This window comes from Pleurodeles waltl, chromosome 2_2 (genome assembly GCF_031143425.1).
Source record: "Pleurodeles waltl isolate 20211129_DDA chromosome 2_2, aPleWal1.hap1.20221129, whole genome shotgun sequence".
NCBI lineage: Eukaryota > Metazoa > Chordata > Amphibia > Caudata > Salamandridae > Pleurodeles > Pleurodeles waltl.
Window position 1 is genome coordinate 165,846,540 of NC_090439.1, and position 144,179 is coordinate 165,990,718.

Sequence of the window (144,179 nt, forward strand, 5' to 3'; positions counted from 1 at the left end):
CAAGTGCAGATGTGAAGATAATATTTGTAAATACCCTTTGTGAATTCCCCAAAATCTTAAAATTAGACATTTGGTCTAAATTTAAACTGAATGTCTGGTAAGCTTACCTTTGTGAATAGGGCCAAATGTTTTTCATCTAAGTAATAAAGGGTTGGATTGCATGGTGGCTAACAGGGAGAAGCCACTTTTCATTTTAGGCAGTTTGTCTAGCATTATTAGTTATGTTGTTGTTATTGTCACATACTTAAGCATACTGAAGTAAATTATCTTTTCTGAATTTGACATTCTCGTTTGCCTTGTATTATAAATATTTTTTTAATTAATTTTCAATTTTTATAAGTAGAGACAGAAAAAAATGGCAAATAAAGAATAACAGTTACATGAGGATACACTGGTGATAAAGTCACTAGAATTATGCAGCAGGGGAGGGCCAAATTATGTGGCAGGGTTGACTACGTTATGCAGGCAGAAGAGGCAAATTATGCGACATAACATGACACAGTTTGTGATAGTATGTCATTATTTTGTGATTGTTACGCTTTTTAACACTCTCTGGGCTTAGGTTGTACCTCATTAATACCAGCTTAACACCTAAATATAGCAACAAGCAAAAGAAAGGTTAGCAGTCAACATTTGCAAAGGGGCCCTGCACTGTGCACCAACACGTGTTGCTGCGCTTTTAGTAACTTTTGAACCGTTTTTGTTTAAATCTGCAGATTATGCAGCAGATTCTAGATTGTGTGGTAAATGCGGCAAATCCATTACTATGCTAAACACAGCAGCGCACAATCGCATATTTCCAGTGGCCCTGGTGATAGCCAACCCAGGCATAAGAAATACAGTGTTCATATCAATGCATTTGCATAAATCTGCACACATTTCATAATGTTACAGGACAATACAGCAGTCCTGGCCCATAAGCGCGTGTGTAAAAGGCCCTAAATAGCAAGATACAGTTTGACTGTCGCTGTCACAGAGGAGTTCCATAAAAATATATAGGAACTAGGCTGAAGGCTGAGTTCATTAGAATGAAGCTGTCTGGTTTGCTAAAGTCACTTAGAGGACATTTGGAAAGCTTCACTGTGAATGTATTCCACCCATTGCTTACCTCTGTCTTCACAACTTACAATTGTGTGGTTTCTATTTGCTAGCTGTATTTGATTTAGGCTGTCCAGCTTGAGTTTAGCCCTCCAGTAGAGCATCTCTTGTATACTGTATCCTACCACCAGTGTTCGATATCTATAAACAGGCCTTTAAATATTGTTCTTATCTTGTCTCAGTTGCTGTGCATTCAAAGACCAAAGTCAAATTACAGGCTCTGTCGTCCCATGGAGCTTGGTGTTTATCTTTCCTTCTCTGGCTTCATAGTGAGAGAACTTATGTGACAATCATGCTAGCTACTGGGGGTGTGGTGGAGGAAGGCTTTAGGATGCTATTTTTTATCTACCACACAACAAACTTCAAATGTTTGTGAACTAAATGTGCAGATATAAGTGTAGTGGAAACAAATTGTCAACATCAGGACAGTGCGCGCTCTACGGACAACGTAATGCAATAAACCAACTCTGATAAAATGTAATAATTCATGCATTATTTGTTAGCGCAGTATGTTAACCTTTTGCATTGCAGCGATTCATGTTAAAACATCATTAATGCTGTTTGCAATGTGTTGCTCATTTTCAAGGCTTTTATGCAGTATTGCAGGGTGTGGTTAAGGTGTGGTCCCTATTCTAAGCCCTTTTAGAATCTCTTCCTTCAGCCTGGCTGGGAGTGGCACGTGGGCGGGGCCTGGGTCTATTTAAGGGACCCAGCCCAGCTCCACGTGCTCACTATTCAGAGGTCCCGGTGCAGAGCAGCAGCATTTTCCTGATCTCCTGTTCCAAAGGCCTATCCAGGATTTCCAGGCCCTGTCTTCATTTTCTTGGTGATCTTCAAGCAGGGCGGTAAGGCGGAGGTCGGGTGAGGCTCCTGACTCAGTTTTCAGAAATACTAGAGTTTTGGGGACTTTTGGTTACACCGCGTTTGCGATGGTTTTTCTTGGCATTTAACTCTTGCAGTTCGGATCGGCAGTGTGCGCGATCGTATCTTGGTATTTAAACCTTGATGGTTTAATAGGCAACAGAGTGCACGATTCATTCTTGGCATTTAACCCTCACAGTTCGGATCGGCAGTGTGCACGATCGTATCTTGGCATTTAAACATTGATTGTTGAAACGGCAGCAGTGTGTCCGATTCATTCTTGGCATTTAACTTTCACAGTTCGGATCGCAGTGTGCGCGATCGCATTCTGGCATTTAAACGTTGATGGTTGAATCGGCAGCAGGGTGCACGATTCATTCTTGGCATTTAACTTTCACAGTTCGGATCGGCAGTGTGAGAGATCGTATCCTGGCATTTAAACCTTGATGTTCGAATCGGCAACAGGGTGCGCGATTCATTTTCGGCATTTAACTCTTGTAGTACAGATCGGCAGAGTGCGCGATCATTTCATGTCATTTAACTCTAGCAGTACAGATCGGCAGAGTGTGCGATCATTTCATGACATTTGAATCTTGATGTACGAATCGGCAACAGTGTGCGCGATTCATTTTTGGAATTTAATTTTTGCAGTACAGGTCGGCAGAGTGCGCAATCATTTTATGACATTAGAATCTTGAGGTATGAATTAGCAACAGAGTGTTATTCAATGTTCATGGTATTCTTGAAACCCAGATCCAACAGCGTTATTCAATGTTCATGGTATTCTTGAAACCCAGATCCAACAGAGTGTTATTCAATGTTCATGGTATTTTTTGAAACCCAGATTCAACAGAGTGTTATTCAATGTTCATGGTATTTTTTTAAACCCAGATTCAACAGAGTGTTATTCAATGTTCATGGTATTTTTTTAAACCCAGATTCAACAGAGTGTTATTCATTGTTCATGGTATTCTTGAAACCCAGATTCCACAGTGTTATTCAATGTTCATGATATTCTTAAAACCCAGATTCAACAGAGTGTTATTTAATGTTCATAGTATTCTTGAATCCCAGATTCAGCAGAGTGTTATTCAATGTTCAGAACGTAAGATGTTATATGGAAGTTTGCATAATCCTTCTTTATTTTCCAGATACCCAGAGCTAATAGGTCATGTTATAGAGAAGCTCTTGATAATTCATGTTATTAGTATATAAATATTAGGAACAAAGTTTATGAAAGTCAATGTGCATAATCTTGTTATTGTGTACTTAACTCTTGCTTCCACAGGTCTCGTTCCCCGCTGTTCCCAACCTAAAACCCCATCCCCCACTTGCCATTCTTTAACTCTGTGCTATAATAGCAAGTAGAGTTTGGAACTGCCAGGAGGTGGACATATTGGGAACAGGCGCAAATCCCGAGGATCCGGTCTCCCTGACACAAATATTTTAAGATGATCAAAACAAATAAATACACTAGGTAATGACATTTGCACACATTAACATTTGTCGGCTGTATCTTTTTTTTATCAGTAAAACTGTATGACTTTGCAAATGTAATGGTCATTTCAGGTGAAGACGTGTTGCCTGTAATGCAGTGTGCTACCACATTATGCATACTCCACTTTATGTCACTCCACTCTACTCTGGATCATTCCATGCCACTGCAATCTACTTTGCACCACTCCATTCTGCACCCCTCTATTCTACTCTGTACCACTCTACGCCAATGCACTCTACCCCACTCTAGTCTAGGCCACTCTACCCTACTCTGCACCACTGTAGACGTCAATGCACTCTACACCACTCTACTATACACCACTGTACTTTACTGCAGCACTCTACTCTAAGCCACTCCATTCCACTCTGCACCGCTGCACTCAACACCACTGCCCTCTACATCACTCTGCACCACTGTAGTCTATGCCACTCTATGCAACTGCACTCTATGCCAATGCACTCTATGCCACTCTACACCATTGCCTTTTATGACACTCTACTCTGCAAAAGTGCACACTTTGTCACTGAACTCTACCCCACTGTACTTTGCACCACTGCATTCTACTCACCACCGCTCAACTCTGTGCCACTCTACTAAACTCTTCACCAATGCACTCTATGCCACTACACTCTATACCCCCTATGCTGCATCACTGCACTCTATCTTGCAGCACCCCACTCTACCATGCACATCACCCTATGACACAGCACTCTACACCTCTGCACTCTGTGCCACTGTAATCTATGCTGTACCACTCCACTCTGAGGCTCTACACCACTAGAGTAGTGCACTCTACTCTAAACCAGTGCCCTCTACACCAATGCACTCTACTCCACTTAACTAAACAATGCACTCTATGCCAGTCTACTCTGCACCACTGTACTCTGCAGCACTTCACTCTAGATCACTCTACGACACTTCACTCTTTGACATTACACTCCATAATACTCCATTCCAACACTCTACTCCATTAAACTTTACTCCACTCTGTGCTACTGTACAACACTTTACTCCACTCTGACTCTATACACAATTGTCTCTACAACACTCCATGCCACTTTACTCCACTCTATTCTGACATACTACGCCACTATATGCCACTCCATGACATTATATTCCACTTCTATCTACAATACTTTACTATACTACACTCTATGACACACCATACCACTGCACTATACCACAATGTACTATGGTCAACGACACCTTATTCAACTCGCTCTATGGCACTCCACATTACTTTACTCCACTCTATGCCACTGCACTCTTCTTTATTCCTCTCCAATCTACTCCACTCTGACACTACTCCACTCTACTCACTACCCAGCACTCTATGCCACACCAATTGACAACACTTTATGACGTGTCATTCTCCTTTATGCCATTAACTTATAGCCACACTGAACAGCAGCTATGCTAGTTTACAACATGGCTAAAACATGCTTGCAAAGCCAATAGCTCAACATAGGTGAGACCTATTGGCTTTGCCAACGCTTGTTTACAAAGTATGGAACTCCAAGATGACTTGCAGTATCCTTATCATCTATGCCAAGGGGTGAAATAGCCCATATAATACCACACCATCAACGTACCCACAAGCCACTTAAAACCTTAGTGCAGCTGTTCCCAACCTGTGGTCTGAGGCACCCCAAGGGTCTGTCACACATACCCAGGGAATCTGCAGGCCTGGGCCAGCAGAAATGTGCTTCTCCAGCTGGGGCATCTAGAAACACGTGTTATTATATTTATTACTTCCTTTGTGCAGCAGTTTTGAAAGCACTGCAAAGTTCCTTGTACATCCAGCAGCAGCGGCTCCTCCGCTAGGGGGAGGAGCGTTGCCCTACTGCTCTGAGCTGTGCATTAAAAGGAAACATAAAATGATAATAACATAAAGTTATTATCATTTTTTTTTTCAGTGCAGAGCCAAGTTAGGGCGGGTTAGGCTGGGCTGTGTCACACGGAGGAGGAGTGGAATGTGCACCGTAAGTGCGCATGACGGTTTAGCCAGCTGTATTGCACAGCCAGGTGGAGAATATGAACAGGCTCCCACTCCCTAAGTGCAGAACCAGGCTGCTCAGACCAATCACGACGCTGCTGTCATGCTGGTGACACCAGCATTTTGATTGGCTTAGGGGAGTCTGGGAGCCTGTGTGCTTAAGTGCTGCCGGGACTCAGGAAGAGAAGAGGACAAAGGAGAGACGACAGCCATACACAGATTAAGTGTTCTTTTTTAATTTTTCATCCCCCTGCCTCTCCACCTCCGTTTCTTAGCAGTCACCAGAGGCTTATGGGCAAATATAAAAGCATCAAGATAACTCTGGAGATGAATGTGTGTAGTGAATCCTAGTTTGTTTTAATGGGATTACAGGAGTTAGCTTAGCCTTTGGCTTGCAGACTCGTGCCCCCGTCACCTAGTGACTTTTAACCTACTAGGGGTTTGTCCTCTCTATACTTTCGAGGGATTGTTTATATAAATTTGCCGTCCCAAGCATGGCTGTTATGTTTTGTTTGGGAACACACCCACATCAGGGGTCCTGGTAGATCTGTATAAATACATCGCACTTTAGACAGATAATCAGAGGGATTCCGACCAGAGAGCATCGCCACCCTCGCTGATATCGATGCTGCACGTCGTCTTGACGCTGACCCAGTCTTCGTGTCCCTGCGGAGTCTGAGATAGAGACCTCATTCCAAGGTAACGAGGGTTGGGGGCTCCTCTCATGGACATGGCATTGGCAGATTAGGTTTAACAAACCCAGCTCTCCTTTAGGTAGGTTAGGCCTATCACATTAGGGTATTAGGACATATTACACATCGTATGTCTTTTACATCCATTGCAAGATGGTGGGGGTCTTTGTAATAATGACTCTCGTCTTCACAATTCTGTTTCTTACACTATTCATTATCCTAATCACTGCAGCCCACGCAACATATCGCAAATTGCAGTTGTGTTAAATAAAAACTATTGAAACTTTACTGCATCCTTGTCATTGCCTGTGGTTGTATGAGACATGATATATCAGTGAGAAAGGGGTAATCTCCATTTAACCACGACACTCCATGAGATGTCTTATTCTCGAGTCCATGCGTAAAGGCTGCCACAAATCACCTTTTACTATTGTGTTTCTGGTGAGGTGCTGCTAGTGAACCGGTAAGGTTGGGACAACAGTTGCGACTTGTTGTAGGATAGGCATAGTCGCCTACAAAAAAAAATACTGTCATCCTCGAACCAGCAGTCTTGCCTAGAGCAAGAGTCCAAACTACAACATTTGCCTGTGGGAGAGAGGTAGGGGTTTTGTCTAGTGGCAGTTTTAACTCATCTAAGGTAGCGCAGATAGTTAATATGCCTGCTGCACAGACTGTGGTATCATGCAAAGAACAGTATTTTATGTACTGCAACACCTTACACTGGTAAGAGAGGTGCTATTAAACAAATTAATTATACGTGACAGTGAGGCTATGGAGAGATGCGAGGCCCTTGTGGTTTTACGTCCTTTCCCCAACACATATTTACGTGAAAAAGCCTTTTCAGATCTTACGTACCTAAAAAATAAAAACAGAAATTGCTTGGGAAATGTAGAATCTGACTTGAGGATTCAGCTTTCCTAAATAAGACGAAACATTGAAAAGTTAGTCACCAGAGACGCAGCGCCAACCTTACCATTAAAGTTTTTTGATTCTTGGATATTTTTTCAATAGAAAATAATTAGATCTTTAGTAATTTGAGTATTTGTTTGGTGTGAACTTGCTTGTGTATTTTTTGTGAATTACTGTTTTAATGTTTGAAATTTACATTATACAAATTGCTTGGGGGTCCCCGGCTTCCAGTAGTGATTCAGTGGAGATCCTCAGGAGTCAAAAGTTTGGGAATCACTGCCTTGGTGCGTAGCTTCTGTAATTTTAACCTATTAAAATAGAGCAGAAAAAAGAAAAGCAATGTTCTATGTGTTGCTTTAAACAGCTGCTTTAATTATGTTCCATGTCCTGACCTGCCTTTCACCCTGAATGCTGGCTCTGGCAGAAGGCAAGTCAAAAGTGGACTGTAATAACCTTATTATAATCGAGTTCTGACATCTTTTCTTTATAATCAGTGACTTGATGCATCAGAAGTAGCCGATCAGATAGAAATTAATGACTGCTGTTTATTCAGGGATCACAGAATCCCATGTATTAAATAGTCTGTAACACCAAGAGCTTCTTCACTGTAAATGCTCCCAGTTTTGACTCATGTGGAGCTGACTTGCCCAAGATCCCACAGAGAAGCAGAAGTGTTATTAGAATTACTGTTTCAGAGCACAGTTTACAATTATTGTACCTAATCGCCTTTGATATCCCTAGTGCGGTTTCAATTTGCATGAAGTGAGAGGCATGATGGGTGCGGGACACAAAAGGTATGTTCTTCTTTTTCTTCCTCCGTCCTTTATTTGTTTGGTGCATGAAAATGCAAGGCTAATCAACATGTTTTTTTCACATTTGGTCTAAATACTTTATGAATGTAAATAAGAATAAAACATACTTTAAAACACACTTTGGAAGTGGAAAGTTGTCATCATCACAGCCTGCTCATGTTGCTGCCCACAGCAGCGATGGAGGAACCTCAGAGGCAGCGCGCTTCTGCACTGCATGCTAGCGCCTAGACATTTCTCCACGGGCTAGCCAGGCGCTCGCTGAACAGAGCTGTAGTGACCGCAGACGCAGTCCGCCCCCACTACATGGTGATTTGTGCCCCCCCCTCCATTTCTAGTTTATGTACCAGGCCCTCTACCCAGCTACCTTTTACGGCAGTGCCGGCCTGCACTCCACACCAGTGCTTGGCTACCACGACCCCCCCAACCCCCATCGGTGGACCCACCGCGCCCCTGACATTGCCCTCGCCTCCCCCCGTGCTAATCTGCAGCCTTTTGGTGCTTGGAGCAGGATTTCAGGGGCCCACGAGTTATCCGGAGAAACAACCCCGACCTAGGGGCTATCCGTGCTGCCGCCGTGGATGAAGAGTTGTCGGCCTTGCGGGGATCCGGGAAACCTGCCTGGAACGCCCGAGAGCCGTGTCTTTAGCTGGTGCGGGCGCGAGACAGCGGCGGCCTGGTCCCCCTCGCGGAGACCGGGGACTGCCGTAATTGAGTGCGGCCGTGCGGGACAGGCCTGATCTGCCGGGCGCACTACCCGGGAGGTGGGCGGCTCCGGACCCACCGGGACACACACCAAGGGATCCGGTGCCCTGCCGGAGCATCGGCGCGAGCGGTGCGCCACGAGGACACGCTTCTGTGGGGAGCCCTTCTGTGGGAGAGGAGCGAAGGCGCCGGTGCTGGGCAGGGAGGCGCTGCAGGAGAGAGCCGCTGCCCGGAGAGGGACCTGCCGCTGTTACATCCCTCAGGATCGCACCGCTGTACGGGGAACCAGAGGGAAGCAGAGAGGAGACCGCCGGCGCAGCAGCAGCTGTGGGAGGTCTGAGGGTAGGGGATTGGGACAGAATCCCCGGCTGCTCGAGGGGCCCCTGGAGTCCAGTGTGAGGGGCCAGAGACCCCTAAGTAAGGAGGAGGGTCCCACCGCCGCAGAAGTTACTGCACCCAGCGGTGCTGCAGCGCTAGGGTGCTGGACCTAGCGCCGGAGCGCGGAACGCAGGCGCTAGATCCAGTATCGTGGGAAGAGAAGAGACAAGACTCAGTGCTGCTGCAGAAGACCCGACGATGCTGTGGGGACCTGGCCGCCAATACCTGGTGCTGCTGTAGAAAAGAGGGGGCGCGCTGGGGCAGTGCTGCTGTAGGGGGAGGAGGTGCAGAACTTTGGTGCCAGTGAAGAAAGAGAAGCGCTTTACTCGGTGGGTCCCCAAAGAAAATTGAGAGAGGATTGGGTGGAACAGAAACGGAGCTTGTAAACTCCGAAGCTACAAACGCAGCGACCCAAAATGGCGGCCGCAACCCAGAGAGAAGCCGGAGCACCGCTTACCCAATAGACGCAACTCGGACCCCGCTGAGGGTAAGAAGCGATGACAGAGAATACCCTCGGTAGCAGAAAAGTAAGTGCAGTTAACCTCCCACCTTCGGAATCGGAGATGTGTGGAATGGGGGGGAGCATACAGCAACACGCATGGAGGAGCGCCGTTCTGAGCAGAGTGAGAGGCAGAAATGACTTGTAAAATAGACCCCCCTGCTAACGATCTGAGGGAGCGGTGGGTTTCAGAGACATCTCTTTTCTTCCCTGTAATGATCCAGTTGGGACTAAACTGATTTTGGATCGTACATTTGGAACGCTGCACTCAGTAGTCAGAGCTTACTGTTATATGCAATCCAGGGCAGAGCCTGGGGGCCCTGAGTGCTGATGCTACCTGCTTCATTCATCCAAGACTGCTGAGTGGTTGAGTGGGAGAAAATCATCAGAAATCCATACAGGGTAGCTAGCGGCTGTGAACTTGCCCCTTAAATCGCTCCCTGGACCCTTCAGAGCATTGCTTTAAATACATGCTGTACAGAATAGTGACATCTGTACTTTTGGGGTCACTGAACTCACCTAAATAACTATCTAGTCCCTATTAATTCCACAAGAGACTGTAGGTGAAACTTTCCTGGAGTATCTCTTGCATAGCTAAAAACTAGTAGATGCCCTCCACAACCAACATTTAAATAACTGAAAGGATAACTCATGCACTGCCACAATGGGAAAACCAAAGAAACATGAAACTCAGGAGCAAGAAGAATCGAGTATGGCCAAACCCCGGATCATACCCCTAATATAAGGCTGCTTGATAATCTGCAGAATCAAGAATCTACTTGGCCAGTTGACCAGGGGGTCCTGGTGGTTTGCAGGGCGCCAGGCCCCATTGTGTATTTGTGGTGCTAGGAACTGTATTTCTTGTAGTTTGATTTTCAAACCCTGTTCTGGCTACGTCTAAACTGTGTTTTATGATGTTGAGGGTGTTTCGCATACTTTGGGTTATACTAGTGAAATTATGTTCCACCCTGTGTTTTTTGCCCATAATGTTGGTGATACCTAGAAAGTAAGTGTCTAATATTAGACTGTTGAGATTTTGGGTGTACAATGCATTTGATACCTACTGTAATGTGCTTTATGTGGTTTTTATCGCAGGTTGATAAGTACAGTGATTTTCCTCTTTCACCACTCCATCTCCTATCCTATCTTGTTGAATCAGCCCTGTTCTGAAGCAACAACCTATCCCTAATCGCCTCACTTTCCTGTCTCCACAATAACTCAGGTTCCTGCACCCGACGTCTGGATTATATGCCCCCCCTTGCCCTCATACTTCTCCTCTCCACCACCGTCCTAGTAACACCCTTCCCTTATCCCCACCACCCTCCTCCTCCACAATTTCCCATCATGGCCACCGCTCGAATTAAGTCTGGAATTAATTGCTACAAAATCATCTACCCTTCTAACCTGACTAAAGCTGCAACAAAACGTTTCAAGCATAACACCATTGAAAGTTTCCCCGATTCCCTTTTTGTCGATCAATTTTACAATGGTCGGTATGGGGGGCTCAAAAACGATCTAATTTTTTTCACCCACGACATACCATCTTGGTCTACCAGCTTTTACAATTCCTTTAACGTCACCTCCTCCTCCTCTATCCCTCATGGGAAACAGTTAAAAATTTCCCCATCTGTGGGTTTTAACGGTTCCCTCACTATCTCACTCTATAACAACGGTACTGTTATGATCCAAGCCAAAGACTCCTATCTCTCTCTCTTTGACCGCCTCTTCCCTTCCCTACTCCCCTCCCCTGCGACCGGGCTATCCCTTGACTCTCCATCTAGCTCCACCAATTACTCCCTTTCTCCTCCCTTGACCCCCCCACTCTCCAATAGGCTGCCCCCTGGGGAGGCACAGGTCGACCCTCTTCTCTCCCCTCGGACCTCCCCTCCCATTCTTCCACCCTCACAGCATGCCCCTCCCCTCTTCACTTCAGCCTCACCTCTAGCAAACACGCTCCTCTTCCGTTCTGCACCATTCCGGCACTCTATTCTCATCTCCTCCCCCCTATCCCTTACGGCCACCCCCCTCCTTAGACCACCTCTCCTCCAGCCCTCTCCCTCTGTCTATGTTCCCTACGTTCCCCTTGTTCCCTCCTCTCTGCTTTTCCGCCCACTCCTCCCCTCACTATGTACCCCGATTTCCCCACAAATACTTTGCATCTCTCTCCCTCCCCACTCTCCTCCAGCAATGCTGTGCTACCCCCTTTCCTCCTCTGGTTACCCCTGCCCTCCCTCAGACCGAGCAGAATCGCTTCCTTTCTTCAACTTCCCTTTCTCCCAATCCCCCCCACTCTGCCTGATACCCGCTCCCTCACAGCCACCTCACTTAGTTACCAGGACCTATCCAACCCACTCCCCTCCCTTCCTTCCATACCTCCCTAATCCCTATGACTCCTCACACTCTTCCCCTCTCCTACCGCCCCACCGCCCCACACCTCTGCTATCGCACCCTAATTCTGCCCCTTACTCCTATCCTTCTTGCAACACCAACAACGTCAACTCTCCTCTCACCCCTGGCGCACCAACTCATGCTCTCATCCAAAACCGTTCCCCACCTCTGAACCCTATACCCCTACTCCCCTCCCATTCCCCCACCTCTCCCTGCCGTACACTGCCTAGTGCACCCCCTCCTGTTTCCATCGAGTCACCCAACATGCTGTGCTCTTCATTAATCTCTCTGGAAAATAAGCTAGGCTCTCTAATCACCGCCATCTCCCAACTTGAAGCTACCATTCTAGTTTTGAGCTCCAAGATCTTGACTTTTCCACACACCTCAATTCCTTTGGCAAACACTCACCCTTCCACGAGATGTACCTCACCCTCACACCCCATTATAGCTAAGCATAGCCTGTCGTCTGCAAATCCACACAAGCACTCGATCGCCACCCTTCCTTCACTTCCACTTCCCAGTAACCCTGTTATCTACACTATTCCGACCATCTCCTCTATCAGAACCACTCACCTACCTAAACCCTCCCGAGCGACCTCATATAAGTACAATATCCCTATCACCCCTCATAGCCCTAGTGCCCCCGTCACCAAAACAGTTGCGTCAGAGCTGCGCTGTTTACTCCACAACTGCAGATCTGCAATAAAACACAAACTTGAAATCTCCGATACCATCAACTTGCACAATATTGACATGCTCTTCCTCACAGAGACCTGGTTCAACGATACCTCTCACTCTATGTTTGATCTCCTTGTACCCACAGGCTATTCTATACTTAGAAATGACAGAATTGACAAAATTGGGGGAGGTGTTGCAGTCATCTTTAGAAACTCCCTTCAACTTAAGGCTCTTCCTAACAGCTCCTTTCACACCTTTGAATGCCTATCTCTTGAGCTTCAATTGCACCACCACTCACCCCTCAGATTCCATGTTATTTACCACCCGCCTGGTAGCAGCCCTTCGTTTTTGGAGGAACTCAGGGACTGCATCAGCGACCAATTCACACAAAGTGACAATCAGATCTTCGTGGGTGACTTCAATGTCCACTGGGGCTCGCCTCAAGACACCTATGCGAACTTGCTGGCCACCTTCCTCTCTGCAAACGATCTTATCCAACACTGCACAGAAACAACACACTCTAAAGGCTCAATCCTGGACCTTGTTATCTCTAAAACAGGCTTGCTGACTATCGCTACCCCTATTCATGTAGACTGGTCGGACCACCTCCTCATCCCATTCTCTCTTCACCTATCACACTCTATAACTCTTGGCCAGCCTAAGAGGGCTACTTCCTGGTTCCGTGACACTAAAAATATTGACCTCAGTAACCTCTGTGATTCTGCTTTGCTATCACTTCCAAGGCTAGACCCGGACCTTGATGTTAACGATCTCACCGCCCAATGCCTCACAGTCCTTGCAGTCGAAATCGATAATGTCGCTCCTCTCCAAAGCAAAAAGAAAAGGCCCACTCCCTCAGCACCTTGGTTCAACAAATCCCTCTATGAAGAAAGGAAGCTCCTAAGAGCCCTTGAGAAACAATGGAGACAAGTGCCCTCCACTGAAAATTTGGCCACGCTTCGTTCAGCAAGATCCAAGTACCACAAACTCATCTTCCTTGGAAAAGCGTTGCACTACAAATCCCTCCTTGACTCAGCCAAAAATAGACCAAAAAAACTATTCGACCTCATCAAGAACCCAAACAGCTCACCCCCAACCTCCAAATTGGAAGATTCCACAAAGAAAGCAGAGGAATTTGCTGTATTCTTTGACGATAAGGTAAAATCACTTGTAGATCAGGTCATTCATCCTACCCCTACAGAGGAGCGCAAATCCCTAACCATTTGGCAAAACTTTGACCCCATCTCTGACGATGCTCTCCTTAAATGCATCCTCGATACAAAGCCCTCTAACCATTCTCTTGACCCCATCCCTAGTGCCATTGCCATTGACTTCTTTACTAATTCTCTTTCCTATTGGACCACTCTGGTCAACCTCTCCCTCAGTCAAGGCTCCCTTCCTGTTTCCTTCAAAACTGGGCAGGTCACCCCTCTGCTTAAAAAACCCACCGCTGATGCGAACGACCTTAACAACTACCGTCCCATCACTAACCTACCCTTCCTTGCAAAAATCACAGAAAAATGTGTAGCGAAACAACTCTCTCGACATATCAAGGAAAATGATCTTCTTGACAATTTCCAGTCCGGCTTCATTCAAAACTGCAGCACTGAAACAGCCCTGCTGCTAGTGATTGATGACGCGCTGCGGATACTCGATTCAGGGGAGTCTTGTCTTCTAATTCTTCTGGACCTTTCTGCAGCCTTTGACACTGTTAATCACAACACTCTCCTTAACATTCTTCAACAGAGAATGGGCATGGAGGGCACTGTGCTCAAATGGTTTGCCTCCTTCCTCTCTGATAGATCCCAAATGGTCAAAATTGCGAACAGTCTTTCAGCTCCTTTAGTGGTCAGGCAGGGTGTTCCTCAAGGCTCCATACTTGCACCCACACTGTTCAATCTCTATTTAGAACCGCTGGGAAATCTCCTGAGTAAATCCGGGATCCATTATCATCTATATGCGGATGACACTCAGATCTACCTTAAGGTGGCCTCCACTCACGATCTCTCCTTCCTTAGCTCAACTCTCGACTCCATTCAAAACTGGATGTTAACTCATCAACTGATTCTGAATCCCTCCAAAACAGAATTCCTCCTCCTCTCCTCCTCACTTTCTCATCCCCCAGTGCAATCATGGATGGATCAGATCAATCTAATGAACAATAAACCCATCATTGTCGAGAGCGCAAAATCCCTTGGTGTCATACTCGACAAAAAACTCAATCTACTCTCCCACATCGACTCCATTGCAAAGTCTGCTCGACACCAACTGCGCCTTCTTTGGGTGATTCGTCGCTTCTTCCCGGAGCACGACCTTAAAACCCTGGTCCAATCGCTGGTTCTCTCCAGATTGGACTACTGCAACTCTCTTCTTACTGGCCTTCCCAAATCCCACCTTTCCCCCCTGAAGTCTATTCTCCATTCAGCAGCTCGTTTCATATATGGGGCCAAAAGAAGCGACCACATCACACCCATTCTATCCACCCACCGTTGGCTTCACATAGAGGCAAGATCTATCTACAAAACTGCATGTATCACCCACAAAGCCTTGCACGCCTCCTCCCCTCGCTACCTGGTGAATAAACTGAAACTCTCTGGGGGCTCCAGACCATCACGTAATGCAGAAAGGTTATTACTTGAACCACCCATTTTCAAGAAGGAAAGATCGATGGCCCAATCCTTTTCAGGCAACGCAGTGAGAATCTGGAACTCACTTCCGCCTCAGCTTCGGACCACCACCTCTTCCCAGGCCTTCAAAACCGACCTCAAAGCTCTCCTCCTTCAAAGACACTTCCAAAGTTAATTCAAGCCCTCTGTTTTCTGAAGGAAGTCCTTCCATTATAGGAAATTCTGTTCTCCATGCCTATAGAAGTGCCTTCCCAGTGTGTTTTTGTGTTTTGAGTGTCTGCCATTTAGTGCAGTATTATACCTCTACCTGTACTTTGTACTCTTTTGTAACTTGCACACGGCACCTTTCCTTTTACAACGTATCATTTGCTACCTCTTATTTCTTGTGTGCTTTTGATATATGCACAACGGCCACCACTGCCTCATGTAACGTAACTATAGTTTTAGTGTTTTGAGTGTCTACCATTTATTGCAATTTTATTTCTTTTTTTACCTCTACTCGTACTTTATTTGCTCTTGTATCCTGCACACGTCACTTTTTCCTTTCGTAACGTATCGTTTGCTACCTCATGTATTTTTTTTTGCTCTTGATACTTGCACAATTTTCACTTGCCTCATGTAATGTAACATTTATTTTTGTGACAGGCACACTTGTAATTTTTCTCTTCATGTATCTTTACTTGCCTATTGTGAAGCGCTCTGACACCTTCGGGTAAAGTCCGCGCTATATAAAAACGCATTAAATAAATAAATAAATAAAATACTTTCAAATCGACAACATGCCTTCCTATCTCCCTATTTCACGTCCAAACTATATGGATTGTGTACATTTATTGGAGCCTGCATTTCGCAAACAATGGGCGATTTGTATACGGTCAATTGAGAAGTCCCCACGGCTGTCGCTGTCACCTCCAGAAAAGTATTGTCTCCTGTGCCCCTGGGTAGAAGCGCTGCCTTTTTCTCAGTAGGGCCAAGAACTCTCGTGGAGCCCTGGCTCGGCCCTCCTCCCCTAACGCGGAAGGAAGGCGCTTTGCCAGTGGTGCACGCTAGCTTGCTTTCTAGCATCATCTGGGCTAGGCGACACTGGCCTCAACTAGAAGCGCCCGCTCTTGCCCCGGCGCCGCTGATTTAGGGGAGGCCTGCAGGAGCGCCCCTACCACCCGACAGACCGCACCAGCAACCGAGGCCAGACGCGACAGGGTCCTCTTCAAGGCCCCGCCCCCCCGAGCCACGCCGAGAAGAATTCATCCAGCGAGGCCCGTTGTCAGAAGAGACGGGCCGCTGGGATCCCTGCCACCGTACCGCGCAGGAGGACCCGCGCGACCTGAGAAACCCTGGTCCCCCGCTTCCGTGGGATAGGAAGGGTGAGTGGGGCCCTTCCCTGGGGAGGACGGGTGGGAAGCCAGCGAGAAACCTGCCCCGCACGCTCCCACCCTGTAAATGAGCAGACACCTACACACCGGTCGACTGACGGGTTCCAGGCCTGTCAGGTCCTCAGCGACATGAGTGCCCCAGATTATCGGGGCAGTCGGCACTTGGATTTTTTTGCCTGACGGAGACTTCAGTTCGAGGCACGGCACGATACCACGACCTGCCCTAAAACACATAGTAGGCGCGCAGAAATGCTTCTGCGGTTTAAGGCCACACGATTACCGTATAATACCTCACAGAAGCGCAGTGGCGGGATGTCATGCCATCTCGTAGTGATTCACCAAAGGATCCGTGGCAACTCGTGCAATGTAAGTTTAGTGTAGGGGAGTAGCTTGGGGGGGGGGGGGACTGGGTTTGGGGTGTGGGGTGTGGGTGTTACACCTCCCTAAAGTTTAGTGCAGGGGAGTAGCTTGAGGGTGTTGGGTATTACACCCACCTAATAAATGTAGTCTTGGATAAATAGGTACACATGAGCTTTCAGTGCCAATTAACCCCCTCTCATGCGCCCCCCCCCCCCCAATTGTATAATATATTTTAAAAATAAATGTCCACGTGACTCTTGGAAAATCTGAAGCTCCCAACCCCCCCCCCCCCCCCCCCCCCCAAATTTACTGATCAAGCCACGCCTCTGGTTTAGTGGTAACACAAGTGTACTGTGCCCTACACAGAGGTGGTTTTAGCAGGTTGATTCATGGGTTGTAAACTGATAGTTTCATAAATGTTTACTCCTTACGTCCAACAGGACATATTATGTATACTCCACTGACAAAGTACATTAATTACTGATGTAGGTCATTCTAATTTCTACCGAACAACAGCATAATGTGTATAGTAGGTGGGGTACGTGGTGATTCGTGGATAATCTGCATGCTGTGTTTCATGCCTAAACGTGCAATATATTACCATTCTACTCTTGCCTATCCAGGGTCATGACTAGTGACTCAGGATGTGCATAATATGCACAGTAATTATGTATGATGTATGTCGTTTTTGGGACAGGTGAAGTATATGTAATATAGAAGCATATTTTCTTATAAATCTGTGGAGTCTCTTGTGGTGTATTTATTGTGTCACTGGTGAGAGTGTGTTGCGCAAACGCTTTACACATGATCTCTGAGAACAAGCCTGGCTGCTCTGTGCTAAAAGCTGCCTGGGGGTGACCACAGGTTATCTTTGGTGTGTAACTTACTCTCCCTGACTAGAGTAGTGGTTTCTGCCTGGTTTACCCTAGCAAACCAGGAACCCCATTTCTAACACTGGCTATAGGGAACTATATGTTTTTGTAATTACTGAAGCCCATATGTTGCATTTGCCAGGATTATTACGACATAGCTGCAGGAGAAAATGTGCAGGATCATTAAAAGGGTGACTACCTTTTGTTACACTGTGACTTGAGGCCCAAAACAATGAATGTGCTGCCCCTAAGGCAGCCGTGAACTTGTGCTGCCCTGGGGGCAGCACATTCAAGTGAAATACGTAGTGGCTGCAGCGTGTTTTAATGTGCAGGCTGCAGCTGCCTGCACTTTGAAGAGGATAGAGAGATCCCCTTGCAAACGGGTGCACTGAGTGACTGGACGCACCTGCCTGCAGAGGGTGTGGGATCGGGGTGGGTGGGTCAATGGGACCTCCTGTCTACCTCACAAAGTGTTGCCTTTAGGAGGTGCACAGAGTGTGCCACCTTTTTGTAGCGAACTTACAGTGTGCCCCTAAGTGCATGTTTGCCTCAGCACCTGTGTCCGGTATCAGCACTTGTGCAGAGGCAAAGTGATTCCCGTATTTGCATAGGGCCACGCTCCCATGCAAATGTGGGAAGAACGTTCTTTAATAACAGTGAAACAGCGTAGAACATAAAGTGAAATGGCAGAACGAAAAGTGAAATGGCACAAATTATGATTTGAGACACTATGATTAGTACAGGAATGTATCAGGGACGGCTCCTCCATTTGGGCGGAGATGTGTCACGCCAGCAGCAGGAGCTGCAAAATCTTTAAAAGAAAACAATAAACTTCGTTTATTATCGTTTTCTTTTAAAGGGTTGGGGGTGACGAGCAGTGAGGGGGGACTGCACAGCACTTCACCGCGCATGTATGTTTGGCTGGCTGCCTCGGGCTGGCCAAACACACATGCGCAGTAGGCTCTCTCCAGCCCAGCAATACAGTTGCAGGGCTGGAGAGAGTCTGCACAGGCTGGGAGCATGTGCCTGAGGCGAGGAGACAGAGCAGTGCACAGCGTCAAGGTAAGTGATTTTTTAACTTAAAAAAAAATATATTCAACCCTAACCCACACCCGCAAACGCCCCCACTCCAGCACACTGCCCCACCCCTTCTGCTTGCCGCAGTGTTTGAGACACTGTGATTGGTATGGGAATATATGGATGCCTTAGCTCGAGATAGTTAAATCTCCACTGTAAATGGTAGAAAGAGCCTCTTAATAATCTTTGAAATTCATATTTCCCCAGATGGTAACCGTGTAGTAGACATGGACAATTTTTGCTTGAAAAATGGATTAAGAATATTTAAATTACTCAAAAGGAACTGCTCTTCCCATTATGATACAATAACTGGCACAATTGTGCCTGGTATTATGAGAGCTCTGATATACCTAAAACACTAACATCATTTTTGACTTCACTGCACAGCACCATATAAGGGAAGATTTTCTATAGCACATATACTTTCTGTAGCATTTTGCTCAATGTATATGTAGACATTTCTACATCTCTGTAGCATGCTGTATCTTCTGTCAAATTAAATTCATGTTTGCAGTTGTTCTCTTTGGTTTTTCTCAAATGTTTGTTGTCAATTGAATCTGCGTGTCTCTTCCACTTGAACTTTAAATAATTGGGTACTCCTTTAATGAATCAACACCGAATTGTGACTAAAGTGGGAAATTAGAGGAGGGGTATGTTATATGTTCACTGTGATAAAATGAATACTGCCTTATTAAAGGTCTGTTCTAGACCTCTCGCCAGTATTTCAAAAGGAAAATAAATGTCTGCTTCTACTGATATGGCGTTTGTAGGTCCAATTATCTAGATGCCATCTCTTAAACCCATTATGTACTGCAGAGTTGGAATATATGATTTAAATTGTAACAGTTTATGTTCTACCTAGGCTGCCAAAGAAGAATCCAGAACCGAACCAGTCTGACACATCACAGCACCACAGAGCAACACCTCAGAATTTTGTGTAATGGTAAGTCCCAGCATAGCTTGTCATCTAGCATGTTTGGAGTCCACTTTCAGGTATGTCACTAAATAGTATGCTTTGCCTTCCTGTGGGAACCTTGCAGTGATGCCTAAAGCAGCTGATTATACCTATAAATCATTTGCACATTTCTCAACTCCCTGTGTATCTCAATCCTTGCTATGAAAGTGGATCTGTGTGCTTGAGGGGCAGTTTGCCCTCATCCGATATAAGACTACACTATGATGTCACCACAAATAGGAATGCAACATAGAATACACATTGATATCTATGATCTGTTTTGTGAATTAATGGTTCTTCTAGATACCATTAGCATTAGGATAAAACATAAATGCTTATTTGGGAAGATTTGTCTACTTTCAACTCACATAATGCTTGGAAATCTAGCAATGGGTGACAGCAGTTTAGTAATTCCATAGTATAGCTAAACCTACTAAAGTGCATTGGCAGTGGACACATATTTACCAAGATGTGTGCACTGCAGCCCATCAAGATGCATCTGCCATTGTATTATTGTTTACATCATTCTCAGATGCATGCTTTAATTTTCATACAAAAGGTGTGCAGTTATCTATGATCTTTGTAAAAGATGCAACCCTTGGGTTGCCTAGACATGCCAGTTTTTTTAGGAGTTCAAGGAAGTGGTCTAGATTTTCTCCAATTGAGTCAGTAGAGTACAGTATTAAATTCCAAACCTCTATGTCACCAGACTATATTGTATGACCACTAGAAAGGAGAACGACTACTAGAGATGTCTGTTGGAATACTTAAAGTATGCAGTCATTAATCCATGCATTGTCTGCTGTTCTGATCATTCAATAATTCAGGGCTTGAAAAATCAACAATTACCCACTAGACGAGCAGGTTAGGTACCTTAAGAAAGGTATTAGAGCCGCAAAGTATCTGCTTAACCTTATTTTCTGAAAATAGGAGAACATTTTTGAGTAGTCCAGGTTTTTAATTTGTCAATTATTCCATCCTTAAAATTCGCCCAGTAATGGATTTGAGTCAATCACACATATTAGGGTGCTTGAGATAGGACTATGCCCCTTGAATGCTTTCAGAACCAAGACTGATAAATGACTGGACAAGTCCCATCTCAGGTGGGCTTTCTTGGCTTGTACCTGAATCAACCTAGAAGTAGTAATCTTTTATTTACTAGTCTGGTCTTTTCAAAGGCAAGTCTGGTCTGTCATGTATCCTACCAATACCCAGCCCTACGAGTCATTTTCAGTCTTTCTGGTTGTGGTGCTGACATTTGATTGACTTTGTTCCATGTCAAGGATTACAAAAAAATGATGATTGATGCTTGAATTAGTCTCAGCCGTTTGTACTTAACTATGGTCCACATCCAACTCTGTTTTTTGTCCACCATGTGTTAGCTGAGAGCAGTCTTATGCAAATCCGCTGTGGTCCTGCTTCAGTAGGTGAGATGCCAGACTAGGTCTTCTCCAGATTGGAACATAAGAAACCGCAGAGCGGTTTCACCCTACTTAGGGCTTGTCATCAGGTTGCAGCTTGGGTCCTATTTCACAGTGAACACAGGACTTACATCTGGACATACTCTTCGCAAATATCTTATTATACTGTTGAAAAGAAAAAGTGATAGATGTTATATTAAGGGGATTTGTAAAGTGCATAACTGCCCCCAAAACAGGGCTTCCTAGCACTAGACCTAAAGGAGGGATACGCTGAAGCCAGCGGCCTAACGGATGGAACACAGGGATTAGATGAAGAAAAGCCATGTTTTTAGAGATTTCCTAAAGTGCAGATGGTTCTTAATATTTCTAATAGGAAGAGGTAGCAAATTACACAGGACAGGGGCCTTGGCATGAAAGGAGCAGTCACCAGCTCTGACTCTCCTGAAACGCAGGACAATAGCCAAATTAAGGTCATCTGAGGGACGGCAGCAGGTAGGTTGAAATCATGATAGAAGATTAGACAGAATGGAGGCCTTTTGGGATAACAAAATCGTATGGGCAACACAAAAGGTTTGAAAGGAATACACTTTTCCACTGGGAGCCAGTATAATTTGCAGAGAAGACCAGGAACAGAGCAGAATTTCAGAAGGGAAAAAAGCTGCCTGGCTGCCACATTTTAGGCTAGCTGGAGTCTTTTGATAAATGACCTATAGGTCCCTACGTACAAGACGTTGCAATAAACTTACTGAGACAGAATTATTGCTTGGATGATGGTTTTGCGGTTAATAGACTCAAAAAGGCAGTGAATAGGTATAAGACTTTTAAAACGCCCAAAGCAGGTGCCTGTTACTGATTTAGCCTGAGCCTCAAAGGTCAGGGAGCTGTCCATGATGAAGTTTAGATTTTTTTATGGAAGCCTTGGCAAATGGGGGATGCCCAAGGGAGGGGAGCCACCAGTGGTTGTCCCAAGATTGGGTGTCTTTCCCCAGTAATTTCAGTCATTGCTAATTAAATGTTGCATCCGGGTGCATATTTTTTTTGCCCACTCTCCCATCTCAGACAGAAACCAGCCCAAGGCAAATGAGCCTTGATCTTGATCCAGTAGGAACAGTCTAGGAAGGACTGCCAAGCCAGGTCTGGTTTGAGAAGGAACACAAGCAACCTAGACCTGTTTTGGCCTCATCATTAACATCCAGTCTCTAATATGATATAGGAGATCAGCTGACTTGGTTACTTCTCCTGTGGCCTCTGGAGCTGGCTCAGATGTGGTGGAGGACATGCAGCTTACAGAGCTGGAGCCTGCCATGGATTGATAGAGGCTGCAGTTGCAGGCCTTAGCCGCTCCACGTGACAGTTGGGAGTCTGGGTGGATTGGGCAGGCACTGGCCAGAGTGGCCCTGCACCAAAAGGTATTGCTAAGTTATTTACTTGTCTTTCTCCCCTAGTTTTACAGAGAGAGGAACTTTGACGTTTGACGTTAGATGGCGAATAACACACCGAGATTTGTGGCATTGGCTGGGCTTGGCGGGCCCCGCTGGGGCTGCTTCATTGATTGGGGCCATTGACATACAGTTGCCTAGTCCCCATATTCCCCCCATTCTCTCTCTACCCGTCCTTCCGATGTATTCTTTCATAATATTTCCCGTCATTTTTCATACCTTGCAGTTTTGGGTGTGACTGCTTTTTAGGTGGGGTTGAGTGTGCAGATATGTTGGGTTACCAGAGGGGTTGGAGTCCTTGTCAGGCCATCTTCGGGCTCGCGTAGCCACATCGTACCTCTTGGTTGATCTTGTATATAGTTAGACCTGGGGCAATCTCTACACACGTAGTTCAGATAGTAGGTTAGATTACTGGGAGGGTGCTGCATTACATGGGTGGGGAGTCGCTAGTTATGTTCCAATGTATTTACCTGCGTTGGATGTTGGGGGGCAGTTGTGTTTTCAAGTTTTAATACAAGTAGCGCAGTGTGACTCTGGTTTAGGTGGCTGGTACCTAACCTAGCTTTAGATGGGTGTGACTATTTGGTTTCTCATATGGAATGTGAGAGGCCTGAACTCTTTGTCAAGAGATATAGGACTCACTCATACTTCAAAAGAGTGGGGGCCCACATTGCACTGCATCAGGAAACAAATCTGTTGGACAGCAAAGCCCAAATACTGAAAAGGAGATGGAGGGGGCAGCTGTTTTTATCTACATACTCCTCCTATGCCAGTGGAGTATCCATATGGGGCAGGCATGGGGCCTGTTTAAATTACACAGCCACACTGAGGATGTAGCACAGCGCTATGTGCTCCTACATGGCAGGTTAGATGGTATGGAGATCTGCCTACTTAATGTATACACTCCCAACAATGATGACCGCGACTATTATAGGCAATTGAAGGCAGAACTAATACCCAATGAGGGAATGCCTATTGTGTGGGCGGGAGACTTAAATTGTGTGCTTGATGGTAGGCTGGACAGTTCCTCCCCCCCGCCGCAATTTTGGGTACAAGGCCCCTAATGAACGACGGGTCTTTGCTCAGGCAATAAAATACCAAGCCAGTTTCCTATCAGGTCATGGCCTTTTGCTCTTGATGTGTAGTTTGTGAGGAAACAGTCCAGATGTTCCACTGTATTGATTGCGACTGGAGTCCCTGGGTGACCCCGAATATTGGTCCAATGTGCAATTAGTATAGCATGGTTACTTTGACATGAATTAGAGCCAGCAAGGTTGCGAGGGGACACTTGGAAGCACTAAGAGTGGTAATCAGAGGCAAAAGGCTCAGTAAGACCTCATGGCACCAGACGTGATCTGGAGCGTGAGCTGCAGGAAGGAGAGGAATCTCTTGTCAGATTGCAACAGCAATCGCCGCCATGGGTGGTAGGAGTTACTGAACTGATACAAGCACAGAGAAGCGTGGCTGCAGCGTGGGACAGACTGGACATGTGCGTAAAGATTGTAGACAGACTACACAGGTAGAGTGATTCTTCTAGGTGCGTGTTGGCCTGGCTCCTCAAGTGGGAGTGGCACCCGCCGTCGATCCTTGCCCTTAATCGGCTGGAAGGTTGGGTGGCGATGGGGCAGGTGGTGATTATCTCCCTACTGAGAAACCCTTTAGCCAGAGTATATGCAAGGCCGCACCTCATCTCCCACACCTTATGGCCAGGTATGGAGTGGTGTCAGTACTCCATGTTAACAGGCAAAAGACAGTACTGTTTCCCCTGGCGTCACTGGCCGAGAAGGAGGAGGCTAGAATTCCTGAGGTTGGTCTGCCCTAGGAAACAACAATTTTGTTACCTGGGAATGCAGGTGACACATGACATGCCTACAATTTGATCTTAATATGGGGAAAGTGTTGGAGGGCCTCAAAACTTCTGTAAAGTTCTGGAAAACACTGATGCTATCTGCCATAGGTAGGGTAGTACTGAGAAAAATGGTACTCTAGCCTAGATGCCTCTATGCTATGCAAAACTCATTCAGCATACTACCAGCCTCCCTCTTTAAAAGGCTGGATCCCCTATTAGTGTCCTTGGTGTGGGTAGGCTGGTGTAGTAGGGTCGAGCTGGTGTCCCTAACACTGGACATGGTGCAGGGAGGCCTATGTCTCCCAGATCTACAGTTAAGCTTCCTGGTGGGGATGCTCCAGTACGTTGCCATGAGGTGCGATGATAACACCAACTTCTGCTGAGGGGCACAACCGTCATAGAGGACCTCCCCAGATTGTTTATGAGAAGCCATAGACAGCCAGTGGACACCTCTTTTGTAGTCCAACATGTCTCACAGGCTTGGGATTGGACAGTCATCTTTGTCTTGTGGAGGGCACCCTATCCAAAACTGCTTCCTACATGGTGGCTACACCAATTCACACACATACAGGAATTAATGGATGTCACACATTGGGTGGAGGGCAGTTGTCAGAGAGCAGGAGCTTTATACCTGAGTGCTGCATTTATCACAGAGGAGGCGGGCATACACTACGGCATAGGCCTGTGCAGTTTCTGCAATATGCCAGAATATCACACACAACCAGGGAACTGTGGACGACTTTCCCAACAGAACCCAAGATCCGAACATCCTGAGGGTGATGCTGGACCCCAGGTCCACCATGGCCATCATTGCCCTGCTATGTACAGCCCTAAAGGAAGATAGGCAGGTAACTTTGATGGCTGTGAAGGCAAACGGGGACGTGGCGGAACTGCCTCTCATTCTGGCAGTGAAGGCAAATGTGGGCCCTGGTGACGGAGGTAGCCAGTAACTACATTCAAATTGTCACATTCCTATTACCTGCACGGGGCTTATTTATCACCACAAGGATTGTATAGAGTGTATCCAATGTGCTCTGCTGAGTGTATGAGATGCAGGGCCTCCCTTGCAGATTTTGTGGCATGTTACGTGGTCCTGGAGGAGAGTAGGTCTGTTATGGGACTAAGTAGTGTGACACATAAGGAGAGTGATAAGTGTAGGCGCTACTTTCACAGTGCAACACTGCCTGTTAGGGCTGCTGCCACTGCTGAAAACTAGGACCAAGATGAGGTATAGCTTTGCTCACTTCAGTCTGCTGTTAGCCAGACAGCGCATTGCTAGCCACTTGGTGAGCCAGGCACCACCTGTGGAAAGCGAATGGAGAACAGATTTCCTGGCTTGGGTGGTGGCTGAGGAGTGCCGACCTTGTAGAATCTGTACTGATGAGAATGCATAATGAGACATAGAACTATGGGGCAACATGGTAAAACACCTGATTCCTGATGGAGATGAGACAACTGGGATTGTAGACCTGGACTCTCCGCCAACTGCAGTCGCACTGGACGCCACTGACCCTGTGGCATCCGGGCCTTCCTGGGAGTTCCCAGACAGCCCGAACATGAGTGGGTGTGACGATTGATAAGCAAGTACAGATCACGTGGATCGGGACGATGGGGTGGTTGAGCCCTCTGGGTGCACATCTGCCAACTGGGCCCTCTCCACCCACCCCATTTCAAAGACTCATGTAAAAGACAGGCTGACCAACACAAGTACACAAGGGGCCACAGATGTGCGAGAAGATGGTGTTTCGCTATCGTCCGGGCTGGCAGCCCTCCTACCCTCTTACCCATTCACATGGCAGATCAAGTTAATCGTTTCCCCTCCTTCGCCGCCCTAATGCCATACCTGTTGCACATGGATGGGGTAGGGATATGAGGCATTTGCCTCCCACTCTTTTCCTTTTTCTACAAGAAATGAGTCTTCACTGAGTTGCACGTTTTTTCAGTTTTTTATTTAGTTCTCATCAGGATGTTATTCTGCCACTTTTTCTTTATCCCATTATTGTACAACATTAAGTGTTAATATTATTTGTAAGATCTGAATAAAGTATTTGAAAAAAAAGAAAGGAACTCCTGAGTCCCTTAGAAAGGATGTTGGAGACTATGTGATGGTGCAATACATTAGAAAGACAAAGAAAAACCTAGTGCTGCGACCAGAAAGCAATGCTGTTGCTCTATTAAGATGTTCGGAAGGTATTGGTACTGAAGGCCACTTGCCTCAGAGCTTTGCCGTATGAATGGTGTGGGCCATAGAAGGTGATACAGAAAGTGTTTGAAGTCAACCACCTGTAGGACACAGGTAGCACATAGAAACAAAAAAAAGGGGTTTGTTGTGAACCAGCTAAAGTCGTATGCCTCCAAAGAGTTTTTACTGTGAACATCCTAGCAATGGTAGAGAAGGATGATGAGCACAGTGAGCTACTCCCTGATCTGTTGCACAGTGATAAGGAGGGCTATATAAGAGGAATGAAGCTCCTTATCTTACTACTGTGCAGCAAGAAGAGTACAGAGAGGTTCTGGGACAATTTTCTCTCTTCTCTTAAACCCTTGGTTGACACCAGTCTATATGTGAAATGTCACAGGGGAGAGCTTGCTTGTGAAAATGAAGACCTACAGTATTTTCTGACCAATTGGGCGGATGAAAGCTCTTGCCACTGTTCAGCTTCTAGTTAACTACATCTTAACAAGGCTTGAGGAGTCTGTATTGTCTACCTCCGTAACATTGCCATCTCAACAATTCTTGGAAGGACCAGTTGAAACACTTCTAGCAGGTTTCATTGAGGTTGTTTGAGTCTAAACTGCCCATTAAGGCAACCAAGTGCCTTGTGGGACAGTGTTCCTTCAGGAATCATATTGTCAACAGAAAGATTAATTTGTTAGAAACCAAGATCCTGTCAGTTTTGGATTCAATTGATGTCCCCTAACCAGAGACCCAAGTAAGACATTTTCTAAGTCTCATTGTGTAATATGGGAACTTCAAGGCCACATATTGGACCCTGGCTTACTTTATTGACAGCCCTGGCTTTAAAAAATGAAGTTGATTTGGACTGCAGATTGTCCGAAGGTTTTTGATGACCTGAAGGCAACGTTGTTTAATGCTTCTATGTTGAAGCTTTTCTCACTCAACTCAACATGAGGAGAGAGTGTCCAAATCCTAAGGAACAGGCTGCCCTGCCATCAATGGTAGTGCTTTGTGGTAGTCTGGGCCCTGTGGAGGGTTTAGACTTAATTGTTTGGCATCAAGTTTGTGATTCAGATTAATCATAAACCACTTAAATAATTGATGAAAAAGAAGGGTCAGAATCCCAAGATGTGCTGTTAGTCCGTTTCCTTGCAAGCTTTAGGCTTTAATATGGAGCACAAAGCAGGACTGAACCAGTGGTGAGCTTTTCACTTGTTTAGAAGCAGGAGTGTTTGCTTTGGGCCTGTTCAACCCCTGGAACCTGCAGTCTTACCTGCTGAACAATCATAGTCTGCACAGGAGCTTCTGAACAACTTTGAAGACAGATGAGGCTGTCATACTCGCATTCCAAAGTGAATGATTTGTTTTATGGAGCTCACTGCTGCCACACTATGGTAACTCCTGCACACTTGAACTTGTGCTCACCATACAATGGGCCTCTTGGCTTCAGAAGAAGTTACAGTGGGAGATGGCAGTGGCTTGAGCATTGAAAAACTGTTCTAAAGGCCACCAATGTAGATGTCTGCTTGCCCTAATTATAGTGAGCCTGCACCTTTGAGAGTATTCTAAGTCTGATATCTTGCTTATTTATCTTATATTATTTGTCTATAGTACTTGACCGAGATTTATGTGATCACAGGCTTATAACATTTTGAAGAATTTAGTTTGGTATAAAAAAGTACTTTCGTTTCATAAATGATAAACTCTCTATTGGATAATCATTATTATCTTAACATCGGGTAACTGTTGAGATCTGAATCTCTAATCTTCACACTCCCTCCCTGAGAAGCCTTGGACTGCTCACCTGGCTACCCTGAGGACTGGACTCAGAAAGGGTGTACTTGGTGTTCATTGTGCAGTACCGTACTAGCTCACATCAGTCGTAAAAGGCATAACTCCAACAGTTGTGGACCAGTACCCCCCCTCAGTTTGCTCCTTGGCCATCAGATATGGTATTAGAAAGTTTGCCCCCATCCCAAGGCCTTAGCCCACAACCCAGTTTCAGATTATCTTGCACCTTGATTGATATCTGGCAAAGTTACAGCAATATTAATAGATATTCTAGCAACTTAAAAGCTTAATAGGCAGTGCTTTATATCTAAAAAAAAAAAAAAAAGTGAATGTTGCCAAGCTTTAAGAGTAGCCTGCTGCCACATTGCTAGGCTGTTTAGTTTTAATTACACTTCATGCCTGTTTGTGCCTTCCTGTACTTCACGGTGTGTTATCTTACTCTTGCTGGTTCTTTTTCATTCCTACTTTCTCCTTTTGTCACTGTTTCCCTATCTTTCCTTTTCCTGTGTTTCTCTCTTTTGCTGTATGTCAGAGTCTAATGGTCAGACATGAGCCATAGTCCTAAAAAATTGGTGACTAGGGGTGGTACTACGGCGCGGACTTAAACAGCTGCTGATGGTGAGTCTCCTGCTTTATCCTCATGGCAGTGCAGATTAAGCAGCCAAATCCATCTGACCCTTTCGTGGCTGAGCTCCTAAATGTACTGCAGGAGATGCAGTCCTCACAACACCTATGTTTCCATTGTGTGTCACCTGACATTGGCTCTCTTCTCACAGTCACCTGGTGAAAAGGTGAAGTCACGCTTTAGCACAGAGTGAGCTAGAAACTGCTGCTCATAGTTGATTTCCAGTTTGTGTTTGAAGGCTGCACAGTGTAGATCCATTATGGATTTTACAGCCTCAGTGGGATGCGTACCAAGAGGCCCGTGTTTGTGATTTCATGCAACCTTGAAGTGGCTGCTCAAGCACACTGCTCAGCCCCTCTAAGTTCCACCCATCTACTGTCCATCAATGCTGTGCAGGCTGTGACAGCCTGAATGTTCTGTCCCTTCTCTAGACCTTTCCTCCTCTCACACAGTGAACAGTTATTCAAAGTTGGAGGGTCTGGAGTTAGTGTTTTGATGAAATGACATCAAAGCCCTTTCCTTGAGGGGCTGCAGAACCATTCCTGCTTGTTTGACTGCCTTTGTCCTAACCAAGTCAGGATTAAATTGACACATAAGTGAGGTGGAGATGTGCAGCAGTGAAGTCCGGGCTGACTGAATAGCTGCATCCGCAGAACAACTGCAGGGCGACGTGTGGGTAGGTTATCAGCATCGCTGTCTGGCCCAGAAGAGCCCTTGTATGCTGCCTTCAGATGACAAAGTGCTCAGATCTTGAATTCCGAAAATACTTTTATCAACATTAATTGTTTTGTGTTTTAAGATTTTATGGTTCTCTGTTAAAGTTGAGTCATACTTTTGTATGATTTTAAGAGATTATGATACAATAAATGTGAGGTTTGGTATGAACGATCATGTTTTTAAACAGAATTTTGTTATTTGGGATATTTCACATGGAGAGATATTTCGATCTTCCTGTTTACTGTGTTATCCTTATCATTGTCTTGTTGATTATTAGACATCTCATTTTGCAAAAGAAGGTTTCACACTTGGAAGAGCCTTTTGGTTTTATTTGACCCTGTCCCCTTAGTTCTTGGGGTTTCGCTGTCTTATTGTTAGTCCTTGGATGCTGCCTTCTGAGAAAACTCATACTTGTATACTTTGCAGGCCCCATCTAATGGAGGTGCTTCCACGCATCATGTTTGCTTGAGATTTTGTGCCTGGTGGGATCACCAGTGGGGATGTTGCTAATGGTCATGTGGAGTCTTACTGAGGAAGGCGCATACCACAGTTTTTTTGTGTTTTTTTTGTAAAGCTGAAGATGGCACCACTCTGATTACTCCTTGATCTTGGTTGTTCACTGGATCTGTAGCAAGTACTCGAGCAAAGGATGCAGCTGCCGCTCCATGGTCCATATTTGGAGATTAAATTACTCCAGCACCAGATTGAGCAGTTGAGTCTTGGGGTGAGTGGGAAATCACGTTTTAAGAGTCCGTCTGAAGAGCTGGGAAATCTTGAGTATGTAGGGTGTATGTGACAGTATTTCAGACCTTGATAGCTGCATTCTCCTAGATATTTCCTAGGTCCTGTTATTCCACCTGACTGAATCTATTTGTAATATGGTTATAATGCAAGTGGTCTGTAGATCCCATGTCTGACTCAGTGTTCATGCAATTAACTAAAAGGAAGCCGAAGGAAGTAGGCCCCTATGTTTCCCCATGTGAACTTAATCTATGGGTGATAGTGTTTGTCGGGCCCTCAAAATAATCGATTGTATACTTATGAGATCATATTTTCATTTATTATAAGTCATAACGTCAGTTTCTTTTCACTTTTTTCAAAATCTATAGAAAGTAGCAAAAATAGAAAGGATAAAGAACATTGTAAATTTTTAATGTGACATCTTATAATACATAAACAGAAATACTAAATGTTTTTTTCCCGTAACTGGCTTCAGCTTTAGTAATCTTCTGCTAAATTTAGCAATCTGAATGGTATTGATGAGGATTGAGAGTTCTATTTTTAGCTAAAACCGTAAAGGATCTTGAGCAAATAATACAACTTGTGATAATTTTGGTACTTTGTACGGATTTTGTAAAAAAGTGAAAACAAACGGAGAGTGTGACTAATAATAAATGAAAATATGAACTCATAGGTATATATTTGATTATTTTGAGCACCCAACAAATAATATTACTGTTTAAAACATATGGGCCAGATCTGGCAACTGGCTCTTGTTGTGGCAGCTTGTGCAGGCCTGTCTCATCTTATTGCCTGATGTATCTACAGGTGCAAATCACTACTGGAGGCAAATCCTATAACTGCCAATACGCCACTTACAAAAGAAGATTTCAGAACGCATACAAAGCAGAACACTGCAAGTAACTTAAAACTGATACATCCAAGAGCCTCCAGGAACTCCACTCAGAAAGAAAATGTTAAATTGCCGCCCTCTATCCTGATATTGACACTGTAGCGCCAGCATGCTTAACATGGATAGAAAGGTAACCTACTTAGAGAAAGTTGATGTAGTGATGCATTTGAAGTCACTTTTGAAAAATATGCAAACCAGGATGTAAGTTGCTTTGAACTGTGAAGAGTTGAAGAACTAGTTCAGAAGTGACAATATTGGAGTGAAAATCTGAAGGAAGAACCAGAAATCCTGGCGTGAAAGCCTTTTTGTTGGGCCTTTTCTCTTCTGGTGGTGGATGTATGGGTGGTTTGGGTGGAGACAGCCCACTACATTGGTCCTAGGGAAGGGCCCTCAACAGGAAGCAAAATACTTTCCAGCAAAACTTCACAATTTTAATTCAGATGGTAAAGTTTTGAGAGCAGAATGTTAAAGGACAAAATCTCATTCCAGGGCTGAGAGTGCCTCTTGTTTGAAAATAAAGCACCTGCCACACTACAGTGAGTTTTTCACAGATAAGTTATAAAATAAAATAGTGGTGCACACCTCCATTTTACATTAGAATATCTGAACAAAGCGAGGCACTTCACAGCAAAAGAATAAGAGGCCAGTCTTCTCATAGTTAGTGGGAGATTGAGATGACTCACTGTCTCTGGGCCATCTGTATGCTGGAACAGCAATTATCCAAGTGGTGAGTGGTTGAATCACTGGGGAAAAACTGCAAATGCAGCACAGGGGAAAAAACGGAAAAATATCCAGGGGACATAACTCAAGGTTGTAAGGCCTCTTACCTATCGTTTTTTGTCACATGACCCCCAGTAGCTGGGAGTTGGTGTCCCTAAATTATATGATGTCAAGATATCCAACGTGACATTTCTAGCACACGTTATCAATCCTTTTAAATTGCTTCTTATTCTTCCTGTGGCACATTGGAACCATGACGACAACTGTTTGAGAGGGTGGCCTTAAGGTTGGCAACTTGTTTCGTACAGGCCTCGGTTTTGGAGATTTGGGGGATTTTTGATAAAATAAAGATGTTCTTTTTAGATCCACACCACCAGGAAAGAATCTGTGCCCCTGTTTCACCTTCGAACATTTTTTAGATCACTGTCTTGTAGGCTTATAATATGTGTGAACGTATGGAAGATTCATATGGAATGTTTGTGGCATCGTCTGTATCATAGTGATTGTTTCTGGAGGCAGTAGGGTAGGATAAAGGGCAAAGCAGAAACAAAACTTGCTTTAGGATTAAATGATAAGGTAAAGCCTTTTACTCACATGTTATCCGAAAGCATAATAGGGTCGCCCAGGTCTTTCAAAGGACATTGCACTTCTAAAGTTAACAAGATTAGGGGGTTAGATATGGTCACCGGATGGTTGCAGAATAGAAAAATTATGATGGGCAGCTCTCAGTGGAGTAATGATGTGGTTAACAATATGTTTGCACATTTTGGCAGGCTTTGTTAAGGGTGACCTAATAGTGAGCTGGTATTTCAACCTGATGTAGGCAGCCCATTTGAATAGTTTAGGAGCTCCTAACCCTTATTCTGGAGGCTTTTCAAATCATCTAATACCCTGTTTGTGGACCTTCGGCTTTAATGATAAATAGATGGGGCCAGCCAGAGACAATTATTTTCTTGCATGCTCACTTGCAATACCCACCTAACCCAAATAGAGTAAGTATTATTATTATTTTCTTGCATGCTCACAGAGCCTATTCCAGAATAGATTATGGAATACCAGTTTGACCCAAATGTATATCCTAGTACACCAGTGGACAATAGTGTAAGAATTTGAGATACAGTTACACTACAGTTTGGGTTTACTATATTTCATTTCCCACACTCCTTGATTTAACTTTAATCCATCTTTCTCTGAAGTACATTTACATGGCCCATTTGATAGATGAAGACAAGTGGGATGCATAATGATCTTTGCAATGTTCAGTGAAGGCCTGATTAAATCTTTAGAGCCTTATGCGCCAGATTTTAAGGGGGAAGAAATTGCACGTTCTGAAAAATGCATGAATTAGGCAGTGGTTTTAAATGTAGTATTTTCCTTGCCATATTAACAAATGCAGCCCCTGTAAAACAGTTATTTGCCTGCCTCTTACCCCCATGCCAAGGTGGTAATGGACCTTGGGGGAAGAGATAGAGGACACATCATGGAAGCATGGTAAGAAATGGTGGGAGGAACTACTTACATTCAAGCTAGGTAGTCCCTTTATGAACCCCTTTTCAGCTGGAACAACTGCTCAACTAGTCTCCATTGATTTTACTCGAGCCTAGTTCATTTTGGTGGAGCAGATGTGGGTTTGAGCGACTTTTGTAATTTGGGGGTACTTACACTATTGAAAAATTAATGCAGCAATGAAAGATATCATGGGGCCCTTGTGCCAAATGATGTGGGCACAGTGTTTTTAGGTGTAAGCTCCCATATGTTAAAACAACAGTCGAAGGCAAGTAGAACGTTAATTTGATTCTGCTTAGGGGCTGCAAATTAGTACTGACTTTCAACTGGCAAGGTAAAGACCCACGTTGCATACTACAATGGCATATGCTGCTGTGGAACATCATGTTCATGGATTAATGAATTAAGGACTGTTTGATTGGTATAATGAATGCCAGAGCCCACTGTTTACGTGTCCTTCGACTGGTGTGTGTCTTACCTGCTTCATTAAAGGAACTGTGCCTGTTCTATTAACAGGATATGGATTAATCGAAGCCCAATAGGGAAGGATCGAAAAGTGCCTTGTAAAGGATCTTGCTGTTCAGTTTATTTACATAGCTTTGAGCCCAATCCTTTGACGAGACAGAGTCTTAGTTCATTCTGAGGTGGAGAGGAAAAGAGGATGGGGTTTATGATCAACTGACATTGCAAATGGTTGTGATGTTAATGGTGAAAAACTCGTTTTTTTCATTTGCTTTTTAATTTGGATATTGGCCATTAGGTAATGTTTGGTTTAAATTAATTAAACTGTTCTGTATAAACATCTACAGCCTCCAATCCAAAATTAAGCACTGTAGGTAGGTAACTTTACATCTCTGTTTACCAAGACAAACTTTTCTTGAAGTGCAGCCCTCTACGCCATTTAAGGTGTGCCGTGATTAGATATGCCAATGAGTACTCCTCCAGCCTTATTGTTTATGTTGTGTACCATGATGTAGTCATTATCACATCATATTGATGGTAAAATCAAAAATATTAGCTTATAAACGTCTACAGTATGAGACATGTTTGCCAGGTATTGCCCATTTTTAGATTCTTGTTTAGAACCCTTCCTATTCTTGAGCGTCCTAATGGGCACGAAATACATAAATAACACGTTTGGATCATATTTACCTCTGGACCTACCTGTCCCTCGCTGCTTCTCCTGGCGAGCCATCAAAATTTTGAAAGCACGTTTGGGCCACCATCTTTCTCAGTTTATCTTCCACCACACGTCTGTCAAAAGTTCTTTAGATACTCTATTTTGTGAATATATACTCAATATTTGTATTCTTTTGGTATGCTTGTAAAAATCCATTTTAATTTTTTAGACGTAGCATTTAATATTTAATGCATCTAACTTTCATAGGAAAGTCACTTGAATTGAATACTAATAGAATGCACACTCAGTGTTTCATACATTTTTGGGTTTGCCGTTGTTGGAGATTATCTTGTGACCTGTAGTACAAAAGCAGATACTTTTTATTTTTAGTTGTGTAATTTGGGGAATATCTTGTGTCTTTAAAAAGAACATGAAGACGTATATTCAGTGGTTGTTTTCCATAGTATGAGAACGTCAACCAGTGATGTGTCCTTAATAATTTTGCTTTGTGTTGGCTTGTGGTTTTAAAAGAGAAGAAACAAGAAAACATATATTTAGGGAGCCTTCTATGCACATTCCACACTGTGACGAAATATCGACGGCGCAACCTTAAACACCATACCAAAATTAGCAGGTTATTTCGGTCAATATGAGAACTCATACATGTCCTCTGAGGTTTGAAGCGATGCAGTGTAGGACCCACAGAGATGGCCCAGAAACATCCTTACAAAAAAGCTTTTTGTATGCAAGAAATATCAAAAGATGGATGAGGTGCAAGGGAGAAACATAAAGGCTACCCTCATTTATGCAATATGTACTAAAAAAATAAGCCAGTACGTATGGTAATCAGTGTCCGCTAACCAACAGCTATATCAATAACGTACATGTGATAACTCCTTACTAGATAACTAATGTAGATTATTCTGTGTGTGCAGGCCCAGTCTTGGTTCTAGAGCACGGTATCCTCAAGCAAAAAGGATTGCCTATCTAGGGAGACTGAGCTGGATGTCTCTGGTAGTGGTTGTTCTCACCCAGTAAGAAGCTTCAGTGATGAACTTTGGTAATGAAGTTTTGTCTGGGTCTTTCTGTTCGTTGAAAGCACCTCCTTTACATCCGTTTACTGGACAAACAACATCTGCTTGGGTATCTGGTACTTGCCCATGACCAGCATGGTAGATAAGTGTAGTTTTTCTTCTGTAGAGAACCCCACATTCCTGGTAACGAGTTCTAGCACCTGCTTCACAACATCCCTGGAGAGCTATTTGCCTCTCAATTGTAGGTTTGTCTCATCTTCACCCTGGGAGACTGTACCACCGCAAGATAAAGGTGCAGAGCAGGAAGATTGGGTATGGCATCCTCATTCCATAGGAACACCATGGAAGTTTTCTGAATTGTTTATATTTTACTTTTCTCTGACAATGCTGGTAGGCTGTGCCTTCCTCATGTAGCAGCATTTTTTCACAGTTAGTGAATATGTTAGAATATCAGGGGCAGTTAAATACTAGTGAAATAGGTCACTTGTGTGATTTAAATCCTCAGTCATAGTCACACTGGGGGGAGCTGTCGGAAGACATGGTTCAGAAGGATCTACATCATTAGAAGAATGCTTTTTCAGTTTGCACAATACACAGAATCAGCAGTTGTGCTCGTCCAGCAAGTTGATTTTCTAATTCAATCACGTTTTGTTCAAAGGAATCACATTATTGTGCAGTTTCCTTTTTTATTTATTATTGTTCTTATTTTACAGAATGTTCCTGTAGACTCCACGGTTGAGGCTAAGCCAGTAGCCATAGATACAGCTTTGCCACCGGTGGAACCAACTGTCAAACTTCTGCCTTTCAAGGAACCTAACTTTATTGTGAGTTGGTAGTAGCTTCTCTTAATAAAAAATGCATTTGTATGACTAAATGACACACGCTTTTTGTTAGTGTGTTGACTCCAAATAACCGTTTCCTGTCATTCTTCATATCGTTGATGTTTCAAAGCACTCTAGTAAGTGAAAGGCTGTTTTTCTACAGTGTTTCACAACTAATAAAATAGCACAGGTATACTAAACTCAGCATTCTTTCACAAGAAGTTCCTAATAGTGTTGGATTGTTTCCAGGGTAATTTAGGTTATAATAAATTAATTTGTGATGATTTCACACCCTCATTATTGAATGAGGTAGCAGTTGGGTTCTTCTGAATTCTCAATAGAATGCTTGTGTCCTTCAGAAAACACAGGGCCTGATTTAGAGTTTGGTGGCGGGGGTTACTCTGCCACAAACATGACAGACATCTCGCTAGCCGTATTACAATCACATAATATTCTACGGAGATCGTAATACAGCGGGACGGGATATACGGCATGTTTGTGACAGAGTAACTCATCCGCCAAACTCTAAATGAATCCCTTAATGACAAAATTAGGCTGGTTTATTTTGCTTTGGGGGTGGAGGGATAGATGAAGTATAAATTGCAGAACCAGCAGAAAAGATGGACCTTGATTATAATGTGAACTGGCATCTTCCCTGGTAAGAATCTTCATTTGAATCAGTGAACTGGTTGTCTGTTCTTGAGTTTGGCTGCTTCAAGTTGTCTTGCGGATCAGCTGTTTTAATTAATGTAAATGTATTGTGAATCTTAAGAAAATTGTTCAAGCGGTGATGTTTCCTCCCTACCACTAGATAGTACAGATCATTGAGATGGATACCAAAAGTTAACTCTAATAGGAAACAAGAATACTAAGTTATTCAATCTTCTTATCATGACCAACATGGATTCAAAATTAGAAGTTGCAGCATGGGGAACGTGAAACGTAAATGTTTACAAGCAAGAGACTTTTTCTTTGTTCTTTCTGACACCCGTAACATAATTCCTTCCCCGTCCGCGTTAGGCCCTACTTAGCAAGAGAACTTGGTACTGGCTCTGTTGGAGTAATCTTTTGTTAATACATCTTTAGCCTTCATCTTTTGGCTTTAGTATCTCTTCTAGTGAAATTCTGGTGTCACTCCTAAAATCACATCTTGAGTTACTGTTGTGAAAGGAAATGTGCACTGTATGTCTCATTAGAACATGTACCCTTTCCTGATTTTCTCTGTCAACATGTCTGTACTGGGTTTTGAATCATTACCATACTGTAGACAACAACTCTGCGTGCCGTGTGGACCTTTTGTAAAATAGCTTAATACCAAGAGTTGGACTCTGACCCAGAGGAGAACCCTTAAGTGCACCACTCCGTTTCTGAGAGGGACACCTGTTGTCTTAGACGACAAAGAATAGTTATTCGTTCCAGCGGAGAATTGCAGCAAAAAGATCAAGCCTTCTTAGTATTTACTAGGCTGCTTTACTTGTTTGACAGACTTGTTGTCACCAATAAAAACCCATACAACATACTCGTACAGAAAATGGCTTTTGGGTCCACTCTGTTTAGCCATTGAATTGTTCTTGCTAGCAATTGTTTTCCATTGCTTGGGCGTGCTGTCCATCAGGTGTTACAGCACCCCTCAGCATTTCACAGAATGTTACATTATGTCATTGCAGATTCCATTGGTGATGTAACTCTGTTAACAGTTCCTTCCAGTGGTGTTGGCATTTAGTAATAAAAGGTAATTCTGCTTTTCCCACATCTGCTGAGCTCCATTGTTCTCTGTCACAACCCCTTAGTCTGTAGCCTTTAATCATCACCTCTCATGCTGTTGTCTTTTCCCTTTCCAATAGCTTCAGAGTGCCATCATGTGTGTCTCCTACTGAAATTCCACCTTTCAAAGCATGGCTGACAAATGCCTGACCTTAAATTGGTCTGTCATACTTTGATTTTAATATCAATGGTATCGCTCTCCGATGTCAACTGAGTAACTCTTTATTTCCTACTTTTTTTAAACAGTAAGCTGGTCTAATCCCTTGATTTCTTCAAATAACTGCCTATGTTGCAGCTGTTGTTGTATACCCAAGAAAAGGGAACCCCTGCATTCATTGCATCCTATTTCACATTAGCATATACCAGCTTCTCAAATTGTTGGAGTTTTTCACTTTTTGCTTGCAAGGTAGCAGCAGTGAAAACTGGATTTCCCAAAGCATCAAGGAATCTGAGCTGTTTAGGCCCTGACGCATGAGAAAGATGCATGTATGTACACCTTTTATCTACCCTCTGGACTTCCATGTATGAAGTAGGTACAGTGAACAAGACCCTTGCCACCAGGGTTTGTCTGACAGTGATGAGCAATAAAAAGCTGTATGTCCGCCCATCCTAATTGGTCGGACAAAAATATAGCCAATTTTCTGAAGGCCCTTAATCCGTCAGAGCAGGTTGGCCACGGCGAAGACAGATCAGTCTCTGTCGTGATCAAAATATGCTCCGCCCGGTTTTAAATTGGTGGGCGGGCTATAATTTTGGTGGTAAGGATACCCTGTTGCAACATGGAGCATGCTTACCACCAACATTTAAATTGGGCCCTTAGTTCGTTCTCGGTGGTCGACAACTCCACTAGAAAAGCTTAAAATAATCAATTAAAAGAAGTGTAAGCATGGGAGTTAAAACACACAGACGATAACGATGCGAGAAACAGTAAGTATTTGAAAGGAGTGTTTTAAGTGTGGGTGTTGTAAGAGTGGCTTAGAAAAATAATTCTGTGGCTAATTGGACTGAGGCTTCCTTTTTAAAGGTGGAACTGTGGGAACATGAGTGAAACTGTGACTTGCTTGCAACCTGTGTTTCGCAGGAATCATAGTTATTGTTAATCTCTGCAAGTTAAGACTTTGAACGCACGAATGGCCTTTGCACCAGTGCCGTGGCAAAGGAGTTATGGACCGTAAAGCAAGCAAGGAAAATGGGTCTGGTTTGTTACTGAAATAAAGCCATAGTCGAGGTGCATATGGCTCCTCCCACCCCATTCAGCGGGGCCACTGTACCCCCTGGATTACATATAACTGCATCTAGGCGTTTGCCCTTCCAGCGTTAAATTAGTCAGGTTTATCTTTTTTTTTAAGCCCATTTCAGCTAATTGATATCTACATTATATGGCACATATGTGCCCAAAAGAGTTCGGAGCAAGTCAACCAATTGTAGCTCAGCATCAAAATCATTAAATAAATAACATGTAATATTTTTGAGAATGTGTTTTTCAGAGAATTACAGTGTGTTTTTGGGAGTGCTTCTAAATGCACATTTAGCGTGTGAAACAAAATGTTTCAAGGACCATGGACAGCTCTTATCTTTTTTATTCCGTTTGAATCAAGAAACCTAGCCGTTCACTGAAACCCAGTGCACACCTCAGTCCAAGTTTTAGTAATATTGAACCTCCAAAATATTAGGTAAAACCTCCAAAATACAATAACTGCAATTGACATGTTTGAAAATGAACGTATGTACGGTTTAAGGGTGTAGTATTACATAGTGTGAAAAGCGTGAATTTGTTTTGTGACTGTATCATTAATGTTATCAATCATTAGAGCTTTTTGAGAACTTTGCATTTTTATCTTTCCTGAATGAAAGTTTCTTAGTCATGTGCTGAAATTGAGCTTTTCGGGTATTGACGGCCATCCGTTAAACATATATTTGTCATTATTATTAAATAATACAACTTTTCCTTTATTTCATTTTGGTAGTATTTGGCTCCAGGGATTAACTATTAGACGGACTCATTTACTTTTCATTCCCCTTGCACACCCTATACAATATGCAAGCTCAGAGATTTATCTCTGGCAAAAAACACGCCTGGTTTGGGGACTGGGGAGCAAGCTCTCGCTTTTGGTCGATGTCCTGACCAGAGATGGCTGTGTTTCCTCCCTTCCATCCTTGCCTTGTCAACCACAGCATTTTTAAGTACCCATCTTCCAGTACTACTTCACGTTTTTTTTATATTTGCACGTCAGCATTAAAATGCGAAGCAAAGCCTCCCGCATTGATGAGAGAAAAGGTCAAACCCATGTCTCATACGATATTCTAAAAGTTTGGTTTATGAGTGGCATTAATCATGGCCTTAACAGTTTACGTCCATTATTTTCGGACTGTGGGAAGAACGTGTAGCTGTCATTCATGTGCTGTACGTTACATTTTCTTTTACTATTTAAGTTATACTATTGTATGCACATACTGTCTATGACTATATATGTTGCAACAAATTAAATATCACACTCTTAACTTTCACCAACTCTGTCCACGGTTCTTATAATTACTGTGTGCAACATACATTACAAGCCAGTCCTAATGTTTTTCCCAGTAAGTGTAGTGTTGGCTTCAGTGGAAGAGTTGCACACCAGCCTCTCCTACTTAAAACTGACTGCCATTTCCTTTCATCAGCCTTCAATTCTTCTACATAGGAAGTGTATGGGAGAAGACATGATTGTGCTGCATCTATGAATCTGAAAGAGCATATAGAAAGTGTGGTGTTTTACTGCATGGAGACAGGAATCCATTTTGGAACTCCATGTTGTAGATGACGGACAAGATGAAGGCTGGGGATAAGTCCTCCAGACAGAGATGTGATTTGGTTGAAGCCCTATAATATTCCTAAGCCCGTTTCATAGAGAGGGAGCACACTGCCTGCACTCCAGCAACAAAGTATAACCCTAAAGCATCATGGTAAATGCAGTCAATTCGTAGTCCGTTCAAAAAGTAAAAAGAGTCCTTCACCTCCGTAGGTGCAGCAAGTGCTGTAAATCCATGTACACGTGTTTCTGGGTTTAGCCTGTCATCAGCAGGGAGAAGCGTGGACTAGGGGCTTGGAATGCCGCCAAATGTCTGCTCAGGTTTATGTACTGCTCAAGCCCCTTTGAAGTGAGCCAAACTCCTTTGAGTGAAAGATGAGGGACAAATACCTCTTGTAAATTATATTGATGGCCTCTGCTTTTCTTGTACTGATTGAAAGACATGCAGCTGGGTAGCCTGTGTGTAAGATGTCTATTTCCCTCAAATCAGACATCTTCCAAAACAGCCCAGAGATCTGAAATTCACATTTTCGTATGTTAACCAGGTATAAATAATGGGTGGAATTTCCAGTTTTTATGTGCCAAGAGGAACAGCAGTATGCCTAGAGGTATCTTCTGGGCTGTAGAGGTAGAGTAAAAGACTTGCAGCCTCCTTACCAAGTCAAGAGCAAGGCTTGAGAATTTTGATCTCTGCTGGAAGTGCTACTGAACCCTACCCTTGAAGGAGGAACTGATCATCTGTCAAAATGAGGTGTACGACAATGCCTCTGCAGGATGATAGCTGTCCAGAAGATGAAGATTTCAGCCCTGTAATTTATGGCTGGCAGAAATTGCACTGAGGAACTGAAGAATCATGGACCAAGGGATGATCAGAGCTCAAAGGTACTCTGGTGAGGCCCCACTCATCCCTGAAGCCCCCCACTTTGTGTGAAGAATCACTATTAGAGTAAGCTATCAAATCTGAGGGTTGCACAGTGTGGGGATAGGAGGGGTCCTCAGAAGAGAACCAGGTATGTTTGCTGCTTCAGTTACTATCAAGGATCCACCTGTGCAATTTGGACCTCAGTTTGGACAAAGCTAACTTACTGTGAAAGAGTGGTCTATTCATGCTTACTCACACAATATCCTGTTCAGTTATGTGCAAAAATACGGAAAAGATCTATCTGTGAAAATGTAGTGTTCCAGTTAGTACTCGCCCTAACAGTCTATCAGTGTTTCATACCTACCATTCACCCTTCCTGTAAGCGCTAAGCCCAATGCTTGTCTAAAGAGAGGGGTCCATTCATTACACCCTCTCTGTCCATCATTGCTTCATATACTGACTCTGCTGCTTTCTTTATGTATATAGTGATCACCCTTTTGAACCATCATTTACTCTAACCCCTGTATATATAAGTTCTTCTTAGTGTTATCTCTTTTAATTCTGTTAATCCTACTTTTGGACTGTAACCTGGAGTATAAAAATGGAGGAGGTGACCATAAAGCTTATGTTTGAGGGATGTGTGGCTGTAGATACACATGCTTTGCATACTCCTGCCATCTAGTGTTGGGTCCTGATGTGTGCAAGTTTCTTTCTTCGAAGAAGTCTTTAAATTCACGAGGTAGATTGACTCCTCCTCCTGGTGATGATGCTCATGGGCACCAACTCCATTGTTAGATTGGTTTTTTTATGCCATCTGATTCAGATGTGTGCTCCGGATTGATGCTGTCACTGTGGTCTTTCTGGTCCACATGGTACCGTCCTCTCCATCAGTATTGTCTTTGATCTCATTCCTATTTTCCCTTGCACATCCAGGGATACAGATTTTGATCAAGTTGGATTCTTCTCAACCATGGCCCCTCCAGGTCCTCACCCTTTTGGGCTTACCTCAGTCTCCATCGTGCCTCTTGAATTTCTCGCCAGTGATGGAACGGAGGCCCTTCTGTTATTGTCATTTTAACCAGCCTCTTACCGGCCAAATCATTGCTTGCCCTTCCACAGCTGTGACTTTACTAACTCAAGACTGTTGTCTTTTCAAGAGATTCAGGACACACCAGCCCCTCCGAAGATCTGCAAAAAAACAGATAGGGCCACTAGTCCTTTAACTTATGCACCACCATCATCACCACCCATTCCACCTCCTTTGCCTTCATCCTCCCCACCTCACTCTTTGGGGGACCCACTCCACATTCCACCTTGGGGGGCTCCACACTCTCACACCACTGGCCATAGTGGATGGCTGGACACTTTTGACACGCCTCCTTAGGGTGACCTATGATACAGACCCCTCCCCCCAGGGGACACAGACCCTGACATCTATCCCAGCAGCCCTGCCCCCTCGCCCCACCCCGATGACTCTTCTTATCAGGAGCTTATCGGTAGAGCTGCTTCATTCCATCAGGTGGAACTTCATAAGGAGCCCTCAGAGGAAGATTTTCTGATTGAGACACTCTCTTACACATACAGATCCACCCAGTAGGTTCCAATGCTCAAGGGCATGCTTAGACATACCCTAGACATTTGTAAAGACCCTATTAGAGCAAGGGTTATAAAGCCCCGTGTGGAAAAGAAATGCAAGGCCTCCCCATCTCCCCCATTTATGTTTGGGGTCAGCTTCCACCAGATTCCCTGGTAATTACCATTGCACACAAGTGGGCAAACTCCCTGGCAAGTGGAGATACCCCGCTGCCAGATATTAAAGTGAAAGAATAAATGCTGTGGGAAAACGGGTTGCTGCCCAGCCAGTATATCATTGGCAGTTTGCAATCTCCATGGGCCTCCTTGCACGGTATGACTGTGCCCTCTGGGACAAAATGGAGGACTTCATATCAATACCTCCCAGAGGAGCACAGAAAATGGGGCCAAGAACTTGTCTCAGAATGCAAGTTAATTTCAAACACTTCAATACTCTGCGCCTTAGATTCAGCTGACACTGCAGCTCCAGGAGGGGCAACACAATCATTCTCTTTAGAAGACATGCATGGCTCCGTATTTCTGGTTTTAAGCCTGAGGTTCAGCAAAATGTGCAGGACATGCCCTTGATGGAGAAAATCTTTTTGTTTTCCCAGATGGACAGAACCTTAGAAAATACAAAAAAAAAACACAGAGATGGCAAAACTAATGGGGGCACTAGAAAAACACCAGCTCCCCTTTGCTCTTTTAGCCATCCCTCCTACCATGAAGGCTCAAAAAGAACCTTCTATGCCACTCCACTTCATACCAACGCACCCAGGGCCAACACACTTCACCAATGGGTTACTTCAGAGGATCTTACCAGGATACTAACTAAAGAGGCAGAGACAAGTAGTTCCCCAAAAGGAGCTACACCCACCATTAAACCACGACTCACCTCTTATACCTCCCGACCATAAAGCACCTGTTGGGGAATTTACAAGATTTTCTACCGACATGGCAAACCATCACCTCAGACCAGTGGGTCTTCCAACATAATTTAACATAGTTACTGTCGGGAGCTCACTACCACACTTCCGAACATTCCACCTCTCAAGTACAGTGGAACCTCTAACACTACTCAAAGAGGAGGTCAAAGCCCTCCTCCTCAAAGGAGCTATAGAGCCTATCCACATCCATAAGCAAGGTACCTGGCTTTACTCGCTATACTTCCTAATACATAAAAAGGACAGTTCGTTATGGCCCATTCTAGATCTCAGGCCATTCAACATACATCTTATGAGAACATTTTCACATTGAGGATGTCATACTGCTTCTACAACACAGTGACTTTATGGCTGCACTAGACCTAAAGGACCCCTTTTTCCACATCCCAATATGCTAGGCATATCACCGATATCTCAGGTTTGAAATAGGCAAAAAACACTACCAATTCAAGATCCTCCCCTTCCATGTGACTACTGCACCGTGAGTGGTCATTAAGTGCCTTGCAGTAGTGGCTGCATCTGTGAAGACAGGGATTCCATGTATTTCCATATCTCAAAGATTGTCTCATCGAAGTCGTCAACAGTGTCTAAACCACACTCGAATCTCTATAAATCTACTTCATTACTTAGTGTTCACCATCAGTGCCACCAAGTGCTAACTCCAGCCCCTTCAGATCCAGCCTTACCTTGGAGCTATCCTGAACGCTGAACTAGGTCTGGCATGTCTCAATCCTACAAGCATTCAGTCCTTTCAGTGCTTATTCCCTTGTTTCAAGCAAATCAGCAGCTTACAGGCAGAACAGTCAGGCACCTCTTAGGCATGACAGCCTCCTCCATTGCTGTAGTACCTCATGCACAGCTACAAATGTGTCAGTTGTGTGAATGTCTAGCTTAACAATGGTCTCAGACAGAGGGTCATTGAGACCATCCAGTGTCGATTGGCCACCAGAATCATCGCTCTTTGAAGTGGTGGAAAACCAGCAACATCTTGCAAGGGCGCCTTTTCCTCAATCCTGTTCTGCACATCATTCTAACAGAAACATTTCTCAAAGGGTGGGGTGCATACTTACAGAATCTCACAGTGCAGGGCGTGTGGGAGACAACTACCTGGGCTCCATGGCTTCATGCATCTTCACCATGAAAAGATGATTTATGTATGTTGCAACATATATTCAGGCCCTTCCTTTACACCAGTTTTTTATGTGTGTATTGTCAAGTTCACCTCAGACAGTATGAAATATTTTCTAGCTCCACTTGTGGTGAAGTCAGGTTGAATTGCAGCCTATCCATCCATACTTCAATATTTATACAAGCTACATTAGTGATGTTTCACAAATCTCAAGCAGCGACTTGGTAACATGTATTCAACCCAGTTTGCCAGCTATGCTGTTTCACACTTGCAAGCCAGACAGGCATTTGTCTCTTATTGTCACCGAAGCTGTAAACTAAAGAGACTGACCTCAGGCTTTCAATAGCTCCTCATTGGGAATTGCCCACAGTTATGTAAAGCTGACTCCTAATCTCTTCTCCTTTAAGAAGGACGATTGAGCCAGAACATGCAAGTTAATATTGCTTAGCTGTTTAAGAACCCTCCGTGAATGGTGGTGTTTTGGTTTGTAGTGGTACCAAGGGGTACTTACACTCTGCACCAGGTCCAGTTATCCCTTATTAGTGTAGAAGAGGTGTCTAGCAGCTTAGGCTGATAGAAAAGGTAGCTTAGCAGAGCAGCTTAGGTTGAACTAGGAGACGTGTAAAGCTTCTACTATACCACTGGTGTCATATGCACAATATCATAAGAAAACACAATACACAGATATACTAAAAATAAAGGTACTTTATTTTTATGACAATATGCCAAAAGTATCTCAGTGAGTACCCTCAGTATGAGGATAGCAAATATACACAAGATATATGTACACAATACCAAAATTATGCAGTAATAGCAATAGAAAGCAATGCAAGCAATGTACAGTTACAATAGATTGCAATGAGAGCACATAGGTATAGGGGCAACACAAACCATATACTCTAGAAGTGGAATGCGAACCACGAATGGACCCCAAACCTATGTGAGCTTGTAGAGGGTTGCTGGGACTGTAAGAAAACAGTGAGGGTTAGAAAAATAGCCCACCCCAAGACCCTGAAAAGTAGGTGTAAAGTGCACCTAAGTTCCCCAGAGAGCACAGAAGAGATAGGGGAATTCTGCAAGGAAGACCAACACCAGCAATGCAACAACAATGGATTTCCGGACGAGAGTACCTGTAGAACAAGGGGACCAAGTCCAAGAGTCACGATCAAGTCGGGAGTGGGCAGATGCCACCGGATGGTAGAAGCTGTGGATTCTGCAAGAACGAAGAGGACTAGGAACTTCCCCTTTGGAGGATGGATGTCCCACGTCATGAAGAAGCTTGCAGAGGTGTTCCCACGCAGAAAGACCGCAAACAAGCCCTGCTAGCTGCAAGGGTCGCGGTTAGGGTTTTTGGATGCTGCTGTGGCCCAGGAGGGACCAGGATGTCGCCAATTGCGTGAGGAGACAGAGGGGGCGTCCAGCAGGACAAGGAGCCCACTCAGAAGCAAGCAGAACCCGCAGAAGTGCCGGAACAGGCACTACGAAGAAGAGTGAACCAGAGCTCACCCGAAGTCACAAAATAAGATCCCACGACGCTGGAGGACAACTCAGGAGGTCGTGCACTGCAGGTTAGAGTGTCGGGGACCCAGGCTTGGCTGTGCACAAAGGAAATCCTGGAAGAGTGCACAGGAGCCGGAGCTGCTGCAAATCACGCGGGACCCAGCAGTGCAGTCTAGCGTGGGGAGGCAAGGACTTACCTCCACCAAACTTGGACTGAAGAGTCACTGGACTGTGGGAGTCACTTGGACAGAGTTGCTGAGTTCCAGGGACCACGCTCATCGTGCTGAGAGGGGACCCAGAGGACCGGTGATGCAGTCTTTTGGTGCCTGCGGTTGCAGGGGGAAGATTCCGTCGACCCACAGGAGATTTCTTAGGAGCTTCTAGTGCAGAGAGGAGGCAGGCTACCCCCACAGCATGCACCACCAGGAAAACAGTCGAGAAGGCGGCCGGATCAGTGATACAAGGTTGCAGTAGTCGTCTTTGCTACTTTGTTGCGGTTTTGCAGGCGTCCAGAGCAGTCAGAGGTCGATTCCTTGGCAGAAGGTAAAGAGAGAGATGCAGAGGAACTCTGATGAGCTCTTGCATTCGTTATCTCCAGAATTCCCCAAAGCAGAGACCCTAAATAGCCAGAAAAGGAGGTTTGGCTACTTAGGAAGGAGGATAGGCTAGCAACACAGGTAAGAGCCTATCAGAAGGAGTCTCTGACATCACCTGCTGGCCCTGGCCACTCAGAGCAGTCCAGTGTGCCAGCAGCACCTCTGTTTCCAAGATGGCAGAGGTCTGGAGCACACTGGAGGAGCTCTGGGCACCTCCCAGGGGAGGTGCAGGTCAGGGGAGTGGTCACTCCCCTTTCCTTTGTCCAGTTTCGCGCCAGAGCAGGGCTGGGGGATCCCTGAACTGGTGTAGACTGGCTTATGCAAAGATGGGCACCATCTGTGCCCATCAAAGCATTTCCAGAGGCTGGGGGAGGCTACTCCTCCCCAGCCCTGACACCTTTTTCCAAAGGGAGAGGGTGTAACACCCTCTCTCTGAGGAAGTCCTTTGTTCTGCCTTCCTGGGCCAAGCCTGGCTGGACCCCAGGAGGGCAGAAACCTGTCTGAGGGGTTGGCAGCAGCAGCAGCTGCAGTGAAACCCTGGGAAAGGTAGTTTGGCAGTACCCAGGACTGTGCTAGAGACTCGGGGGATCATGGAATTGTCTCCCCAATGCCAGAATGGCATTGGGGTGACAATTCCATGATCTTAGACATGTTACATGGCCATGTTCGGAGTTACCATTGTGACGCTATACATAGGTAGTGACCTATGTATAGTGCAGGCGTGTAATGGTGTCCCCGCACTCACAAAGTCCGGGGAATTTGCCCTGAACGATGTGGGGGCACCTTGGCTAGTGCCAGGGTACCCACACACTAAGTAACTTAGCACCCAACCTTTACCAGGTAAAGGGTAGACATATAGGTGACTTATAAGTTACTTAAGTGCAGTGGTAAATGGCTGTGAAATAACGTGGACGTTATTTCACTCAGGCTGCAGTGGCAGGCCTGTGTAAGAATTGTCAGAGCTCCCTTTGGGTGGCAAAAGACATGCTGCAGCCCATAGGGATCTCCTGGAACCCCAATACCCTGGGTACTTCAGTACCATATACTAGGGAATTATAAGGGTGTTCCAGTATGCCAATGTGAATTGGACCCACATGCCAAGAAATGGAGCACTGACAGGACCTGCACAACAGGGGGGATACCAGTGGGGTGGCAGATAGCTGAGATCAGGTCTGGCTCCAATTGTGCATACAGCTCATGGATTGTGGCCCTATCAAGTCTGTAGGTTAGGATAATGTGCCTGTCCTCCATTGTCGCCAGGTCCACCAGGGGTCTGTACATGGGGGTATGTCTCCATCTCCTGTTCATCCTCACCGGTTGAATTCTAGGGTGAAAAACGGTGGGCAGATGGTCATATTCAAAGATATCCTCAGATTAATATGCCTTGCATTTTTTTTACAGAAATAGTATGTGAACGTGTAGGTCCGTTGATGTGCCTATGTCTGCTGTGACACAGTTAGGTGCCATGGCCTGTTCCCCCTGAAATGGCGGCCGCCTGACCTGTGAGGAGGGCCAAGTGGAAATTAGGTAATTCCACTGACGTTATGCGTCGTTGCGGGAGGCGGTCGACGACCGCCATGCAACACATCATTGGTTATCATTCGGGCCTAAGGGTTCCAGGAGCTAATGGTGATGTATGCCGGCGGTGACAGTACGCACCGCCGCGGACGTGACCGCCATTTTCTATCTGTTCACTCACTTGCTACCTGACCTTCAACAGGAGAGGACCTACACAGCAAGTGCTGCTGTGACCTGTATCTGGAAGCGACCATGGCTTGAGTGTCTGGGGAAAGGGCCCTTGCCTTCACCTCAGAGGAGTTGGAGAGACTAGTGGAGCACCTTTTACTTTATGGTCCTCCAGACAAACAGGTGAGTACACTGTGAGCACGATGCATGGGGCATAAATATATGGAGTGCTGTGTGTGTAAGCCTCGTGTAGGGGGAGGGGGCTGAGGGGTCCTGGGCCGGGTGCTACATGTTTGGTGGGCAATGTCTGTGCGTAAGGGGATGGGAGGGATATGGTGGGCCATGAGTGTAACAGTCTGGACGGTATGACTAATACCTTTTCTTATGTATCTTTTTCTGCAGGTCAGCGCCCATCAGAAAAAGGGTATTTGGCGTGCCATTGGCAAGGAGGTGCGGACCCTGGGGGTCTTTGACAGGCAGAGCACCTACTGCCGCAGATGGTGGGAGGACCTGCGCCGCTAGGCAAGGAAGACGGCGGAGGCCCAGCTGGGGATGGTCTCCCAACGAGGAATGGGTGCCCGTTGTACCCTGACCCCCCCTGATGTTCCACATCCTATTGGTGGCCTATCCAGAGTAGGATGGGCATTTGAAGGCATCACAGCAGCCACAAGGGGATGAGTACAGATTCAGAATCATTAAGTTGCGCGCGTTGAGGTGTTACCTGGGTGGGGGATGTGGGTCTGTGGGTGCCCCTAGGCCAGGACGAACGTGGCAGGGTAGGTTCCATGATGGGCAGGCTCAGATGCACTCCAACTCCAATAATGCTAGTGGGCATCTACTCCTGGGCAGGGTCATGTGGGTTTCAGGTGTGCTGCTAATGGCATTGTACCTCATGGCCTGGTGACTAGCATTGTAACTGCAATTGCATGGCCTAGTGCATAGGGCTGTTCCCTGTGAGTTGTGTACGCCAACGGTGGTGTTGTTGCTGGCATTGGCAAAGTATATCCTCTGTCTCCCGGCCCTATTTGTTTTGTCACCCTGTCCTTGTGTGCGTTAGCATCTGGCGGAGGAGCAGAGGCACCGGCGATGGAGGGAGCTGCATCCCACATGGGCCTGGAGGCCGAATCCACCGACGGTGAGGGCACCAGTGGGACGGAGGGTGAGGGGAACACCACGGCAGAGACAGGAGGGGACAGTTTTGACAGTGACGTCTCCTCCGATGGAAGCTCCCCGGCGGTGGCGGACACCTCTGTGGCCACCCCAACTACAGGTACAGCCGCCACCCACATGCCAGCACCAGCCTCCCAGCAGCCCCTCAGCGAGTTTCCCGTGCCCGCTCACCCAGGAGGGTGGGTGTCTCCTTCGCCCCAGGCACCTCAGGCACTGCCCCAGTCAGCCCTGCTGCCCCTCAGTGAGGAGGCTATTGACTTCCTGAGATCCCTCTCTGTTGGGCAGTCAACCATACTGAATGCCATCCAGGGTCTAGCAGGGCATTTGCAACAAACAAATACATTTCTGGAGGGCATTCAATGTGGCGTTTCGGCCCAACAGAGATCATTCCAGGCTCTGGCCAACTCACTGATGGCAGCCATTGTCCCTGTCTCTAGCCTCCTACCTCCAACTTCCTCTACCTAGTCCCATTCCCCTCAACCCCAGCCTATCCCAAGCACACCTTCAGACCAGCGTTCACCCAAATCAACTCACAGAAGTGGCTCAGGCAAAAACAAGCACCACACTTCATCCCACAGGCACTCACACAAGCACCATCCAGATACAGACACACCAACATCCACTGCCTCCACTGTGTCCCCCTCCTCCTCGTCCTCCACCTCCCTCCCAGTAGCGTCTCCACTCACACCTGCATGCACTACATCCTTATCCACTACCTTCATCACCAGCACGCCTATCACTACATGCCCCTTACTGGCAGTCACTACCCCCACATCCATGCACACATCCCCTGTGTCCTCTCCCACTGTGTCTGTGCCCCGTCCTCCAAAAGTACACAAACAAAAGCACTCAGACACCCAACAGCCATCCACCTCACAACAGCATCCAGCCCATGCACCTGCACCCAAACATAGCAGACAGACACCTCCTACAACCACTCCCTCTTCCTCTGCTCCCAAACTTTCACCCTCCTCCAGCCCCAGTGTCCCTAAAAGGCTTTTCCACCCCACCCTTGACCTATTCCCTGCCGCCCCCGTCCTTCACTTCAGGCCAGGGTGGGCAGAACCCAGGCCAGCACCTCAGCCACCCAGTCCACGGCCACTGTAGTTTCTGCAGCTACTGCATGTGTGAGAGGCTCCAAGGAGGCACCCGTCAGCACTACCAGTGTGCTTGCACCACCTGCCAAGGGCAAGAAGGGGCCGCCAGCTAGCAAGGGCAGGAAGGGAAAACCAGCCAGCAAGGAGGCACCACCAGCTAGCAATGACAAGGAGGCACCACCAGCTAGCAAGGAGACACCTCCAGCCAGCAAGGGCAAGGAGGCACCACCAGCTGGCAGAAGCAAGGAGGCACCACCAGCTAGAAAGGGCAGGAAGGGAACACCAGCTGGCAGAACCAAGGCGGCACCCCCAGCTGCCAAGGGCAGGAAGGGAACAACAGCTGCCAAGGCCAATGTAAAAGGAACACACGCCGGAGGCAGGATGGATCTGGTGCCTGGGGCTGGAGCAGCATCTGGGCAAATAACACCAGCCATGGCACTTCAACCATCTGAGGCTGCAGGGGAAGGGCTGGAACCTCCCTCCATCACTGCCAGCACCGAAACCTGCACTGCCACCTGCACCATCGCCACCTGCACCACTGCCAGCAGCACCACTGCCAGCAGCAGCAGCCCCAATGGGCTGCCGTCCGAGGCTGCAGGGAAAGGGCTGGAGCCTTCCCCCGCCACTGACAGCACTGCCACCAGCACTGCCACCTGCACCACTGCCAGCAGCAGCAGCCCCAGTGGCAGCTGTCCGAGGCTGCAGGGGAAGGGCTGGAGCCTCCCCCACCACTGACAGCAACGCCACCTGCACCGCCGCCAGCACCTCCACCTGCACTGCCAGCTGCAATGCCGCCAGCCCCGCAACTGCCACCAATGAGCAGCCGTCACTGCTGGGGAGCAGTGTGTAGTCGTGACAACATGGACTGTAGTACATCCTGGCCCCTGCAACAACTATATTGGTGACACCCAGGTGAGAGACAGTGACCTTGCACCATCCAGGATCTGCATCACAGGGCACAAAGCCCCTTCCAGAACCAGTGGAAGAAGGAATCCACTCACCCCCTCCTTGCCAGGATGAAGCACACTGGGCACAAGGCCCCCTCCAGAACCAGTGGAAGAAGGCATCCACTCACCCCCTCCTTGCCAGGATGAGGCACACTGGGCACAAGGCCCCCTCCAGAACCAGTGAAAGAAGACATCCACTTGAGAGACTGTGGCTTTGCACTCCCCAGGGCCAAGCAGTGGGCAAACCATTCACTTGAGAGACTGTGGCTTTGCACTCCCCAGGACCAAGCAGTGGGCAAACCATCCACTAGAGAGACACTGTGGCTTTGCACTCCCCAGGACATCGCAGAGGGCATGTAGCCCCTTCCAGGAGCAGTGGCGTTGTACCATGTTCCGGCTGAGGTGCCTTCCCCTGAGGGGCCTGTGTATCTTCGACCTGATGCTCCAGCAGTGTTCTCTCTGTTTTGAGGCAGGAGTCAAGTGTGGCCTTTGCCTATGTGTTATGGCCCTGTGGGCCATGGAGATTTTGGACTGGGCATTGTCCCTCGTTTGTATGTATTGTAGATACTGTTCTGTGCTTTAAGGACGTATTTATCTACATTTTTATTATTACACTGGCTTTACTCACATCCTTTTGTCCTTGCGTTATTCCTGAGGGTTACGGGGTGGATATGTAATGTTGTTGCATCTGTTTGTGTGTATGGTGTTGGGGGTGTTGCGTGTGTGTGTGTGTCACTCTCTTTTTCCTCCCCCACCTTGTGTGCTAGGTGCGGTACTCACCATGGTCATCTTCGCCGCCGTTCGTGTTCCTGGTGTAGGAGGAGGTAGACCAGCATGGAAAATATGTGCAACTCGGGCTCCATGGCGTCGTAGTTCTTCCTTCAGTGTCAAGAGGTGAGTCGTTTCCCTTCTGTGTACTGTTGTCGCCGTGCTTTTGATGGCGTTGGTACTGCCCCAGAAAATGTGGCGAATTGGCCTCTCATAATACAGTGGGCAGTACATTGGCTTCCACCTGGCTGTTGGCAGTTACCGCCGCGGTGCTTGTTGCTACCACTATGGCGGTCAGTGTGTTAAAGTGCCTGTCTGTGTTGGCGGTTTCCGCCGTGGTCAAAATTAATTTTTGTTTTACCGCCGGTCTGTTGGCTGTTTTACTGCCGCTTTATCACCGTCTGCCAGGGTTGTAATGAGTGCCATAGTGCTTTAAAAACATTATTTTTTCAACCGGTAACCATTTCATCTTATTCTGGATTTCTGTGTGAAGGGCAAATGTGTGTAGATCAGAGACCAGCCTCACTGCCATGTTGTGGATTACTTGCACTCTGGTCAATAGTTTGGTATGGATTCTTAGTTAACAAGCATAATCTACTTTCAAGGTGACAAAAGCAGCCACTGCTGTGGGTTGGAATTCTTAGGAAATTACTCTTAGACTTTCCCTTTCCATTGCAAGCAAAATGTGGATACCAAGGCGTTGACTTGAGAATCAAAGGAAATATTTTGTCTATATTAAATCCATAGTTTTCAGACATACTTACTGGTACCAGGAAAAGATCCTAAATCACTAGGACAGTGGTTGGCATTCCATAAACAGTCTGTACGTATGTCTTGTCTGCATTTGATTTAAGCATGTTACTGTCTTCCAAGATTGGATTGCTGACAAGCAGGGCAGAAGAGATTACTGAAGCTCCTCAACAGAACAATCTAATCTACTCTAAATGCAAGCTGTGTATCATGAGCATCAAAAGGGACAGATGATACCGATAAGCAGCCGGATGTAAATGTTAAACACTTTCAGAAAAAAAGAGGAGCCCCGAGGGATTCCATAGTTGACTTCCTTGGCTTCCAGCCTGTGACATATCAAGGACAATGATTGATTGCAGCCAGTCAAAAAGGATGTAGACCAGGCAAGCCCTGCCCCGCTAAGGCCAACTTCTGAGAGACTGTCTATTATAATAGAATGGTTGACCATTTCAGAGGCTGATGATTAAATTGAGTAGGATGAGACCAGCATGCTTTCCTTCATTCAAGCTCATTCTGAAATCGTTCAGGATTTATAACTGAACTTGGTGCCCCTCCCCGATTAAAACCAAATTGGGCAATGTGCAGCAGATTGTTAAATTCAAGATTCTTAAAGTACTTCTGGACTACATGTTTTCCATTATTTTAGTCATAAATGATGAGAGAAATAGGTTGATTGTTGGCCTTTAAGGAGGGGTCAAGATGAGATTTTTGGTTTTTAAGTAAGTATTTGACAACACTTAGGGCGTCATGATGTCCTTGGCAGTCTTGAGATTGCCAGGGTCACTGTGGCGGTCGGACCGCCGCCAGTGTGCCAGTTCCCAGCTACGTTATGACCTTGGCGCGTCGGACCGCCAGCACTACCAGATCACGACTGAACGTCAGTCTGGCAGTGCTTGCGGTCCTAATCCATCTGGGCAGCACTACAAGAAGCGCTGCCCTGGGTATTACGAGTCCCTTTTCCGCCGCTGATTATATCGTAGTCGCCCCGCCATGTAAAGGTTGGATGAGCCTGGGTTGAGGGGGCCCCATGGAGGCCCATGCACTGCCCATGCACTTGGCATGGGCAGTGCAGAGCCCCCCATGGCCAGCCCTGTTGCGCTTTTCACTGTCTGCTTTGCAGATAGTGAAAAGTGCGACGGGTGCTAGTGCACCCTATGCACTGCAGCATTGTCGCCAGCTCAATTATGAACCTGCATCAATGTTGTGGGCTGTTTCCTCTGGGCCAATGGGAAACTTGTAATGGGGCCCAGGGGAATGGGACCGCATTGGTGGTAACCCGACCACAGGTGTTTGGCCTACAGCCTTTTCCATCCGTTAAACTCGTAATGACCCCCTTAATCTTCCAAACCATTAGGGAAAGTGCCAGAACTAAAGGACTAGTTTAATATAACCATAATGGCTTGAAAAAAAACAGCTCTGCTGTTTCATGCAAAACTTTCATGAGACAGATGGCGTCCGAAGAATCAGATGAAGATCCACAAGAACAGCAATTATGGGTGTGTGCATGATTGGTTCAATAAATGTGTGCATGGAAGGGTGCAGACAAGTTACACCAATTATAAAGGCAGAAGTGATGTTATTAAAAATGCTAAGATTTATCACTCATGCCATTTCAAACTTTATACAGGAATAAACACCACCATGCCACGTGTAAACAGTATGTCATAAATTTGTTGTCATGCCATCATCAGCATTGTGCTCATTGTAATTGATTTTATATACCACTTATTACCTCTGATGAGCCGCCGAAGCACTTTACGCCAGACAGTACACTGCTTGGGGGCCAAGGGTTATTGGTTAGTCCGGTGTTATTGGTTACTGTTAGTTATTGGGTTTAGTCTTGTACGATCAAAACAAACCATTGCATGCAGTAATTTCAGTTTCTTTATGGTGGACTAATTTAATAGTAGTTTGTTGTGATTATAGCAGTGGTGAGCACAAGGTTCGTGGGATTAATAGATGAGTTAGAAAATATTAGGGATTGTTAGGTTGCACAGGTATGAATTTTAAACTAAGTGGGAGAGATTGTGATCTTATAAATGAGTTGTGGAAAACTTGCAGAAATACAATAATAGAGAATGTGCAAACATGCATCTGTCAGAGTAGGTTATGCTCAGAGAGATGAGACAAATAGAGGATGGAAGGGAAGGAGAGAGGCATTCAAAAGAGAGAAGTAAAAGGTGACAAACAGAAGTTTTAATTAAAGGACAGTTTTTAAGACCAGATTTAAGGAATGTAGAGAATATTTTTGAGTCTGCATGCATTTTGAAGATACAAGTATGTAGAAAGAAAATTATTTACTTGTGAAGATTGTGTTATATTATTGATTGATATTAGAATTCCGTAAACATCTCCCTGCACCTAGCTTACTGCTGCATCACAGATGCAGCCAGGTCAGTTTGGTTAGTGCATGGGTTGAAAGTTAAGAATAATGGTTGGACACATATGTCAAGAAAATAAATGGGAAATAAGGGACACATTGAAAAACTGATTCTGGTGCTCATCCTCAGGTTGACTTGTGGTGTTAATTGTACAGCAGAATGGGATGTATTTGAATGCCTATGGCTTGCATTGGCACCAGCTGGAAAGTGAGGACCGCCTTCCAGGCAGTGGAAGTGTATTGCCTGCATTACAGTGGCCAGAGGGCTGAAGATGCAAATACTAGTGAGATTTTGGGGATGGAGGAAGGGCTTCCTTTAGAAACTCATTGAACATTTTGGTAGCAAATGGCTGCTGATTAAACTTTTGAAGCACTGCTCTTTTTGTACATGCTATGGGAGAGTAGCGGTGGAGCTGCAGGTTGAAGGGGACCCTTTAGGTGAAGCCATGCCTTTGTCTACCTTCAACACACTTCAGTATAGAGCCCTCACGCCCCTTTGTGCTTCTGTTGTGGGTGCTCAAGACTATAGACACCGCTGCTGTGAGGGACATCACTACACAAAGGCTGTGTCCGGAGAGCAGTCTGAAAAGACATTTGAAATTTAATGTAAACGTGATGTAAAAGGAGAGCAGACATCATGATCAGGCGTGTCACACCCTCATTGCAAGGGCTACTGTGTGGCTGTACAGAAAGCCTGGTATGTATACAAAGGAACGGTCTAACGGTAGGGATAAATTAAATCAATATTTTTGAGAAACAGAGCTCAATACTGTCTTTATGGATTAATTACTTTCAAAAAATGTATTAGAATTAATTATGTGCGAGGCAAAAAATGGCTCATAAGTAAATCATACAGAATGCAAAATATTTACACAACAAAACATTACACACATAAAATTCAATACATATATTCTTCTTGATTCAACTAGGACCAGCATCTAGCTTCTCACAGTCTTGAGACTGGCCATACCGTCAGTAGAGGGTTGTGCCCAACACCCTTTCTTTATAAAATACTAGTGGTCACAATTTCAAAATTATAATTGTAATCCACTCTGTTGCGATGATTGGTGGTTGACGGACAAGCAGCTGTCAAATACCTATATGTTTTTTGTGGTATTTTGCAGTGCGTATTAAGTGATTTTTTGTAAAGCTGACTCCAATTAGAGAACACAATCTCACCGGTATATGTGTCAACGCGTTTCGGCCTCTTCAATCAGGGCCTCATCAGGACTATCGAGGGGCAATGTCGCCTCTACAAAAATTAAAAACCGGGAGACTAGCTAAAAACATACTTCAACAATAACTAACGCAAGAGAGTTCTACTGTGTACATCAGTGCTGAATTATCACCATAGAATCCCTGTGCCCAGAACTACTTCTACCAGTGGGACACACATAATTGCTACAATCTCGTGTCTATGGCACCACATTTGTGTCAGTGTATATAGATGTGAAAGTCTAAAAATATCAACACAAGCTGTACTCAAACATGCACGTTAAAATCCCTACACAAGACAAACTATGGACAATACCTGGTAATGGTAGTATCCATATTCTACGCGAGGAAGCACCACGTCTTAACAATTTCTGGTGCTAAGTGAAAAAAGCAAATGCCTTACTAAAATGTATTAAAGTGAAGGATAATGCAAATTAATCAAAACTGATCAAGATAGGGACTCACTGTGTCACTACAGGTATGGGAACCTCTCCGTGCCTAATTACATCAAACGAGTATGCCTAAGTGGCGCTTGTAACAAGGTGAGGGCTGCCAAAATGAAAGCAAAGTAAAATAAGAGCAGGACAAAATTACTATATCGCCACGCTAAATATAAACCTTTCAGTGCTCTAATATCAGCGGTTCAAAACTTACTAAATTAATCCGTGTGGCTTGTACAGCTGCCGAACAGCATCCGAATGGATATATCTCCCCAGACAAGGCGGCTGATATTCCGCTGGGGTCAAGCCCGTGTCGGACCATTTCTAAGCTGAGGCGGCATGCCTCATCAAACTAGTGCGGCACGCGGTCATTCACGCTTGTTTCAAACTTGCCAGCATCTAGACTGGCGAATGTAGATTAATGCATGAGGCCTGAAGGCGGCCATTTTAAGGAGGAGGAATATAAATCCCTAGGCATACAATACGCGATCCTACACATGAATGAATATCATTAGCTCAGATCTGTGAGTCTATACTGTGCAAGTCGTACCTAATGTGTAACGTTGATTGTTATCTTTTAATAGTGCAGAAAATTGAGCCCAGTGCAAAAATGTATATATGCAACAGCCGCACATCAACTGCAACATTGAAATACATCATAGTATAGCCATACACAGGATCTCGTCCCATAGGTCAAACATCTGCCATTTGTACAAGATCTCTTCAAAGCATAACTGATTGCATCAACATTGTCAGTGTCATACATCACTAGTATAGGAGCCGTCTGCAAATCGACCCAAGCTGTCAAATATTTGCACATGTTACATTGTCTTTTTTCTCAGATAATTAAAATACTTAGTTCCCCTGCCGGAGTATTGTTTAACCATCATCCAATCAATGTCCAAACTTCATCAATATCATTCAGCCCATTCCGTGCTGTTTGGTATTTTTCTATCAGTCTGGCTTCCAATTTCAGAAGTTTATTTGTTGTTGGTAATCCATCTGATTAGGTTGAAGCCTGGAGCAGAATATGAGCAAGTGCTCCACAGGGCAAATGCACGGAAAGAGTGTCACTAACATTTAAAATGACAGCTTAAATCATATTAATATCATGTATGCCCACATGCAGCCTAAAACTTTTGAACAGAACAGCATCACATGAAACTTAAAAAATAAATTAAAAAAAGCCTAAAATTTGCCTTTGACCATGTGTGTATTAGACCTCTCGTCAGCATATATGGTTGTTGGATTTTCATTCTAGTGTGGCAAATGAGAGGCCATGCATGCAGAACCGTAGGTATTTAAGCTGCTTTACATACACTTACCTTCTCCTCACCCCCACAGTCCTCAGTTTTATAGAGAACACTTTAGTTTATTAACAAACTTTGTTCAGCTTAGTGATTTTACTTCATAGACTAGAAGACGGAGAGAAAGACAGATGTGGAAAGACAATACAGAGATACTTTGAAATGAGCAGAAAGAGACTAATAAATACAAAAATAAAAGACACATTGAGCCGGAGAAGAAGGGAGGGGGAAGCTGGAGATGAAATGGAGACTAAGACATGGGAGACAGATAACGAGGTATTAAGCAAGCAGTAGATCCAGAGGCAAGGCGATCGGTAGATGAACATGCAGACAGATAGACAGAGATACGGGAATAACAAGAGACAGGAGACAGTATGTGTGCCCGGAGGTTAGTGATAAAGCCAGAGAGACCTAGTCTCGGGAGACAGTGCGAGAAAGATGGAGACAGACAGAGACAGAGAAAGAGCCAGACAAAAAGAAAGAAGAAATAGAACAGTGAGAATGGGGATAGTACAAAAATAGCTAGAGGTTAGAGAGGGTTAGACAGATGACTTATAAGGTGATGCAAAGAAAGAGAGAAAACTGTTTTGCACTTTACTGTAGATGTAAATAGATATCTTCAAGAGTCAAACAAACTCCAACAGAATAGCAGGTACTTAAACTACTTTTGAGGTGCACATGCATGTGAGTCTGTGTTTGGTGACTCCACATGGACAGGCTCTGGGTGTGTGTGTGTGTGGAGTCACTTACCGTCTATGCAGCAGTCTTTGTTATCTATTGTTTCTGCCTTGTCCTGGTCGGAGCCATCAAATGAGTAAACAAATCAAATGTCAAGTGCCACATGCAGCATTATGTTTAGAAATTGGCACTATCATGTCAAGAACCCCCATTATCCCAGAGCCTATATTATGCTGTGGGTGTCCACCAGAATGCTGCAGATGCCCATGTTGCACATATAATGGGTAGCTCATTAAACCACGCATGCGTCCAAACAATGTGCGGCCCACCTTAAACATACATTTAGCACAACTCATTATAACATGAACCTTCTACAGCAAACCCATATATAGTTCTTGCCAGAGCTCCTCCTTCCATAGCAATCAGGTAAACTGCAAACATGGCTTCTGAAATTCCAACCCAACACAATACTACATCACACAATGCAAAAACACTTCACAGTATCAACGCTGCACGATAGCACAAGAAATGCACCTCAACAAAACACAGTTGCAGTGTGTATTGTTTTCTTGTGCTTGTATTGTCAGTTGTTATTCTGTTGTTGTATGGCACTTGTTCGGTTGATTTAATTTTCTGTTTCTATAGTATTGTTTTGTAATAAGGTGGTTTAGTGGTATGTTGTGTTGCTGTTTTTGTGTATTATGGCTCTACTGAGACATGTTTATGTGGGGTAATTTTGTCTCTTTTTTTGTGTTGTTGTCCTGGCACTGTATGTTCCGTTGTGTGCTGTGTTAGGTCACTTGATGTTTTATTGTGTTGTATTTTCTAATGTGTTTGTTTTGTTGGGTTATGTTGCTGCATTGTGGGTTACTGTTTTGTGTGTAGTGATGTTGTGCTGGTTTAGTTGTGTTTTTGTGTACTGTAGTGATTGCATATGGAGTTTTTTATTTTGTTTCTCTTGTATTATGTTGTGCTGTTGTGTGTGTGGTATTGTGTTCATCTGTATAGTTAGGTGGAGGTAGGGTTGTGAGGTCACAATACATTGATAGAGTATGATGGTGATGGATGAACTTGTGGGTGCTGTGAAGTAGTTTTATCGAGTGGGATTTTCTATGGTTGCAGACTGGTTCTAGCATTATGTTTAGTGGTGTGGTTGTGAGCAGTGGTAGTTGTGGTGTTGCAGTGTTGTGGGCGCAGAGTGGGGCTGGGATAAATGAGTGGTGTTGTGAAATTATTGTTTATTTGCTGGTCAGTGTTAGTTTGATTGTGGTGCGTGGTAATACGGTATTTTCATGGGGGTAATACAAGCCTTGAAAGAAATTACAGCAAAGGTGTGATGTTTCATCAGGGTGCTGGATGGTAATGGGCTGCTGTGATGTAATCATGCACTAATGGAGTATGCTAATGAAGTAGTAGTAATAGTGCATTAGTAGTCTCACTAGTAAGTGCATTAGTGTTGAGTTGGTAGTAAGATGATGGTGGGCAAGTAGTATGAAGTGGCCAAAAGATGGTGTTGGTAGTGCAGTGTACGTTGGTTGTGCCACATCTGGGTTAGCAGTCCTTTGCTTTGAGTTTATGGTAGAGAGCACTGAATGTGACCAAGATTCCTGATTCACTGTAGTTTTTGCAATTAAAAATAGTTCCTGCCTATGCCTCATGCGCTGCAAACGAAGCACATGAAGTGGAATAACAGACCTAATAGCCAAAAGCATAAAGGGAAAGAGAAGTACTCCTCTGAAGACTCCTGTTAGAATTTAAAAGACAGTAGCTCTGGATAATAGCTCAAGTTCTTTTCAGTCAGGCCTAAAAATAATTACACTGACCTAAACCAATTTACTTTATGCTTCTTTTGATTTAATTTTTAATATATTGAATGAAGTACAAAGCATCCGTGCTCTAAAAACAAAACCGAAATGGACACATTGTGACGGGCTGATGTACATTGCTTAAGTAACACCTTTCTCTCTTTTTCAACTAGCATTCAGGCATTGGAGGAGCAGCCGCTGGGAAGAAGAACAGAACTTGGAAGAATCTCAAACAGATTCTTGCTTCAGAAAGAACACTGCCATGGCAACTGACTGATCCTAACTGTAAGCTGGAGCTTGTTCTTGTAAATCACTGGTTTATGGATAGAGAAATATATGTGAATGGAGTGTGGCCTGAGTAGAACAAATTTTGTGTTGTGTGTGGCAGGCTGCTCTTATGGTATAGCTGCGATTATACCTGTAGTAAGGCGAGGTAAAGGTGTAATTGTGCCTCCTATCCCTTGGCTTCAATTTTGGATGAGTATTATCCTGGGTTCTGTATGGTCTAGCACTTCCTCATTATGGAGTTTTTTCTAGGTTTTCATAGCTTTTTAAGTGCAGGTAGTTTTTGAAGCTCCTTGACTTTGCTGGTAGAGAGTACCAGAGGTTTCTCGCTTCCATGGAGCAGGAAGTTCCACAAATGTATTTATTCTTATAATGGAAAGGTATTAAGCTGGGACGCCAGGCTTGAGCACTGTGTTCTCTTCGGTGAATATCTTAAGATTTTCTTAGATGAAATGTAGATCTTTACTGCAGGCAATCTTGTGTATGATACAGACGCTGTTGGAAGTTGAGAGTCTTGCATGGCACTTTTGGAGGCCATTCAGATGTGATCACATGGATTGAAATATGAGTTGTGTTTTTTCTTGTTATGGGTTTTGGGCACTGGGCTGGTAACCCCTTAGCACACATTGAGCTCACTGCCCTAAAGTATAGTTTCACATTACTTAGGCCTGTAAGGTATCAATCTGGGCTAAACATGCACCAAGGATATGAATTTCCAGTCCCCAACAGCACACATACCCAACTTATGGGAAGTCAATATTTGTTATATTTCTCAGGCTCAGCTCATAATCAGATTCTAGGTCTTTGTCCCCTCTACTGGGGCAAGTGCTCTGCTGCCCAGTGAACGAGTCAAAGGCTACCTACACACACACCCAAAACACACACACAAGGACAATTATCACTGCTTGAACCAGTTCCTGGAAAAGGAAGAGGTGAGGAGAAAATCTGCATCTGATAATTAGCTTGTCACATTGCATAGGGGCTGGGACAGCTGAGGTCCACTGAGGAGGAAGCCTAGACCTCTGCAGCCAACACAGGAGGGGCTCGCCTTTGAAGTTTTGATGGGAACGGATCAGGCACTTGCATCAACTAGGGGCAGAGCTGAGGCTGTCAGAGGTGCTCTTGCCCAGAGACAATTTGAAGCCACTATTTTGTATTGTCCCAGGATGCTCTGCAGGAGGGCTGGGACAGAGATGACATGGCATCCTAGGACTGGCGTGGGATGCTTGACCCCTAAAATGTTCCATCCCCACTTAAAAACCCTTGCACAGGGGAGAGGTAGTTTAGAAGTCCCCACACCTAGGAGCGGTTACTGCGAAAGGATGCACAGCTGAAAGGAGAAGCCACCTGATGGCCTGAAAGATTGCACTTTGCTACTTTAACTCCAGCTGAACCCCAGGATTAGGATGAGGCTCTCCAGGGCCAGTGTTGCTGGTCCCCTTATGCGCCATGTTAAACAGTTGAGGGAAAGGACCTTACAGTGGATCTTGAATAGCTACCTTAGTGCTACTCTTAACTGGCCCTAGACTCTGCAAAGTGGAGGGTAGTCTGCCTGCTGGCTTTGGAGTGGCTGTGGAAGACTATCCCCCAAGTAGACGAGAGCCTCAGGAGCGCAGGCAGAGTACAGGTCTGGCACATTAAGCAGTACAAATCCAGCTCCCCACAGAAAGAAGCACCCTTTAAAGTCCAAAAGGGCTGAAAAATTGTCCCTGGTGGTTAAGACTTCAGCCTTACATAGCCAGAAATATGGTTATTTAAAGATTTGCCTTTTTTTGTAAAGAAAATGAAGACTGTAGCATAAAGCTCTGCTGAGATTTCTGAAACTGCCATCTGGACCGGCTCAATGCAGGCACAGAAGAAAGCAGAGAAGCAAGGCCTGTGAGGTGCTCATCCACCCCTACCCCACCCCTCCAATGTCTAGGTGGGCGTCCATGGGCGCACCCCGCTGTCTAGACTCTGCCTCACGCTCCATAGGACCAAAGGCATACTCGCTTCTGCTCATACTCATGCAGAATTTAATCTGTGACTCCAAAAGATTATGTCCATTCATTTAAGCATTCCCAGGCATACAGCTTTTGCTCTCAGGCTCTGAAGTCTAAGTAGTCCCTGTGTTTGGGCCTATGGCCTCATTTTGTGCTCTGTAGATTTCAAAGATTGTCTCTTGACAAGTTTTTGAGTCAGCACGTTTTATTGACCACATTAATATTGAACAACAAATGGTTACCATCATAATGGATGCTAAAGATTATTAAGATTATTAATACTGTCCTTAATGATAGTGTGGCCATATTGAAACATGAAAAAAACAGTAGGCCTGCCTTATAGATACTGACACCCCTTATGATGTGTAACATGGTTATTGTTATCAATACAGTGTCACCCTGTCAAAGCCAGTTAGCCTGACATATTTACTGACATCCTTTATATTGTGATGTTGCAGCTAATATATGTAGCGGGTTCAGGACCCACTAGGTATGCAGTGTGGTATGAGGGTGGTCAACAAAGCTATTGTCATCTACATGAAGCTGATGTCCATATTTGTTATTGATTGTGTGGTGTTTAGTAGCGTGTGCACTGCTCCTTTTAAAGGAAAAGCACTGACTTGATAATGTATTGAGTGTTGTTTCATTCTAGCAAAATGGGATTATCCATCCAGACCACCCCCCCTGAGTAGGCCCTGGACTTCTCTGCTTTGCTATCCCGAAAGAGTCAAGTGCAACAATGAGGAGGACTCCTATCCATCATAAATAAAAACCTCCTTTCTTACAATTTGCAAAAGGGTCCCACAACTGCTGTTGTGCCTTAAAGCTTGGGATCTTGATACTGAAGCTGCCTATCACTGCACCCTGTTTACAAAAAGGAGGAAGCTGACGTGCCCTACTAGAGAAGCCCTTGTATTCTTCGCTTTTGCTCTTAGTGTTATCAGTTGAATCTGGTCCTCTTTACGGTGTCCTTATTAGAGTGGTAAAATACTTTGACTAGGTAATGTTTTCCATCTTCAATCTGGAGCACAAGACAGCTGGAGCACAAGGCAGCCATGAATTATCCTGTGGATCAAATTTAGAAGTGTGAATTTGAGTCTGACTGTGGCTTTGAGCTGGTGTAATATAGTAAGAGGTAGGGTTATGTAGACCTGCTTGGGGATACTGTGCACCTATATTTGGGGCTTGTAAAGTTAATTCTTGAGTTAATTTAACAGCCTGTGGTTCCCTTGTATTTAAAACATATGACCTGGGATTTACTGCTTTATTGACCTGGTCATTTGTAGTTATTATTTTATTGAATAAACATCCAAGTAATTTCCCCATATAGTCTGACTTTAAAGTGTCATCTTTTGTGAAGGATATGCATGCTGATGAAAGTGTTTAGATCTGTGCCAACTCAGAGCTCATTTAAAAACCTGGGTAAGTTTATCGGAATCAGAATAGTAAAAGTAGTTGCTGATGTCTCATCCACTTAAGATTTACAAAATAGTATGTGGTTGCATGAATGTTTTACGGATGGTGCATTATGTGGAGATCGTTAACATGGTAACAGTATTCTGCAGCGATTTTGGAGAAATCTTTCAGGGAGCAGTCTCGAGATGCCTCTTTAATAATATAGTGATTCCTACCAAAGGAAAGAGATCTCAACCACTGCTTATCTTCTTTTGACATCACCATTTCCTGTTTGATCCTATTGGGAAGGATTGAATGTGCAAAGATGTTGAACATGATGGAGATCTAGTAGTAAAACTAGGATTATTTATATTAGTTGTGAAAAACATTACTCACATTTGTGAAGGAGGGTTGTTTGAGTTGCCTAGCCAGCATGATTGCATGCCTCTCTGAAGAAAGTTTTGCTACTCTCAATCATTAATCCATGTAACCAGTACCTCTCCCATTTGTTAATTGAGGTGCTCATCTGTCCATCCTGTGACTCTTTGTGGCATTTACTCGCCATAAGTCTTCAAAATCCTACATACATAACCCCCTTTCACTGTAGAGGTGCTACAGTTTTAACAAGCCAGTCCCACTGCCTTTGTAGATATTTGTTAGATTAGTTAGTAATTAGAGCTTTACTTAGATGGCTAACCATATTGTACATCATTTGCATGAGTGTAGCTCTTACAACCTGTAGGAAATCTTCCTTTTCTGCGTGGTACTCTCATTTTTTTGGCTTCTGCTGTACCATATATTTTTGCTAGTGCCAAACCTCTCTGCACTTTCAGCTAACCAGTGGTAAAAAGTAAAACGTTCCGGTGTTGCCCTTTGAATAAGGTTGAATTGGCAAATTCCTATGTGGTATATTTAAATAACCTGTACCTCTCTAGTATATGGTGCCAGATGTATCCAGGGCATGGACTGGAAGTTAAATGCCATAAGTTGACTGCAGCACCGATTGTGCCACCCACTACAGTGTAAACATGGCTTCAGGCCTATCACTGTAGCCTAAACGTAGCAGTGTAAAAAATGTAATTCAACCTATCAAAATAAATCCTTTTGACATGTCAAAACCTCACTTTTAAATATTAATAAGTCACCAATATATTAGCATTGTAGTCCACAAGGCACGCTGCGTGGTAGTTAAAAGTGAGTCATGTAGAAATTGAATGTTGACATGTCCTTACAGTGACTAGCACCGAAAAGCTATTTTTTACTGTGGCAGACTGGGCTGCCTTATATATAAAACCAGAGACCAGATTAAAAATCCTAATACTGCATCTGGGGAAAGGGACTAACTAGAAAAATAATTCAACAACAGTTTTTAATAGGTATTCAAATCCAATTCAATTGTGGAGTCAGGTTTTTAATAACTTGGGGCCATACGTACGAACACTTTTTCCCATTGACACTGAAAGGGTAAAACCTTTGCTGCATCTGGCCCTTAGTAACTTGCCTGGCGCATTTGCTCTCCCACTACTGCCAGCCAGTAATTAGAATTTAAATAGGTGTGGAAGATGTGTGAAGTGCCTGTCGGGAGCAAACGATAGGCTGACCAGAATAGGCAGAGATGATTTCTCTGAACATGACTGAGGGGTGGGCTGTGAGCAACCTTTTTGACATTATAGTGTCAAGGCCAGCTTGATTGCCCTGCTGGGGTTTACATATAACAATAGGGCACACTTGAAAGGATGCGAAACAGGATGGCAAAACAACACATGTGTATCCACTGCCTGGTTGCTGGAAAACCCTACTTTTTATTATTCTACCCAACTTCTACCTCTGGGTTTATAGAGGGTACAGTTGGTGGCCAAAAGTAGATTTTAGTGTTAGATGTAGTAAGTCACTTTGTAAACTCCTCACACACACATCCAGCTCTCAAAGCCAAATTTGGTGTGGCCGAATTCTTCCACTGTCTTTAAAAAGCCCAAATTCTTGCCCCATTTGTTAAGGTGTGCCCAGGAATAATTCTCACTCACTACCCCCTGCCAGACATTAATGTGACATCTCTAGGCACCCACTTTCGAACACTTCTGTACATGAGGAAGAACAGGAAAAAACTGAACCTCCTGTCAGTGACATGAGAAGAACTCTGAAGGACTATACCTGCACTTTACTGTACCTCGGAATAAGAAGTGGACTTAAAGGATCAAGAGGCTTAATAAATCTATAGAGACACAACATGCTTCAATAGGCCTTTTCCTGCAATTAAGCAGCTGACTAGTGGCAACTGGACCTGGACTGGACATTCCTGTTTGGTCTTTGCCTGACACCCCCTTTGAGTCTCTAAGTGCCTCAGATATTTTATGCTTCTCGGCGCCAATTTTAGGTAAAACTATAAATAAAAAAAAATATTTTCTGCCATACCCCTTATTGGATTTTTGTTATTTTGCTTATTAAATTTTACTCTACATTTTTATAATTCGGTTTGGGATTATTTTTTATGTTTTTCTTACTGTTTTGGTACTGAAGGAATACTTTAGACATTGCATCAAGTTGAGCCTGTCTGCCCTGTGCCATAGCCACCATGGGGATGAGCTCAGGTTAATATAGTGATTTTGAGCGTTCACACTGATAAGTGTTGTGATTATTCTTTGAGGTGTGTAGGCAGCACCACAAAAAATAATCCAATGTTTTACACCCTCTGTGCACAGAATCTGCAGAAACTGGCTCTGATGGCAACAATGTCATAGCCCAGGTACCAGTACCTGTGAGGGAAACTGTGTTCAGGCATTATCACTAAAAGGTTCACTCAGTCTTCATAACTGAGGTCCTTTGCCTTAATCATTCCTTGGATGTTTTGTTTTTCTGGGTGGTATGGCTCACAGAGGACTTGGTAGTAGAATAGGTTTGCACATCCTCTATGTTCTGCACATAGTGCTTTCATTTGTGAAGGCTGATAATGTTCATCTAGAAAATAGCAGCGCCCATGTATGCCCTTCCTAGTCCCCCTCCTGGAATCTACTGTTCCTAGTTAATGGAGAAGGTGCCAAGCCCAGCCCATTTACCAGAGTAGTGTCTCGAGCTTGTAGTGTAACCCACCCATCCTCTGTTAATCTGTTATAGCAGTCTCTTTTCGAAATGGGGATAGATGATGGATTATATGTGAGCCCAATGTACAAATCACCATTGGCCCTACAGCCCCACTGAAGGCTGTACACAATGTGGGGTTGGCTGCCCAGAGGATGGGTGCAGAGCCTGGCCACAGGCCCAGCCCTACGGCCAACCACACGTTGCTCATGGCCTTTGACACGGCAGGAGTTAGCTGGCTGTGGGAAGCTGGACACAGGCCCTGTGGGGAATGCTGGCCCATCCAGTGGTGCAGCGTGGCTGGCACTATGTATAGTAATAAAATTCGTTTTTTTTGTTGTTTTTTTTTAAAGTAGAAATCTACAAAAAAAACAAAGGTTAAAGTGACATTGTAGTTAGGTATCTTACTTTGCATTCATAAAAACCTTGGTAATTCACTGAAAAAAACAAACGTTAAATTGGCATTATGATTACATTAAAATGTCAGTTAAAACGTAACACTTTATGGAACAATTCTGTTTATTACTGCCATGTCTAGTGAATACACAGCATCTCACCTACATCCGAGAGAACAGGGTGTGTTTGAGAAAAGAGAAACTGGTGCGGTCCTGCACACAGCTTTTCCCTAGAACCTTCGGGCCGGTAGCTCAACTCAGGCATTTGAAATAGAATCAAAACAATCAAATAAAAGAAAAAAACCTGCCCCCTCCTTTCTAATTCTCCCTCCATGTAGTGGCTGATCCGTCAATTGTGTTGGCACAATGCAAAGTCAGAGTGTGGATGTAGGAGCCTCAAAGGTAATCTAGGTCTCAGCTGGGGCCGTATCTGGGATCAAGCGAAGAAGTTGAAAATAGACTGGGCATGTCAGTTCTCAGAACTTAGAGGAAAGGATGTGAATAAAGGGTGCAACACTGATCTGCCGACAAGGACAACTTCTCCATCCCCAGGATAAAACACAGTTTATGGTAGGTGAGGTTTCTTTCTGTCCCACAGAAATTTATTGATGTCCACTTGGAGGAAGTTATGTTATTTTTTTTTGTTATGTTATTTTTATTTGTACCACGCACAGCTGCCCCAGCAAAGGGGCGTCCCGGCGCTTTGAGAAGGTAAACACAACACAGCACTAAAAGTGGGCAAAAGAAGACAAAACACAACAGATAAGCTTAGACAAATAAAAAGGTCTTAATAGCCCGCCTAAACTGAAGGAGCTCATCAATGGCCCGGATTTGTGGAGGAAGAGAATTCCACCAACTCGCTGCCAGGACTCGAAAAGAGCGGCCCCCAATTCTGCTCAGCTTAAAGCGCGGAACCACTGCTAAGTTCTGGCCTAATGATCTAAGAGTGCGAGAGGGAACATAAGGAATCAGCAATTTCTCCATGATTTGCGGGGAAGTACCCTTTAAGATTTTAAATGCAAAACAGAGAACCTTAAATCTAATCCTCTGCTGCACAGGGAGCCAGTGGAGAGAGCGCAGAGTATTGGACACCGAACATCGCCTGGGGAGACCAGTCACCAGTCGGGCCGCAGCGTTTTGAACCCGCTGGAGCCGCCGAAATTCTGACTGGTTTATCCCCGCCAGTAGGGAGTTGGCATAGTCCAACCTAGACAGCACTGATGCTTGAACCAGCAGCTGTCTTGTAGGTGCATCAAAGAATTTGAGGATAGGTCGAAGTCCTCTGATGATGCCATAGCAAGAAGCCGCCACCTTCTTGGTATGACAGATGAAACTCAGAGAAGAATCAAACCATACCCCCAAGTTTTTTATCTCTGCCGCTGGGAGGTGAGTGGATTGCATTTGGTGGTGGGAACAAAGGCAAGGTCTGAAATAAGAATAGTATGCACAGGATAATGGTCATCTTGACCACCACTGTTCTACCCATCCAGGACAAACGAGTGTGGCTCCAAGCTGACAGATCTCTGCATGTTTGAGAGGTAAGAGTCACATAATTAGTTGCCAGTATTTCGAGGATAGTATGGGCCAGTGAGATGCCCAAGTATGGTATGGCATCCACCATCCATTCAAAGGGGAACAGAGATCACAGGTCGGTTTTATGAGGGAGAGTGACTGAGAGATTCGAAGTCTGGGACTTTTGCATATTCACTTTGAATCACAAGATCTTTCCGAAAGCCTGAAGCTCAGTAACCAATGCAGGAAACAAGGCAATTGGTTCTGTAATGGATAAAATAACATTGTTGGCATATAGGCTAATCAAATGTTGGTCACCGCCAAAGGGAATCTCCGCTATGTCCGGGTTGTCTCTCAGCAATTGTGCCAGGGGCTCTATGTACAGCACAAAAAGAAGAGTGGACATAGGACAGTCCTTGTGTGTGCCCCGTCAGATAGAGAATGAAGGGGACAGTACGCCATTAATCCTGACCAAGGCTCTATAAGTACTCTGGACCCAGTTGCAAAACCTCTTGCCAGTACCGCAGTGTTTCGAAGAGGTAAGGCCAGTGGACATGGTTGAACCTTTTTTCGGCATCGATGGAGAGAGGCAAAGCCTCTTTGCGTGACCGATGAGACTTGTTTATCTATAAGGTGCGCTTTGTGTTGTCATTACACTGGCGTGCGGGAATAAATCCTGCCTGGTCCAGTTCGATCAGGCCTGGCATTAGTGGTTGAGGCGTTGCGCTAATATACTGGAGTATAAGGTTGCGTCTATATTTAAGAGAGAGATCGGCATATACGACATGCAAAGGGCCGGATTCCTACCCTGTTTTGGAATTACTACAATAACAGCCTCTAGCATGGTGTCTGTAAGGGAATTCGACTCAGCAAAGGAATTATAAAGACGAGTGAGCAGGGGGGCTAACAGAAAGTTTTATAAAATTGTGAACTGAAATCATCGGGCCCTGGGAACTTCATTGGTTTCAAAAGTGCGATTGCCGAAATCACCTCCTCTATGCAAATAGGCTGTTCTATGTCAGAAGCCTCTGCATCTGGCAGAGAGGTGAGGACAATATATCGGAGGTATCAGAGGGCCATCATGGGTGGTGTAGAGAGAACCATAAAACACTTGAAAGGCCAATTCTATTCCCTCATCTTAACAGGTCTCTGTGGCGGAGCTGGTACGAATCTTCCTCACTGATCGGGAATGGATTTTGCTGCGTAGGCGATGAGCCAGCATGCTCCCACAGTGGTTGCCGGCCTGATAAAATTTAAGTTTGAAGCGCACCTTAGTATATTATGCTCTATCTAAGACAAGGCGTTTAAGAAAGAGCCAGGCTTTCTCTACCTCCCTCCACACCCTGTGGGCCCATGTTCGCTTATGGAATGCCTGCAGTTCACAAACAGTTCTCTCAAGAATCGGTGACGATTATCCCATGCCAAAATAGCTATAAGTTCCCTCCTCACTACCAGCTTCAAGACTTCCCAGACAGAGACCTGGGAGGTCTCCTCGTTATCGTTAGCTTGGCGATAGGACACACTTACCTTCCAAATAGAGTTGACCGTGGCCTGGAACCAAAGCAAGGCATCCTGCAAACGTCAATGGGAGCTCCTGGATTGGGAGACAAGCAGTCTAAGAGACAGGGATGGGGGCCATGATCAGAGAGCAAGCACAGGGCAATGCTTTGGATAAAAGGTCTAGCAGGGTCTGGTTGCCAGGAAGTGATCAATATGTGTGTATGTCTTATGTGCAGCTAAATAGCTACTGGATCGCTCAAGGAGAGCAAGGACCGCTGACCTGTTAGTGTTGTTTAGGCCCATAGATTGAAGCTAGTAACCTTAAGCTTCAGGAAATCTGGGTATGAGAGTATATAGTGCTGAGAAGACTCTCACTGTGAGCCAAAAGGGCATGCGGCAGTAGGGTGTTGCCCCCTTCATTGTTCCACCACAATACAGAATGAGTAGCCAAGAGTTGAACATGTTAGAAGAAGGAGTAAGAACACCTATGAACTTGCATCAGTTTATTGATCATGGAAACAGTGAGTGACGTGTGGTCCCCACCGATGTTGCCATAAACAGGCAAGAGCTTAGAGGAGGAGAAACGTCCCATCAAGGAAGATTCCATTGGACCAGTTCGAAACAGGACTCCTGTGCCTTGTCCCTGCCTCCTTACGCCCCACCTATCAGAGGAGAGAACATTGGGACTAATGACCCCCATCCTCAAGGTTCATCATCCTTCTTGGTGTCTCCAGACAGCGTGGCCAGCACAGATTTTCTTTCCAATGCCATAGTCTCTGGATCAAAACGCATAATATCAGAGGGCTAATTGGACCGACACCAGCATAGTCGCCTCTGTTCCGTCCAACCCTGAGGACTGGTCGGTCATCCCCCGGGAGGGATCCTCTATTGAAGGATCCTCAATGCCAAGCAGTGATCTAAGTTGATAGAGCTTGCCTTCAAGATGGAAGATGATCCGAACAGATGGCCCCAGGAGAAGGGGATATCAGCACTTCTCAGGTCGGCAGGCGAAAGTTGCACCGCTTATGAAGTGTAATGGTCGCTAGATCCTGATACAGCAACGGTACATGCCCCCTGAACTGGACCGGATGGATAGCACAGGCTTTGCGCAGAATGGTTTCTTTCACCTTAAAATCATGAATCCACACTAATATGTCTGCAGGAGGGCATTTCGCTGGTTTTGGCAGTTCCTACCTGACGGACCTCGTCAAGCTTTATCTCCATGTCTTCTGAGGCCCCCAGGATGTGGTGAAAGAGGGCCCCAACGTAATACCCGAGGTGGGCTCCTTCAGCATTTGTCAGGACCCCATCGATGCAAATGTTATCATGCCACAAGCAGTTTTCTAGGTCTTCAGTGTGAGCCTGCAGATCAAATTTTTGCTCCTGGAGCCCGGAGCATCTCCTGCTGCAGCCATTCGATCTTTGCAATGCGACCACATTTTTTGTCCTCCAAAGCAGAGACTCTCTCCTACCCCATCCAGCTCACGGTGCACTTGAGCTTTAAACCATTTTAAATTAAAGAAAACACTGGTATTCAACAGTTACAGTTATTTCAAGTAACTATAACTCGCACCCTCACCATGCACTGCTTATGACTTCACGTATTGCAACACTCGTGACATGTTCTTTGACATCATTTATAACATTATTGATGACAACTGAACTGACATCGTTGAAGGCAACATTGTACATGGTAAGGGCACTAGTTATAGTTACTTGAAATAACTATATCTGTTGAATTACAATTGTTTTCCATAACACCACCCATTTCTGAGGGTTTTTTAATGGAAAGTCAGATATATGACCATAACTAACTGTAACGTCACTTGGTCTCTGTAACCTTTTTTCAGTGTGTGTTTATATGTATATGTATATATATATATATATATATATATATATATATATATATATTTGTCCACAAAACACTCCTTGCAGTTCTCGAGGAAGTACACGAACTCCGCAACATTAAGCATCGTATAATTTATTCAGTCTTCATCATCTCCATAATCTCATGAATGCTAGCACCATGAAACCAACCCAAACGCGTTTCGGCGTCCTCCGCCTTGCTCACGGGTATTCCATTCACACGATTCGTTAGAAATTTAAAACTGTAGTGCTTTCCTCTTATTTAGTTTCTAAGCACTAACATAACACAACAGAAATGCACTTCTGAGGTCAAAGAAGACTTTTATTGTTGTTAATTCTTCCCCAACCACAATATTTATGAATGACGAATTAGTAGCTTTCAAGTCCGCGTTAATCAAACAAAATATATCAGTTTGCAATATACACAGCAGGTTATATTTATAAGATATTGAATGCAAAGCAAAACAAATACTTCACCGTGTGGGAACTATCTACAGCTTCATCTTTCTAAGGTCTGCAAGCTGATGACCCCTGTCAGCCGCGAGAAAGAGATTCATCTACCCACACGGGATTGCTGGCAGCTGGCGCCAAGCTCCAGCACGAGGTCCGGCAGATTCGAATCTGACCCTCTGCAGCCTGTTACATTCGTTACAAAGGTGTGCCCCCTCCCCTCAGACCTGGGAAACTGAGCAAGCCTTTTGGAGACTGGCCAGGTCTCCAAGACTACTCCTGTTCCCAAGCTCAAGCGAAGAGAAAAACACCCATGTACTCTCTCTTATCATGTCTAGTCTACTGTGAGAAAAACATCTTGGTTCTCTTGTGCAAAAACACAGCTTGGAAAAATACAGCTTGGATTCTCAACTGCAATGTCTAACTCCACGTTAAAGGCAATGGGCAGCTAACCTAAATATCAAATGCAATGTCTAGTGTCATGTCAAAGCCAATAAGCATCTAAGCTGAATACAAAATGCAATGTCTTATATCATGTCAAAGCCCATAGGCAGCTGAGCTGAATACAAAATGCAATGTATAATATCATGTCAAAGCCAATAGGCAGCTGAGCTGAATATAAAATGCAATGTATAATATCATGTCAAAGCCAATAGGCAGTTAAGCTGAATACAAAATGCAATATATAATATCATGTCAAAGCCAATAGGCAGAATATCTAATAGCATGTCAAAGTCAATAGGCAGCTAAACTGAATACATCATGTCAAAGCCAATAGGAATGCAATGTCAAAGCCAATAGGCGGCTAGACTGGATACAGCATGTCAAAGCCAATAGGCAGAATACAGAATGTAATGGCTAATGCAATGTCAAAGCCCATAGGCGGCTCAACTGAATACAGAAAGTAATGGCTAATGCCATGTCAAAGCCAATAGGCAGAATACAGAATGTAATGACTAATGCAATGTCAAAGCCCATAGGCGGCTAAACTGAATACAGAAAGTAATGGCTAATGCCATGTCAAAGCCCATAGGCGGCTCAACTGAACAAAACATACCATGTGCTACTGGTGAACATTGAGCAACTAATATGCGCAGTGGTGAAACACAAAGTCATTGGTCAAATCAAACTTTATCAAATGGCAGTACAAAAACTTACTGTAGGAAGTTGGCTCTGTAAATACTATCTCAAAGTAAGAGATAGTGTGCACAGAGGCCAAGGGTTCCCCTTAGAGGTAAGACAGTGGCAAAATTAGATAATTCTAATGCTCTGTTTTGTGGTAGTGTGGTCGAGCAGTAGGCGTATCAGAGGGTAGTGTTAAGCATTTGTTGTACACAAAAATGCAATAAATGAGGAACACACACTCAAAGACTTAACACCAGGCCAATGGTTTTTATATAGAAAAATATATTTTCTTAATTTATTTTTAGAACCACAAGTTCAATATCTGAAGTAAATACATAAAATGCAAGGTACTCCACATAGGTAAGTTAGGAACTTGAATTAGAACAGTGACATACACAGTTTTAGTTAAAATGGCAATAAGCTATTTTAAAAGTGGACACAGTGCAAAAATCAACAGTTTCTGGGGGAGGTAAGTAATGGTTAGTTTGTCAGGTAAGTAAGGCACTTACAAGTTCAAATTCCTGGGCATAGGCAGCCCACCGTTGGGGTTGAAGGCAACCCCAAAGTTACCGCACCAGCAACACAGGGCAGGTCAGGTGCAGAGTTCAAAGGAGGGCCCAAAATACATAGGCGCCTATGAAGAATAGGGGCGCTCTTTTTCCAGTCTGCCTACAGGTAAGTACCTGTGTCTTCGGAGGGCAGACCAGGGGTTTTGTAGAGCACTGGGAGGGCAAAAGTAGGACACAAAACACACCGTTAGCGGCACAGGGGCAGCCGGGTGCAGTGTGCAAAGCTGGGGGTCACTCTGGCGGTGCAGGCAGGGCACAGGGGGGCTTCTTGGGCCAGCCACCGACTGGGCTAGGCAGAGGGTCGCCTGGTGGTCACTCCTGCACCTAAGTTCGGTTCCTTCTGGTCCTGGGAGGCTGCAGGTGCAGTGCTTGGTCCAGGCGTTGGGTTCCTTGTTACAGGCAGTCACGGTCAGGGGGAGCCTCTGGATTCTCTATGCATGTGTCGCTGTGGAGGTCCAGGGGGGTCGTCTTGGGTTACTCACAAGGTTGCAGTCACCTAGGAGTCCTCCCTGTAGTATTGGTTGTCTGGAGCTCGAGCCAAGGGTGTCAGGTGCAGAGGGTGAAGTCTCACGCTTCCGGCGGGAAGAGTGAGTTCTTTAAAAGTTGTTAGAAAGTTGCAAAAATGTTGCTGTAGGTGAACAGTGCTGCTGTTCTCAGGAGTTTCTTGGTCCTTTGGATTTCATGGCAGGCCTCTGAGGCTTCAGGGGTCACTGGTCTCTGTCGGATGCATCGCTGTGCAGTTTTCTTTGAGTCAGGAGACATGCCGGTAGGGCTGGGGCCAAAACAGTTGTCATCTTTGTCGTCTCTGCAGGGCTTTTAGGTCAGCAGTCCTTCTTCTTGTTTCAGGTTGCAAGAATCTGATTTCCTGGGTTCTGGGGTGCCCCTAAATACTGAATTTAGGGGTGTGTTTAGGTCAGAAGGGCAGTAGCCAATGTCTACTGTCCTGGAGGGTGGCTACACTCTCTCTGTGCCTCCTCCCTGAGGGGAGGGGGGCACATACCTATTCATATTGGGGGAATCCTCCAGTCTCAAGATGGAGGTTTCTAAAGGCAGGGGTCACCTCAGCTCAGGACACCTTAGGGGCTGTCCTGACTGGTGGGTGACTCCTCCTTGTTTTTCTCATTATCTCCCCCAGCCTTGCTGCTAAAAGTGGGGGCAGTGGCTGAAGGGGCGGGCATCTCTACTAGCTGGGATGCCCTGGGGTGCTGTAACAAAAGGGACGAGCCTTTGAAGCTCACCGCCAGGTGTTACAGTTCCTACAGGGGGAGGTGAGAAGCACCTCCACCCAGTACAGGCTTTGTTCCTGGCCACAGAGTGACAAAGGCACTCTCCCCATGTGGCCAGCAACTTGTCTGGTTGTGGCAGGCTGGCAGAAACTGGTCAGCCTAGCACTAGGAGTCGGACTGGTATTTAGGGGGCATCTCTAAGATGCCCTCTGGGTGCATTTTATAATAAATTCCACACTGGCATCAGTGTGCATTTATTTTGCTGAGAAGTTTGATACAAAACATCCCAGATTTCAGTGTAGCCATTATGGAACTGTGGAGTCTGTGTTTAACAAACTCCAAGACCATATACTCTTTATGGCTACCCTGCACCAAGGTTTTGCTTAGACACTGTAGGGGCATAGTGCACATATGCCCTCACCTGTGGTATAGTGCACCCTGCCTTAGGGCTGTAAGGCCTGCTAGAGGGGTGCCTTACCTATGCCACAGGCAGTGTGAGGTTGGCATTGCACTCTGAGGGGAGTGCCATGTCGACTTAGTCATTTTCTCCCCACCAGCACGCACAAGCTGTGAGGCAGTGTGCATGTGCTGAGGGAGGGGTCCCCAGGGTGGCATAAGACATCCTGCAGCCCTTAGAGACATTCCCTGGCATCAGGGCCCTTGGTAACAGGGGTACCATTTACAAGGGACTTATCTGAGTGCCAGGGCTGTGCCAATTGTGGGAACAAAGGTACAGTTTAGGGAAAGGACACTGGTGCAGGGGCCTGGTTAGCAGGGTCCAAGAACACTTTCAATCATAACTGGCATCGACAAAAGGCAAAAGGTCGGGGTAACCATGCCAAGGAGGCACTTCTTACACTTACCTCTAGTGATTAAAATAAACAAAGGTCCAACATCAACAACCAAACTGAATTTTAATACGGGAGCCATCTTGGAACATGCCCTCTATCTCCACCTAAGTGCATATTCAGATATTTTCAGAATAATTACATTTCTCATGTCATTCAGTTTCATTAATCTTTTCCACATTATCAATGTATATTTCTATTTACACAAATCTAAATTTTTTATCTCAATTTTTTCTCTTTCAATTTTTACTCAATTTCTTCAATTTTTAAATTTTCAAATTTTATGTCACCCCAGTGGGCATATACATTATTCCTAACGTGATATCCCCCACTATTATGTCATTGCTGTGTCATAACGTTATTCAATTTCGGTTTTTATCTTCTCCCATTCAATCTATTAAACAGGATTAACCCAGCAACCACATATGGAATTTTTTGAGTTTAAGACAGAACACAATTATATATGAGAAACATCACAAATATAAAGACATAATTCAAAATCGTTGCAAATTATAGAAGGCATGCCATGAATCGGCTCATCCCAACAGACAGTGATCCTATCCCCAAATTTGAAACCTTGAAAAACTAGGAAAAAACAGCTACGAAAGATTCACACAGGCTTGTCTAGAAACGGATGAGGCACTTCCATATGATGTCTACTAACTCCTCACCCCCAGACTGCTATTACCATTCTATACAAATTGTCTACAATGGACATAGAGATCTATCAGAGGACCTCTTATATGGTCTTTCACAAACAGAATCTACAGGGATCACCAGTTAATTCTTTCAATTTCAATTTTCTTTTTTCTTCTTTTTCATTTTCGAAGGGTCACCATCTCTTATTCTCCAAGGTGTACCTCTAATTCCTTATCCCTGTTCAGTCCATTTGGTGTTTTTGTATTTAGGGATATTATATACTGGGACTCTCGTCTCCTCAATAATACCTCCCTATTTCCTCCTCGCTATAGAAGAGGTGGACGGGATATCCCCATCCGACAAATACTAAATCAGGCCCAAAGTCTGTTCACAGTGGGTGGGAGCATGAAAAATACTTCCACCCCCTGGGACTTTTAATCTATTTTTGGTACGGTAACAGATGACAAAATTGTTCCTGCCCGCAGGGAGAGGCATTTTTAGCTGTTCTCTGGGGGCAGGCACAGTGCTGGCTCCCGCTAGAGAGAGGGAGCAAGCTGAGACCGGGAGGGCTTTGGGGCTCCCCTTCCGGGTCCACACCCATAGACAGGTGAGTGCCTTGTGTAGGCACTTGGGCACCCACCTTTTGTAAGCCAGGCCCTGTTGGATGGGGGCTCCAGAGCCTAAATCGGCCCGGGGAGGGGGCTGCCTGTCCCTTCTCCATTTTAAAACATGCTGGCCCCTGGGGTATGGGGCCCCGGGTCCAAAATCAGCCCTTGGGGGTGCTACATGCCCTCTACCCCCTTCAGAATATGTCCGGGAGATGGCGGTCCCAGGGGCCAGAATCAGCCTGGGAAGGAAGCTCATGCACCCTCTGCATTAAATATAGTTTTTTTGGGGGAGTGGTGCCCTCCTTACCACTAAAAAATGCACCAATCCCTGGGTCTAAAGTGTACCAGGGAGGGAGCCTGTGGGTTGGCTGCCTTTAGGGGGTTGGCCACAGGCCAAATTTTGTGGCACACTCCCCCACTGCATACAGCTGAAGGCTTGCACACAGTGTTGGGTTAGCAGCATGCAGAGACCTTGTGGCGATTTCCCCCACCGTACACAGCCTTCGACGGCAGTTGGATTAACATATGGTAATTAAAAAAAACAAAGGTTACAGGGACATTATAGTTAGGAAATGATATTAAAAACCTTAAAATTTCACTGAAAAACCAAAGATTACGGGGACGTTATCTTGGGGTTTGGATTCTACACACAGAAAACCATTGAAATTCATCAGTTATAGTTAAAGTAATCTCTAGTGATTATAACTTGTGCCACTGCACTGCTAATTATCCCACATATTGCATCACTCATGGCATCACCTATGAAATCCTTGATAATATCATTGTAGGAGGCTGGCCTGGCTTGTAGTGGGTACCAAGGGGTACTTACACTCTGTACCAGGTCCAGTTATCCCTTATTAGTGTAGAAGAGGTGTTTCTAGCAGCTTAGGCTGATAGAAGGTAGCTATAGCAGAGCAGCTTAGGCTGAACTAGGAGACATGCAAAGCTCCTACTATACCACTGGTGTCATCTGCACAATATCATAAGAAAACACAATACACAGATATACTAAAAATAAAGGTACATTATTTTTATGACAATATGCCAAAAGTATCTCAGTGAGTACCCTCAGTATGAGGATGCCAAATATACACAAGACATATGTACACAATACCAAAAATATGCAGTAATAGCAAAAGGAAGTAATGGAAGCAGTGTAAAGTTACAGTAGATTGCGATAGGAGCACATAGGTATAGGGGCAACACAAACCATATACTCCAAAAGTGGAATGCGAACCATGAATGGACCCCAAACCTATGTGAGCTTGTAGAGGGTCGTTGGGACTGTAAGAAAACAGTGAGGGTTAGAAAAATAGCCCACCCCAAGACTCTGTAAGGTAGGTGTACAGTGCACCTACAACCCCCAGAGAGCACAGAAGTCGTGATAGGTGGATTCTGCAAGGAAAGCCAACACCAGCAAAGCAACAACAGTGGATTTCTGGACCTGAGTACCTGTAAGTACCAAGTCCAAGCGTCGCAACAGTGTCTAGAGTGGGCAGATGCCCAGGAAATGCCAGCTGAGGGTGCAAGGAAGCTGCCACTGGATGGGAGAAGCTTAGTGTTTTGCAAGAACGAAGAGGACTAGGAACTTCCCCTTTGGAGGACGGATGTCCCACTTCGTGAAGAAGCTTGCAGAGGTGTTCCCACGCAAAAAGACAGCAAACAAGCCTTGCTAGCTGCAAGGGTCGAGGTTAGGGTGTTTGGATGGTGCTGTGGCCCAGGAGGGACCAGGATGTCGCCACTTGGATGAGGAGACAGAGGGGGCGCCCAGCATGTCAGGGAGCCCTCACAGAAGCAGGCAACACCCGCAGAAGTACTGGATCAGGCACTTAGAAGAGGAGTGAACCGGAGTCCACCGAAGTCAGAAAAGGGAGTCCCACGACACCGGAGGACAACTCAGAAGGTTGTGCACTGCAGGTTAGAGTGTCAGGGACCCAGGCTTGGCTGTGCAGGAAGGAAATCCTGGAAGAGTGCACAGGAGCCGGAGCAGCTGCAAATCACGCGGTACCTAGCAATGCAGTCTAGCGTGGGGAGGCAAGGACTTACCTCCACCACACTTGGACTGAAGAGTCTCTGGACTGTGGGAGTCACTTGGACAGAGTTGCTGAGTTCCACGGACCACGCTGGTCGTGCTGAGAGGGGACCCAAAGGACCGGTGATGCAGTCTTTTGTTGCCTGCGGTTGCAGGGGGAAGATTCCATCGACCAACAGGAGATTTCTTCAGAGCTCCTGGTGCAAGAAGGAGGCAGGCTACATTGGAGCATGCACCACCAGGAAACAGGCGAGAAAGCCGGCAGGATGAAGCGATACAAGGTTGCAGTAGTCGTCTTTGCTACTTTGTTGCGGTTTGCAGGCGTCCTGAGCAGTCAGCGGTCGATCCTTTGGCAGAAGATGAAGAGGGAGATGCAGAGGAACTCTGGTGAGCTCTTGCATTTGGTATCTAAAGAATCCCCCAAAGCAGAGACCCTAAATAGCCAGAAAAGGAGGTTTGGCTACCTAGGAAGGAGGATAGGCTAGTAAGAAAGGTAAGAGCCTATCTGAAGGAGTCTCTGACGTCACCTGCTGGCACTGGCCACTCAGAGCAGTCCAGTGTTCCAGCAACACCTCTGTTTCCAAGATGGCAGAGGTCTGGGGCACACTGGAGGAGCTCTGGGCACCTCCCCTGGGAGGTGCAGGTCAGGGGAGTGGTCACTCCCCTTTCCTTTGTCCAGTTTCGCCCCAGAGCAGGGCTGGGGGATCCCTGAACGGTGTAGACTGGCTTATGCAGAGATGGGCACCATCTGTGCCCATCAAAGCATTTCCAGAGGCTGGGGGAGGCTACTCCTCCCCAGCCCTGACACCTTTTTTCCAAAGGGAGAGGGTGTAACACCCTCTCTCTGAGGAAATCCTTTGTTCTGCCTTCCTGGGCCAGGCCTGGCTGGACCCCAGGAGGGCAGAAACCTGTCTGAGGGGTTGGCAGCAGCAGCAGTGAAACCCCATGAAAGGCAGTTTGGCAGTACCCGGGTAACGGGGGATCATGGAATTGTCTCCCCAATGCCAGAATGGGATTGGGGTGACAATTCCATGATCTTAGACATGTTACATGGCCATGTTCGGCGTTACCATTGTGACGCTATACATAGGTAGTGACCTATGTATAGTGCACGCGTGAAATGGTGTCCCCACACTCACAAAGTCCGGGGAGTTTGCCCTGAACAATGTGGGGGCACCTTGGCTAGTGCCAGGGTGCCCACACACTAAATAACTTTGCACCCAACCTTCACCAGGTGAAAGTTAGACATATAGGTGACTTATAAGTTACTTAAGTGCAGTGGTAAATGGCTGTGAAATAACGTGGACGTTATTTCACTCAGGCTGCAGTGGCAGGCCTGTGTAAGAATTGTCAGAGCTCCCTATGGGTGGCAAAAGAAATGCTGCAGCCCATAGGGATCTCCTGGAACCCCAATACCCTGGGTACCTCAGTACCATATACTAGGGAATTATAAGGGTGTTCCAGTATGCCAATGTGAATTGGTGAAATTGGTAACTAGCCTGTTAGTGACAATTTGGAAAGCAGAGAGAGCATAACCACTGAGGTTCTGGTTAGCAGAGCCTCAGTGAGACAGTTAGTCATCACACAGGGAACACATACAGGGCACACTTATGAGCACTGGGGCCCGGGCTGGCAGGGTCCCAGTGACACATACACTAAAGCAAGATATATACAGTGAAATATGGGGGTAACATGCCAGGCAAGATGGTACTGTCCTACACAACCCCACTTCCAAACGAAGGACAATAAGACTAGCAATGACCTGATGAGTCTTCATTGTCTAAGTGGAAATATCTGGAGAATCCATCTGCATTGGAGTGGGTACTCCCAGGTCTATGTTCCACTGTATAGTCCATCCCCTGTAGAGATATGGACCACCTCAACAATTTAGGGTTTTCGCCTTTCATTTGTTTTAGCCAAAGTAGAGGTTTGTGGTCTGTCTGAACAATGAAGTGAGTGCCAAACAGGTATGGCGTCAACTTCTTCAGTGCCCAGACCACAGCAAAGGCCTCCCTCTCTATGGCAGACCAACGCTTTTCTCTAGGGGTCAACCTCCTGCTGATAAAAGCAACAGGTTGATCCTGGCCCTCAGAATTGAGCTGTGATAAGACTGCCCCTACCCCTAATTCAGATGCATCAGTTTGAACAATGAATTTCTTGGAGCAACATGGGCTTTTTAGGACAAGTGCAGTGCACATGGCCTGTTTGAGCTCCTCAAAAGCTTTCTGACAGATAGCTGTCCACATTACCTTTTTAGGCATCTTCTTGGAAGTGAGATCATTAAGTGGGGCTGCAATGGAGCCATAGTTTTTAATGAATCTCCTGTAATACCCAGTGAGGCCTAAGAAGGCTCTCACCTGGGTCTGAGTTGTAGGGGGAACCCAATCCATGATTGTTTGGATTTTCCCCTGAAGTGGTACAATCTGTTCTCCACCTACCAGGTGTCCCAGATAAACCACTTTCCCCTGCCCTATCTGGCACTTTGAGGCCTTGATAGTGAGCCCTGCCTTCTACAGGGCCTCCAAAACGTTCCTCAGGTGGACCACGTGATCATCCCAGGTGGAGCTAAAGACAGCTATATCGTCCAGATATGCTGCACTAAAAGCCTCCAACCCTTGCAGGACTGTATTCACCAACCTCTGAAAAGTGGCAGGTGCATTTTTCAAACCAAAGGGCATTACTGTGAATTGGTAGTGCCCTCCAATAGTCGAAAATGCAGTTTTTGCTTTAGCACCCTCTGATAACTTGATCTGCCAATACCCTGCAGTCAAATCAAAGGTGCTTAGATACTTGGCAGATGCCAGTGTATCTATGAGCTCATCTGCCCTGGGTATAGGGTGAGCATCAGTTTTTGTTACCTGGTTGAGACCTCTGTAATCTACACAAAACCTCATCTCTCTTTTCCCATCTTTTGAGTGAGGCTTTGGTACAAGCACCACAGGAGAGGCCCATGGGCTTTCAGAGTGTTCAACCACTCCTAGTTCACGCATTTTCTGAACTTCTTGTTTTATGCAGTCCCTGACATGGTCAGGCTGCCTATAGATTTTACTTTTGACAGGCATGCTGTCTCCAGTATCTATTGTGTGCTCACACCAAGATGTGGTGCCTGGCACAGTTGAAAAGAGTTAAAAAAAACTGACCTAGGAGATTTATGCAGTTGTCTTTCTGCTCAGCAGTAAGACAGTCTGCCAAAACTACACCTTCCACTAGAGCATCCTGTTCTGTGGGAGAGAAGAGATCAGGGAGAGGGTCACTCTCTTCTTCCTGGCCTTCATCTGTTGCCATGAGCAGGGTGAGATCAGCCCTGTCATAGTAGAGTTTTAGGCGATTGACATGGAGCACCCTAAGGGGACTCCTGGCAGTGCCCAGGTCAACCAAGTAGGTGACCTCGCCCTTTTTTTCAACAATGAGATGGGGTCCACTCCATTTGTCTTGGAGTGTTCTTGGGGCCACAGGCTCCAATACCCACACCTTCTGTCCTGGTTGGTACTGAATCAGAACAGCCTTCTGGTCATTCCATTGCTTTTGGAGCTCTTGGCTGGCCTGAAGGTTTTTACTGGTCTTTTTCATGTACTCAGCCATTCTGGATCTTAGGCCAAGTACAAAGTCCACTATATCTTGCTTCGGAGCTTTTAAAGGTTGTTCCCAACCCTCCTTTACAAGTGTTAGAGGACCTCTTACAGGGTGCCCAAATAGGAGTTCAAAGGGGCTGAATCCCACTCCTTTCTGGGGTACCTCCCTGTAAGCAAAAAGGAGGCAAGGTAACAGGACATCCCATCTCCTCATGAGTTTTTCAGGGAGTCCCATTATCATTCTTTTGAGAGTTTTATTAAACCTCTCTACCATTCCATTTGTTTGTGGATGATAAGGTGTGGTGAATTTGTATGTTACACCACATTCCTTCCACATGGCCTTCAAGTATGCAGACATAAAGTTGCTACCCCTGTCTGATACAACCTCTTTTGGGAAACCCACCCTGGAAAAGATTCCCAGGAGGGCTTTTGCCACTGCAGGAGCTGTAATGGTCCTTAGAGGAATAGCTTCAGGATATCTTGTGGCATGGTCCACTACCACCAAGATAAACCTATTGCCTGAAGCAGTAGAAGGGTCAAGGGGGCACACTATGTCAACCCCTACCCTTTCAAAGGGAACCCCAACCACAGACAGTGGAATAAGGGGAGCCTTTGGAGTGCCACCAGTCTTGCCACTGGCTTGGCAGGTCAGGCAGGATTTACAAAAATCTTTTGTGTCCTCTGACATCCTAGGCCAGTGAAAGAGGGGGACAAGCCTTTCCCATGTTTTAATCTGACCCAAATGTCCAGACAAAGGAATGTCATGTGCCAGAGTTAGGAGGAACTCTCTGTACTGCAGGGGAATGACCAATCTCCTGGCTGCTCCAGGTTTTGGGTCCCTTGCCTCTGTGTACAAGAGGTTATCCTCCCAGTAAACTCTATGTGAGTCACTGACATCCCCATTTTGCTGTTTGACAGCTTGCTGTCTGAGACCCTCTAATGTGGGACAGGATTGCTGTGCCACACTCAGCTCTTCCCTGGCAGCCCCCCTCCACCCAAAAGCTCAGCAGTGTTTGCTTCCAACTCCTCTGGTGAAGGTTCTGCACAGGGAGGAAATTCTTCTTCCTCAGAAGTTCAATCATCTGTAGAGGGAGGGGTAGTGGGTAGGGATTTACCCTTGCTACCCCTAGCTTTAGGGAGCACTTGGTCCATTGTTCCAGGATCCAAGTCACCCTGTCCTTTTTGCTTTTTGGCCTGAGCCCTTGTCAAAGCAAAAATATGTCCAGGAATGCCCAGCATTGCTGCATGAGCCTCCAACTCCACTTCTGCCCAAGCTGATGTCTCTAAATCGTTCCCTAGTAGACCGTCTACAGGTAAATCTGAGGCAACCACAACTTTCTTTGGACCAGTAACCTCTCCCCCAGTTGAGATTCACAACAGCCATGGGGTGGCTAAGAGTGTTGTTATGAGCGTCTGTCACTTGGTACTGGTGACCAAGTAGGTGTTCAGGGTGTACCAGTTTCTCTATTACCATGGTAACACTGGCACCTGTGTCCCTGTAGGCCTGAACCTCAACACCATTTATTAGGGGAAGTTGCTTGTACTTATCCATATTAAGGGGACAAGCAACCAAGGTGGCCAAATCAATGGCACCTACAGAGACTAGCACAGCCTCTGTGGTCTCCCTAACAAGACCAACCCCAACTAAGTTACCAAAAGTGAGCCCAGCTACTCCCTTGGATTGGCTATTAGTAGGTTTGCTCCCACCACCACTGCTATTACTAGGGGCACTAGAGGTTGCAGTAGGGGTTGTGGTAGTGGGAGGTTTGGTGCTTTTCTTTGGACAACTGGCCGCAGTTGTCTAATGGCCTTTTACTTTACATAAATAGCACCAAGGCTTTTTTACTTGATAAGAAGAGGATTTGGACCTAGCCCCCCCCACCCGAGTGTTTTTGTGGGCCTGATGAAGACTCATTTTTAGATTTGTCCCCACCCTTGTCTGAAGACTTACCATCCTTCTTCTTGCCATCCTTGTCACCACCTGTATGAACTTTTCTGTTCACTCTTGTTCTGACCCATTTGTCTGCCTTCTTTCCCAATTCTTGGGGAGAGGTCAGATCTGAGTCCACTAGATATTGGTGTAACAAATCAGACACACAGTTATTCAGAATATGCTCTCTCAGGATTAGATTGTAAAGGCTTTCATAGTCAGAAACTTTACTGCCATGTAACCACCCCTCCAAGGCCTTCACTGAATAGTCAACAAAGTCTACCCAGTCTTGTGAGGACTCTTTTCTGGTTTCTCTGAACTTAATCCTGTATTGCTCAGTGGTTAAGCCAAATCCATCCAAGAGTGCATCCTTCAGAACTGTAAAATTATTATTGGCATCACTTTCTTTAACAGTAAGGAGCCTATCCCTACTATTTCCATTGAAAGATAGCCATAGGATAGCAGCCCACTGTCTTTGAGGGACCCTTGTACCATACAGGCCCTCTCAAGTGCAGCAAACCACTTGTTAATGTCATCCCCTTCCTTGTAAGGGGGAACTATCTTGTGCAGATTCCTGGAATCATGCTCTTTCACAGGATTGCTATCAGGAATACTGCTGCTGCCACCATGGGGTCCAAACCCCAACCTCTGTCTCTCCTTCTCCAGTTCTAGAGATTCCCTGTCTAGAGCCAGCTGTTGCTGTTTAAGCTTCAGTCTGGTCTCTTCCACTCTCAACTTATTGAGTTCCGTTTCTAACAATTTGTCTTGAGGGTGGGTGGGTTGGGAATGCTTGGACACAGAAGAAATATTGGATTCAACAGAGGGAGACCTGCCTCTAACAGCTTGCACTCTAACAACCTGGCCTTCAGGAACAAAAACATCCCTCCTGTGATGGGAGCTTCTATTACTACCAGTAATGCTAGGTGGTCTGCTAAGGGGCAGATTAGGGAGAGAACCCTCTACCACTCCCTCAAGGGGCTCCCCTGAGTCAGAGTGTGAGCTGTCTACTAACTTTTCAGATGAGGTGCCACCCTGGGTTTTATCATTCTCAACAAGCATGTTAGACAGAAATCCTCTAGAGGGATTCTTTCCTACCACTAAACTGCAGACTCCTTAGGCTCTTAAAGTTAAGATTGTCATATGTTGTATTGACCATTTTAAGAGAAGTTCCTACATCAGACATGATAGAAGAAGTTTTAGGGACAATGAGAAGAGAGAAAAAGTTTCAGGACTTTTTAAAGAACAGGAAAAAAACTTTTTCAACTTTTTTGAAACTTTTAGAAAGTTTAGGAGTACTTTTCAGCACTTTGTAGAAAGTGTAAGAGGAGAAAAGCAAAACTTTTTGGTTAGGTGTACATACACTGAACTTGTTTTGTATATTTTTCTCTTATGAAATGTACAAAATGACAAAGTGGTAAGTAGTTACAAGTACTTATCCCACAGCTGCACAACCAATGTAGAAGGCTGGCCTGGCTTGTAGTGGGTACCAAGGGATACTTACACTCTGTACCAGGTCCAGTTATCCCTTATTAGTGTAGAAGAGGTGTTTCTAGCAGCTTAGGCTGATAGAAGGTAGCTATAGCAGAGCAGCTTAGGCTGAACTAGGAGACATGCAAAGCTCCTACTATACCACTGGTGTCATATGCACAATATCATAAGAAAACACAATACACAGATATACTAAAAATAAAGGTACTTTATTTTTATGACAATATGCCAAAAGTATCTCAGTGAGTACCCTCAGTATGAGGATGCCAAATATACACAAGATATATGTACACAATACCAAAAATATGCAGTAGTAGCAAAAGGAAGTAATGCAAGCAGTGTAAAGTTACAGTAGATTGCAATAGGAGCACATAGGTATAGGGGCAACACAAACCATATACTCCAAAAGTGGAATGCGAACCACGAATGGACCCCAAACCTATGTGAGCTTGTAGAGGGTCGTTGGGACTGTAAGAAAACAGTGAGGGTTAGAAAAATAGCCCACCCCATGACCCTGTAAGGTAGGTGTAAAGTGCACCTACAACCCCCAGAGAGCACAGAAGTTGTGATAGGGGGATTCTGCAAGGAAAAATCAACACCAGCAAAGCAACAACAGTGGATTTCCGGACCTGAGTACCTGTAAGACAAGGGGACCAAGTCCAAGCGTCGCGACAGTGTCGAGAGTGGGCAGATGCCCAGGAAATGCCAGCTGATGGTGCAAGGAAGCTGCCACCGGATGGGAGAAGCTTAGTGTTTTGCAAGAACGAAGAGGACTAGGAACTTCCCCTTTGGAGGATGGATGTCCCACGTCATGAAGAAGCTTGCAGAGGTGTTCCCAAGCAGAAAGACCGCAAACAAGCCTTGCTAGCTGCAAGGGTTGCGGTTAGGGTTTTTGGATGCTGCTGTGGCCCAGGAGGGACCAGGATGTCGCCACTTGGATGAGGAGACAGAGGGGGCGCCCAGCAAGTCAGGGAGCCCTCACAGAAGCAGGCAACACCCGCAGAAGTACCGGATCAGGCACTTAGAAGAGGAGAGAACCGGAGTCCACCCGAAGTCAGAAAAGGGAGTCCTACGATGCCAGAGGACAACTCAGAAGGTTGTGCACTGCAGGTTAGAGTGTCGGGAACCCAGGCTTGGCTGTGCACGAAGGAAATCCTGGAAGAGTGCACAGGAGCCGGAGCAGCTGCAAATCACGCGGTACCCAGCAATGCAGTCTAGCGTGGGGAGGCAAGGACTTACCTCCACCAAACTTGGATTGAAGAGTCACTGGACTGTGGGAGTCACTTGGACAGAGTTGCTGAGTTCCAGGAACCACGCTGGTCATGCTGAGAGAGGACCCAGAGGACCGGTGATGCAGTCTTTTGTTGCCTGCGGTTGCAGGGGGAAGATTCCGTCGACCCACAGGAGATTTCTTCAGAGCTCCTGGTGCAAGAAGGAGGCAGGCTACCCCCAGAGCATGCACCACCAGGAAACAGGCGAGAAAGCCGGCAGGATGAAGCGATACAAGGTTGCAGTAGTCATCTTTGCTACTTTGTTGCGGTTTTGCATGCGTCCTGAGCAGTCAGCGGTCGATCCTTTGGCAGAAGGTGAAGAGGGAGATGCAGAGGAACTCTGGTGAGCTCTTGCATTCGGTATCTGAAGAATTCCCCAAAGCAGAGACCCTAAATAGCCAGAAAAGGAGGTTTGGCTACCTAGGAAGGAGGATAGGCTAGTAAGAAAGGTAAGAGCCTATCAGAAGGAGTCTCTGACGTCACCTGCTGGCACTGGCCACTCAGAGCAGTCCAGTGTGCCAGCAACACCTCTGTTTCCAAGATGGCAGAGGTCTGGGGCACACTGGAGGAGCTCTGGCCACCTCCCCTGGGAGGTGCAGGTCAGGGGAGTGGTCACTCCCCTTTCCTTTGTCCAGTTTCGCGCCAGAGCAGGGCTGTGGGATCCCTGAACCAGTGTAAACTGGCTTATGCAGAGATGGGCACCATCTGTGCCCATCAAAGCATTTCCAGAGGCTGGGGGAGGCTACTCCTCCCCAGCCCTGACACCTTTTTCCAAAGGGAGAGGGTGTAACACCCTCTCTCTGAGGAAGTCCTTTGTTCTGCCTTCCTGGGCCAGGCCTGGCTGGACCCCAGGAGGGCAGAAACCTGTCTGAGGGGTTGGCAGCAGCAGCAGCTGCAGTGAAACCCCGGTAAAGGCAGTTTGGCAGTACCCGGGTCTGTGCTAGAGACGCGGGGGATCATGGAATTGTCTCCCCGATGCCAGAGTGACATTGGGGTGACAATTCCATGATCTTAGACATGTTACATGGCCATGTTCGGCGTTACCATTGTGACGCTATACATAGGTAGTGACCTATGTATAGTGCACGCGTGAAATGGTGTCCCCGCACTCACAGAGTCCGGGGAATTTGCCCTAGGGATCTCCTGGAACCCCAATACCCTGGGTACATCAGTACCATATACTAGGGAATTATAAGGGTGAACCAGTATGCCAATGTGAATTGGTGAAATTGGTCACTAGCCTGTTAGTGACAATTTGGAAAGCAGAGAGAGCATAACCACTGAGGTTCTGGTTAGCAGAGCCTCAGTGAGACAGTTAGTCATCACACAGGGAACACATACAGGGCACACTTATGAGCACTGGGGCCCTGGCTGGCAGGGTCCCAATGACACATACACTAAAACAACATATATACGTGAAATATGGGGGTAACATGCCAGGCAAGATGGTACTTTCCTACAATCATTGCAACATTTGCTGTAAAAGTATTGATGACAAAACTTTGCATGGCGGGGGGGTCAAGTTTCAGTAACCTTAGAGTATTTATTATGTTAACTTGAGATAACTTTAGCTATAACTGCTGAATTTCTATGGTTTTGTGTGTAAAATCAGAATAACGTCCCTGTAACCTTTGTTTTTTAGTGAAATTTATATATATATATATATATATATATATATATATATATATATATATATATATATATATATATATGTGTGTGTGTGTGTTCAATGGCATGTGCAGCTGTAGATACACATGCCTTGTGTAAGTCTGCCATCTAGTGTTGGGCTCGGAGTGTTACGAGTTGTTTTTCTTTGAAAAAAAAATTTGAGCCACAAGATTGAGTGACTCCTCCTATCTGTAATATTGCGCATGGGCATCGAGTCCTTTGTTAAATTGTTTTCTTTTCGTTGTCGAGTTCGGACGTGTTTCCTCTCGCTCCAAGACTTTTCGGTTTTGTATACTCTGAATTTTCCTAAACTTTCAATAAAACGTCAGTATGGTTTTGATCGCGTATTCTTAATGCCAATAGCTGATCCGATTGTAATTGTTGGGTTTGAGTCGATTCCCTTAGGGGTGACCACGCCCTTTCTGGGCCTTCTTTGATACATTATTTGATCGAATAATGTAAGCTCATACAACATACTCCGTTTCATTTCTGTTCTCGGTGCCACACAAAATTTCCTTACACCAATCAACATTTGGTGGGCAACCTGTTTGTCTCTGGAACACAGAGAGGAGATCTGTGACGCTTGCAGATCGTTCTGATCCAAAAAGACTCTTCGGGACCGGAGTACGCATCGGATAAAGATGATGTCCAAGTCTACAGAACACACACCTGACATTTTCTGAGGAGAACACGTGCAAGAAGAAGAAGAGCAGTGTGTAGCAGTTTCCATCGAGGATTCCGATTCGGTTAGAGACTCTGATGGGGATATCACACTGGTGCAGTACATGAGTTCATCAGTCCCCTCACACCAAACAAAGACAATAAAAAAGACTCCTAGATTGGTCTTCAGTTCCCCACTGACTTCCGGCCACGGTCGGACCAGAAAAATACCTTCAGAAGACCACCTCCATGGGTTCGGCACCAAAGCAGAAGATCAAAGTGCAGCCAACACATACCAGACAGGCTGCCGCACCTCTTTCGATGCCAAGCCGAAAATCAGACTCCTCCGCTTCGGAGCTGAAACAGAGACTACCACTTTCTGAGCTAACAATTTTGATTCCAGTCAAGCATCCCACCAAAGTTTCAGAATCGATAGATACCAGTGGTAAAAGTTCTTTGATTACTAAGGAGACTTCAGATATTCAACCTATTTTAGAGGTTATGGATGCCAAACAAAGAAAGATCCATATACACAAGGAGAAAGGGAGGATTAGAGCATCTCCCCCTCCAGCAACCAAAAGAAAAGGGACTTTTCAAGAGACTTTAGACGCTGAGTCTCCACCAACTAAATTCAGTAAGCAAAAGGAGAAGCAAAAGACAATGCAACCGCAGTCTTCACCACCTTATCCTCCTATTTCACCACACCACCACCCTCACCCAAACATTAAGCACAGTTTTCACCACAAGACTCACCTATATCACTACATGAGGATGATTTCACTGATCCTCAAAATGATGTAGATCCATAGGATCTATATGATACAGATCCTATTTTAACTAATGATCCAGATTTGTATCCAGCAAGACCGTCTCCCCCTGAGGACACAACTGCCTATAATCAGGTTATAGCCAGGGCAGTAGCATATCATAATGTGCAGTTACATACTGATCCTATCGAGGATGATTTCTTGTTCAACACATTAACATCTACTCACAAGGAGTATCAGTGTCTCCCCATACTTCCAGGCATGCTTAGACATACTGAAGATATATTTAAAGAACCGGTAAAAGCAAGAATTATTACACCATGGGTAGACAAAAAATATAAACCAGCACCATCTGACAGTAAGCACAATTACCACCTGACTCTACAGTAGTGAGTGCGGTGATAAAAAGGGCTAATAGTCAATCTACAGGAGATGCTTCTCCTCCAGATAAAGAGAGTTGTACGTTTGATGCAGTGGGTAAAAGGTGGCTACTCAGGCTGCTAATCACTGGAGGATTGCAAACTCTCAGGTACTCCTTGCAAGGTATGACAGGGCTCATTGGGATCAAATGTATCTTCCACCAGAGCACCAAAAAAGTGGTCAACAAATAGTGACAGAAAGGTAGGCTATTTCTAATAATGCTATTAGATGTGCTACTGATGCAGCTGATACAGGTGCAAGGGGCATTAACACCGGCATAATCATTAGAAGACATGCAGGATTAAGGGTGTCCGGTTTTAAACCAGAAATTCAACATGGAGTTGTTAACATACCCTTTGACAAACATCTGTTTGGCCCAGAAGTGGATATCACAATAGATAAACTTAAAAAAGATTCAGAAACTGCAAAGGCCATGGGTGCTTTATATACTACACATACTAGTGGCAATTTCTGTAGTCCACAGTTTAGGGGTGGTTTCAAACCATCAACTACAGAACCATGTACCTCAAAACACAAACCAGGAACAAGCTTCTATAATAAGGGCTCATTCAGAGGATCATATAGAGGATCTCAGTATAAAGGAATGGCTAAATCAACCACTTCCAGAAGATCCTCTACACCAACAAAGCAGTGACATATTAAACATCCTCACAGACCATCCATCTCCTGTGGGAGGAGGACTGGTGAATTTCTACTCCAATGGCAAAACATCACCACAAATCAATGGGTTCTATCAATTATCCAACATGGTTATTGCATAGAACTTATCTTTATTCCACCAACATTCCCCCTCGTTCACACAGAATGACTCAGGAACATCCTTTTCTCTTAAAACAATAAGTACAATCACTACTCATCAAAGGAGCCACAGAGATCGTGCCTATATCCCAACAGGGATCAGGAGTATATTCATATACTTACTCATATCAAAGAAAGACAGTACTTTCAGGCCAATCTTAGATCTCAGGCCCCTCAATCTATACATTCTATCAGAACACTTTCATATGGTAACACTACAAGATGTCATTCACCTATTACAAAAACAGGACTACATGACAGCATTAGATCTCAAAGATGCTTACTTTCTCATTCCAATAGATCCAGCACATCGAAAATACCTAAGATTTATAATAACAGGAAAGCATTACCAATTCAAAGAGCTACTGTTAGGGGTAAAAACAGCACCAAGGGTGTTCACAAAAAGCTTAGCAGTGGTTGCAGCATTTCTCAGAAGGCAACTCATACATGTATTCCCATATCTAAACGATTGGCTCATAAAAGCCACAACAAAACAGAATTGTCATCAGCATACTCAATATACATTAAACATCTCAGACAAGTTAGGATTTACAGTCAGTTACCAAAAATCTAATCTTCAACCATCCCAAATGCAACCGTATCTGGAAGCAATTCTAAACACTCAGTCAGGGTTGACATATCCAAACCCACTAAGCATCCAAGCTTTCCACAATCTCATTTCTCAACTGCAATACAACCATAGTTATACAGTAAAACTAGTGATGAAACATTTAGGGATGATGGCCTCATATATAGCCATTGTTCCCAATGCAAGATTGCACATGCAGCCACTACAGCAGTGCCTTTCTCGACAATGGTCTCAAGCACAGTGTCAAATTCAGGATCTAGTGTTGTTGGACCGCCAAACTTACAGTTGTCTGCAATGGTGGAATTACACCAATCCCTCAAGGGCAGCCCTTTCAAGACCCTGTGCCTCAGCCCATAATTACAACACATGCTTCACAGATAGGTTAGGGAGCACATCTCAACAACCTCACTGTACAAGGCAACTGGGATTCACAAAAACAAACTTCTCATGTAAATTACTTGGAACTCCTAGCAGTATCCTTAGGGTTAAAAGCCACAAATCACTCACAAAATAGTGTTGATACGAACAGACAATATGACCACAATGTATTATCTGCAACATACAGGGGGGACACACTCGTCCCAAATATCTCTCTTAGCACAGACATTATGGAACTGGGCAATTCGCAATCAGATTCAGCTATTAGCAGAATATCTTCCAGGCATACACAATCAACTGGCGGACCTGTTAAGCAGGATGCATCAACAAGTCCACAAATGGGAAATTCACCCACAGGTGATTCAGCAATATTTTCAGATGTGGGGAACTCCAGGCATAGATCTGTTTACCACAAAAGAAAACGCAAAATGCTTAAGCTTCGCCTCCAGCTACCCACGCCCTCAATCCAAGGGCAATGCTCTATGGATGAATTGGTCAGGAATATTTGCTTACGCTTTTCCACATCTCCCATTAATTCCATCTCTCATTAAAAAAAAAGATGAAACAAACCTCACTCATAATGATACTCATAGCTCCAACTTGGGCATGTCAACATTGGTACACCACACTTTCGATCTGTCTGTAGTACCACATCACAAACTGCCAAACAGACCAGATTTGTTGACTCAAAAAAGGATCAAATCAGACATCCAAATACCAGCATACTCATCCTGATGATTTGGCTCCTGACGTCATCGTGTTTGGCTATTTACAACTTCCATCTGAGTGCATTGGATATTATAAAAGAAGTGTGCAAACCCACAACTAGACCGTGTTATGCAGCTAAACGGAAACGCTTTGTATACTATTGTCAACCAAAACATATTAATCCACTTAAAGCGTCAGTACACGATATTGTGTGTTACTTTCTTCATTTACAAAAAACAAACTTGGCATATTCATCTATTAGAATTAATCTAACAGCTATAGCTGCTTATCTTCAAAACAGATAACAAACCTCATTGTTCAGAGCTCCTATTATTAAAGCCTTTATGGAAGGCCTTAAAAGGGTTAATCCACCTAGAGTGCTTCCAGCACCTGCATGGAACCTTAATATTGTACTTGCAAGATTTATGAGACCACCATTTGAACCCATGCATTCTTGTAGTCTACAGTTATTAAAATGACGGTAGCTTTCCTAGTAGCTATTACTTCATTAAGAAGGGTTAGTGAAACTCGAGCATTCACTTTAGAAGAACCTTTCTTTCAAATTCATAAACATAAATTAGTTTTAAGAACAAATCCTAAATTCTTACCAAAGGTGGCTTCACATTTTCATATCAATTAATTGGTGGAATTGCCAGTCTTCTTTCCACAGCCAGATTCAGTTGCTGAAAGGGCTCTTCATACCCTTGATGTTAAAAGAGATTTTATGTATTATATAGACAGAACAAAGGAGTTTAGGAAAACTAAACAACTATTTGTAGCTTTTTCACAACCTCACAAAGGTAATCCTATTTCTAAAAATGGATTAGCCAGATGGCTAGTAAAGTGCATTCAAAATTACTACCTTGAAGCTAAAAGACAGTTTCAAGTAGCTCCTAGAGCTCATTCCACTAGGAAAAAAAGATGCTTCAATGGCTCTTTTAGGCAATATACCAATAGCAGACATATGTAAAGCTACCCCATGGTCTCCACCACACACATTTACCAAACATTACTGTGTGGATGTCTTATCTTGCCAACAAGCAAATGTTGGACAGGCAGTACTCAAAACACTATTCCAAACTACTACAACTCCTACAGACTAGCCACCACTCATTTAAGGGAGGACTGCTTTACAGTCAATGCACAGCATGTGTATATACAGCTACACGTGCCATTGAATGGAAAATGTTACTTTCCCAGTAGACATCTGCTCGTGGCATGTAACGCTGTAGATTGACATGCACCCACCCTCCTCCCCGAAGTCGGTAGCCGTTGCAGTATAATATACTATAAAAATATTTATATACATTGCATGGACATCTTATTTTCTTTACTATATATAAGCAAATATACACTCTTTACTTCACCCTCCTGCGGGCAAACAATCTAACAAAGGACTTGATGTCCAGATGCAGTATTACCGAGAGGAGGAGTCACTCGATTTCGTGACTCAAAAACATTCTTCGATGAAAAACAACTTGTAACACACCGAGCCCAACACTAGATGGCGGACTTATGCACAGCACGTGACTCTACAGTACTTCATGCCACAAACAGATGTCTACTGGGTTAGTAACATTTTCCATATGAATATATGATGTCTGCATTAATTGCCCTTATATTTGCATTTCTGTATATTTTATTATTTTCTAACAGGCACTTTTTGTTTGAATGAATACAATCATGAATTGCAAAATAAGAGGCCCTTTCTTCACAAAACTAACATGAGCATGCTAACATTAATTTCAAACAGACATGGTTTAAAGGTATGTAACAAAATACAAGAATTAAAATAACTTTTATTCATGCTTTATCTCTTTTTTGATTTTCTTTCAGACTTTAGTATTGATGCACCACCCTCTTTCAAACCAGACAAAAAGTATTCAGATATATCAGGACTTCCGGTAAGTGTAAACCACTTTTCTTTCTACCATTTAACTTTTCTTTATTTGGGAAGGTGTGCATTTTCCTTTCACTTTTCATGAGTAGCGTAAGATTTCACTGTTGTCATTACTGATATAATATAACATTTCCAAGCTTTCGTAACGGAAAGCTTAAATTATATTAAGGACACATTTGTGAGAATTATGCTTTCTTCCTTCACTTCATGACACATTTTCCAAAATAGCAGCCAATAGAAAGCATACACTAAAAATAGTAGCTTTCCCAGAAACACCTGAGAACTCAGAAACATAATATCTTCCATAAGGAACCTAGAGTCCATATAAAGTTCTATGCCACTTTCCATGCTTTCTTTTTATTCCTTCATCTGCAATTTCTTCCTTACTGATGTTTTGAGCCATTCACCCCTATTAAGACAAACAAAGATGGCTCCAGAAAGAGAATCTGGAAGGGAGGGAGGTGGATCGGAAATTCCCATCTTCCTTTGAGGCCTAGGAGGAGGCCCTCGCCATTGTTTTCATCTTCACTTTGAGGAGTGCTATGCAGCGCATCGAACTCTCCTGCTTCGTGGGAACAACATTCAGGCTGCACCAGGGGACTACAAGTCCCAGCTTCCTTTGAGGCCTAGGTGGATGCCCTCTTCATTGTTTGCATCTGCACTTTGGGAGGAGAGCTATATAGCACATTGAACTCTGTCGCACTGCGCGACAACATTCAGGCTGTGCCAGAGGACTAAGAGTCTCAGCTTCCTTTAATGTCTAGGAGGAGGCCCTCTCCATTGTTTGAAACTGCACTTTAAGGAGCGCTAAATAGCACATCAAACTCTCCTGCCACCCCATCATGTGTCCATCTTGTGACTAGAGGAGGCTGGACTGGCCATGCCCCTTGCTCGTCCTAAGTGCATGAAGGTACTGTGTTTTTCAACTTCCTGGTTGTTGCCCATGCCATTAGTTACCTTGGCTTATTCAACTATTCTCATTGGTGCTGCGATCCATTGAAGTACAATTGCTCTACACTTTGTCAGAAACTTTGTTCTTAAAGCCCAGTCAGTGCCTGTTTTAGTTATTTTCTTTTATCAACCCTGGGGTTTGGCCATTGTGAAGTTTTTAATCACACTTGGCTTATACCCCAGGCCCCATTGACTTGCATTGCTGGCTCAGCGTCTTCCTTATTATTGAGATAATTTTTATTGTTTTTATTACACTGTCCAACTGCTCACATATTACTTATATTGTGTTCTTGTGGTACTCCTTCCTGGCTTGTGACAGTGGGGAACGCAAGACATCTGACCTCGTGAAAGGTACAGTTAAGTATAGTAAGGGTTCTAAACCCCCAAATACTTGCACTCTGAATGAGATAGATCTCTTAATTGAAGAGGTAGAATCTATCATAGGTGGATACTGCCAGTCTGCTGCTGCGGCAGACCTTAAAACACAGTCAAACTCACTGTGTTTCACCTGCCATTGTTAGATGTATTGTGGCTGAGCCAAAGACCACCACCAAGGAGTGCTCATCCTCGCCTTCAGGCAGGCTCCTGTGACCCTATTTAGATGTTACAGCTCTGCAGGCGGTGTGATACCGGCCAATTGCTGACAGAGGGAGCCCGTTGCTGGATGCAATGGACATGAGAAAATGGCAGTGGCTGTGGAATAAAAGTGAGTCTCACACACACACACACACACACTGTACCTTGGCCACTTGTGCCTACCTGCACAACTCATCACACCATATGCACACCATCATCCATTGCCATTCTAGCACCTCACAACACGTACAGGCCGAAAACACACATTGCCATACATTCATGACACAACATACACACTCCATTGTCACGACACCCATATACGAAACAACAACCAACACCACTACACACAAAGCTAACACTCACCTGAATGTAACACAAAGCAACACCACACATAACCAACAAAACACAACAACATCAGACCCATATGCACGTGGCACACATACAGACACAACTACTTCACCAACTCCCTCCACCTCAACCCACCAATCTAATCGCACACACATGTACAGGTACAGACTTGCATCCACTACGGGCAGCACAACATCACAAGTACAGGTCCCCTTGCAATGTGCACACATCGGACACAGTTGACAAGTGTGAATTTCACGTCATTGTGGTGCCAGCATTAATTTGGCAATGAATACTGACATCAAATATCAATTTTTGTATGTGTGCCATATGTGTCTTGTACCAGTGTGTCCCCATCCATGTCCAACACAATCATGATCCCTCCATATGCATGTCACAATATTTTTTTTTTAAATACTGTGCCGTATATTACTGCAGCAGTCAAGAGCTCATTGTGTTTTCTCCATGGTCCGGTGGCAGTACAGACGGCAGGTTTTGCCCACTAGAAATCTAAAGTGTAATTGGGGAAAAAAGGTTTGTTTTTACCTCAGCTTCCCCACCCCCAATCCGCTTGACAGTAAGGCACATCTAAATCTGCACGACGGTAAAGGTGGCTGGGGTCCTGCTGCCAGCAACTATTTCCAATGGTGTCATCAACGTGGGTGGAGTTTCTTGCCGGAAATAGCAACATCTATATCAGGCGGGGAGACCGCCAAGGTGGCAGACAGCTTTTCAGTCAGAAAACAGACAGTGGGACCATTACCACCAACATCTAAATCAGGCCCTTAGTCAGCACTCATGAGCAGGACAACACACAGCATTTAAACTTATCTACTTTAATAGACACCCTACCTTGCAGTAATTGCTTTTTGCCACTGGCTGATTTTCCGGGGGACCAAGCAACTTTTGAAACCTCTAATGGACCTATAGGTGTCCCAGCTCCCTTTCCTCTTCCTGCTGGCGACACAACTGACTTAGTTTCACAAATCAAGGAACTGAGTGCATAGGTGGGAGGATTATAACTTTTCATAATATGTCTATCTAGTACCCGTGAACCTGTAATGTCAAAGGATGCTAGTAATTCTCAGATCCCAGAACCCTGTCTCTCTGAGCATACTTATGGACCTACATTAGAAGATCCAAACTCGGGGACACTTAAGGCTACTAGTGTCAGCCAAAACATAGCCCAGGTACGGGGCATTATGAGACTGGAAACATTTCGTAAAACCAAGCCATTGAAACCCACAGCTACTGTCCAGCAATCTAACAACTTACTATTCCAGCAGACCCTGGACCCCTAGGGAATTTATGCACATATGGACCAACGTGCAGCACAAGTAACCAGTCTGTTTTGAATCATAGTGTTAGGCTGTCTTCTTATCCTAGTGCTATTTTTATGGGTAACGTGCCGAAAATCTTCTCCCACATAAGGTACGAAGGGGAAGACTCCTTAATAAATAAAGCTATTCATTGGATTCGATGCAGGAGAGGATGCCACTCAGTTATTCATGATGACATCCTCTGTGCTAAAAAACATTAATCTAGGAATCAAAATTTTGACCACATTGGGTTGTTATTGAGAAGTGGGAAACTTGATGATAACTTGGTGGTTCTCGACATTCGATCTCCTTTGCCCCACCGCACACGCATTCGGATCAAATATCAACGTGTAGATGACAGCCACTCTAGCACTTTACGTAGTCCTGGCTGTATGGCTCTCTGATCTCCCATAAACAACGTTGAGTGACTGCTCACCAGTAGTAGCTTTTAGGTCAAACATAGCATTGCACAAGTGCTGCTTTTCCCACTTGTTGGTATGTATCTGGGCTTTTAACCATGCCCACAGCACGCCCATCACTATCACTCGTTCATGGGCTTGCCCTTCATAAATCCTTTATTTTGGTAAATGTGTTACATTTGTCCCTCCTTGGGGCGGTTTAGTTACCACCTTGGACATCGGCCCTGTTACATGGCTAATTGCACTTTTGTCAGTACGTTTGACTGCGAGTGAACTTCTTTTTCATTTTGTGTGCTACTTCAAGCTGATGCCGTGGTGCTTTGAATCAGCTCGTTTAGGTGAAACTGTATTACTTTTCATTTTCAATTTATGTGGCAAGAAAAGTCTGGTTAGGAGTTTACAACGCTAATAACTCTAACTCAAGCAAATGTAAGACCCATTGCATTGCAAATGCTTGTTTACCCTTCTTATGTCCAGTTCCCACAATTGGCAATAGGAATGTAACAGGGCCGCCCTCAAGTTTGCATCAATCCTCCACTTGTCGCACTGAGATAAGCTGGACTGAGAATAGTATCTCAGTTAATGGCCAACCATCTTGTGTTCAGCCACCATTAACACCAAAGGAAACAGTTAAATTTAGCCCCTTATCTGGGACTCAGAAAAGCCATTCCACCATAATTTCAGTAGAGCCTGAGCACTCCCTGGTCAAAATCGTCTAATGGAATGTGGCCAGTCTGAAGTCAAAAGTTGCGCTCACCAACTGGATTGAGTTTATGGAAAAACACAACATCTGCCTGCTCCAAGAAACATGGTGCACTGATCCAGTTTTTAATCCTGGTTATCTAAGTTTCTTTGTCCTCATGAAATCTAACCTAGTGGGGAGACCATCTGGGGGGCTAACGATTTGGTTCAAAATTTCCTTAAATCGTAAAATTAGACAACTGTCTATCGACTGCCCAGATATTCTAGGTATCAGCATAGAGCCTGACAAGTCACCCAGAGTAGAAATCTTTAATATCTATTCTAGAGGTGCTAAAGGTGGTATGGCATCAAAAACTATTCAACTCCTTGAGGATGATCTAGAATGGAGCCAGATACAATCACACCTTGTTCTCTCAGGGAGTATTAATACCACCTTTGAGCCCCCAGATAGTGATGAGGTGGGCTAACTTGTGAGGAACACGAGAGGTAGACCATTTCCGTGTTGGACTTACCTCCCATAAAAAGGTGGACCCAGGCTGCATTACAGCTAAAAGCCCTATCTTTATAGTTGGGGGTTAGAGCAGTCAGTGGGTGGACAATATCTGAGTTCCGAAGCTCACGTGGATTGGTGATTATTGCAGCAAAAACGTAATATTTGTTATTCAACCAGCACAAATCTTTCAAGGGGAGGCTTGCACTGGGGGATATGATCCTTAAAATGGTAGACTCATTCTGTTATTTAGGAGTAAGATTGTCCTGTACCATGACATGGAAGTCTCATGTCAGCAAAATGATCAACAAACACAAGCAAATTACAGGTATCATTCTCAAGGAACACTGAGCGTCCTTCAGCAAACGCATACATCATGGTTTGCATATTTATGAAGCTAAAGCTGTGGGATCCACTCTATATGGAGCAGAACTTCAGGGCTTTTCCAACAGCATAGGACTATTGAGGTCTGAAAACAAGTTCTTAAGGAACCTAGCTTACCTGCCACCTATTACACCGCTACTCCCTCTACTTTTCAGTATGGGTAGGAAAGCCATTGAGATCAAAGCTAGCTTGCTACCCTTACTTTATTGGTCAACCCTAGAGCTTGCACAGGATGTCCTAGCACTTCAGGACGTTGTTAAAACAAACCACTTTCTCACCCACCCCGTGACGTCTGATGATATCAGCGCGCCCAAGCTTCCAGTGCGATTGGAAGAGAAATGCTTGCATTTCTCTTCTGATCGGGGGGTGTGTGGAGGGATGGCAGAGATACATGAAAGGAAAAGAAAGGCATTTCCTTTCCTTTCCTGTCTTTCTGAGTATTTCTGCAGCCCAATCGTAGAGCGATCGGGCTGCAGGAATGACCACTAGACACCAGAGATATTTCTTTTATTTATTTTATGTTTACAGTGAAGGGGAGCAACCCCTTGGACAGGGGTCACTTCCATGGGGGGCATTAGACACCAGGGATCATTTGTTTTATTTATTTTTTAGACGTGGGGAGCAACCCCTTAGGCAAGGGTCGCTCCCCTGACAGGTAGATTGTTTTTAGGCCATTCCTGCCCCCTCTGCCTACTTTTATTAGGCCAATCTGCCCCCAAGGGGGGCAGAAACCACTAGACACCAGGGGTTTTTTTTTCATGACAATTTCATGCAAGGGGAGTGACCCTTTAGACAAGGGTCGCTTCCCTGGAGGGCAAATTTATTTTAGGACATTTCTGCCCCCCCTTGGAGGCAGATTGACCTATTTTAATCAGGCCAATCTGCCCCCAAGGGAGGCAGAAACGACTAGACACCAGGACATTTTTTTTGCGCCAATTTCACGCAAGGGGAGCGACCCCTTAGGCAAGAGTCGCTCCCCCGGGGGAAATTTATTTTAGGCAATTTCTGCCCCCTTTCTATTAGGCTGATGGGCAGAAACCACTTGGGCACTAGAGATTGGTGTGTGTGTGTGTTTTGTTTGGAGGGGGCAGCCCCTTGGGCAAGTGTCTCTCCCCCTGGGGGCACATTACTGTTAGCCATTTCTGCCACCCTTGGGGGCAGATCAGCCTATTTTTGTAAGGCCCATCTGCCTTCAAGGGGGCAAAAAGCCCACCAGATACCAGGGAGGAATTGTTTTCATAAAAAGAGGGTGGGATTTGGCCATACCCCACCCAATTAAATGCGTACAAAGTTGTTCTGTCCACCGGTGGGAAGATAGGGCAGTTACACCCGATCCACTCCCCGGGGGCAGAAAGCCTACTAGATGCCAGGGAATTTTAAAAAGAAAACAAATAGTGGGGTGGTGGCTACCAACCAGTATGGGCATGGTTATGCCCCCCACACCCCTACTGAGGGGGTAAGAGTCTTTCAGCTCTCCCCTGTACACTAAAATATCTTATCCCAGTGGCAAGCAAGAGTACATTTGATTATTTGGGGTTTTGGTTTTACATTTGTGCCATGAGAGCTTGTCTAACTCTCAAAATCATCCCACTTGGAATGTAGAGGGCTGCACTTTTTGGACTTTAGGACACTGCCATGTCAAACAATCTGCGAGACCTAGACACATCTGAAAACTAAACATCTGGGTGAGTCCAGGGTGGTGTGCTTCCTATACACCCGGACCTTTTTCTTTCCCACAATGCCCTGCAAACCTCCAACTTAGCTTGAAATCACACATTTTTCCCACATATTTGTGATGGAACCTTCTGGAATCTGCAGCGATCCACAAAATTCTTACCACCCAGCATGGTTGCATCGGTACCAATAAAAATTCTGCCTCACTTGTCAGCCTAAAAACATTTCTTTTTTCAAACTGCCCTTTTGGACCCACTTTGGTTACCCCTCAGTTTCAACATGTTTTTGGTTCTTCTCTGTCACAGGCACTTGGCCCACCTACACATGTGAGGTATCATTTCTTTTGGCAGACTGAGGGGAACGTTGGGTGGTAGGAAATTTGTGCCGGTGCGGTGATCCCACACAGAAATGTGGGGAAAATGTGATTTATTTATTTTTAGCTAAATTTGAGGTTTGCTGAGGATTCTGGGTTAAAAAAAACCCTGAGAGATCCATGCAAGCCCCACCTCCCTGGACTCCCTCGGGTGTCTAGTTTTCAGAAATGTCTGGGTTTGGTAGGTTTCTCTAGATGGCTGTTGAGCCCAGGACCAAAACCGCAAGTGTCCCCCCACTACACTCCCCCCAACAAAAACAGGTAGTTTTGTATTTGATAATTTTTATGTGTCCACATAGTGTTTTTGGGTATTTCCTGTCACGGGCACTAGGCCTACCCACACAAGTGAGGTACCATTGTTATCGGGAGATGTGGGGGAATGCTGGGTAGAAAGAAGTTTGTGCCTCCCCTCCGATTCTAGAACTTTGCAGCACCTAAATGTGAGGAAAAAGTGTTTTTATGCAAAATTTTGAAGTTTGCAAAGGATGAGTAACAGAACCTGCTTAGAGCCCCACAAGTCACCCCATCCTGGATTCCCCCAGGAGTCTAGCTTTAAAAAATGCACAGGTTTGATAGGGTTCCCTAGATGCAGGCTGAGCTAGAGACCAAGATCCACAGATAGGCGCTTTCCAAAAAACACGTCAGATTTCAATGTAAAAATATGATGTGTCCATGTTGCATTTCCTGTTGCAAGCATTAGGCCTACCCACACAAGTTAGGTACCATTTTTATCGGGAGACTTAAGGGAACCCAGAATAGAAGAACAAGTGTTATTGCCCTTGTCTTTCTCCATATTTTCTCCTTCCAAGTGTAAGACAGTGTGTAAAAAAGACATATATTTGAGAAATGCCTTGTAATTCACATGCTAGTATGGGGACCCCAGAATTCAGACATATGCAAATAACCACTGCTCTTCAACACCTTATCTTGTGCCCATTATGGAAATACAAAGGTTTCCTTGATACCTATTTTTCACTCTTTATATTTCGCCAAATGAATTGTACACCCGGTATGCAATGAAAACCCATTGCAAAGTGCAGCTTCTTTATTGGCTCTGGGTACGTAGGGTTCTTGATGAACCTACAAGCCCTATATGTCCCCGCAACCAGAAGAGTCCAACAGATGTAACAGTATATTTCTTTCAAAAATCTGCCATAGCAGGAAAAAGTTTATAGAAGAAAACTTGGACAGAAATGGCTCTTTTTTTCACCTCAATTTCAATATATTTTTATTTTAGCTGTTACTTTTTGTAGGAAAACCTTGAAGGATCTACACAAATGACCTCTTTCTTAATTCAGAATTGTGTCTACTTTTCAGAACTGTTTAGCTGTCTGCGATCCAGCATTGTTTTCACACCCATTTTTGTCACTAACTGGAAGGAGGCTGAAAGCACAAAAAATAGTAAAATTGGGGTATGTCCCAGTAAAATGACAAAATTGTATTGAAAAATTGGGTTTTCTGATTCAAGTCTGCCTGTTCCTGAAAGCTGTGAAGATGGTGATTTTAGCACTGCAAACCATTTGTTGATGCCATTTTTAGGGAGAAAAACACAAGCTTTATTCTGCAGCTCTTTTTTCCCATTTTAGCCGTATTTTGGCTAATTTCTTGATCTTCTCCAGGGGAACCCACAAACTCTGGGTACCACTAGAATCCCCTGGATGTTGGGGAAAAAAGGACACAAATTTGGCTTGGGTAGCTTATGTGGACAAAACGTTATGAAGGCCTAAGGGCAGGCTACCCCAAATAGCCAAAAAAAAAAGGCCTGGCACAGGAGGGGGAAAAGGCCTGGCTGCGAAGGGGTTAATATTTTGCCTCCCTAAATTAGTAATGAATTTTTATGACTGATTCTTTGCATTTCTGCAATAGGACATATTGCTGGTTTTAGCTCTTTGTAAATTTGACCAGTAAGATATATTTTATCCCATGCTTTTATGGCCTGATCTCTGAAATAAAGTTATTTGAACTGAACAGAGGCACTTATCTGTTGGTGCTGGAGTAGCGAAGAAGGAGAATGGAAAGTGGCATATAGGTAGGACCTTATGTGGACACCTGGTTCCAGAATGGAAGATGTTATGTTTCAGAGTTCACATGTGGTTCTGGGAAAGTTTGTTTTTTGGTGTATGCTTTCTAATGACCGCTGTGGAGAATGTGTAATAAAGAGAAGGAACGAAGGCATAATCGTTCCTGTCATAGAATTATTAAATGGGGAGTTGTAATCTCAGTGGCTTATTTTGTGCTCTTGGTGTTACCTGATGTAAAGATTTCTGTATCTAATTTATGGCTGTTATCTTGCTGTCACACTGCGAGTGCCATGTACTAGCATAAATGCAAAGCAAGCAACCACCAACATTTTCTCCTTAAATTTAGTTATACCTTGACAATGAAAAATATTGTGCCCCTACAAAACATTACTTAGAGCAACTGTACTAACACAATTGACACATTTCTTACTAGAAAGCATCGATCAAATTTCATGTTACTTTCATGGTTAACAAAATGGACAACAAAAACAACTGTTTACTGTTTCACAGTTTGCATGTGGCCTATGACTTTGCACAGGGACACAACTCTTAATAGTCAGATGTTTTGTGTGTGATCTTACCTCACTGTACAGATTTAATCCCTTGAATTTTGGTTTTGAATAACCAACCTTTTTAAAACAAATATATATTAAAAACACCATGTCTTAAACCATGTATACAAATGCACAGACTAGAATATACTATTAATAACCATTGTTGAGAGTCTGAAGGAACATAATCCGCTTGAGGCTTTGCCTCTTGTGAGTCATGGCTACTCCCAATGCTAAGCAATCTTAATGACTAGCATATTCGTGTGTGTCTGTCTGTCTGTATATATATATATATATTTTCTGTGGGCAGAATTTAAGATACCACCTGACAGCACCCCGTGACATAAAGTTTGAAGTTGAAGTGTATTTATTAGCATACTTACTTAAAACCATTGTTTAATGGAAAAGAAAAACGATCCATAAAAACTTTACAAAGTAATCAAACATTCTGTAACCATAAGACCAGTCCATAAAACCATTACAAAATAGTACGTAATCAATAAAACCTTAAATGTGTGTAATGTGCAATAGGTCAAAATATTCAACATTTAAAGAATATGTCTTACCACACCCCAGGGGTACAGATTTTGATCACTCAGCAAGTTTAAAGGCACATATTGGATTAGGGAACCAGCCCTTGGGCTGCCCCCCACATGCGGAGTACAGGGTGGTCTGCAGCTGTACACATATCACCTTTCGGTGAAATAGTCACCAAGCTAAACTAATACAACTCCAGGAAGGACTTGGTCAAGGACCATCAAGGCCTTAGGCCAAGGACTTAGTCACGCCCAGTGACATAAAGGGATTACAAGTTATTTTAAAAAAATCAATAATTATATACAGACTAGAATAACTGGTCAATTACACGTTTTTTTCTCCCTTTCAATGAAAATGGGCCCAAATCTGCATCCATTTGCCACCTGCTTCGGGCAGGTGGTGATGTTGAAGGGAGACATGTTGCTCCTGGGGGTGGGGAGCAAATATGTGATGTTTAGTACCTATTGAATTATAATGATAAATCCTCTTTAATGGTAACGTTGGTTTTATTCTTAAAGTTTTGAAAATGCCATTATTTAAAAGGTTCCATTTTCCTGCTCTTAGTCCTGTGTGCCTGTAGCCTGTCTCCAGTATACATCTGGGGCAGGGTGACAGATGAGCTTTGTGCATTTCCTCTATACATCCACACACAATAGGCAATGGGAACTGCACCTGAATAACCTATGCCCTATGTCCTCACAATAGGCCTAACGATCCAGTATTGTTCCTCCAGTCAGCTTGCAGCCAAGGGAGGAAGGGGATTCCCTTCACTTAGCCACTTTCTAGAAGCTTCTCCCACCTTCCAGAACCAAGGCACCAAATTATAAATACTGGACGTCAAACACCGCCACTTCAATACACGTCTGGACCTGTGGATACTCTGCCAGGAAGAAGGACTGCTATGTTGCTAAAAGTAATGTCACTCTGCTGGGCTGCTACTCTGAAGGAGAGGCTCTCATGCTGTGCTGACCTGCTTCCTGCTGCCCTCCTGCCTGGGGAAGGAGAACCAGACCTGCACCTCCATCTTACTCCCAGCACCCCAAAGCGACTCAAAGGGCTAGTCTTCTGACCTACGGATCTGAGCCTCGGATATAGCAGGCACCCTATAGCTCCTGGACCCGTCTTCAATGATCTCCCCCCCACTTTTCAGGTCCTGGGCCTGGTAAGAGGTTCTCCAGCTCTTTAAGTCAAGCTTTTGGGCTCTTCACGGACAGCTGTTTTTGCTCCAGAACCTCATCGCTTCCCTGGAAATCCAGCTCGAGCAGCCGCAAGTTCATCTCTTAGCACAGCAAGTAGTGCTGCTCTCAGCCATTATGCTCCAGCCCGGCCGGCTCTTTGTGCCCGCTGACCATTGCCAGCTACACTCTCCCTGCACCCAGCGAACTTCCTCTCTACGAACAGGACTCTTGGCTAAATTTTTGAGAAGGTAAAACTCCAGTGAGGCTAATCAAGGACTGTATCCATCCCGCACTCCATCGCGGTCTGCTTCAACTTTTGCTGTACTACTATTTATTGTTTTAAAATAAGTTTTACTTGTTGAATTTTCGCTGTTTCGGTCTTGTTTTATTAAGTAGAATAAGCTCTATTTTTCTAAATAGGTGTGGTGTTTTCACTGTTTTACTGTTTGAAGTCTTGCACAAATACTTTACACATTGCCTCTTAAGTTAAGCCTGACTGTTCTATGCCAAGCTACCTAGGGATGACCGCAGGTTAATTTAGGGTGTGTTTGTTGACTTACCTTGACAAGGTTCCTGCTTGGACAGGGTGCATAGCTCTGCCAACCAGAAACCGTGTTTCTAACAGATAAGAAATGCCTTCAAGACGAACTTTTATTTCTTGTGGAGTGTCTGCTAGTAATATAAATATTTATGTATACAAGAGAGTCTACAGATTCAGGACTTTGTGCAACTTCCATAAATTAATTATATCCTTCAAATTTAACATGTTTTCTTTAATTTGTTTGTAGTGTAGATCCCTGCTCTTTCTTGAGAGTGCCCAAATTTGCACACACACAATGTCTTAACTTGATATATATTCAAGTACCTCTGGGTCCCCCAAAATTATTTGTAATCTTGCAACATTCCATAAAAGGTTATACAGAGCAGAGATTCATCCATGCGCTTCCCCCCCCACCTCCTCCCACAAAGAACTGGCAACTGAAAACAAACTAAGTCCATCTTTATAAGATGGACTTAAATGGGATACTACTTGGATCATTCCTAGAAGCAGTGGAGCCTATTTCAGTTTTCAGGCCTTTAGAATTATTGCCCTGTTATTTAACTTGCATGTCGGAAGAATCTTACACTCCTTGCTCATGGTAGTAGCATCGAAACAAGTTAAAACCCTTTATGGTAGGTCCTCCAATAAAGGGGTAGGGTATTCAGGATTTAGTGTGCCAGGAGTGTAATCAGCTCTGTCTTTATGTATTAAAGAAGGGGAGACCGTTTTCCTCCCTTTCCTACAAAAAATTGACAGACTGAGGACACCTCTGTTCCCTGTTTCACAGACATGTAGTGTAAAGTTAGGTACTTGCATCAATTCATTTAACCCTGTCTTGTTTTTCGTAGAGAAAGCAGTTTTAAAACCTCTAATTTAATCATCCTCTGTATTCACTGTCAGGCCCATATTGAATCTTAAAGTTGGTCAACATTCCATTCGGTTTCTGTTAAAAATGACTAACTCTTAAGTTCAGTAGAAAAGACTACCCTGCTTCAGTTTTATTTCTCGATATTGCTATCTATCAATAGCTGGTCTATATTGGCCTTGGGGCACTTTGACAGTATATCTGATATAAGAATCTGACGTTTTCTGGGGATCCGCTATACCCAGAGCGGCAAGTGTTCCAAACTTTTTATGCTTAAACACTTATAATGCAGTTGCAGAAATGTTGGAATTGTTTGTAGGTGATATAGAACAGGTGAATAATTAAGTAGACTCCTTTAAATCTGCTGAAGTAACCCTGTGGTATCACAAAATGTACTCTGTTTGCTATCTATTGATTTAACACATTCAGTCAAGGCTTGTACAAGGTCGTCTTGAATTTTTCAGTACGCCAACTAAGGGCACTCTAGTAAAATATCTGTATAGTACTCCTGAGGTGAACAAAGAGGCTCATTCAAAATCTTAAACATTACATTATTTTTTAGGAGGGATTTGAGGATTATACGTATTACCGTGCACATTTCACTGTTCACCCACCCTAGTATTATCAATGGGATTTAAGGGAATACTCATTTTACTGAAAAGGGACAATCAGTAGCTGGGGAATAATACTTGAATTGTCTCTGTATGCTCCATTAGATCTAACAATTCGATACATGAGGAATGATTATTTGCATTCGACTTTGAGAACAACTGGTAGAGCCCCTTGTAATAAAGCAGCAGAGATTCGAATATTTTCACTTGCTTTTCACCCTCTCCTTTGTCTAAACAAAGTGAAGAAGTATTGGGTATCAGTATAAATTTGAAGAATTGGGGGTGGGGCAGTTAAAAGTTGTAGTAGAGCTTGAGCTCACCAAAAGTGTAATGCCAGAAAAAGTCTGAGTGCTGATTTTTCTTTCTATCACTGAGGCAAAATGCGTCTTATTTTTGCCATTGGTTTCTAACAACTGTGCATTTAGCCTACTAAAAAATAACCCTTAACTACTGCACAATATGTAAGTAGATGGATGCTGCAGAGAGTCAACATTTGAACCACTCTGCCCTCCAGACCGATGGCACCACCACGACTATTGCACTTATCCAGTCTCTATTAAATTACCTCTAACTAGTCGCAGTATGGCTGGCAGAGCAACTCTACCCCTCCCCCTTTCAATCATACTTAATTTCCCTTGAAGAAAACGAACATGGAGAGGACTTTCCTAATAACAAAGGCTTTGTGAAGGCAAAGTGCATCTGCAGTATAAAACACATAGCCAATGTCCAGCCATATGCCTCCCTCTTCGAAATGGGACGTATGCAGTCATCACAATAAAAATATATGCTCCCTCCTTTATAACTGTTAGTCTTTCTTCTTTCACTAGGGGTATGTCTTATAGGAGGGCCATTTGGAATATGTGATGTTTCAGATGATCATGACAGCATCAATTCCAATGGGAAACCAACCCAAAAGCAAGGCACACCACATCCAGTAATTTTGTGCTGGTTTCACATTTGCAGGCAAAGGGCTCTAAACATCATATTTTGTGTACTGGTGATCTCTTTCCTCTGAGTTCAGTTTTCCCTTTCAAGTTAAGTGGTCATCAAGGTATGCCAGATTGCCTTGTCTGATCCGCCACATCAGTAGGAGATGTGCAAGAATTTAGGACAAATCTTGTAGTTCCCCTTGTATCATCAATACAGTCTGCAGTCTTCAGCTCAGAGACCTTCTTGGAAGCTCGAGTACAAAGCTAAAGGCCAGAATTGTGCTCCCATCGCTCATCTTCCAGTAGCTGTGTAGCCACCCCTAATACTAGTGCACATGCAGAATATTGGTGCGTCTTCAGTGAAACCACTCTGGACACCTTACCCTCTTGTCTAAACTGACAACAGACCTGATTCAGCTGCTGGTCATGGATTTGACTCGCTCTGCTTGATCTGACCATTTAGGGCAATGTTGTCATGGATCAATCCCCAGGCCTCCTTCTTGCAAGAGATTGCATTTTAAGGGTGAGGACATAGAGCTTTATCTTCACGTCTTTTAGTGAACTAAATACCAGATGCATGAGTCTGTTTAGTTGTGGAGATGGCCTAAGGCCTCAAGATGCTTGGGCACTACAAGCATACTGCATATGGGTCATGCCCAAACAAAGCTGGGAAGTCGTACCTTTTGGGAAATGACCTGGTCGGAAGACATTTGATGTTTCTCATGGAATTATTCCACCTAATTAGATGCCCTACAGGTTTGGCCAGGCTAACACATAGGCATTTTTAGCTGCTTGCATCAGTCACCTAAGATATTTAAGTGTTAGATTTCTGTTGTGACGGCTATAACAAAAGCAAGCAGCCAACCTTTTGCATCTTTAAGCCTGTTATAGTGTTCTGTAGAGAGAATGTGATTTGAGAATTCATGCAAAGAGGTTTCCTTCCAACATTTTTCCACTCTTTCTCATGCTTCCTTAACTTTGGAGACATTAATCCGGAAGTTAGGCATCCATTGTTTTTTTCCCTTATTCCCACTATGGATTTACCTTCTGATGACCAACTATTCAGGTCTTCAATAGTCAATGATATGGCTGTCCATGCGGAGAACATCTTATGCCACACATTGCTACACTTTATATGGAGCCCACCCTCCATTCAGGCGGTCAGATTTATGCTGAGCAACTCTGGGGTACATATTTTGTTCAGTGCTTTCTCTGTACCTTTGCAGAATTCGACCAGGAAGTTCTACCCAACAGGTTTGCATATGCCTGAGCTGCCAGATTCTCCTTTTTTCTCTCTTTTTCAGTCTGACTTGCAGTAGAATCTGCCAAAAAGTTGAGGGTTGGAAAAAGTCAGAACGTAACAGTAGGGAAAAGTTACCTTCATAATTGCTCTATGACGCTTAGCCCTTGGGATATTTGCCATGATTAATGATCTTCTGACCCCTCTACTTTTGTCCATGAAATTCACTCTGATTGATTAATGGATTGGTATATACATACACGAAAAGGTCATGCCACATCTGATCCATGGTGATACTGACGTGCAAAGATATGAATTAACAGTAACAGAATTAGTTTTGGGTACCAATACTAGGTAGCAAGTTACACATAATCTGTTAAATGGAAAGAGCATACAAACTAAGAGGAAAAGAGTTACCATGAAGGCAGCTCTGTCCATATAGTTAAAAAATTGCTTGTAACTCATACTCTTCTCTTGCAAGGAGTGCATAACTGTGTAGTAGTTCAGTTTCCTTTGCATAAGAGCTAAATGGTCTTGAGAGAAACAAATGCTAGAAGAACATGGTTCAAGGAGAGGCTGGATATTCAACAGTGCAGTCCACTTGCACTTGTCTAAAGCAGAGATTAAATTAAAGGGAATCTTAGAGGTCTGAAGGACATACATAAAAATAACTTCAGTATAGATCTTCACATCTGGGTCATTTATGATTAGGGTGCTTTTAGGACTCTTATGGAATACAATACAGTTTTGTCATTTACCATCTGAGGGGAATTACCAATGGAGCACTGGAAAGCTGAGTTTTACCAGTGTGGTAAGATCGGAGGAAAAACTAGATCCTGGATGTTCTTTCCACCTCGAAGATGCTGAAGAAACACCTACCAATGTGGTTAGCCTGGTACTCCTAGTTTCTGTACTATCATCATGCTCTGCCAGCCTGGTGTTTGTTTAATGGACTAGAGGGGATTATTCCCCCTCAGCTGCGTGTTGCCATAAACTCAGATATTTCCTAGCACTGTAGCATTTTTAAAGATATTTTTATGGCAATTATGGTCTCTACTATAATGTGATGTTGAAGACTTTAAATAGTCATAATATGTGGCAAATAAATTAAAATAGTTTTGTTCTTTTTTTCAGGCAAATTACACGGACCCTCAAAGCAAATTGAGATACAGTACCATTGAAGAATTTAATTATATCCGTATGCTCCCAACTGATGTTATTACAGGTTATCTTGCCTTAAGGAAAGCAACCAGTGTAGTCCCATAGAAGTTGTAAGGGCAAAAAGAATAGTCTTTGAGAAGAAGTCTGGGTAATGTCAGATCTATTGATTAACAAGAAAGAAGCTGATACATTGTTTTAATGTATAATCGCATTTTCTCATTAAATTAAGTACTTTCATCAGCCAGTATGGTTTTGTGTGTTTTTTACCGTAGTAAATATTGTGTACTTTTGCTTGTCATGCATGTCTGCAATGTTCGTATTTGATGTCTCCCTTTTGTTATTTCACTTTTTGGAAATGTAATTTTTAGTGTAGACTTTAGTCTTCAGTCTGCCAGACGGAGATGAAACATCAGGATTATATTTAGTTCACAATAGCTGGAGTGCATGTGCCCTGCAGAATTTATGTGGAGAGTCAAGAGTGTATGACATCTGTGCATGAACTTCTTGAGTTTATCAGTTTCAATGGTAGCGGTGTTTTGAAAATTGCCTTAGACAGCTGATTGCTACTAGACGCCTGGACTCCTGCCAGCTGGGCAAATTGAATTGCACCAGTGATGATTTTAGCACCCTGATGGCAGATTGACAGCCAGGTGACTGGGAAATCTGCATTTGCATACTACCCTGCAACCTCCCTTAATGTGCCCATAGGTTCTGCTCGGAATGGTGCTCTGATGGCCCCCTGGAATGGCAGTCACGTCAATGTGCTCTCTTTCCTTTGGCAGCTGAGGCAAGCACTATACAACAGAGTGCGCCCTTACCCTCTACCTAACTTCAGCCTGTTAACCAGCAAAATCAAATCATGAAACAGACTTGAACTTAGTCTACTGGCAGTCATAGCAACAGGATTAGAAACAACTGTCCTCATTAAGGTCTCTTACAAGACCGAAAAGGTTGCATTTCCCATCTCTGCCTTGCCTGTACATTAAAGAACAATGATGGGCATTATAAGCAACTGACGGCACCTCCAACGCAACCAGGAGAAGGCAGTGGCCAACTTACACCAGAGTTCTCCCAAATCAATTAAAGTAACATGGCAGAAATGTGAGTTGTGGTATTTTTTTTTAACTTAAATACTGCTTCTTTCCTGGAAAACAATCAGTGGCCCCAAAACTTCAACATCCTCACCCATAATGGTAGCTACCATTAGCTCCACTATCAGTCAGGACCACTAACCTGCTTGATTCTAATAAATCACTATGCCTGTAGGGTCAAAGCAAACTGTATTTTCCAGCAGGAAGAAAATACACATTTGTCCCTACGCGTACAGCACTTTTAGTCAAGACTGGAAAATCTCTCCTAAAGTTGCAACCATGCCCAGGAAAGGGGCTGCTCCAGAGAGATCACATAGCCATCCCAGGGTCACACTGAACACGATGTAAGTATTCAAACAGGGGCAAAGTGAACTCGCCTCCTGAGTAACTCGTTAATCAGTATCTAAGTGGCTTCAAGTACAGTTGACTAGCCTCATCGAACAAGGCTTTATCTGGGCCACAAACCTCCTCCCCCCGTAACTTTAGATGTCAAAACGTCCCCCCAAATTTCCAAACACATTTGAAACTGTGGCATGTCCTCTTTCATTTTCATAAGAGCTCATTAGACCCCTCTGTCATTGAACTGTCCATTTACATCAGCATGATACCGTTCAGCAATAAAGACTCCTCCTACATGAAAAAGAGGGATGTAATAGAGATGAAGGTTCCATGAAGATGAGATGTTAGCATTGCTATCTGGTTCCATGACCAACACAGTAAATATCATCCTTACTTCAGTTAACTTTACTGTTTAATAGCAATTAAAGCTCTAATTCTATGTTAGGACTCCAAGTAGACCTGGTACCAAACTCCTTTGACATTAAGCCAAGTAAACTAATAGCCTCACACTCTAACAGTCAACATTTCTATGTCTGCACACCAATTGTGGACAAACAATGCATCTTTCCTGCCCACTACATCTCCTAATCAGACACCTCAAAACACTAACCTCTGCCATACTTGATAACCTGGAAAATAAAACACCCATTGCTAAAGCAAATCATGAAAACTCAAAGAAGAAGCAAACAAAACAATCTTAACAACTTCAGTGACAAAAAACACATGCTATTTACAGATACCCCTGAAGTGATGTTCCTTGTGGTGGATCAACTACTAACAAGGAAAGAAAAAAGAAAACTACAAAGAACAAAGCCATCAGAAACTCCTAAATAAGGAATTGCTTAAACTAGCCATCAGTCCTGAAATGGTGAAAACCTACCCAATTTTCCATCCAAGGCCTGAAGCCACTTCACTCCCAGACCACAGGCCTACTAGCGACACCCACATGAGGCTGATGCCTCACTAGCTAATAATTATAATCCCTAGTTCACATCCAGGTTAAAAGAAATAAAGTCTGAGATTAGCACACTGACCAAAACCAATAAGAAGATCCTTCCCGCCCCCCATGACATCACATTCCTAGCTAAATTAAAGTAAACTTATCATTAGCAGCTGTGGGGGGGGGGTGGGAAACACAATAACTAACAGTGGCTCTATGTATACAGTCTCTTAAGACAAAAAGCCCAAGGCAAATTTGCAGTGTAATCAGAGAACAAAAATGTGCATTAGTCAATGCAAGGCACACCACCCCAGACTCCCCTAATTATCTTGTTTTCAGAAATGTCTATGGTTGTAGGTTTCTCTCGGTGCTAGGCCTAAAGGTTCTGGTCACAATCTGTGTGAAGTCACCATTGGCTGCATTTGAGCACAGTGTCAAAACCGTCCTCTCCTACAGAGAAAACACATACATGCCTGCCAGAATAACTGTAGTAAGGAAAAATGTGACAGCCAACCTGGGACTTGCATCACATATATCAAATTCAACCAGTGGTGTGTGCATTACATTCCCCAATGCTGCTTTGTTCTTTTGACTATGGGATAAAAATTGTCAGTTTTTAAACCTTCTGCCATTGTGTGGCATGCTTCACTATTAGATCTTCCCATCTAGCACTGGGAAACTTGCTTTTCTGTTATTTGTCATTTCTATAGTGCACAAGTGCTACAAGTGTGGAGAATTTATAGGCATGCCTGTATGTGTAGGTAGAAAGGGGCTAGTTTGTAGTATGCCATGCACGAGTAGTGGTGAGTGCATTGGTGTGTGTGTGTGTGTGTTTTACTCCTCCCTTGACCATCTGCCTTCAACCTCCACATGATCCCTATAAAAAGTATAGGCTAAGCTGTTTCTTCATGTCTGTTTCTCGCACTGAGTCCTGACTGATATTGTGTGGTTTTCAGGTGAACCTTCACTGACATCTCCCTATGGCAGCCTTCTTCAGGTCAGTTGTCTTTCTTGCGTCTTTAGTGTCCTCACTTTGCTTAATCCTACTTCCACTATGTGGTACTAACCTAGGGGTGTGACTGAGAATGTCCTGTTAGTCCTTTCATCAGACAGTGTGAGCGTATCTACATGTGTAAAGTAAGGTAAAGACTCTAGGCAGAATCCTATGGCCATAAAAAAGCACCAAAAAGGAGAAAGGACCTTAAGGTTTGGCGAACAGGATACGGTCAAACCAGCACATGTCTCGTCCACCGTTATGCGACGTGTGTGATACTGTGGAAGTGAGTGTTCTTATATTGCTTTTTCTCTTTCACACCGCTGTACTCAGAACTTACAGGGTTGAAAGTAAAAATTGATTTTATCATTGAAAAGGCTAACAGTGAAGAGTTGGGAGTAATAACAGGCTGTAATGCTGTGGAAAAAAGTATTGCTACCAAACACCTTGAAGGCTTTGAATTGTAGGATTAGCAGACATGCAGACCTTTTTCCATGAGCAAGGAGAGGGTTGTTGGCTAGGAACAACATGCCCAGAACTCTCTCAAGATTTTGTCTTAAAAGAGATGAACTGTCTTCGAAAAGATGAGGTGAGTAATGCATAGTTGGGTAGGCTATGTTGGCAAGAACTCGCAGAGTGACTTGCTACTTCATTTATATATATATAAAAAAAATCTGATATCTTTGATTCAGGATCAAGAGGGACAAGCCTGCAGCAAATGATTGGGCAGACAGATAGGCACAGGAATAATGGCCAATATATTGCTAGCATTTAATTATGGCACTGGCCGCACAGCTGCAATAATTGTTTTATTTTACCAATTAAATACTGACCAGGTGGCAAAAAAATACATTGAAAATAACCTTTTTTATTACATTACTAAAAGGCATCAGTAATGTTTCCTCCTTTCTTCTTTACGTCATCTGGTTGTCTGTCTCAAAGGAGCAGACCCATCATATTCTGTAAGGACTGGGATAATGAAGGTGAACCTGAGGCTAATTAACAATACAGGCTGTATATAACAAATGCCACGGAATTCACAGAACCGCCGCCTCCTTTTCAAATGAAAAAGTATTTTATAAATGTGCACTGTAAACTGCACTTGTTTATTTGAAATCCATATACTGCGTCAACTCTGCAGTTACCTTACTGTGTCAATTCAGTCAGAGGCCTTTGAAATTTTAATAGTCAAAATCAAACTCTCTCACACTATGTACAGGAATATTGTGTTTGCTTACCATCCATCACTGGTTCCTAATGCTTCTGTTGAGAAAATTTCACATTTTCATTCCAGTATTATAATTGAGGACTCTGCCACTTTTCCTGGCCAGTGAGCTTAATTTTAATTTCGACCTACCCTCATCCCCATTGACTTCGCATTACCTGGAGCTATTTACAGCCTTTTGCTCTGGTCCTTTATAGGCCTGCTACTACTCCCACTCAAGGCCACACTCTTGTCAGTGTTTGCTCAAATTTACTCTCTTATCTATATTACCTTTCGTCAGACTGGGCTCTTTTTTTTTTACTCATTAACAATGTCACACATCCAAAATCTCGAGATGTGCAATCTCGACGACACAATCTTTGAAATGGTATAAGGTACCAATTGATCAACTTATTTCTGCCACAAACTCTTCATTCTAACGCTGAGCTCCCTGCCTCGTTTATCCTAATAAATATAATAATACCATCACCCAGAATTTGCATCCAGGTACCCATACTGTCTTCTTTTGGGAGGCAAAATTGAAGAAAGAACAAACCATTGTATGCCAATGAACTAGGAAAAATAAAGAAAGAACTTCAGGCCTCAAAGTGTAAATGGTGTCACTCCTTTGACCACAAATTCAAAATGTATTGGCACCAGAACTACTGCAACTATAAGAATGCCAGCCAAATTTGTTTACTACTCGTGAGAAAATACTCAAAGGTACCAATCTGCTTAATTTCTGTGCAACTATTAGAGAAATTAGTGAGCTTGAGTGCCACTTGGAGGTACATAGATCACTGGAACAATGTAAATAAATTTTACACTACAAAGATTGACACTATTGTTAAAACATTAAATACATGTAACTTAGCTATATCTAAAGTTTGGTATAGCCACTAACCTTTGAGTCCATAAGGTTACATTTCCCCAGTCACTATCAACAGAACTGGAGCTTAAGCAGCGAGAATCAATCCTGTCTATTTTATAGTTTAATGTTTATGTTCTTCCTTTGGCTTTATTCAGTCTTTTTAACGCGCTTTCCTCTTATGTGCACATTACACACAGATCATTTTAACGATTTCCATTGACCTGAGGGCCAGTGATGGCAAACTTCACCAATGCCTAACAGAAGTGGAGACCTGGATGACTTAAATACATTGAAATTGAATAGAGGCAAGACAGAGATGTTACTTCTGTTTTCCCCTTTTACTTTTTTGGAAGCTTCTTTTCTGGCCTCATGTTTTGGGTGTTCCTCCTCTGTAGAGTGTGTAAAAAATCTTAGCGTCAATTTAAAAAAATCTAAATTGACCCTCATCCCTCAAATTGAAAGTATTTTAGCGCCTGCTTTTATCATCTTCTAAGAATTCTGAATAATTTTTCCCTCATAAAGGGAAAATTATGAATGCCTTTGTTTCTTCGGGTCTACATTGTTGCAATCATATGTGTATATATATATATATATATCAAAAACGAAGTTGTCCTCATGTGAAAGCGCACTCCCAACAGGTTATATAAACGGGAAGAAAAAGCAAAGCCAGCAACTCACAGTGAATTCTTTAAGCAGTTTCATTATTCCAGGCCATAAGTTATAAAATCTTCTCTGGACACGTGTTTCAAGGTCAATCCTTTCTTCAGCAGAGAAAAATATAAAAGTGATTCACCCTCGTAGGTGCAGCCAGTGCTGGAAGTGTTCCAGGCATTTATTTCTTTCTGAAAAGACCGGCATGGCTTCAGCTTGCCTAATTACAGGCACCTGATTAGTCTCTTTGAATACCAGTCCGCCCCAGTGTGCCTCTCAAGTGAGTAACAGTGCATGCTGGTTGTGGTGGTCCTGCAATTTTATCTTTTTGCCCCAAGTGGGTTGCTGGAGCCAAACGAAATAATGAACCAAAGTGCAAAACCTTTGTAGGCGAATCCAAAGTAAAATTGTCAGATTTGCTATGAATATGCCAACCTGATTGCTCTTATGTGACAATCCATTTTTAGTCACACAGACCTGCTAGCACTAGGATCCTCTTCGATTCCATTTGTCTCAACTCTGCTGTTCTATTTCCTCCCCTGGGATTGATAGTAATAGTTTTTATCCCATAAAAAATCAGAGAGCTACAGTCTCCATTATGGATTTCCCTGAAATGTTTGGTTAGTGGATACGATCCATCCTGATTTTTTATTGCTCTGAGATGTTGTAAAAATCTCACTTTCAATTTATGAATGGTGCTGCCCACATATTTTTTGTGGCAGCCACATTCTATAACGTACACAACATACTCAGTGTCACAGGTTATGCGGTCAGTCATTTCGCAAACTCTGCCTTCAAATGTAACTTAAGAATGTGTGTTATAAGAAAATTTGCAAGATTTGCAACGACCACATTTCCAAAAGCCCAAACTTTTCTTGGATAGCCATGATCGATTGGCCTTAGAGCAAAACAAACTCCTAGTGAGATGATCTCCTAATGACTGAGTTTTGCGAAATGTGATCTGAGGATGTAAACCAACAATCTCTTTAATACATGGATCATGTCTAAAACATGCTAGTTTTTACAAACGATATTGTTAAGTTCTGAATGTTGTTGATTAAATTCAAAGAACAATCTAGGTGGGGATCTATGTCCTTGGGGAATCTCCTCTGTAACTTCCGATTTGAAGAGTAATTTTTCTCTGGACATATTCATTAATCTATGATGAGCATCATTTAAAATCTTTAAAGGATTCCCTCTGTTTTGAAATCTTTGGATCATGGTGGCAATCTCAATTTTGAAGCTTTCATTATCCGAACAAATCCTGCGAGCCTGCAAGAATTGACTGAAAGGAAAACTCAATTTCAGAGCTTTTGGATGACCATTATTTCCATGCAAAATAGAGTTGCATGCAGTCGGTTTACGGAATATGGTCATCTGCAATGTCTCATTTTGGACAGTTAACAGAACAACCAAAAATTCAATAGTGTGTGTACTATATTTTAAATCTAAATGAATATTGAACTCATTGTTGTTAAGTACATTAACATATTGTATCAGGGACTGTTCATCACCATCCCAAATAAGAAAAAGGTCTTCAATATATCTGACCCACAATACAACTGGTTCCATGTAGCCCTTATTGGAATCTGACCAAGCTATTTCTTTTTCCCAACACCCCATATATACATTAGCATACGTGGGAGCAAAATATGCTCCCATAGCTGTCCCCTGTTTCTGAATATAATATTCATTATCAAACAGGAAAACATTGTGGGTGAGGCAGAATCTCAACATGGTCAGAAGCATGTTGGTATGTTGAAGAAATTCAATCTTACGGGTTCCTAAGAAATGTCTACAGCCCTGAATGCCAAACTCATGCATAATGGAGGTAAAAAGTGAAGTTACATCCATGGTTACCAATAAAAAACTAGATTGTCAAGGAAGGTTATGTATTTTTGATAAAAAGTCATTAGTATCCCACAAATAGGAGGGCAATTCAGTTACATAGGGGCACAAGAAGAGATCCAAATAGCGTGAGGTATTCTCTAGGAGGGAAGAATTCATACTCACAATAGGTCGACCAGGAGGATTTTTCTTATTTTTATGAATTTTGGGTAAAAAGTAAATGCAGAAATCAACACCCTGCTGAAGAAACCAAAGGCAGACCAGACGGCCCCAAGAACTACCGGGCGATCTCCCTCATCACCTTCCCAGCCAAGGTCATCGAAAAAATCGTAAACAGCCAACTATCCCGGTTCCTAGAAGACAGCAAGGCACTCAACACCTCCCAATCCAGATTCAGCAGAAACCACAGCACTGAGACTGCACTCATTGCTGCCACAGACGACATTAGGACCATGCTTGATGAAGGAGAAACAGCAGCACTCATCCTCCTGGACCTCTCCACAGCTTTTGACACGGTATGTCATCACACTCTCCGCACACGCCTCCACAAAGTTGGAATCCGCGACAAGGCATTCGACTGGATCTCGTCATTTCTCTCCGGCAGAACCCAGAGAGTCCGCCTCCCAACGTTCCTGTCAGAAGCCTCCAGAATCATCTGTGGTGTTCCCCAAGGATCTTCGCTCAGCCCCACGCTCTTCAACGTTTACATGGCCCCCCCTCGCCAACATCGCACGAACCCACCACATCAACATAGTTTCCTACGTAGACGACACTCAGCTCATCCTCTCCCTCACAAAAGACCCTACACCTTCAAAGAACAACCTCCTCAACGGACTTCACGCCATCGCCAGCTGGATGGAATCAAGCCACCTCAAGTTCAACACAGACAAGACAGAAATCCTCATCTTTGGCACCAACCCCTCAACTTGGGATGACTCCTGGTGGCCCTCCTCCCTGGGAACCGCGCCCTCACCTACCACCCACGCACGCAACCTAGGCCTCATCTTGGACTCCACACTCGGCATGACTCAGCAGGTCAATGCCATCTCCTCTTCCTGCTACAACACTCTCCGCATGCTCCGCAAAATCTTCAAGTGGATTCCCGTTGAAACCAGGAAAACTGTCACCCATGCCCTGGTCAGCAGCCGATTGGACTACGGAAACGCCCTATATGCAGGAATAACAACCAAACTCCTAACAAAGCTGCCAAGAATCCAGAACACATCCGCCTGCCTCATTGTGGACATCCGGCGCTGCAACCACATTTCCCCCCACCTCAGAGACCTTCACTGGCTACCAGTATCAAAGAGGATCACCTTCAAACTCCTCATCCACGCATACAAGGCCCTCCACGACACAGGCCCTGCCTACCTCAACAACAGATTCACCTTCCACAGCCCCACCCGCAATCTTCACTCTGCCAGACTCGCCCTCGCCTCCATCCCCTGCATCCACCGCACCACTGCCGGAGGAAGATCCTTCTCTCACCTAGCCGCCAAGACCTGGAACTCCCTACCGCTCCACCTTCGCCAAACCCAAGACCTCTTGACATTCAGGAAATGCCTCAAGACAAGGCTCTACGACCAGTAGCTCCCCCCCCCCAGCGCCTTGAGACCCTAACGGGTGATTAGTGCGCTCTATAAATCCTTGATTGATTGACTGATTGATTATATGCAGGGGATTTTTGGAAATTCAATTTTGAATAAGAATACTCGTCTTAATCAATGAGGCAATTCATAGGCCATTTATCCAACATCTCCCAATAGATGGCCTGATATATATTTATATATATTCTTGCCCCTTCAAGTAGTACAAAATGCAGCAGCTAATTAAATGACACGTCTTAATGGCTTATCAAGACAGGAATCCATGACTGTTTTTTGCTTTCGTACAGTGGCTGACTATCTCTGGTCTTTAAGATATTATGGGCCAGATTACAACTTTGGCGGAGGGAGTTAATCAGTCCCAAATTTGACGGATATCCCACCACCGTATTACGAGTCCATTATACTCTATGGAACTCGTAATACGGCGGGCGGGATATCCGTCACATTTGGGACAGATTAACCCCCTCCGCCAAATTGTAATCAAGCCCTATATGCCAAGTCTTATGCTCCTTTCCAGATGCTGTTCAAACGATGGTCTCCCACAGATGCTTTTCCCTTGACATAATTTGCTTTTACAGGTTCCTAAAGTAAGGAAAGACAATTTGAGTGGCCATGCCTGTTTAAGTCTCTGCAGACTCCTACTAGAGTTGTCTTCCCCATGCTTACATAGAGTCAAATATTTTGAAATTTCGTAAAGCACTGAAAACTTGTTGTACCTTCACCCTGTTTTTTTCCATCTCTTCTTTGGTCAGTGATTTCTGTATACCAAGGTGCTCACAGGTGAACACAGGCTGTAAAGAATCAAATAAAAACGAGCATTAGCACAGCCAATAGGTCTGGTATTCTAAATAAAAAACATATAGGTTACTTAAACCCACATTACACACAACCTGTGTTTAAATTCAACTGATACTAGTGTGCTGCAAATTAAGAACTATAAAGTTTGGATTTCTTCCTGTGAAACGTTTATCAAAGAAGCAATGGTGAAACTGATTCCAGGAACACAATATGGTATGCTGTAAATTAGCAGCAGTCCTCTTCAAAAGGAATTGACCACAACATTGGAAGGAGACAGGAACTGATGAAGCCGGAATGTGCCCTGTGGTCATTTCAGATGTGTCCTACTATAACATCAGGCTATATTGGGACTAAAGGGAACTAATTGTGTGCGGATGTGCACCTTGTGAAAGAGTTAAATGCAATCACTCAAAGTAACGTTAACCAGCGGGTTAAAGTAGGCTGACCCATTTCCCATGCTGCATGCTGTAGTGGGTAGAAGCAAAATGGAATGACACAATAACGGGCCAATGGGTGAAGATAGGTTGGTGAAAGCCCCTTTAGGGAAGTATATCATAGCTATTATTTTAGTAAAATCAAAAGGTCTTGGCTAATGCCAGACCTGATAAAAAAAAAATAGAAAAGAACAAATTGCAAAAATTTGCAAGCTGTAATTTTCAGAGGGTTTTCCAAGAGTAATTTCCCCCTCTTTTGATTAGCAACTTTACAATGGTTTATCCTTGCAGTTTCCTAAAACGGGAAAGTGACAGTTTCTGCTCCTCACTGGGCCATTACCATGCTCCATTTAACAGCTGTGGTAGTCCAGGGGGATGCTTCAAAGGGTAAACGGATTTCCCTCTGGGGTGTATATCCTGTGCAACCATCCAATCACTAGGCCGAATATGGCGCTGCCTCGTACGCCTCCTATGGAAGGCACACTTGTTGCTTTCCAGCTGAGTTGAAGTGATTCAATGGATTTGGGTACTCGGCTCACAAAGTGTCGTGGCGTACAGTGTCTCAGATTGGTCATCCTAGGCATAACTGGGGAGTGTGGGGTCACGCAATACTCTCGCAGAAACAAGTAGATGACACTATCCACATTTTTGCTTTCTAGAGTCACTATTTGAATGACATTGGTTATGGTTCTTACAAACCTTTCAACTTCTCCATTGTCTTGGGGCTATTTTGGTGTGATGCTTCTGTGTCTTGTGTTGCAGGACCAAACATATTCGGCCCACTATCAGCTGTTAAAAGGTTGTCCTCTGTCTGTTCGGATTTCTCTTATAAGTCCATGAGCAGCCATAACTTTTCTACCTTCAATATAACTTACGATGCGGAGGTAGAGGCCATGATTTCCCCTTCAGGATAGCGGGGAGAAGTCATCTATGATGATGAGCATGTGGTGCCATCAGGGAGGCTGCCAAAATCAGCACTTGTGTGTTGCTGGGGGCCTGCTAGTTGTTCTTCTGTGGTGATTGGGGCGGCAGCTCAGGTTGAGTCTTGCTTGGCAGATGGTGCAATCTCTGACAGCTCCTTTCACACGCTCTGATCTAGGCCAGGAAACCGAACTTTACTTCAGAGCCTGCTTTTCATTTTCACTACTCCTTGGTGCGCCCTATGAGCTAGCTGAATTGCTTGTTGTCGGAGGCTGCTAGGCAGGACTAGGCAGGGTCCTTGTATAAGGCAACCTTCCTCTCTCACGGAGAGCTCTTGTCGTGCTTGGTAGAGGGCTTCTAGCATCAGTGGCTATGTAAAGCTTTCAAGTTACTGGCACAAACTGCTTTGATTGCTATCTGTAGGCAATCGTCTTTTCTGTGGGAGCCATAATCTCTAACAGGGACATAGTTAATGGCTTGGATCTCTCTACCTCTAGCCGGATATATTCCTCTGTGTCTTGGGCTTCATTTGTGGAGGTCGCAGGAAGAGCATGTCCCAAAAGAAAATCCACTGGGTTGCGGGTGCCTGGTCTGTTCGCCACAGTGAAGTTGAATGCCTGCAGTGGCAGGATAAACTTTTTTATGAATAGGAGTGGTTTGGATGCTGACACCTCAAAAAGGGGACTAAACAGCTTGTGGTCCATGTACACTGTGAAAGGACTGCCATACAGGTATTCGTAGAAACTGTGGCATCCCCAATGGATCGCAATAGCTTCCCTCTCAATTTGTGAGTATTGTTGTGCCATGGGTGTCAGAGACTTGTTAGCATAGGTGACTGGAGCCCACTCCTAGCAGCTCTGACACTGGGACAGCCCGGTCCCCATTCTGGTAGGTCTAGCATACACAGCCAGTTCAGACTCTTTCTGTAGGTCGAAGTTTGCTAGTGTTGTTTTGGATGACAGAGCTTCTTTGGTATTGAGGAAGGCTTGCTTCTACTCATCGACCCACACCCAGGGACTGGATGATTCTGCGACTTCACGAAGGGGAGCAGTAAGGTCTGCCAGGTTCTGCATGAACTGGTCACAATATGTAACCAGGTATAGGAAGTTCCAAACTCCAGACACCAGGGGGCATCCTGAATCTCTTTCACTTTTGCCGGATTGGGTCCAATGCCTTGTCCCAAGAACTGATAGCCAAAAAAAAATGATGCTTCTTTCTAGGAATTCACACATTTCACAGTACAACATTGGGCCTTTCTCCCTTAGCCATGTGAATTGCAAACTTGTGTTACTTTGTTAATATCATTGGTGTGGACCTGACTCTGAACTGTACCAGCATGAGTTCTTAGGCTGCTCAGCAACTGAGTAGGAATCAACCACTTCATGAGATACCTAGATCTTGGCTTTTGTGGTGGTGTTGTGGTGGTCTATGTTGGTGTGGAAAACACCTGTGAGCCTCAGGAGTGAACGGTTGCCGAAGGCATAGACTGCCTGGTGGACCACAGGCTGGGTGGGTAGGCAGATCATTTTACAAATCAGTGGGCATGAGATTGATTAAGGCCCCTATGTCAATTAGGGCAGTAAAGGGGTGGTTCAGTGTTTTAATGTTGCACTTGGAGATGGTGTGAGTAGAGGAGTACTGTGGCTCAACTGTATGCACCACATGAATTTTTTCCTATTCATCATCATCATCCATATCGATTTATTGCAGTTTCTGAGCAGATATTGACTGGGTGTACACTCCATTTTGACTAGGAACTGGACGTTTTGGAGGTCAAGCAATAGACTTTGGAGAAATTATTCATTTTATCCCATGCTTTACACTTTTTCCCACGGGCTGGGCAGCCCCCTTGATCATCTGTATGGCCGGCTGGGGGGCTTCGACGCAGCTGTCTCTACCCCCATCAACTGCTGGAAATACGACCCAAGAATAAAAAAGTTCTGTTCTATAGGCTGCATGGGCGTCCACCACAAAAGTGACCGGACCCCCCTGGACCGTCAGTCCATGTGCTATCAGATGTCCCATGAGCGGTTGGCGCATATTAAGCGCTAGGTTCACTACTTGAGTATTCGCCATTAAGAAAAATAGCACCAGGGCAGAGAAGGCACACCGATAATGGGTTTTTCCCTTCAAAGTTCAATCTTGAACAACCGACCACTAAGTAATAGGATGCACCTATCCCGTGGCGGCGTAAATCCTCAGCCCCACGGACGTCTCCGCTTACGGAACCGAGGAGTCAATATATATATGAGACCGAGAGAGTCAGCCGGACCCAAAAATTAGAGCCAGACCAATCGTTGGCGGCGCCATGTCGCGTGGGCTCTCATTATCCAAAATGAGACTACTGGATTTCTAGGCAGCAGGATCGTTCACGGTGTGGGGGACTGAGTCAGACCCACTTGGAAGGACCTCTGTCACCCTAAACCCGGTTTTGCTCCGGCTAACTAGCAGTGCCTCATTTCTCCAAAAGGGAAGAGATGATTGGGCAGCCAAGCACATGACATCTTTGGAACTTCTCAGGGAAGTCGTGGTCACTCAGATCCAAACCAACTCTCTCATTTACAGTATGATCTCATATACAAATGACAAAGGCAGTGTAAGTTTTATATAATGTTTTAATGAAACGACTGCATTTTAGATATTAAGGCGTGAGCCGCAATAACCAGAACCATACAACACAGTAGGATTGAAATAGTCACGAGGAGAGTGAAATATAAGAACAATGCTATCATGGTGTTTAACAATTTCTACTCTCCCTTAGCTAGTTCTATTTCGAGCACAGCATGTTAAGCTTCTAACTTGCCTTTCTGAATCCCTTGGGAGACATCAGCCCTCATACCAGAGCAAAGGCCTGTGATCTGGTTCAGCATCTGCAACGAGGCAGTCAGCGTCTAGTTGTGGTTCCCTGGTCGGAATCTCCCTCTTGCGTGTATTGGGACAAGGAAGTGTTTTTATAACTAATATGTCAGCGTGATCACAAAATGTCCCTACGCAGGAATACCAAAGACTAAACTCCTACCACGTCTATTGGCAATGTACCAGACTGTATCCTTGACTGAAGCACAGAGTGAACAGGAATGTGTTATGGAGAACTCCAGTGCTGAAGTAGGCTAAACAGTGTGATATAAAAAATAAAACAAGACCGTAGAACTGGTTATTTGAAAAATAATAGTACGAAGCCGAATAAAAACATTTAGAGCAAAGTGCACAGAGGCTCTAAGCTGCGAGCAAAGAAATAAAATACATCCAGAGCAAAATGCACAAAGGCCTAAAGCCTGAAGCTAATGCGCAAAGGATACGTAAAACTGACCACACTACAGCCCTGCAAAGTTCCTTGCTGACAGCGATGATGGGCTCCGTTTGATGGGCTGTTTCCATGTAGGCAACCCATGCATTCAACAGTTCTTTAGACCATCCCATGGCAAGCATGTCTTTCATCAACATGTTGAGCACCTGCAGGATTTGTTCTCTGAGCTTCACAGAGGAGCATCCTTGTATAAATTGCCCTCTGAGCTCACCCTCTTCATCTGGCAGGGTCCACATGCCAACCAGATCTTTCAGATGGGCATGAAACACATCTATTCATTCATCTGGTTTTTGGCTTGTTTGCTGGAGGAAGAAGTGTCCGTAGTCCAGGTTTGCGAATAGTATGAAGTAGGCCACAATTGCATTCCTGAATGTCACATATGTGCATAGCCGCCCAGCTTCCACAACTGTTTTGGAGATCTTATGCATATCCGCTCTACCTAGGTAAAAGAGCAGCATCCACTCTCTCTTCTGCAGTGCTCACAGCCTCATAATATGTCTAGGTGCACTAGACCCAGATCTTCCATCTTGTAGCTCGAGTTGGTGGGCCCATCACTGTAAAGGATTCCAAGGCCGTTATGGACGTCCTCAACCCGGGACATCGCTTCCGAGATAGAACTGGGGTTTTGGGGGTGGGGGGGCGGTGTTACAGCAGGAGTGGGTTGGTGGCTGGCAGCGAGGCTAAAGCTGCTTGGGTTGTGGGCATCAATGCCACAATCTGTTGTGAGGCATCACAGAAGGCGGCTGACTGGAGCAATGTGAGGGAAGAGCACCATGGATGCACTCTCACTCGTCATGTGGGCAGGCCGTCCAGTGGCCGAAAACAGCTGAAGTCTGGGCACTGAGGCCCTCCAGAAGCCGAGGCGTAAGGAAAGGCCATCTGGGGTTTGGAGCCTGTAGAACATACCTCATCGAATCTAGGCAGAACGAGTCCGCAGGTATGGCAGCCTTCGGACAGGGTTGGAGTCAGCCGAGTTCATAGCAGGTGGGGCCACAGTCGCCTGCACATGGCACTGGTGCAGGTCAAATGCACAGAGACCTTAGATTGGGGCTGCAGAGCTGTGTTGGTGATGTGCTGCTGTGCATGGGCAGGACCAGCAGGAGAGTCAGTGCAAAGCAGCACCCGGCAGAAAGTAGAAGTACCACATGCGCACTCAGGGTCAAGAGTGGCCTCATCTAAAATGTGACATCTCAGTGCAGCACTGGCGCAATAATGACATGGACACCCCCAGTATGCTATTTCAACTACCCCTGCCTAAACGGAGCCATGCTTTTATTGACCCCCAGGCATCAGGACGCCAGACTATACCAATGTCTAGATACCCGTGGGGAATATAAGAAAACTCCCCCTATTAAATTAAACACATGTGGGAGACTCCTTGTAGCCCATGACACTACACTGTCCAACACATTGCTACATGCTGCATCCTAAAGCACGATTAACCGCTCCTCAGCGGACATCATGGAAACACTTCTCACAAAGGAACAAAACAAAAACAACATCCTTCCAACCACCCATCCTACACAGTGTAGCATTCTACCCATGTAGGCAAACGCTTCAGCTCTCCGCATAAGGGTAGTAAGTGCTATAGAAATGCTGCTATACAATACAGTGTCAACAGATTCTAATTATGACATTTACATTTACATATGAGAGTTTAAGTGACAATAGCCTGAGTGGAAATGCATTCTTGCTCATAGAATATTGAAAATGAATCTAATGTAGGAAGATTTCTGTAGAACTCATTTTATGCATCAACTAAATGAAGCTGACTCACGAAAGAAAGGTGTTAAATGCACAGATGTGCTGTGTTTAATAAATCACTAAACTGTCAGCCGCAGTGCTTCTTATGTGAATTCCTCACCTATGTCAAGTTCTTACGGAGGATCCTACGCGCTTTTTCATCATTTCGTCATTGTATTCCTAGTAGGTTATTTAACGGTGGTGTTCTTCAAAATCAATGACTATATTAACTCTCGTAACTCATGTCTGAAAGGCGTTGCTTCCCCGAAAGAATGCAGCCCAGCGAACAGCTTATTCTAAAAGGCTTAGGCCGCGATTGTCTATGCACGTGATTGATGGTGCTGTTAAGAATATCCCAAAGCAATCTAGCAAAGCCTTTGTGTTTCTAATACTCCAATCTCAATTAGGAATCTCTTACAGAATGATTGTTCCTTGAAGCTGATTCTTAAATATTTTCATCGTTTACAGCTTCTGTCAACACTTGTTCTTCTTGTTCCTTAAGTTCTTAACATTTACATCAATATTTATTGGCTGAACGAAAAGCTTGCTCCATTTACCTTCTAGCATGAATAAATAAGATAGCAAGAGCAGTACGCATATCACCAGGGGTGTTCAAATCACATCTACAAATAAAATAAGATTGAACACATTCTTGATTCAAGGGGCATGTCTACCTTAATCAAGGAAAAATATTTAGATTAAAAAGATACAGTACATTAATATATTTCTTTCACAGAGAGGGCAGCAAATTAAATGAGTGAAAAAAACCATTGCAGATTCAAGAGATAAGCAATGACATGGAATTGCAATTCTCCTGAATAGCATATCCCTTAAGCGTACATAATCACATGTAAAGACTTTTTGTAGATGTCTTAGCGATAGTAAAAAAAACACACAAGATTGTGTGTTAAAAATGCAGGCATTGCTCCACAAAAAAGTGGTATTTTTGTACTATATATGTGATGCGTAGAGCACAAGGTTGAAAAGCAACGCTGTACAAAAGGGGTTGACAGCGAGGGCCCAAAAACGATGCAATATAGAGGAAAGGGTTCTGGAGTGTGTAAGGGGGCAGGGATTGAAAGACTTACAATTTGGTGCAAGGTTAAGTGGAATCAATCAATCAATCAGGGATTAGTAAAGTGCACTACTCACCCTTGAGGGTCTCAAGGCACTGAGGAGGGGAGTGGGAGAAGGCGAGGGAGGGGAGTTGCTGCCACTGCTCGAACAGCCAGGTCTTGACAAGTTTCCTGAATGTAAGGAGGTCTTTGGTCTGACGTAGGTGGGTGGGAAGAGTGTTCCACATTTTGGTGGCGAGGTGCGAGAAAGATCTACCACCGGTTGTAGTTCTGTTGATGTGTGGAACGGGTGCGAGGGTGAGGTTGGCAAAGCGGAGATGCCAGATGAGGGTGTAGAAGGAGAGTCGTCTGTTGAGGTATTCTGGTCCTGTGTTGTGCAGGGCTTTGTGAGTGGGGGTGAGGAGTTTGAAGGTGATTCTCTTGTTGACTGGGAGCCAGTGCAGGTTTTTCAGGTGGTCTGTGATGTTTCAGTGGCGGAGATGTCCAGGATGAGGCGTGCAGAGGTGTTTTGGATGCGTTGCAGCCTCTTCTGGAGTTTGGCCATGGTTCCTGCATAGAGGGCATTGCCGTAGTCTAGTTTGCTGCTTACAAGGGCTTGGGTGACTGTTCTTCTGGTTTTGGTGGGTATCCATTTGTAGATCTTTCAGAGCATGCAGGGGGTGTTGAAGCAGGAGAAGGAGATGGTGTTGACTTGCTGGGTCATGGATATTGAGGGGTCCAAGATGAATCCTAGGTTGCATGCGTGGTCTGTGGGAGTTGGAGCGGTTCTGAGAGCGGCAGGCCACTACGAGCCATCCCATGCGGAAGGGGTTTAGCCAAAGATGAGGTCTTCCGTCTTGTCGGAATTGAGTTTGAGGCAGCTGCTCTTCATCCATTTGGCGATGGCCTTCATTCCTTCGTGGAGTTAGGTCTTGGCGGAGTCATTGGTGAAGAAGAGGATCAGCTGGGTGTCGTCGGCATATGAGATGATGTTGAGGTTGTGGGATCGGGCGATCTTAGCGAGTGGGGCCATGTAGACGTTGAAGAGGGCCGGGCTGAGGGATGAACCCTGGGGTACACCGCAGATGATTTTGGTGGCCTCCGAGCAGAATGGGGAGAGGCGGACTCTCTGGGTTCTGTTTGTGAGAAAGGAGGTGACCCAGTCAAGGGCTCTGTTGCGGATTCCAGCATTGTTGAGGCGTGAGCGTAGGGTGTGGTGGCAGAACGTGGCCGAGAGGTCCAGGACGATGAGGGCCGTGGTTTTGCCGCTGTCCAGTATGGTTCTGATGTCGTCAGTGGCGGCGATGAAGGCAGTTTCGGGGCCGCAGTTGCTGCAGAATCCGGATTGGGAAGGGTCCAGGGTGTGGTTCTCCTCTAGGAAGTGGGTTAGTTGTCTGTTGATGGCCTTCTCAATAACTTTTGATGGGAAGGGGAGCAGGGAGGTAGGCCGGAAGTTCTTGAGGTCCTTTGGGTCTGCCTTGGGTTTTTTGAGGAGGGAGATGATCTCAGCATAATTCCAGCTCTCCGGGAAGGTGGCGGACTCAAAGAAGCTGTTGATGATCTTCCGTAGTTGGGGTGCGATGATGGAGCTTGCTTTGTTGAGGATGTGGTGAGGGCAGGGGCCAGATGAAGAGCCGGAGTGGATGTTGTTCACAATTTCGATGGTGTGGTTGTCGTTGACGGAGGTCCAGGAAAGCAGGAGGTTGGTTGGAGGTGAATATATGGTGTTTGTGGTTGCCAGGGGGGGGGGGGGGTCTGGGTGCTGAAGCTGTCGTTAATGTCTGCAATCTTGCGGTGGAAGTAGGAGGCTAGGGAGTCACAGAGGTCTTGGGATGGCTTGATGTCATTGACATCGGAGCTGGGGTTGGAGAGTTCCTTCATGATGTTGAAGAGCCCCTTGTGGCTGTGTGCATTGTTGTTGATTTGGTCTTTGAAGGTGGTTCTTTTGGTGGCTCGGATGAGTTGGTGGTGTCTGCGGATGGCGTTTTTGAAGGCTGCATGGTTGTCCAGAGTCTGATCTTGGCGCCACTTTCTTTCGAGTCTTCGGCAGCTTTGCTTAGATTCATGGAGGCCGGCGGTAAACCAGAAGGCCTTTCTGTCGCTGCGTCTATTTGAGGGATTCTTGATTGGGGCGAGAGTATTGGCTAAGGTGTTGACCCATTGCCTGAAGTTGCGGGCAGCTGCATCAGTGTTAGTTGTGTCGATGGGTGGGTTCTGGGAGAGGTCACAATAAGTTGGTCTTCTGTGACCTTGTTCTAACTGCGGCAGGGGATCCGTTGTGGGTGGTGTGTTGTGGGTTTCTTGAAGGAGAAGTGGATGCAGCGGTGTTCTGTCCAGTGGAGTTTGGTGGTGTAGCTGAAAGAGACGTGATTGTTGGTGGAGAAAATAGGGTCGAGTGTGTGTCCTGCGGAGTGGGTTGGTGTCTTGACGAGCTGTTTGAGGCCGAGGTTGGAGAGGTTGTCGAGCAGGGTGGAGGTGTTGTCGTTGGTGTTCTCGAGGTGGAAGTCTCTGAGGAATATGTAGTCAGTGGATGCAAGAGCGTGCATGCTGATGATGTCGGTAATGGAGTCGCTGAATTGCTGTCATGGGCCGGGCGTCCTGACGAGGGTCCCTCGGAGGGTGGTGTTTAGGTCAGGTGGATCTGAAAGTGCAGGAGTTCGGCGGTGCTGAGGGTGTCGTCGGTGTTGGTCGTGATCCTGATGGTGTTCTTGTGGATGATGGCAATGCCTCCTCCTGGTTTGTTGCAGAGGTCCTTGCGCGTGATCTTGTGGCTGTCGGGATGGCTATGGCAATGTGAGGTGCTGACGAGGGGTTCATCCAGGTCTTGGTCAGGAAGGCGACGTCTGGGAATGCTGAGTCGAGTGAATTCCATAGCTGTACTGCATGCTTGTGGACGGATCGGCTGTTGAGGAGGGTATATCTGAGATGGTTGCATCCTGCCTTGGTGGGTGGGTCGTTGGCGTGGAGGATGGTGAAGGTGCAGTTCCAGCAGGAGAAGGGTCTGAGGGGGGTCTGCGGGGAGGCTTGAAGGCAGACGTTAGAGCGGACGGTATTGAGGGCGCAGAGCGTGGCAGTGTCATAGTGAAGACATGCGTGGCGGCAGTGGGGGGGACAGGAGACAGGGGCTCTGGCGCTGGGTGCGGTCCAGGCGTGGACGGGCGCAGACAGGCTTGCCTTTGGTGCAGCACCCTCCATTAAGGTGGGAGGCGGGGGGGACAGGACATATGGGAGGCTGGAGGGGGGTGGATAACGTCAGGATAAAGGGGGCAGAGCGGCAGGGGCCACAGCAGCTGGGGAGAGAGAGAGGGGAGAGTGAAAGTGAGAGAGAGCAGAATGAGAGAGAAACGAGGAAAAGGAGGGACAGTAGTGGAGCAGAGAGCAAAGAAAGCAAAAGGAGAGAGGCAGAAGGTAGCCTAGTAGGAAAGCAGAGCTCTCCCACTAGACACCAGAGATGAGGTGCAGGCAGAAGCCCGCGGGTGGAGGAGGGCCTCGAACTCCTGACAGGGATAGGAGTTCAGAGGAGCCAGGGAATGTGCTCTACTTAGAGGGTGGAGCCACGGGAGGCAGAGCAATGCACTGACCAGGTCAGTGGTATTGCTCAGCCTACCACGCAGCGGCTGCCATTAAGTAGGGAGGTGGGGGGAGGAGAGGACAGCTGTGAGGCGAGAGGGCAATGAAAAATGATGTGAAAAAGGGGGCGGAGCCTAAAAAGCGGGTGGGCTGCTGGGGCAGCAGCGGCGGGGGAGATAGAGAAGGGGAGAGTGAAAGTGAGAGAGAGAAAGCGGAGTGAGAGGACACGAGGAAAATGAGCACTAAGGAACAGTAGTGGAGCAGAGAGCAAAGCAAAGCAAAAGGAGAAGAGAGACAGAAGGTAGCCTAGTAGGAAAGCGGAGCTCTCCCACTAGACACCGGGGATGAGCCACAGGCAGAAGCCTGTGGGTGGAGGAGGGCCTCAAACTCCTGACAGGGGTCAGGAGTTCAGAGGAGCTAGGGAAAGGGCTCTACTTAGAGGGTGGAGCCATGGGAGGCAGAGCAATGCACTGACCAGGTCAAGTTAAGTTTCTAGAACAGGATAGGTCAAAGGGAAACTTTAATTAGAAACTCTTTGGTTCAACAGGATGGGTCCAGTGCTTGTCTTCAGCAGGGCAGAGATCAGCAGGCAGCAGGGCAGCTCAACAATTCAGAGGAGCAGTTACTTGGAAAAGTCAGCCCAGGCAGAGTGGAAATCCTTACAGCACAGAAGTCTTTACTCCAGCAGAGTTCTTCCCAAGTACATTAGTGATCTGATTTCAGGAGGTCACACACCCAGTACTTATACCCCAAAATATCTTTGATGTGGGGAATGACTTCAAAGGAACTCTCTGAAGTGCACAAGGATCCCTTTCAACTCAGGCCTGTCTGCCAGGATATCTCTGAGGGGTAATCAGTCTTTTGTGTGGGGTAACCACTACCCTTTGAAGTGTAGATGTGGACCCCTCCCATCCTCCCTGCCCAGGAAGACCCATCAATATACTGATGAATAGTGATGCAGTTGGGTGTCCTGTGTTGTGGCTCCCTGGAGGGAATGCACAAATGTAACTGTCACCCAGCCTAGTTCAGATGCGTATTGGAGAGAGGCTATCAGGTACATAGAGCAGTAAGAGCAGAGAAATACCCACCTTCTAAAAGTGGCATTTCTAAAATAGTAATGTTCACTCCAATTTTATCGGTAAAGAGGATTTTTCATTACCAGTCCTAGGATAGTAAACAATGTGTGTCTACTGCTTTCTGATAAAGAACTACAGCAAATAAGGATATTAAGAAATGTCCAATGCTAGTCCATGAGAGGAGAAGGCCTCACTGTAGTGAAAAATGAAATGGGCTGTTTGTCACTACCAGGGCATTTAAAATATAAAGGTACATGTCCTGCCTTTTACTTACATAGCACTCTGCCCTTAGGGTTACTTAGGGCCTTCCTTAGGGATGAAGTACATGTAATAAAAGGGGAGTTTATGGCTTGGCAAGAGGTTTTAAATGCCTAGTCAAAGTGGTAGTGGAACTGCACACACAGGCTCTGCAATGGTAGGCCTGAGACATGTCTAGGGGCTACTGAAGTGGGTGGCACAAGCAGTGCCGCAGGCCCACTAGTAGCATTTAATTTGCAAGACCTGGTATATGGTTTACCACTTTACAAGGGGCGTACTAATAAATTAAATATGCCGATTTTGTATACACCAAGGTTACCATGTTTCAGGGAGAAGCACATGCACTTTAGCACTGATCAGCAGTGGTAAAGGGCTCAGAGTCCTAAGGCCAACAGAAAGATACAGCGAAAACAGGAGATGAAAGCCAAAACATCTGGGGGTAAGACCACCCTAAGGATGACAGGTCTAACACAGACATTTGACCGATGTCTTTCCAGCGCAGCAAATGTGACAAGATAAATATAGAATTTAAAGGAATCTTTATTTATTGCCTAGACATTCCTGACCCACCAAAAGTTTGCTCACCACCCAGAGTTTGATAAACTCTGGTTTTGAGCATTACCTCCAGGGAGATCAAATAGTCCCATTGCCTGGAAGGCTGTTCTAAAGGTTGATTGTGACAGAAACATCTTGTGTTCATTTTGTGCACCCTGTGGGAACTAAAGTTGGAGGGTATATCATAATCTAAGGATTTGTCATGGTTAGCAAGTGGGGGTTGTAGGGAACAGCAAAGAAATTCGAAGAACTCATTTGAATTAGATGGACAATGTTCTTAAGGTATGGTGTGAACAAAGGAAGGGCAAAAACATTAAACCTGTTTGGAAGGCCAGGTATCACGTAAAGTACAGTGGTCATGAATTTCAAAAGCTGTAGGGAGTAGCAAGACCCTATGGCATGGATCACCATCGTTATCAATCTGAAGAGTATTATTGGCCACTTGAATGATAGCTACTTCCATACAGCACTGTTGTTTGTATCCAGACTAGTAACCTTGGAGGGCAGGATTAGATGATTGTGATAGTGTTAGGTTTGGTTGCCTTGTCAATTACCAGCTTTTGTCAGTCTTAGTTTTAAAGAAATAGTTTACTACCTACCTTGACCACTATTGTACGTGATCCACTGGTCCTTTAGTTTAGGGGTTTGGGAACAAGGCTAACAACCTTGTCCCATAAAAAAGCATTTTGCACAAAAACAACAGCAAGAACCACTAAATCTTCTGGGCTTGAGGGACTTCCAATGCCTCCGCATGAGACATGCGCGATTGTGAGTAGTCAATACCACAAGGAAACTACTGATAGGATGATGGAAGTTCTGTGTACCAAGTGCAAAACGAGAATCAGATTCTGGAATTCACAGACTATGTAGCACACATGAAAGCTGGGTCAAGTAACATCTGTGAAGAGGAGATTTGGCTTACACATCCTGTGGGCCAGCAAAGGTAAGGTGACCAGATCTGGCAGAATGAAAACCACTACAGGGGAGACAATTCTTTACTCATGAAGGGACAATGACCAACTTCACAAAGGAGTAACCATCATCCTGAACAAGGGGACAGTGAAATGCGCAATTGAGTAGAAGTCAGTGAACAGAAGAGTTGGCAATCTCCTTTGAATGGAAATAGTTTTCTGCTGCCACCAGTTGTTACTAAACCCAACGTTAAAAAAAAAAAACCTTTTAAATTTCACAATTTGAATTGCTTGCAAGAAGGGGAGTTAGAAGGTTAAGTGGGGTCAGAGGGAGTAAGAAGCAATAATGATTGCAATTATAAACCATTCATTGAAACCATACTTGTTTAACAGACAACCACATCTTTGGGTAAGCTCTCCATTAATGAAGCATCTCGACCAAAGTCCCAGAAGCAACTGCCCCACCTGGAACGTTTTTCGAGCTAATGCTTCAAGCTGGAAATTGAGAATGGAAAATAGAATGTTGCACTTGGAACACAGAAAAAATATATAAACTTTTAGCTGCATATGAATTTCATTACAGTGAGAAAAAGCAAACATTTGACAGGAAAAGATCACCACATAGTGTGGTTACCTCTGAAACATGAGACGTTATGCATAGAGGAGGCAAGGTTCCTCAGCCATCTGTCTTTTCTTTCCCCTCATGAGTTTCGAATAAATTGAGGCACCTTTGTTCATAAGTGATTTTATCACAACCAAGCCACCCACTTTCAACTAACACACCTTGTTTCAACTACGTATCGATCATCATACTTCATTTTCTTTTAGGAGATTGTCTTTAGCTTACGTTCTTCAGCATCCTCAATATCCAACTGCACATACTCTATTTTTTGCCATTTTACTAACTCAGGGACAAGAGAGTGTTAGTTCTCCTTCCTCTCAACAATTTGAACAAATCTCTTCCTGTAGTGGTATTGAGAGTTATGTTGTATGCGGTTGACAGTTTCTGAAATTTCTTTTACCAATTTCTTCCTGCCCCCTTGTCCAATTGAATTCCCTCCGACAGCGTGTTATTCTAATCATATTTTCATTATTTCATATTAAATTTTTAAAAAAAGAACACTGTTTAGTTGCCATACAAAACAGTTACTTTTATTCATCATATCAAAGTATGTGAATTCAGCCATGAGTGACAACTCAGATCATTATCAACAATATTCATGGGTCATTCCAGTCAGCATAGCAGTGACCAACCATTTCGAATTGGAGGAGGCATATCTATCAATGGTCAGTCAAAGAGGTAAGAAAAATCAAAGGAAGGAAATTCTACATAGAGACTAATTCTAACTGTATGTCATGATCAATTTATCTATCTATCTGAGTAGCATAAGGGGATACCTTCCATCAAGCTTTTGACATGGTGACATAGGCAGTGACGTGGCTGCCCCGCCCCTTGCTGACGTCGGCCCTGACGTAGGTGTAGGTGTGTCACGTGATTTGGGACATCATGGGGTCACGTGTTAGCATGTGCCAGGGTCCTAGCCCCTGCATTTAGGTCTATGGGCTGTGTAAGATGAAGGCCTTGCTGGTGTGCAACCTCTTTCAGAGCCTAAGAGGACAGGTCTGGACATGTAAGACATTCAGGACCAAGTGGCTGCTTGGGGGCCTCCTCACAAGGCAGAGCATTGGGAGTGCAGGCCAAACCTCTAGACTGCTGGCTAGTCTATAAAGAGGGGATGGGCAAATACTGTAAAGGTCATGACATGTGATTAGCACCACATGTAACCCCATCAGCGTATTAGAGCCATCAAGGAGAGTATATGACTGCAATGTGTTCCCTTTTTGAACAATAGAATACATATGAGTCGGTTAGAGCAGCATGCCAAACCATGAACCACTGCTGAAATAGGTTGTCTAGGCAATATGAAGAGATACAATCCGCTCACCAGAAAAGACACCGCCTCAGGGGCCAGAACCCTATCAATAGATATTATTGGACCCTAACACCTCTTGTGTTGGATGAGAATGCACAGCAGACTACCCCTAAAGATGGGGGTTCCGACATTACTCGGTTTCAAGAGGAACTTTGCCAGTGGCTTGAAAAGCTCAGCCTCAAGGATTTGCCACAACTGGTATCACCGATCAAGGTTGATAGCAGTGACAGCGAAGCCTCGAAAGACAAATTAAGTGATGCAATCAACTTCGACACTGAAGATGATGAAGAAGGTGTAGCACCACTGAATTCGACGATCTATGAAGACATGGGCTTTCAACAGGACCTTGATCCAGAGGCAGTCGTGGTACAGCCGACAAATGTAAACTCCGAAGCTGCTTATAGAGCAATGGACCAGGACTCGCAAGATTTCAGAGCAGCCGCTGAGTGTAGCGAAAATGCTGAGGTTAGTAAAAACTCTATAGACAATTATCGTGTATACGCCAATATCATACATTTAACTGATAGTATGTCTTTTGCTTTCTGTTTGAGCTGTAGAAAACAACTGCAGAAAGAAATGCTCTTGAGGGGTCTATGCCAAAGGTTAATAATGTAAATTTATACTGCTTATGCTGTTCCAGACAGTCTGAAAGTATTACAAGCCAGAACAAAGAGCCGTGTAAGAAATGTTAGCACTTACAATAGCATCAATTTAAAAAAAGAAACTCCGGGTGTACCCTATGATGCCATATGGCCTGTTAAAGGTATTGCGGCGACCGTTGTGAACACGTGTTAAACGTGACTATTATAACCTGTTTTACAGGTAGAAAATCAATGAGCCACAGCAGGAGGCTCACGACTGTCTATACGAGTCGTACACTGCAAAAACAATTCAACACATATGTAGCCAGTCAGACCCACAAGGTATATAATTTATTAAGGGTGGTGTACAGGTTGTCAGCTGTGAAGAAAGGTGTCCACGTCAATATGATTAAGGTCTTGGCAGCAGTGGTCAATGAGCTCCGATACGCTGCTGAGCCCTGCTCAAAACTCGAACGTATGCAGGGGCTACCTATTTTGACTAAAGCTTGATAAAAAGGGCCATAGAAAGACGAATGTGTGATATTTATAATAAAAATAGAAGAATGAGGTATTTAGCCCCACGAAAGTTTTTTTTAAAAAAAATACAGAGGTCATGGATAGCAGACCATAACGGTGTTACTTAACGCTACATACTTACTCACTTTTAGGACAACAATCAGAGTGTCGCTGTGCAAGATGTCTATGAGTTACACCAAAGCTACATCTGTATCGGGAGATTGATATATGTGCTGCTTAAAGAAAGAATAGCAGAAATACACCCTGTGACTGCATTATATGAACATTTTGGAACCTCCGGCCACGCTGCAGTGCGACAGCCCTGTGTGTATCGCCAGCTGGTGTATCAACACATGGCTACCAGCAACGGGTAAATACTGGAGCTCGGACAAAGACCGAGCGCGTGAGTTAAGACTTTCACCATTGACAGGGCTACACCGTGCTTTGGAACTCCTGACTGAATATTATTTCACAAATAAAGGTCCTGTATTGTCCGACCTAGAACTGTATGAACTGTTGAATGCTGTCAGTGTCCTGAGAATCCAGAGTTATAGGTGGGGGAGCGGGAAGTCATGTCTTGAGCTATTGACGGAATAGCTATAAAAATATCAAAGATTGTGATGCTGAGACCTAGTAAAAGGAACTGCTCTGAGTAATATGTGTAACATGTGTCGTACTATGTAAACGTAGTCAAAAGGCCTCAAGGTGTTCAGCAGCGTCAACAGCTATAAGCTATGTACCGCGAAATGTCAAGTACACTGTGTTAATGTAGTGCTGACCCACTTTTATTTATTTATGTTTAATAAAATGACCTTACACAAAACAAATGTCTTTAATTTCTTGGTTGCGGTGTGTGACAGCATGATGGGGGCTGCTTTAAGGAAGCTTTATTACGATACACTAGGGGTTGGAAACTTTGGAGGCTCCGAAGTTCTATTTAGAAGGGCTCAAGTTGAAAATAAATCTGTAAACCGATCAAGAGTGAAAACTTGCTTAGCGGGGGAAGAGGCATATTCACTCCACAAACCAACCAGGAGACGTTTTAAGAGGAGGGCCACAGCTGTTAGCGCACAGCTAGATTATCAGTGGCAGGCTGACATAATCAGTCTTCAAGATCTAGCAAAGCATAACAACTGCATAATGTATATATTAACAGTCATAGACGTATTGTCCAAGTACGTCTATGCAGAGGAGTTAAACGATAAAAGTGGTACCAGTGTTACTACCGCCTTTAAAGACACCTTCGCGAGAGGTCGAGTACCTCAAAAACTACAAACAGACGCTGGAAAGGAATTTTTAAACAAACCTTTTCAGAAAATATTAAAGCAGCACGCCGTTCAGCATTTTGTAATGCACACCGAGTTAAAAGCGGCAGTTGTAGACAGTTTTAACAGAACTTTAAAATCAAAGATGTGGCGATATTTCACAGCCAACAATACCTACAGATATGTGAATGTTCTACAGGCTTTTATAGATATTTATAACGGTAGTTACCATAGGACCATCAAAATGTCTCCCATGGAGGTAACCGCGGATAATTTGTTAATAGTGCGGAGAACTATGTACGGGAGTTGTCTCAAGGCAAAGGTCAAGAAACCTGCTTTAAAAAAAGGGGATCATGTCTGGGTTTCAAAGTTGAAGATCGTCTTCACCAAGGGTTACCAACAGACATTTAGTGATGAGATATTCTTAGTGGAAAGTTTGGAGCTTAAAGAAGGGGTATATATTTTCAAGCTGAAGGACTACAACGGGGAAATTGCAACAGGTGTCTTTTACAACGAAGAGTTACAAAAGGTGTCCTACGATCGCCTACGATATAAAGCACAAGGCTAAATTTTATATAAAGCGTGAGCAGGACCCTTTGAGCATCCAAGCAGGATTCCCACATGGCTATTACCCAATCGTTACATTAGTGGTGGACGCCATCAACAAATCTATAGGCAACATTGAAACTGCTAGCGCGCCCAGTCCTTAATAAGTAAACTTACAAGGTGACGCGCATAGGTCAATGAACCTTTTGGTTTGCGTAGAGTATCCCAGCTACGGTGTGACCAATGTTTCTCAATAATCAATACATAAAAATCAACAGCCATTAGGCTAGTCATTTATTAGCAGTTAATAAACATCACACCATGACCCTTAACCATGAATAACCACAACTCAAGATACGTTTAGTAGTTTTTAATTCCCTATTATTTACAATACTAATCATTAGTTCAAACTTTATTAGAATCAAATCAATATTAATTCATTATAAGGCGCCAGAAACATAACCTAATCAAAATTTGCGTCAGACCACATTCTAAAGCTCTAAAGCATTAGCATAAGTCAACATTTGCATCAAAAGTGAATAAGTCATCATAAGTAGCAGAGTTCAGCAAATCAGTCCGTCAATCATT

General features: G+C 44.5%; 1 protein-coding gene across 3 annotated transcripts; it reads left to right on the forward strand.

Annotated features, from left to right (window-relative positions):
• The first annotated feature begins 16,136 nt into the window (after window positions 1-16,136).
• On the forward strand, window positions 16,137-114,816 carry INO80C (INO80 complex subunit C). 3 transcript variants are annotated; one of them, XM_069219578.1, is made up of 6 exons: window positions 16,137-16,502; window positions 19,683-19,763; window positions 36,523-36,633; window positions 62,203-62,314; window positions 97,643-97,710; window positions 114,550-114,816. In XM_069219578.1, exons 2-6 carry the CDS (start codon window positions 19,761-19,763, stop codon window positions 114,679-114,681), a joined length of 426 nt encoding a protein of 141 aa, XP_069075679.1. In that variant the 5' UTR covers window positions 16,137-16,502; window positions 19,683-19,760; the 3' UTR covers window positions 114,682-114,816. The 3 variants fall into 3 exon arrangements, with proteins under 3 accessions (XP_069075679.1, XP_069075689.1, XP_069075692.1); XM_069219588.1 differs by lacking the exon at window positions 16,137-16,502 and adding an exon at window positions 16,543-16,877; XM_069219591.1 differs by lacking the exons at window positions 16,137-16,502; window positions 19,683-19,763 and adding exons at window positions 38,298-38,362; window positions 38,801-38,880.
• The last annotated feature ends 29,363 nt before the right edge of the window (window positions 114,817-144,179 follow it).

Bases quoted from the DNA above. Each gene is read 5' to 3' on its own strand.
- INO80C (XM_069219578.1), top strand. The intron at 62,315-97,642 runs GTAAGCTGGAGC...ATTTTCTTTCAG, and splicing joins GCAACTGACTGATCCTAACT to ACTTTAGTATTGATGCACCA. The intron at 97,711-114,549 runs GTAAGTGTAAAC...TCTTTTTTTCAG, and splicing joins CAGATATATCAGGACTTCCG to GCAAATTACACGGACCCTCA.